We start from the raw sequence: 144,179 nt of genomic DNA, 5'->3' as shown, positions 1-144,179 counted from the left end.
AGATACAAAACATGAAAGCAGAACGTTCGCTAAATATAAAATACAACACAAAACATATAGATCAGGACAACGACAAACATACTAGATATACAATAGTAGATATAATAAAAAAGAAAGATACAAGGCTTAGGGCAATAATAGTTGTTAAAACTTATTCATAAATTGAGCTTCGTGCGACTCTCATCCCTGAGGTCGTAGGTTCGATACCCAGCTGTCCACCAATGGACTTTCTTTCTATGTGCGCATTTAACATTCGCTCGAACTGTGAAGGAAAGCATCGTGAGGAAACCGACATGTCTTAGACACAAAAAGTCGACGGCGTGTGTCAGGCACTGGAAGCTGATCACCTACTTGCCTATAAAATTGACAAAATGATCATGAAACAGATACAAAAATCTGAGGCCCAGACCGAAAAAGGTTGTAGCACCACTGACTTTTTTTTATTCATAAATGAAGCAGTAGAGGAGTGCGAAATAAGGTCGATATTAGTGGCAGAATCCAACATGAAACACATTCTGTGAAGAGGCTTGCGAAACCCAATGTTGGTTCTGTAACATTGTGTTCTTAAAGGTTCTGTGCGAGCGTAGAGATCTAGCAGGAACATTGATTGGTGAGACTTCGATAGTTATCAATGAATGAACCCGAATGTACTATTTTAATTAACATCACTTATTTTATAAGTAAGGTAAACAGCAGAAATTGCCTGATGATTTTTGGATCTAGATATTACACACGATGATTATCTTCACCTTACGAATAATTGTTCATATTAATACATAGAAGATGAGATGTTAAGAATAGTTGATATATAAGCGTGGAATCACGCTGAAGCACAAATACTGCTATAAATAATACAGCACTGTCTCAATTTTGAAGTTACCTTCGTAGAACTAAAGGGATGTCAAGATGAAGGATTCATTAGCTTAAAACGCGTCAAGCTATCTCAAAGTATCCGTCGCCGCTATAAATATTCTACTAAGTTCAGATGAAGTAACCATTTTCAGTGCAGCGAGGTTATATTTTATTCTCACGCCGGGGCACTTGTTAGTCGGCGTGACATTTACAGATGATTCATATTTTATGCCCATCCAGCTTTATTGAGGTGGAAGGTGGGTGGTGTTTTATGAAAGGAAATGGTAAAATCGACATGTTATTTACACATAGCGAATTTGTGTTTAATATATACTTTCTTTAAATTTTGTATAATTCTTACAAGAAAGTAAGTTAGAAATATTATACAACTAGCAGCCGTTCCTGTCACACGAGTTCAGCCCTGCGATTCTGTAACTCACTTCACGAATTCACACAGCGGTTTTCGCATCGGCGGTCGCTCTCAAATCAGTCGTGAAGCAGTCATTTTATGATTTGGCATTCTGATAAACAATAAAGTACAAGCTCCCACCTTTTCAGAATGCCAAATCATAAAATGACTGCTTCACGACTGATTTGAGAGCGACCGCCGACGCGAAAACCGCTGTGTGAGTTCGTGAAGTGAGTTACAGAATCGCAGGGCAGTACGTTATTCGTAAAAAATACATTTTTTTTATCATTTATTGATAGTTCAAGTTTAATGTTACTATTTATAATAAATTGTACATATAATATACTAGCAGACCGGCCAAGCGTTGCTGTGACTAAGGTTTTTGTTATATTACGTAGTAGTAAAGTATTCATGAGAAAAGGTAGGAGAACACCAGTCATGGGGACCACCATGCTTTATTGGTGGTAATGCCATTGAATTGTAGCTTATGTGAAACGTTGGTACTTTTAACACAGCGCCATCTGTTAGAATTGTGACTATTAAATAATAAACAAATATTTTGCAATAAAGTAATATTGCGGCTATAAATTATGATGTAAGCCTATCTTTTAAGTTGGATCAAGCTGCACAAGGTGTGCAAATTTGATTGAAATTGGTTCGGTAGTTTAGGAGTCCATTGCGGACAAACGAGGATTGGGGACACGTAATTTATATATATTAAGATAAGCTTAAAATGACTTCGAATATAACAAATAATAATCAAATATACAGTATTTACAATTTTCTTAATCTATAAAGTAATAATTAAAATAATTAAAAATTAATAAAAAGAAAATTATACCATATTAAAAAAGTTTGGTTCTTGTGGCAGTGTATCTTTAACGCTGGCAGCATTTCCTCACTGTATTGCGATACTTATTCGTTGAGCGAGGAAAGCACCAGCTCTGGGGTCACCAGTACTATCTACCAGGCGCCAACTTAACTCTTTAATTAGCGCCTGTGCACTTGAATAATTAATAACGGTAATTGTATTTCATTGAAAACCTTCATTTAACCATTATTCAAATCCTATGAACGATAAAGAATATAAAACATTTGTTAAATTTATTCTAGAATAAACAGTTCTCTATCACGAATTACAATATATACCACGTGTAAGTTCAAATATCAAAGGGTTGCCGTCCTCGATTATTCCGTATGAAAAATATAATGGAATTACGGTAAAACAGTTTTACTGAATTAAATATGAACGTAATTGTTTATCAAATAACAAGCTTCGAGGTGTGTTTATTTTCGCATTAAGGGTTATTTCGTTGACTTTTTATTCGATTTATTCGTAAAATATTCCAGTCCCTTTGAACGGTAAAGTATGTTTATTTTATTCAAATGTGAGTAATATTATATATAGCATGTCTAACCTATAATAATAATAAATAATTAAGCCTCTTTTTAAATGTAATAGGAGGCAAACGGGCAGGAGGCTCTCATGATGTTAAGTGATACCGCCGCCCATGGACACTCACAATGCCAGAAGGCTCGCAAGTGCGTTGCCGGCCTTTCAAGAATTGGTACGCTCTTTTCTTGAAGGACCCTAAGTCGAATTGGTTCGGAAATACTTCTGTGGGCAGCTGGTTCCACATAGTGGTGGTGCACGGCAAAAACTGCCTTAGAAAACGCTCAGTTGAGGAACGACGGACGTCGAGGTGATACGGATTTGTTGAAACACTTAAATAAATTATGTTTTATATATATGTTTTTTTGTTTTTTCAAGGACCTCTTATAAAGTATAGGTCTCCTCCAATTGGCTCCATCTCTCTCTGTCTTGGGCATTTTTCTCCCAATCTCCTCCACCAACTTCCTTAAGCTCGTCTGCCCACCGTGCAAGAGGGTGACCTCTCTTTCTTTTACCTGGTGGCCCTTTCCACTTTGTTACCCTCTTTGTCCATCTGTCATTGTTCATACAAGCCGTATTTCCGCTTAAGTTTTTTCCAATGGAATAGTGTGTCAATAACTTTTATTGTTTCTTATTTCTGTACTTCTGATCTTGTCATTTACTTTTGAATTAAATACACTGCGTTCCATTCCTCGTTGACAAGTTGTTATTTTTCTGTTGTGTTCGAGTCGTATATCCATGATTGACTCTAAGAAAGACATGGCAATATAGCGCACTTAGACTTTGCTTAGATTTAACTTTCGAGTTAAGTCACAGTCGGTATCTATAGAGCTAACTGTGAATATCTCTAAGTGTTAGCTTAGCTTAATCTTAAGTCCACGAAATCGATGACTTACCAAAAACATAAGCCTAACAAAAATAATGGCCTAAAAATTACTTTACCATCATTATCTTTTACTTGACTTTTTATTTATGTCGGTTTTTAAACGGTGATGCCATAAGATGGCTACTACTGGAGTTCCATAGACTTTTGGAAAAAAGGATTTGAATTCAAAGAAATGATAAATGATCTTCATAAATACCTATGAAATACATGAAATAAAATAATTACACATTATTATGGTTTTTATTATTTATATAAGTGTTCAAACCCCATTTTTGAGAGATCTTATTAATAATTGGTGTGATATCATATCTGTCACCTGGTAGCACTGTCATATGTTGACATTGACAAGCAACAACAAAATTCAAAATATAACCAAACCAATAAATATAAGATAGATGTGTACCGTTTTAGACGTTTAAATATTTGTTATTGTTATACTTTTTTAACGGATAATAAAGAAGGTATTCCATGAAATGTAACATCAATTTGTATTTTGTCATTTTCTGTCTTAGCTTGTGCTTAGCTTAATCTCAGAGTTAAAATGTCTATAAATACTAAATCATAGTTTATGCTTAGTGTACACTAAGCAAAGTTTTCGTAAGTAAAGTTTGAGCGAAGCCTAAGTGCGCTCTATAGATCTTGCCCTAGACTTTCTTCTTTAAGTATTTTGTTACCTCTGCCTTCAGTATTTTCAGTACTTCTTTGTATCCCCAAAATTTGTTCCATGAAATCCTAGTTCGCCTATCGACTTCGTCATGATGCCTAATTTTTTAAAGATATATTAATTTGGACAGGATCTTGTAGGTGATTTGTTTGTTATTTTTGTAGTTGTTTTTTTAGTTGTGGTGTTATTTTTTGGCATAACAGAACAGAGTTCGTTTTTAATTTTTTCTATTTGTAGTGATGTTTCTGAGAATAAAACGTCACCAGAAAATCCTAAGTTGTTCAAGCAATTACCATTAATAATTATGTGTCCAATTAAGCTCTAAGCTAAGTATTTGATCCCAATATACAAATAGTGTATACGCGTATTATTTTTATAATTCATTTAAAAGTTTAAGCCAAACACTAAATTTCAAGGATCATGAACAGTGCAGACTGCTCAACTCAGATCCAACTATGTGCATCTCGGCCGAATTGAAACTACTTTTAATTTTTAAAAAGTTCGGAAGGAAATGCAGCGTTCTTAATTCAACAATACCATAAAGTTGTGCCAAAAAAGTTGGTTCGAACCATTGCATTCGTTCGTTACCTCTTACACTGCTGTGCATTATTTTTAGAACAGTTTTCTTTGTTTGTTGCAAGTAGATGAGACCGTACTGTTAATACAGAATATGTCAAATCCATAACTTAAGAATAATTGTATGATAAATTGTTTAGGTGTTTTAATTTGTATTTTTAAACTATTGCATAGATGTTTTCACGGGCTTTAAGCGCGGGGGGATTTTAAAAACGCTCACTGAATCTTGTATTCAAAATATTATATGAATAATTAAATTTATACGAAAATGATCAGATTTATGTAGCTAACGAATAGCGGTATAGAATTATAGAAACTTGTGAAAATAGACAAAAAAATATTTAATATGTTGAATATTTATTGTAAATTATAAAAAACACATCATAAACATACTGCATTAAAAAAGATTCATAAGTAAAAAAGTTAAAACTTCGCGCGAAGTATAACTCAAAAACGTATGGAATTTAAACGAGATTCCCGCCTCAAACTTGGTAAGAATATATTTGTCCCAAGACAAAAATAAATTCGGGCTAAATTGTATGCTCTTGAGTGCATCATGGTAGTACTTAGGTAATTGAGATTGCAGATAAATTATAAAAGAGCACTTGCGTTCTGTTGGATTTATTAGAGCGTCAGTTTGCTTAGCATTTAAAAGTCAAGCAGAGAGCAGTTACTGTTTGTGGGAACTGATTGGTTCATATGCAATGGAAATATCAATCCATACTTTTAAAAGCATTTACGTAACGTTATATTTTCATACATAATTTACAAACAATTGCAGTACAAACTTTAAAGTGTGAGCTTCAGGCTTTAATATCTGTGTAGTTATCATTTGTTTTTTCTAATTGGCAAAAAGGTGATCAGCCTGATAACGCCGTTGACATTTAGCTCTATGGCATACTGAAATCCTCATGATATTTCCTTCAGCGCCCAAGCGAGTTTCATAGACGGAAAATCTAAGGGGGTAAACCGAATATATATACTTCTACATATATTTTCTTACTACAGTCTCTGTAGTTTAAATAATTTGTAGTGAATTTTGCAGTCCGATAAACATATTTTTTAAGTAATCTGAGAGGTGTTTATACACCGTAACCCTGTCTCTACTTATCATGTATACAATAAATATTGCAAAAGGTTGAAAAATCATTTCGACTTTGAAAAATATAAAAATGAATCGAAGAAAGTGATTTGTTCATATCAAAGGGTGGATAATGTATTAAGTCCGTGAGCCGAGAATCTATATAATTCACTTCCACGTCATTAAATCGAGATATATCGGCTCCGGAATATACGGTTACAAATGGATCTTCTAATGATATATTATGTACCTCTTAATTTGACCTAGACGTGCTAATTAAATAAAGGTTACTTTGAATATTTAAAAATTTGTATCATACAGCTTCTATGGCGATAATTACACGTAACGAAACGTCCTTGGTTCGATTTGGAATATAAAAAAATGCGTGCGTACAATCACATGTCAGACGTGAAACTTCTTTGGCAAACTAATTTTTAAGTCTTGTTTATATTTATACAAATCTAAAAATTTCCGAGACTTAGAGGGAGGGAAAAAATTTAATTTACAATTCGTCATTTGAGATTTCAATAAATTATTTTGCATAAAATATAAAATACTAATAGAGTCTCGCTAATGAAAGAAGGTAATTAGATTATTAGAAAACTTTCGGATGGCAACACAGAATGTCATTGAATTTCTTAGGTTAGTATGATTTATTGTCTTGATACTTCATGCAATTACTCATTTTTATTTCTATTATATATTTTTTTCCGAATAGTTAACAGGTATAATAACCTACACTTTGTTTTATTGATTTTTTGGATTCTGATTATTCCGAATAAAGTTGTTTTATAAGAAATATAGTTTTAGTTTTGCATGCAATGCTAGTTATTTTAAGTATCAATAGTAAATACTAAATACGTATAGTATTTAATTTCATAGAAATACAGTTACTATCAATGTAAAAAATATTACAAATACATTTAGTTTTTTTATTAAATTACATTGGAAAACGTTACTTTATAATTATGTATAATTTTATAGTATACGTAAAATAAATCGTAAAATTATCTGATTATTCGTTACAATTGTAATAACAGTCCATTCTATAATTTCAGGACTATAATTTTAAAATAGGGTGCGGTGATTAGGGCGGAGCTGACGGCCTTCGATGTACATTATAGGTTAACTATGATTTTATGTAAGGCATAGAGGAGGATAGTATAAAATAAAGGTCGTACGTAAAAACCTTTTGGTTAGGTTTAGATATAAATATTGCAAAAGTGAAAAATAATTATGAAAACGATAACAAAAAATCAGTGGCGCTAACTTCTTTAGGTCTTGGCCTCAGATTTCTAAATCTGTTTCATGATCATTTTTAAATGACATGTCGGTTTCCTCACGATGTTTTCTTTCACCGATCGAGCAAATGTTAAATGCGCACATTGAAAGAAAGTCCATTGGTGCACAGCCACGGATCAAACCTACGACCTCAGGTATGAGAGTCGCACGCTGAAGCCACTAGGCCAACACTGCTCTACGAAAACGTTACGGTAATTTAAATTCTAATTCACACTGAAATAGCCATGAATGAAAAGTATTAAATTGCAGAAATGCATTAACTTCTGAAAAAGAAACTTTTCAAGAACAATGAGTGTTACAGAGGGTAAAATTTGCCATTAATTTTCTGTGAATGGCGTTTGATACGAAACTTTGAAAAGAAAATATACTTTTAAAGTTATAAGACTAATGATTCAATCAGTTTTTTTTAGAATTGTCATAAGTAACACAATTCGATTTTCCATCTTCCAAGCCTCCACCAACACGTCAATATCGAGACTATTCAACTATTTGACACATCGGACCAAGTGTGAAGATTGAAAAGGACAAAATTTTGAATTAGTGAATAAGTGTAAGTGCACGTTAATTTTAAGTGCTAAACAGTAGTAAATGGATAAAAAAATTACAAGAATAGAGTTTTTCCCCTTAATAGAGACTGTAAGTAGTGTTATTCCACACTTTCTTATGTTAAATATCTTTTTTAGGATTAAGGATAATTTAGATTATTAATTATTAAGACTAATAAGTAATTTTGTAGTTTAGGCTAGATCTTAATGTTAAATTATGTCTTTGTGCAGAGAAAATTTATATAAAAAATACAACAAGTTTAAGGATCTTTGAATTTCGTTAACTGTAAATAAATAGAAATAGATCCGTAACCACTTAAAGTGGGTTGATAAATATTAATCGATTGTCGCTGCAAATAAGTCCAATATTATGAGAAGCGAAGTAATCGTTTATTCATAACGAAAGGTATATTCCTAGATCTTATTCTAAGCCTTTTGTGATAACCAATTTTCTAGTGGGGCATAATATAGTAGTTATACCTAGGGAATTAGATTTCAATTGACAGGAATTTGAAAAGGGCAAAATACGTGTCGGGAGTAATAATAAAACTGAACTTCTAATGAAATTGCAGGCACCAGCTCTTAAAACAGAAAAATTATTGATTTAAAAAATCCAAACATATTTATCTAATATATAAAATTCTTGTGTCACAATGTTCGTTCCCATACCTACTCCTCCGAAACGGCTCGACCGATTCTTATGATTTGTTTCATGAATATTCAGTAAGTCTGAGAATTGGCTACTATCTATCTTTCAAACCCTTAAATGTTAAGGGTTTTAAAAATTTAAAATAAGAATAAAAATTTAAAATAAATTTAATTTTTTTAGATTAACACTTTTTATGTTACAACATACAAAAATACATAATTAATTTTCATCTACCCCCTTCGATCAACCCTTATTTTTTATTTGTTAGTTAAGAACTTATAACTTGAACTCAGAGGTTTATATAGAGAAAAATTCACAGAAAAACCTAAAAAGTTTTCATTCCGGAAAACCGAACAGCACCGGCAGATACTCTGGGGTAGCATAGCAAAATGTTCCATGTTGGTATGTACTAAAAAGGTAGGCTAAGTAAAATCACATTAAGAAGATACAAAGTTATATATAGCTATAACCATTACTGCAGAAGGACCTTTATAAGGACTGTACTGAATGCATTGCATTTATATCAAAGTTATATGTCTTCTTGACAACATAAAGTGCACATTGCAAGCCGCTTAATTACGTCCCCATTTCTTGGAGCAATTCCATTCACTATTCATATTAACCAATTAATACGCTTACAGGTACCCTTTGTAGCTCAAGAAAACAGCGGACTTGGTAACTCTGTAGAGCCCCAGATGTTTTAGGGTCCTGAAAATTACTTATGTACTGTGTCAGTGTTCAAAATGTCTTGTATAAAAAATCTTAAAAAGAGTTTAAAAAATGTGTGCGTGTACTAGTGTACACACGTAAGAAGTGAAACATCTTTATGACGTTATTTTTCGAAATATGATCTACTATATGCAATTTTACAGAAATTGATTAAATAATGTTAAAATATATAAAGTTTAACAAGGCTTTTATTATCATAGACAAGAATACAAATAATATTATTTCATTTTACATTATTACTTCTAAGATTATTACAGAATTAATTGTAATATTATTATTATTATCAATGTTATCGTTATTATATATTTTTTTTATGGCTTCGAATCTCTTTGAATCAACCGTGGTAGGGACAAGAAAAAGATGCGCGTAACGGAATAATGTGACGCGTAACCGAAAAATGTGACGGTAAATGTTTTTCCTACGCCGATAAAGAAGTTCAACAAAACGCGCTCGTTGGAAAATCTAAAGGTATTAAATGGAAAGTATTTGTGTTAGGTTCATTTGATCCTAGGTTCGATGCATTACAAAACAATGAACCTACTACATTATACAGAAACAATGTCTCAGGTTTTGTTACAGAAATACGTGACATAACAGTGACGAATAGATAGATTACTTGAAGCGTATTTTCTCGTATTCCAATTTTTCTTGGGGCCCCAAATGTGAGTCGCCACTGCCACTAATGGATCGGTCGGCCTCATCACTCAGGTAATAGTTCCCAATTTAACATCCTCGTTGCCTTTCGACCGAGACCCTTTACGTTAATTCTTAAGTCAAGAAACTGAAGCTTAATAGTAATTTTGTGTATGAATTTACAATTCGGTACTCCTTTGTTTATTTCAATGTTAAATAGATATGTGAAAAAATAATCTTATTATTAAGATCAAAGATAGTTATTATCTACTAGCTGGCCTGGCGAACATCGTACTGCCTAATAGTCGTTCTTTATTTCTTTTAAATACTTATTCTGCTATTCGGGACACCGGTCTAGCTAAGATAAAAAAAAGAAAGTTGATAAGACAACAAATACATTATGTCAAAAAATAAAAATTTACCTTCCGGGAACCCCTCCACTAACACTTGAACTTTATGATATGGTATTAAAGTTCAAATTGATTTTTAAGTATTATTACGAATATTATGTATGGGAATATAGAAAAGTGTTGATTTTAGACTTTTTCACTCAATTTTTTAAATTTTTCTCTCCGTAAGAACCATCCTCGTACTTCAAGGTATATTATAAAAAAAAATCTGACAAATCGGTCAAGCCGTTTTCATGTTATGTCGTTACAACGGAAAACGGGTTTCATTTTTATATATATAGATATATTTTGTTTCAGGGAACTTCTGCACTAAGAGGCATACATATACATAGGACATCGTCTCTTTAAAAGAGTGTTAGCCATCTAGTTAAATATTCGATTATGAACCGTAATGTTATGTGATTGAATCAAGCCCCATTAATAGGCGTTATCACTTAACATCAGGTGAGCCTCTGCCCGAATGCCCCATGTTATATAAAAAAAAGAATCCCAGTGTATAAATTCCTATGTAATCAAGTGTTTCTTTTTCGTACGTGAAGGAAAACATCGTATCAAAATACGGCGCTGTGTCAGGCAAAATAAAACTTACTTTATCTTATACATAAAATTCTCGTGTCACAATGTTCGTTCCCATTCTCCTTTAAAACGGCTAGACCAATTATTGTTAAATTTTTTACACATATTCAGTAAGTCTAAGAATCAGCTACTATCTATCTATCAAACCCCTAAGTTATAAGGGTTGTCCCCCAAAAGTTTTATTTTTTAGACATTTTTTTTTATTTGTTTATGATACAGCTTACAAAACTACATACAACCCTTAATTTTCATCTGCCCTCTACGATCAACCCCTATTTTTTATTAGAGTAGATAGTTATTTGTATTGAACAAAAAAAATGTTTCCTAGAAATAATATATCGTTTGCCGGGTTGTTTGTTTGTCGGGTCAGATAGTTAACTTATAAAGAAACAGTTCTTGCATCTAAACTGTCCTAAATAAATAAATAGCGCATTGAAGAAATAAAAACATCTAATTATAAAATGCAATCGATGTCCTACTACATTCATTGATTGAAGCTCGTTTTGTAAATACAATCCTAATTAAGCAGTACTGGGCTGTGGCAAGATTCCTAATTACTCGATATCTGCAGGTAATGGACCAGAGGCCAGACATACATCAATAGTGTTTAAGCGAAATTCATTCCTATGTAACACTACTAAGTGTTAGATTCCTCTGACACGATTGAGTTATGCGAACCACACTTGCATTAGCACCTATCATATTAAGATTAGCATAAAGGATTTAACTGAAATGTTTGTTTAGACTTAGTTGGCATAGTTTGATGGGTTGTCAATATTATGTACATTGTTTTATTACAGAATAAGAATGACAAAAGGGCCTCATAGCCTAGCGGTCTTATTAAGTGGCAGCTAGGTGAGGGGTTCCGGGTTCGATTCCCGGTTCAAGGGCAAGTTTTAATTTAATTTAAATTTGTTCTCGGCCTTTGGGAGGGTTGTGCGGTACTGGGCGAGTGCCTAAACCGTATATGGAGGACACGGTCGAACTTCTAAAGACAAGCACGAATTATAAAAAATCCTATACTTGACGCTGGCTAATGCACAAATCGTGCCAGAGCCATAAAAAAGAATGACAAAAATAAATAATACTTATTTGTGTATACCTACCTACCATTGATTAAAATGAATTAGTAATAACAATTAATTAGATACTGATAAAGATTGTAACCATGGCAACACGTTAACGTTTTATAATACCGACGAGAAAAAGTTGTCTATAAAATACTTACAACCATAAAACTGATGACATTCATTTGTTTTTTTACTATCTTATTTAAATTATTGTTTAATTAAGACGCTAATTCTATATTAAATACAGTTAATAAAACTATACATTTAGTCCCGAAGTTAAAATAAATATTGTAAATATAACATGGTATGTTGAACGAAAATAAATCGGAGCTGAATTAACTTTGACAGTTAAATCAATGCTTTTAAAAAGTAACATTTCTCCCATTTACTGCCCCATTCTTATGATTACAAAATTGTTCAAGGTAATATCGTCAATTTACCATTCAAGAGATCACAATTGGCGTAATAGCTCCATCACTGCCAAATGAACACGAAAACTCTATAAACGCTATGACAAATTGATAAGGTATAATATTCTATAGCAAACCACAATAACTCCCAAGACAATAGACAATTATCCGAATAGTAAATCGAATAAGCGATCCGATGGAATTGTAATAGAAATCGAGATAGCGATAAAATAATTTCGCAGCTTCGATAATGTTATCCCGACAGCTTCAGATATGTAATGGGAAATATTTTTAAACCTATTTCCGTGAAAAAAATCTTACGATTATTGTACAATATTAGAAATGCTTCCTTAATTTGTATTTTTAACTAGCTGGCCTGGCGAACATCGTACCGCCTAACAGTCGATTCTTTATTTTTTTTAAATACTTATTCGGGACATCGGTCTAGCTAGTAAGATAAAAAAAAAGATAAGGCAACAAAATATACATTATGTCAAAAAATAAAAATTTACCGTCTCTGAACCCCTCCACTAACATTTGAACTTTATGATATGGTATTAAAGTTCAAATTGACTTTTAAGTATTATTACGAATATTTTGTATGGGAATATAGAAAAGTGTTGTTTTTAGACCTTTTCACTCAATTTTTTTCATTTTTCTCTCCGTAAGAACCATCCTCGTACTTCAAGGAATATTATAAACAAAAATGAGACAAATCGGTCAAGCCGTTTTCATGTTATGTCGTGACAACGGAAAACGGGTTTCATTTTTATATATATAGATAGTAAGTTTAGGACATATTAAATGACAAACGCGCAAACAATATCACAATCCTATTTTGTGGAAAACGATTGGTAAGAACGTAAAACAAATCACAAAATGATATAGACATAGAGATATAATTTATTACAAACAAAAACACACACATATAAACACATAAAATAACAATAATTAAATAAAAGATATAATGAGAGATATATATTTTTTTTTCCTTTTCCCATTCGGTTCGTTTCAAGTATGTAATGCGTGTGTGCTGTGGCTGTAATTGGCCCTGGCTCAGCATAATGCTGAGGAGCAGAATGTTCCACAGCGCTGGTCATTCTGCCAGAGACCACATCAGCTATGTATTAATACTTAGTAGAAAATAATAATAATAGTAAAAGTTAGCAGTGTAAGTAATTAATTCTTGCGTAATGTGGTGTGAAGTAAAATAAAATTAAAAGTTAAAAATAAGAATTATTGTAAGAATTAGATAAATTTTTTGGGCGGATTAAAAACTATAAAAATGAGATTAAATTTAATTAGAAAAACTTATTAAAATGTCACGTGTAAAACTAGAGGTACGATCGAACAATTACGTCAAATTGCGCCAATTTTCCCCACTCAGACAAAGTAGCAACCTAAGCATACCTACACTATACTGACCAAATGGTTCTCAGATGAAGAAATTCATTGAGTTATCAACGTATTTTCTTGTGGAGCAAACGTGCCGTTAGCTCACTTAGATTAAAATTCTGCCTAGCTACTGCTTGTGTTGCTTGCTTTGTGGATGCAAAAACTATTTCGACTCGATATAGCCTATTTATTTTATCGTAAATTTAAACAAAATATTTGTTTGTGTGTAAATAAATGTTTTAAACTTACCATAATAATTTAAGGATTTTAAATGTACGGTTCAGTGAGATTATAATGAATTAGGTTAGGATTAAATTAATTCATTATTGTACTAATTAGTATAATTCAATATCAAACTTATTGAAGTTCTCATTGTTTGTAAGAACAAAGCAACTGCAATAAATACACTAAATACATAGAATGGCGCAGAATCAGCTAGTTTATAAGTTTCATTGTCTGTCCAATAATAACTTTACTAATCAATTTTCTTTTGTTATGATGAAAGTTTTTCTATAAAAATATGTACCTTTACCTTATATTCCAAAGTAAAAAGTAATGTCGGATATTGGCAAGTTTGTCATAAACAGTGATAAAAAGATGAAAAAAATAGATCGTGTTTAGGAAAAGCTCTTAATAAATATTTAAAGTGAATATTAGTTATATTATTGTATGGTTTTACACATATTATCGTGTCTGAGTTTGTTGTTGTTGCCAATTCTACCTCAATAGATATTCAATCAAAAATCTAGAGAGATATTAGTAGTGAATTGTGTGTTTCGGATGACCTCCGCCCCATCTGGAACATAGGACTAGAACTTAAGTCTAGATAGTAATTGAAACCTAAAACTTTAATAATAACGAAATTCTATATAACCATTGAAGTTTAAAGTCACACTAAGAAACGATCCTATCTTATTTATTTTTAACTTTTCAATTTTCATTAAACGAAACATTGCAACCTTATCGAAGCGATAAAGAAAATAGAATTCGTTAACAACAACCATAAAAACGATCGCCCCGTGCGCAAACAGCCTAACTCCAAAACTCTTACCTAAATTGGATCCGTGAATAGATATCAGTGATTGAATTAGCCGCTTCATCGACGCTATCTGTTACATCGTGATTCGATTGCTCCGTGTGAAATAGCCTAAGTGTCGGGAAATTGTTTTTGTCGATCACGGAATATTATGCTTGTTTTGGCTAGGAAGTCGGATATCTTTGCCAACTGTGCCTTTATATAAATGTAATAGCAAAGTAGGGCAAAGAGAAAATAATGAATCGTATGCACAATGCAACCTTTACAATACGATAAAAATATTTTTTATTATGTATCTATGTTCGCGCCGTTACAAAAATATATTTTAACGCCAGAACTATTTCTTTGCATATCAGTGTCCACAACGTTAGGACGAAATAAACATTTATTTCCATTTTAAAAATCAAGCCAATTCTTAAAAGGCCGGCAACGCACTCGCGAGCCCTCTGGTATTGAGAGTGTCCATGGGCGGCGGTATCACTTTACATCAGGTGAGCCACCTGCCCGTTTGCCCCCCGTTCTATATAAAAAAAAAAACCTTTGCTTGTACCCAGATTAAACCCTATGAAGAAACTCAGCAAGTTTGATTCGAACCCACAAGGAAAGCAGAAGCATGGCCCGCCCCAAGCAAACCTGGCAAACATTTGCAGATGAGGTAAAGAGAGTCGAAAAGACGAATGCGATGAAGGCTTACTGTGGACGCCCACCACCGCATCCAGGGGTCGTAGGATATTAAAGCAATTAAAATTAAATATAAATTTTTATAGAAATACTAACAGACCGGCCAAGCGTTGCTGTGGCTTAGGTTTCTTGTTATATTACATAGTAGCAAACTATTCAAGGGAAACGGTAGGAGAACACCAGTCATGGGGACCGCCATGCTTTTTTGGTGGTCATGCCATTAAATTGTAGCTTATGTGAAACGTTGGTACTTTCAACACAGCGCCATCTGTTAGAATTGTGATTATCAAATAATAAACAAATATTTTGCAATAAAATAATATTCCGGGTATAAATTGAGATGTAAGCTATCCTATCTTTTAAGTTGGATCAAACTACACACGGTGTGCAAATTTGATTGATATCGGTTTGGTAGTGTAGGAGTCCATAGCGGACAAACACATTTATATATATATTAAGATATGATAAAAGTGGGCGTTCGCTAGGACTTATACTTTGGAACACTGAGCCCACGAAGTAATAATGTTTGTATCGACCAAGGTCAATTTCACAAAGTTTGCTCACATTTTATTTTCCTTAACTAAAGTCGCAAAGCGCAAAATCACCTGCATCATGAGCATACCCCACATACACACCTTCACGTACTTACCCTCACTTTTACACCATCACACAACACAGCTAAATTAAGTATTATTTAGTTGAATGTATTGAATAATTTGTTTTTTTGTTTGTCTGATTTTGTAAATTTTTGAACCCTTTTGTAGTAAAATGTGTTATGTATTCCATCTCTGGCTATATTTTCATTGTAACTGTTTATTATTATATATAATTTATGTTAGCTGTAGGATTACGAAATAAATATATAAATAAAGTCCCACTAAAAGCTTTTAATATAATCCATGTACAATCTGGATGTTTCGTCTACTAAAAGACATGGTATAAAAATAGCAACGTTTGAACCCACGTTTACGAGTCAGTGGTTTGTATTAACTGAAGTCTTTGATCGCAGATTTGATCAAGTAAAGGCTAAAAAGGTAAAGATTTACGTTACACGGATTTAAGATGAATTTGTGTTTCTTAAAGATTCCTCATATCATTTTCCGCATTCGATGACCTTAGTAACCCAATATTCCCGTAGAATATTGTATATTGTCAATACAAGTATAATAATGGCATAATAACATAACGATTCAATAACAGCATATTAAATTACGATATTATATATCTATACAATAGAAGAGGAAAGGAAAATATCAGATACAAATATACAGCTTATTAGATACAAGTCAAGATGATATTTCATTATTAAACTACCTTCATATTATTTGGTTATAAAAAGAGTTTGTTTTGTTATAATATTCATGTCTAAAATGTCTTAAACTTTGGACATTGTATGTAGAGGAAAATCGTTATAGTACGCCGAAATGTAATTACTATATTAATTTTAAGACAATCCCTAGAACGCGGCGGCTTGAAAATTATTTCCTTTGAAGAGTAATTTTGAGTTATAATAGGCGTACTTTATTCAAAGTGTACTTTCTGACAAAGTCATTATGTGTTTAATGAATAAGCTTAGAACACAACACATGTTATTTATTAAGACAACACCGACGACACGACATAAATAATATCATGGCGTAGCAGTGTATGAGCGTAGCTGCGTAGCGGCGCTACGAAAATGATACAATATAATAAACGACGCCTGTGAGAAATTTATAAAAACCCATGGATCTGTTACATATAAGCGTTGTAGTATATTTTTTGTTAATTATCAATTCTGGAATAAGCGTGCTTTGACATCATTTAAGCTAAAAATAACTAATAGCTGTTATTATTTCCTGACATTTGATTGGGTATTCTTTTGTATTTTTGCAATGTGTTCCTCAATTTACAGTTGAAATCTGACTTTTTAACAGCTTTACTAACGTAATTGTCGTTTTCAGTATATTTTATTTAGAAAGATACTAGTTGTCCCGGCAAACGTTTGTTTTGCCTGGTATATTATTTCTAGAAAACATTTGTTTAGTTCAATATAAATTACTATCTACAATAATAAAAAGATAGGGGTTGATTTAGAGTGGTATAAATCAGGGTTTGTATGTATTTTTGTATGCTGTATCATAAAAAAAAAAAAACAAAAAAAACTACAAATTAAAAACAAAATTGGGGTGGCCACCCCTTTTACCTTTGGGGTTTGAAAGATAGATAGTAGCCGATTCTCAGACTTACTGAATATGCATAAATAATTTCATAAGAATCGGTCGAGCCGTTTCAGAGGAGTATGGGAACGAACATTGTGACTTGAGAATTTTATATATTATATAGAGATTTACGAGAATGACTGCGGCATACAATTTCCATATTATTTAAGTAATAAAATATAGTATGCCCTTAAAAAAATGCTTAATACTTAACAAACATTAAATATATCAAAATGGGTATTATATGAATCTGTCATGTCCTCTCACCTGATATTTGATTACTGCAATAACAGTAATGGGTGTTTCGATAATAATGAGAGACATCACGTTGGGGGCAATTGATTGATGACCCATATTACGAAGACTTTATTGTTAATATCATTTACGAGCCCGCGATATCATCTGAATAATTTGAACATCTTAGCTATATATTTATTGGAAATACTGATTACAAAATATCTTTGAATACCGATTATTTCCTGGCATCAGAATTGCCACTTTTATTGGAATTCAATTGCTGCCACTTTAGTCTAAATTATATGGATAGGTGTGATGAAATCCAGCAATTATGAAGGTAACCTACCGATAAGCAGAAATAATTCTTTCATATGTTATGAAAATAAATCTCATACACAGAGGTTTGGATTAGTTTATTTAATTTGCAGACACAGAGTGCAAAAATTGCATTTTCATTAAGAGATTTTGGATACTCTACACGTGGTCAGTATAACTAGATTTTTGTATCTGTTTCACGATCATTTGTTAATCTAATAGGCAAGTAGGTGATCAGCCTTCTGTGCCTGACGCAAGCCGTCGATGTTTTGGGTCTAAAGCAAGCCAGTTTCCTCACGATGTTTTCCTTCACCGTTCGAGCGAATGTTAATGCGCACATAGAAAAAAAATCCATTTGTGCACAGCTGGGGATCGAACCTACGACCTCAGGGATGAGAGTCGCACGCTGATGCCACTAGGCCAACACTGCTCCATAACTAGATTAAAGCGCTATAAAAATGCAAGTCACTTTTATAATCACCTCGATGAATTGAGGACGGCACCTTTGAGGGGTTACCGTGGCAGTAATTCAACTGTGTCACTCCCAAATGTCGGGCCATGTCATAATGTACATAGTTGGAGACAGTTTAATCTATTTCGTGTCTCCGTTATGTATTAATTTATGTTACCATACTACGCATTAATACGTTTTTACTTAGATAAATTGAAAATTTCTCTAGTTTATGTGATCAGTAGCGTATGATAAGTAGCGTCTAATCATTGTAGCTTTTCGAAAACAAAACTTGTACATATAAAGAATTGATAGAGTTATGACGGTGAGAGTAAAGTAATTAAAATGTAAGTAAATAAATCAATTTAAAATAAAACGGTAGAATGTTTAGAAGAGTTTTTGGATTAGTACCTGAAGCTAAGATTCATCATCGGACGTCGAGGCAGAATACGAAATTCCATCTGAATCACCTTGTCGTCCGTCGTTCCACAACTGAGCTTTTTTTAAGGCAGTTTCTGTCGCGCACCACCACTATAGGGAACCAGCTGCCCACTGATGTATTTCCGAACCAATTTGACTTTGGTTCCTTCAAGAAAAGAGCGTATCAATTCTTAAAAGGCCGGCAACGCACTCGCGACCTTCTGGCATTGATAGTATTACTTAACTTGAGGTGAGCCTGTTCTATAAAATAAAAACACAAATCTATCGCTGTTCACGAAACTTTACAAGTACTCGAAACAATGAGTACGTAATCGTCGTGAATATTGGTAGATCTTAGACCTAAATTTCATCATATATCAAGATACAAGCAACTGACCTAATAACAAAATGGTGATCCCTTTCGATGAGACAAGAAGATACTTTACAGAAAAAATCTTGATTCGTGCAACATATAATATATAAACTATGCAAACAGTAACCCACTCATCAGACGCAAACGAGGTCGCGATTACAATTCATTCCCTTTGTTAAATTTGGTCGACAATTTGTTCGTCTTACGGTTTCTCATCACGCGCCTCTGTCAAAATTCTCATACGTTTTGATCGCGTTATTATGTGCGTCGCTGAAATAAATGACGTCACAACGAAGATATAGAAGTGTTTTACTAATTATTTCTATAAAAAAGTGCGTGCGTACAAAATACACATGTCAGAAGTGAAAGTTCTTTGGCAAACTAGTTTTTAAGTCTTGTTCATATTTATACAAAACTAAAACTTTTAAACTTCCGAGACTTAGAGGGAGGGAAAAACGAAGATTTGTTAGGTATTTAATGAATTTAATTGTCATTAAAATATTAAAATTGTCGAAAATTAATACAAATTATATTTTTTTTTTAATTTATTTCTTCGATAGTAAAAACACGTGGCATATTAATTTATAATTCTTCATTTGAGATTTCAATAAATTATTTTCCATAAAATATAAAATACTATATATATGTATATTTCATAAATTCTCTTTACAAAATTGTAATTTTAAAAATATAATTTTTATAATCGCTCTCTCCCTTATCTTCGACAAAAACGCTGCACATCTTCGTGACGCTAACATTATTATTATTGCATTTCATCTGTAAAAAATTTACCCTCATGCGCCTAAAGAAGTCTCACTTGAAAAAATTTTGGTGCCTTTAAAGGTGCCAATAATCAAACATATTATTTGATGAAAATATTACACTGAAAAACATTTCCCCTAATACATAACATCTAGAAGGCCTAGGGTTGTAAAAAAAATAACCCGAAAGAGGCTAACTATAAGTCCTCGAGTACTATTTAAATTATCTTTTTCTATAATAGCCAAGAAATTGTTCAATTTGCATAACAATGACCACTTACTACTGACCTTAATACCTGGTTAGGCAGGCTTCAGTATCGCATATAATTTCTTATCTAGTAAGTCTAAGTCGTTGTAAGCTCAGGTAAGCGAAGTTCCTCTCACGTTTGAAAGACTCTGGCGGGAATCACAAGCAGCCATCTCACACAAAATGAAATATTTTCATTCTAAACTAGTTTCAGCGTATCAACGACCTTATTCAAAACTGATTCAAACGTAAGGGCTTACCATGAGCTCGTATTGCGAGCCTATTGACAATATACGAGTATATTTTCGTTGTTATTGACAGTAATAACAACGAACAAACAAACGAACATCGCTTATACATAGCATTACATATAAACCAGTCAGTTTAGGTTTCTATGTGACCTCAGTGATAATCAGATTTCGTTCATTCAATTTGTATCAAAATTCGTACTATGACCTATGGCCGTCAAACTATGACAGAATAAGCGATTCTGAAAATGTTACTTTTCGTTAATCCTTTTTGTATCAAAGTGTCGGAATATTAGTTTATTTCATACAAAATTAAATATTTTTATCAATACTATTAAGAATAATAGTATATATACTGTGTCTAATATATTAAAACCGGTATTATTTTTGTGTATCGTATAATTAAAATATTGTTTTATTTTGCATTGATTTTACTAAACTCAGTAAGGGTAATAATGAAAAGTATTAAGAAATCGATGCAGAAAACAGAAGAAGTGAAACAATCACTGTTCACGTGATCCAATCTTCGATACCAGGAAGCCCTAATGTAATCACTGCATTAGTCATAGTGGTAAGCTAAAACTGTAGGACTCTACTCTCACCTCATGACTCATCTCTGACTAGTGACTCGTCATTTCTATTGTAAATGTGAAAACTAGCAACTATAATTTCACTTTGTTTCGTTTTTATATTTTCTAACTTTCTAAATTAAGTGAGTTGTCTTGGAACACACTTGGAATTCGCTGATATCGACTGTGGTGTCCGCCCATAGTCAAACTTTTTATCAACTTACTAGCTGGCCTGTCGAACATCGTACCGCCTAACAGTCGATTCTTTATTTTTTTTTAATACTTATTCTGCTATTCGGGACACCGGTCTAGCTAGTAAGATAAAAAAAAAGAAAGTTGATAAGACAACAAATATATTATGTCAAAAAATTAAAATTTACCTTCCCGGAACCCCTCCACTAACATTTGAACTTTATGATATTGTATTAAAGTTCAAATTGACTTTTAAGTATTATTACGAATATTTTGTATGGGAATATAAAAAAGTGTTGTTTTTAGACTTCTTCACCCAATTTTATAAAATTTTCTTCGTAAGAACTATCCTCGTACTTCAAGGAATATTATATAAAAAAAATCAGACAAATCAGACAAATCGGTCAAGCCGTTTTCATGTTATGTCGTGACAACGGAAAACGGGTTTCATTTTTATATTTATAGATTTTGACACTTTCTAGAAACGACAAGAGCCTGCACCGTTACTAGGTCCGTTTCCGTACTCTGTGTCAAGAAGTTTGCTTTCAAAGGTGTCTGCTGTCACTTGAACGCCAGAATGCTCCATCGCCAAAATCATAGGACTAAAACTCAGCTAGCTGCAACGAACCAATCCACTCGTCATGTATTGCAAATTATGTTCTACAAATATTCTGAACTGTTATTGTCAAGGAATTGTAATTGTCCAAGTAATGGAATGGATATTAAATGAGGTAAAATACTTTTGTAAACCTAAATTTTCAAACAGCGACTTGAATTTATTCCACAGCTTCTTAGTTGTACAGGCAGTCTATATATTGTCTTGTATGTCAGTAGTACCCAACCTTTCTTGTACCATGTCCCGTCTTAGTCAACCTAGAATTCTTATGCCCCCGCTCTGTAACATACATAATTTATATATTAGATAATTAATTTTTCACTTAAGAAATTTAAATGACAGGTTTCACAAAGAAATCACTAGGAAATTGTTAACGAAACAATAAGTACATTTTCCGAGAGTTTTTTACGCCGGCTTTTTCTCTCGGCCTTAACCCTCTGTCTTCTTTGCCGATGAGTAGGGATATCATATACAATTTTTATGACGTGGAATAGGTGACCTGTATCTACCTGTATCTTATATAAATATATAAACATATTTTATTTTTCCTTTTAGTAATATATTTTAAGGTTAGTATTGTTTTCTGTTATACGTACTAAAACGTAGATGTGTAGATAAACATTGTGTAAGAAAACGTGAAAGAGAAACATTCTTTAATTTTTTGAGTTTTATTTTTATTTTACATATTTCAAAACAATGAAAAACTGGAATTCAAATTCCAAAGAATTTTAATAAAGATTTTTCTTTATTAATTTAGTAAGATCCTTGCGCTTGATGCTTGCTGCACAGAAATTTTCGTCTTCAATTGCCGCCTGTGGGGCGTGAACCCCAAGTTGGGAAACACTGGTCTATATGAACATATAAGGATGAATCTATCGTGACTATCAACGATCAACATAGTTACACTTACAATAAAGTTTGCCGACACTATGACGCATGGTGCACGATGCCAGCAGAATTTGTGGAACTACTTATGCAAAAATCTAGTCTATATTTTTTTAATCGATTAGAAATGTAATTTAAAAAAAAAATATTTAATTTGAATAAAATCTGGAGACTGCGAGATCTAGGCCTGACAAAAGAAATTGCTGAGAGACTTAGAGTGACTTCTGACTTTGAGGTATCGATCTTTATTAGTTTTGTGTATGCAATTTCACTTCATTATTGGTTACGAAATAAACGTACGAGTATACAGACTTTTCGTATAACTTTATCTTGTAACAAACGTTGAACAAAGTTATACGTTGATAAGAAATCAAACTTACCTTTGTAGATCCAATATTAATTTGTCATAACTAGTTGATGTTCAACCAAATAATTAAAAAATGGTTTTTGTTTGTAAGGAAACTATATAGCTATGTAGGTATTACTTAGTTAAATGTATTGAATATTTTTCCCTTATGTATTTACATACGTTGAACCTTTTTGTAAATATTGTGTATTCCATTTTTTGGCTATATTTTTGGTGTAATTGTTTTGTTTTTTATACATATTATGAAAATAATAAATAAACATCTAAATAAATAAAGTAAAGTTGATCCGTGGGGCACCTCTGGTAGATAGTACCGGTGACCCCAGAGCTGGTGCCCGCTCAACGAATAAGTATCGCAATACAGTGAGGAAATGCTGCCAGCTTTAAAGGTGCACTGCCACGGGGATGAAACTTTTTAAATTTGTTCTAATTTTCTTTTTATCAATTTTTAATTATTTTTATTATTACTATGTAGGTTAAGAAAATTGTAAATACTGTATATTTGGTTGTTATGTTAAGTTTAGTACATGAATTAAAAAAAGTATAATAGTATTGAAAAATTTATCTATAAATCATTACTAATCAGAAACTTACATGTTAAAGCTATACATCTCATACTGTATAAACTTAAGTACCTACTCAATATTAAACGGTTTTTGCAACCGACAATAAGTGAACTATAAACCTTCAGTTTGGTAAATAGGCAACCTGATTTATTCTCATGGCCCACGGCGGCGTTCAATAATTGAGCCAGGTTATTCAAGGGAGCCGTCCATCGCATCTATTATTCAATTTGGTACCCAAAACTCTCGGGAACTGAAGCATTCGAAAACGATCCCTAACTTGATTCAACTACGGTTGGTGATTGATTGATTACTAATGTTTATTTCCCTTTCGATTTCTATAAGAATTTATTGATAGTTTTCAACTGTTAAATGAGTAAGATATGTTTGTGAGTTTTGTCACTCATAATGAGTGATTTATACCAAGGCACTTAATCTACTGGTTTAACACAAATAATCTTAAGAAAGAAGACAAAATGTATTCAATTTGTAACTTCAAATGTAAAAAGTAGACTTTCTTGATAATACCGTATTCTTGGGAATTACTTTAGATAGTAAACTCCAGTGGGGCCTACACATAGAAATACTTTCGAATAGGCTAATTTCTGCAGCGTTCGCAGTGAAAAAGATACACGATATTACTGACGAGAATTTGCTCGTTTATATCAGCTATTTTCATTATATTATGTCATATGGTGTTTTTGTTGTTATTTTGTGGGGTAATTAGCTGACATTGAATCGATATTTGTAGTGCAAAAGCGGGCTATAAGAGCGATCTGCGGATTATCCCCACGGGAGTTAGTACGAAGGAAGGATGTTTAAAGAATTACATATTTTGACTTTGGCAAATCAATGCATTTATGAGAATATTTTGTATGTGCGGGAAAATATAGATATTTTTAAAAGAATAGATAATATAGTACTCGTAATAGAGGCAAAATAAGTGCACCAACCACAAGGATGCATAAAACGAGTAATTCTATCCAAGGCAATTGTATACGTTTTTTTTAACGAAATTCCTAGTGAGATACAAGTGATGTCAATAAATAAATTCAAATCGTACGTTAAAGTAAAGATACTTGCTAAGGCCTATTATAATACAAATATCTTTGTTTTTCATATTTTTTTATTATAAATCAACTATTAATTACTTAAGATGGAATATGGTGTAATGGTTGCAGCTCCTTACAAACGTTGTGTAAAACAAAAAACTTTGCGATAAAAAGAGTAGCGTAGAGTATATTGCCAGTTCGTCTCTTCTGTTCTACGCCTTTGATTTGGGAACTGGCAGTAAATATAAAATTAGAAGCATTTAATATGTATTTCTATATTGACGTTAACGTTGTGTTCTCACCTAAATTAATAAATGATTTTGAATTTAAATTGTATTAACCACAAGAATTAACACACGAATCCAATAATAATACCTACTTACTATATAGATTAAGACACGCCGTTCTAGTGTTCTAGGTTTCATTTACTATCATTAGCACTTGACACTAATGTGCTCTAATATTAATTGAAATATTTTTCCCATTTAATTGTCTATTAATATTTTGTTTTGAAGTTATATTTCATAAGCGCGTTATGAAAAATTTATGAGAGTGAAATTTTACGATGCGCGCGCACCGTGACACAAAATTAACAGAATGAAGTTGCCCACGGAAGATGCTACGGCATTGGACATAATTTAAAAACAACATTCGAATAATAATAGAATTTATGTTACACTTAATGTAAGAGATTAATAATAAATATTTATTTATTTAATTTTTCAAATGTAAATTGAACTTTATTGACTAAAATGACTCCTTTTCCAGTCTTTGATTATTTAATTGTAATTAATTATTTGCATGCAATCAAAAACTATTTTTAATAATGCCAAAGAAGTATAACTTCTTACGCGCGTACATAAGTACACGCACCCTTTTTTTTGGTTTAATTGATCGAGCTGTTCCTCTACTTAGGTTAGGTTAGGTTAGGAAATTCTAAGGAATAAAAAATAATAGTACACAACGACCCTTCAATTTATTTAAGAAATCTCACAATAAAAGTCTTCATTGGATCTTATCCATACATGGCATATGCACAGCGATTGTGACCTAACAAAACTAAATGCGTACAAATATTTACATTAGCCCTTATTCATGAACGGATGCAGTATTACATAGTAAGCTTATTATACATTTAATACAAGAACAGCTTCAGCTACACACATGTTTCAGGACCAAACAAAACTTTTGTTTTTAAAACATACACACAGAATCCGTAAACTCTTATGCTTATAGCTTCGGAGATACTTCCACGGGCAGCTGATACCACATTGCTGTGGTGCGCGCCATTAAGTGGCTTAGAAAGCTATTGTTATTGTTGCGAAACGATAGACAGTGATGATTCAAGTTTTTCTGTCACAAATTACTGTTAATTGTTTTTCTGTTTTAAACTTACTCTTTTACAAGCTTATAACGAAACTTACATGATTAAAATTATAAGACAATTGAACATGATTAGCTAAAAACATGTGTGTAGAACTTTATGTTTTAATACATTTATTAAATTACCATCATGAGATAGTATTTCTATCGGGCCTCTCATACTTAGCATTTATACAATAATAAGATATTTGATACTTGCATAAAGTAATTAAATTTCAAATACTAGAATAAGGGCAATAACATTGATTTAAACATAAATAGTTACAAAATCAACGGTTACCCTGAAAGGGGAAAATGCCCCCAAAGATTTTAATTAAGGCCAAAAAGTATATAATTTTGTACATAATATATACGTATATCGTTTAATAATACCGTGAACTATCCACGGTTAACATTTCAATAAACATTAATAAACGAGACATATACTACGGTACTAACAGCCGTACTTAGAGACGTCAATTAAATGCTTAATGCTATTTAAGCCAGTACGTAAAGATTTCAAAATCTATGAAGTTATCACGCCCATAATTTTCATCCTGGCTGGTTGTGCAGTTCTTTGGAATTCATCCATCTTTTGCTTACTAATGAATTATTATTATCGAAAACCAAGAAATATATTTTGTTGCGCAATGCCCAACTAAACTTAGGTTAGTTTTTAATAACAAAGGCATAAAGTACGGCTGTTAATTGTAAATTAAAGTTTAACGGTCTCCTATTCATAAATAGGTTATTAAAGAAATTGAGAAGAAACGAAAATAGATGTTCATTTTTTTTATAATTAAGACCAACTTAAGGGAAAATACAAAGTCGAAACGTTTGACGTTGTTCATACTTAGCGCTATATCTCGACTCTATTTTTACCCATAGAGGTCATTTAAATAATCGTTGTCGCTTAGAAAGGGTTATGGTACAATTAAAATCCCAAAAATCCATTTCCATAATTAGAGAATTACTATGCTTATGACAGTTTAAAACTCAACGCTTTTTGGGTTAAATTATCTGTAAAATAAAGAGTATAATAAATTAATAAGGTAATTTACCTTGCCCTTGACCCAGTTATACTGTTTCAGACATAATTGCATTTAATCGGCCCAGACTCGTGCCCATAATGGCTAAATGATTCATAATTTACTCAAGTAATAAATTAAGGAACATTAATACGATTATTGACTCAAATTATTACAAAAATTGTCTATCATTATCGTTAATTTTATGGGAATTAATTTGCAAAATTAGTTAAATATTTAAATAATTTACTAATGTAGGGCTACCTATGCAGTGTTTTTAGCGTGTGTTACGGCATGTTACCATGATACAATTATAAGCAGCTCCATTTAAAGGAAACAATTTTTTTAACGGATTGAAGTTATGTATTTATGTATTATAAATTTACAATTATTTTAAAAATGTAAAGATTCTTCCCAAGATTGGTACGCGAAGCCATTGTAATCAAAAAACACCCCAATTTCAATATAGAAGACGGCCTAAAATTGTCAAACACACAATCCAATAATATCCAAATTAAAATCTCAAGATAAACAATCCGCGAAAATAGAGGACACCGTGAGCCATTTCTGCCAAAACCCTTCATCTTTTAGTCGATACCAACTCCGCGGAAATAAATATAGATAATACAACTTTTTCTGCAGCTGTGATACTTTTTGACTTTCAACACCTTTTGTCTTCAGTCACCGTGACTACGCACGCTGTAAAGCACGCGAAACATCGGTTAAATTAAAAGTTATGTAAAATAATTGTTAATTTATAATACATAAGTACTTAACTTCAATCCGTTAAACAAATTGTTTCCTTAAATGTGTAAAAGCTATGTCAATAAAAGACAATACTATGAGCAGCTCCATTTCTCTTCAAAAACTTCGCTTTGTTAATGTTTACATTCTTAGTTTAATAAGGTAACATATTTGTATTATAAATTTAAATCAATGACATCTAAGTGAGTAACTGCGCTGTCCATTATGTGCCTCATACAATTGGCTGCTTGCGTATTATATGAGTTCACAAATTTTTCCACTTCTAAATATCAAGGTATAAACCAGAACAAAGATTGCTTCTATATATAAATTCCTTTAAGGTTGACACAATTTATTAACGTGTAGGTAGCCTACAATCATTACATGTGTCTAATAATAGTTTTGAATTAAATTCAATACCCATGCCAAATATTGAAGTATTTATGATCAAAATAAAACCAAAATGTTTAGGCCCTCCTATTCATCTATACATCCATATGTACATTATACACTATAAGAAAAATACTTTGAAAATAGTAATAAATTATTTTTTATAACTGTACATTTTCATAACTAACATATATTATTTTAAGCTAAGTGGTAAAAAGTCTTATAATAAAATGAAAGTATAGTCTTTGACGTATTTTTGGTTTAAAAAATCATATGCAATGAATACAACTAAAATTACTACACAATAATGCCACAATTTTATATGTCTTAAATAGCCTATTGCACCGTACCGTGACCGTACTAGGAGCGTGTTATAAATAATATAAAGGTGCGACAATTCTATGGGTAAAGAGGTCCGTTCTGAGCTCGTTTCCGTACCCGACACGTTCATAGTACGCTCATGACATCGAATGATACGGTGAAACAAAAAAATAGTGTCACCTTCAAAAGTAACATTGCAAACTGAACTGATGTTTGAATAATTTTGTGTTATCTATAAGAATTGTGACTTTTTACACTGATCGCTGCTAATTAAATCAATAATTGCTTAAAATTTACATTAACAAAGTACCGAAAGCACATATAAACAACAACTTCGAAGCAGCGACTGTATTCTGTTTCAGTAGCAATACCTATGCCGATGTTTTTGTATGCGATGTCGATGCAGTTCAATATCTGTAGCGCTGATTTTGAGATGAGATTGAGATCAAGATCTGTCGGTATAGCTATTAGAAGTTACAGGGTACGGCCACAGATCTTTGAAACGGAAATATGATCAGAATCGGTACTGTTGTGGTGTGCCACATCTCAGAATATTTGTCATTCGTGCATAACTTGTCTATAGTATTTAGTTAATTAAATAACATACAATTCCGTGTATAATCTTATTTATATGATTATAGTCTGTTAGCATTTGGTTGTGACTAGAGAAACGCAGCAAAGCAATCTGAAACAAAAATATAGTTTTACAATTTGGCTTAAGCCTTTTTCGCCGAAATAAATTTAAGTTAATAATAATATTATTTGCGTTCAGTGGGACCACAAAAGTTGCATTCCAAATTTTGTAAAAGAGTTTTATTAAGAATATAATTAGTACATTTTTCGGAAAGTTAAAATGTGTTGATTACAAGACTAAAATGATTCCTCGCTTTGAGTACTTTTCAGAAATCGAGAGACGATGACCTATTTAAATAAAGATTTTATTTGAGCTTTAAAGCCTTCAAGCTTAATTTAAACAGTTAAGTCAAAATTTATATTCGTTAGACATATTTTATTATAAACTACTTAGGGATTACGTAGCAGGTAAATGGGGTGTTTTTATATGTCAAACAGGCAGGCTCACCTGATGGTAAGTGATACTCACAAGGCTCTCAAGTGTGTTGCCGGCCTATTAAGGACCCTAAGTCAATTATTATATTGGTTAGGAAATACATCGGTACAATGGTGAAAGAATTGTCGAATTCGGTCCACTAGTGGTGACGTGTATGCGATGATGTTAGTTATTTCGACTATGTATTAGCGTGTTGTTCTCACGAGAATGTAAGTGCGTGCTCCTATTTCACCATGCCTCCTGCTGATAGAGGACAAGTCTTTGTTTTTAATTTATGTTGTTATTATTAATTACCAATTGTCAATGGTTGCAGCTCCTTACAAAAGTTGTTTAAAATACATGGCGATTAAAAAGAGTGGCGGGGAGTTTATTGCCAGTTCTTCTCTTCCGTTCTACGTCCTTGATTTGAGAACTGGCACTAAATGTAAAGTTAGAAGCAATTCATATACATTTCTTTTTTTTGACGATCATAAGTGTACAATGATTTAATGATTTTTAAATTTGAATTTGAAAAGTTTTGATGTTACAACTTTAAATATACTTTCCTTTGCTATAGAAAAGATTGTGATTAAAAATCGACCTTTGAACCTAAAAATTTGATTACGTAAACCCCTTTCATAATCTATTCGATAGCTACTAATTGTAATAGCTCTGACACTTATGCCGCCCTGAATTACGAGGAGACACATCATTAAGGTCAACCTGACAACCCTTGTTTGGGTTCTTGACTTTATCACGTGTAAGGGTCTGTGTCAACACTTATATAACCTTCTGCTCAACGGTCTTACTATATACCTAATAGTAGAATGTGTGAGACATGTGTTGTGAATATCACTTAACAAAAGGTTAGGTAAAAATCAGTGCAAATTATAATAAGGGCTTTTTCGAGCGAAATTCTACAAGCAATTATTGTTTCATTTTTGTAACCGTCAATTGGTATTTGACTTTTATAATGTTAATAGGTTTTTACGATCATTATGTATGCTCCACGATTAATCAATGGCTGGAGCGATTTGGATACTTTTGAGGTCATATGTTGCTTGCATACTGAAAGCTTTTGTGTTGAATTAAATGGGAGACAGCGTGTAAATCTGACGAAATAATCAAATCTGGAATGTTGATCTGTTGTTAATATAAATTTATTTTAATGATCAATTAAAAATGTTCTACAAGGGGATTATTTTTATTAAGCTGAGGATTATCATATATGTAATTGATGTTGTTTTAGACGTCTTAGAGGTGAGCTTTTGATTTTAGCGGGTTGGACGGCTTATATATTATAGGTAGTCACTGTAATAAACTCGCACTTAGTACATTAAGCACGTAGACAAAAACTGAATGATAAAATGGGTTAAAATTACCTCAAATCCAGATATCTATGACAAATACAGTTGGGCTATAGCTGACAACGTAAGTATCGTTAATGCTGTTTTTACACTCGAACCTGAAACAAACAAAATTAATAGATTATAAATACATTTAATATAGAACCTTCGCACCAAACATTATTATGTAAATTTAGCGAAGTACCAGCAATAATTTTTTATATTATAAATTCAAAAACTAACGATTGTACGATTTTCAACAATATAACGCGATGACGAAGGTGTATAATTTATTATTATTTCATGTTAATGTTTTATTGAAGACTTCGCAAATAATCTAGCTAAATATACGAAACCTACGCGGTTTTGGTAATTTATAAAGATTTGAAATATTTTTCAAATACAGATTGATGTGCTCAGCTAAAAGACTGGCTGCTGAACAAACCTTACGCAGAGCTGGAGATGCTACTAAGACCCTAACATATAATAACACACTCAAAAACCTTACACTCACTTATTCACTCACACACACATGCATGAGTGCATGCACACTCATTGTTTGGTTTATAACTAAGACAAATGTGTAATTTGTAACTTGTAAAAAAAATTGTAGTAAAATTTATAATTGTAAAAAGAAAATGCTTCCAAAAAATTTGTTACGTCTTAAGTCTTAAGTTTGCTAAGAAAGAACTATTAGGGTTACGAATGAAGTATTTTTTACTTAAAAGGGCCTCCAATTAAACAATTGTATGCATAATTTAACTTATAAAGACTGAACACATTTTTAGTTTTTAAATTACTGAATACTTATTAAATTATATATAATATAATATTATACTAATTTAAATTATGATGCCTTGTCCATGTATAACAACAAATTGAAGCAGCAAACAGCAAATTCCTACATAACCTTTTTACAAACATCTATTCATGTCACCAAAGCGTTATTAATATTCTCCCCATTACATTATAACATTTTACAATAGCATAGTAAATTGGGACAGATTCCAGTGCACAATTCGTCCGACAGTGTAGCGGAAATGCATTCAGTGCGCACTATAGTCCTGGGTATTAGCGCTATGTAAATGGGACGCCCGTATCAACTGACATGATTCCAAAAGGAATTTATCTTTATCCCTCTAAAATATCGGTAAACTGTCCTGAGTTGAATTAAATACGAATTCGTGTACGCGCTTAGATTAGTTACTATTTGGAAAATGTAAAGAATACCATACATCTGATTTAAGCATATAAAACTAAGTGCCAAAAATTATGAAAGATGATGAGTATGAGAAAATAATTCTTGTTCTATTTTTTAATAGGTAATCCGCGTTGACACGAATGTATATACTCCGAGTGGACTCCGTATTCAGTCGCAATTTATTAAATACCTCCTGTTTACAACGTAGTCTTCATGAATAAGTCTAAACCCTCCATTTGCGAGATTTTGTGTTTTACTTTGTAAGCCTATTAGCCGGCTAGGACGACCCTGAGATTGTGTGGCTGAACACCAAAGAATTTTTCGATCTATGCGCGCTCTATCCTTGTATGTGTACCGTAAAATTGTAAACACCGTTAGATCGGCCGCGGTGTGGGCTCCCGCGACAAATAAAATCTGTGTACGCAGAAAACTAAATCATCTTCAAAGGGGCTTTGCCCAAAAAGTAGCAAAAACTTATAGGACGACATCATTACACGCAGCAACCCTACTGGCCGGGATACTTCCACTAGACCTCCGTATTCAAGAAGCCGCTGCCTTATACGAGATAAGAAGGGGGTTCAGCACGGAAATACTGGAGGGCGAAGAATTAGAGAGGAGAGTGAAATACGTAGATCTCCCACACCCGGCGAAACAAACAAAACTGGACTACAAGATGCTCACCAATCCGGAAGAAATCGAAGGACACGGCGGCACACAAATCTATACGGACGGCAGCAAAACAAGTATAGGAGTGGGTGCCGCTTGGACGGAATGGAAAGATGGAATGGAAATAAATAGCAAGATGATTAAGATGGCGCCCCACTGCACAGTTTTTCAAGCTGAATTGACGGCACTACGAAACGCGACTAGCCACATAAATAAAAATAAGCGTGACGCTGAAATATACAGTGATTCTAGGTCAGCATTAGATGCTATTGTGAGTGGACGATCTCTCGATCCCCAGGTAGCCGAGATCCGCCGGAGCCTGGAAGAGTGCCGCAAAAGAGGAACTCATATAAGCCTCTTCTGGGTAAAGGCGCACGTTGGTACGCCAGGGAACGAGAGGGCGGACACGTTAGCAAAAGAAGCGGCGGAAAGACTAAGGTCAAAACCTGAATACGCCGCATACCCCCTGTCATATGTAAAACATCAGATAAGGCAAAAGACTCTAGATGTATGGAATGAACGCTACCTGGGGGGTGAAACAGCTGGAACTACAAAATTATTTATCGCAAATGTTAGAACTGCGTACAAATTAATAAAAGAGAAGCGTTTCACACCCCAGATGGCGCAAATTCTTACAGGGCACGGAGCCTTTGCACATTACCTTCATAGGTTTAAAATTAGGACAAGCCCAGCATGTGACTGCGGCGATGAAGAACAAACAGTAGAACATGTGCTCCTACATTGCCCTATTTTCGCATCGTCCAGGCACGACCTGGAGCAACAAATGCAGATGACTGTAGACCGTAACGGCCTACAGGACATGTTAATAAAGCACAGATCGTGCCTGGAACGGTTCTGCGAAAAAATTGTGGAATATGTAAAGGCGGCAAACAAAACCCCAAGAACGGAAAATATTACAGATGTAGCCGGGGCGTCTTTCGCGAGACGTGTGATGTGCAGGGGAGTAGAAAAGTGATATATTAAAAAAAAAAAAAAAAAACACCGTTAGATTCTGATCTATCTCGCGAGATTGTGAACTGTCGAAAGATTGTCAACCTCAACGAACTATTTACAATTTAACGTAATTAATTTTAATTTTAATTTATTATTTTAATTTAAATTTATCATTTAATTTTAATTTCAATTTATTATTTATTTTATTTAAATTTAAATTTTAACGTATTTTTAGTTAGATTGTAATCTATCGAAGTGAAACCGTCAAATTGTGAAACGGATCGCACCTCGCGCGCTGATTGGTATATACGGTGAAAACAAACTTCGGTATTATAATTTCATCTCCTTTTCTTGTCTTAGTCAAATTACATATATGTACTATGTAAATGTCCATTATCCTTTCAAACCTTCGTATGAAGCGTAAAGAGAGAGTAGACCGATCATGCTGCTTTATGGATTCTATGACACCTGAATCATCAACAACGTTAAATATAGCAATTAATTAATCAAAATACAAATTAAACCCGTAAAACGTCTAACAATTTATAATCCTAAGTGGAGATTGATAGCCGTTAATTGAAAATATACTTTAGAAAATCTCGTTAAGGATTTAAACAACAAATTAATTGATGAAATTAAACACTTGCTTAAATATTTTGTTCGTTTGTTGTCAGATATTGATTCAAACGCTTTGTTTTATATATTTATAGTATCTTCGTATTATACAAAAAACTTTTTTTTTTACTTTTACATAGATTTTTTATAAATTCTACTTTCTATCTATTTGTTTTGTTTCGTTTGCTAATTGCTCCACTCAGTGTACAATCCTTTTACATCAAAAGTATAACTTGTAAAAATCTAAGTTCTTCTACCGTAAAAAGTTATGAGATCCATGTAATACCAAGTCGGTTAATTTATACAGTCCCTACTTAAGGGAGCGTCTGTCGTAAGTTATTACGTAATTAGCTAACCTAACATCTTATACTGACCATATCAATATTAAATATCTTTTATGTTTTAAATTACTGAACAAGATATTATTCATTACTTCTGAGATACGTTGTGTTTTCATGTGTTTCACTAATTGTATTTTAAATTTGAAACTTCTATAATAATAATAATAATTGCAAGAATATGGTGCATAAATGTGTAATGTGGTACAATAGTAAATCGCATATTCTGCCTCACAATGGCGCGCAAATTTGTCTTTAAAGTACCTATGTTAATCTATGTCTGCTAGAAGTTTTGATGATCGGTCAGTCAGTCAATCAATTTTTTTTTTTTTTTTAAAAGACAATTCACACCAATTGACCTAGTCCCATGCTAAGCTGGTGAAGCTTGTGTTATGGGTACTAGGCAACGGATATACATACATATTATAGATAGATAGACATATAAATACATATTTAAACACCCAAGACCTAAGCACAACACCAAATGCTCATCACATCGATGTTCGTCTCAGCCGGGGATCGAACCCGGGACCCAATGATTCGCAGTCAGGGGTACGAGGCATGCCTTTTAAGTTCTGTCGTTTCCATATTTCCCGGCAACTTTGAATTTGGACCTGTACTATATTCGAATGTGTTTACATTTTGAATCTCAAAACAGTTAAAAGTATTAGGATCAATGCTATTGTTTAGTCACAGCGTCGATTTGAATCTGTCAAGTTACGTACGAAAATGAATCTTTCTAAGGAAAATGTTCGTGCAATAATTTTCTACAACTTTAGAAGAGGCCTGACACGGCTTCAGTGTTTTGAAGAGCTAATATCTGTGTTCAGTGATGAAGCCCCATGTCTGCGGACTGTCGAACGCTGGTATTTAGAATTCCAGCGTGGATATACTAGTGTTAGTGACCAATCTAGCGAAGGACGCCCAAAATCCGCCTTCACTGAAGAAAACATCATTGCTGTGAGACAACTAATTCTCGAAGATTGTCATGTGACGTATCGAGAGATAGAGGCTCTATTAGGCATCTCAGGGACAACCATTCAGAAGATCTTGCATGAAACGCTTGGTGTGAGAAAGCTAGTTTGCCGTTGGATACCGCATCTGCTTTCCGACGATCACAAGGCGGCCCGCGTCAGATGGTGTAAGAAAACTCTGCAAAGGTTCAACCGAAGAGAGTCAAATCACGTCTACGACATCATCAGTGATGCCGAATCTTGGATCTATGCCTACGATCCTGATTCCATACAACAATCTACAATCTGGGTCTTTCAAGACGAGCCAAAGCCGACTAAACTCGTTCGTTCTCGAAGCACTTCAAAGATGATGGTGGCCACGTTCGTTGGAAAAACCGGCCATGTTGCGACTATTGCACTTGAAGATCGTAGAACAGTTAACGCAGAGTGGAATAGCAACAGTTTTTTTACCACTAGTCATCGCCAAACTTCGAAAATCTAACTTAAAGCGGCGCATCACCCTGCACCACGACAACGCAAGTTCACACAGCGCTCGTCAAACAATTCAGTATTTGAAGCAGGAAAAAGTAGAAATTCTTGACCATCCTCCATACAGTCCTGACCTAAGCCCTAACGATTTCTTTACATTTCAAAAAATTAAGAAAAGTCTTCGTGGTCAAAGGTTCCAGTCCGGAGAAGAAGCAGTCGACGCTTTCAAGTAAGCCATTTTGAACACCTCCACTTTAGAGTGGAATTAATGTTATAATAACTGGTTTAAGCGAATGGAAAAGTGTATTAAGCTACGTGGTGAATACTTCGAAAAACAATAAAAAGTACTATAAGCTTCTAGTTGTGTTTTTTTCTGCAAACGACAAAACTTAAAAGGCATGCCTCGTACTAACCACTAGACCAATGAGTCGTCAATGAGTGATAAAATTTATTTTAAGAAACTTTGACTAGTTATAATTCTTAAACTACCTACTGGTTCAAATTGAATGAATTTTGAATACTCTGAGTTTATACAAAGCCTGCTTGGTAACAGGCTTCTCGTTTTATCCACAGCTCTTTTGCTCGACTTGGCAGTTATTGTCTTAAAAGTTATAACAAAAGAATTTCAATCACTTAAAGAAACTATTAACATGACATACACACAGCAGATTTTTTCGGAAAATGTTCCTTCAAAAGAAGTCAAGCATAGACATTTCTTATAAGATAAATATTTAATATTTACCTCTTGAACCAACAGCGGCTGCTAGCTGCATGTCTGCAGCGGTTGGCATCTCTGGTGTCGTACTGATAGGACCTGGAGGCAAAATATTGATAAATTAAAAAAGACAATACGTATGGTGCTCACGTCATACATGTGTAGATTACATAACACAACACATAAGCTAGATGACAGTTCAGTAGTCTCTAAATGTCAAAGCCAAAAATCATTTATTCATATAGGTAACACAATGAACACTTATGAACGTCAAAAAAGAAATATAAATTAAATGCTTCTAATTTTACATTTAGGGGCTCAAATCAAGGCCTTAGAACTGAAGAGAAGAACTGGCAATAAACTCTCCGCCACTTTTTTTTTCTCTCTGATCGACGCCTGCGCTGACTTATTTTAAGGTAAAATCCAAATGTCGGATGACTACAGTGATAACTATTTGGCTAATTATGGACTCGAATCCGCGACACATATATTACCTTGCATCGGTTGTGCACCTTTATAATAGTTATATCGAACTTAAATACATTACAACCATAAAACAATACGAAATCATAACAAATAAAACTTGTCAACAGAAAGAACATTAATTAATAAAAGCTGGTTTTCCTCCATTTCTATAAGAGAATTTTTCCAACAATAGCTTAAACGAAGCATAAAATTATTCTCGAGGACTGCAGGAAATGTGCCATCCTCCCCGTTTAGATAGCTGGCCAAACTTGCCGCTGATAAAAAGCTTAAAGCGTTACCACAATTTATATCCGAAATTGTTATTTTCATGCCTACCTTGAGACACGTTTCTTTCTTCCGCTTTAATGACCTATAAAGCGCTTAAATTGCTCGTTTTCACACGTAAATGTAACAAGACGATATCTGTTCATAATTAAGATTATTCAAGATGTTGTTATAATTTATACTGAACTGTTGCTCAATGAATTTCATTATCTATTAATGAAATAGTCTAGATATAAATTAAGCAATTTATCTCCAGATATAATAGTTTATGAGAACACCATCTACCTATATTACAAATTGTATTGAATTTTTGATGAAATTAATATTAGTGCAATCATATCTATCTATCTAAGGATAATGTGTAAGACAAAATATGGTATCCCAAGCTATAAGATTTTTGTGCTTGATTAGTTAATTCTTTATAAATACATCTCTAAGTACTGAGAGCGAAACCCACAATTCCAAGTATGCCGTCTAAAAGCGAAATACTAGTGAAACACCGGGGCGGGAGCTTGTGAGCTATAAAGCGCTTAAATTGCTCGTTTTAAATAAACATCTTTGCGGTGCCGACGACGATATCCTGAGACTTTAAATTTTCATTTTCGTGAAAAACTCGCAATTGTGTTTTTATTGCGGTTACAATTGTTTGGCAGTAAAATGTAATGGCGGGATTTGTTTATCTATGTAATTTGTTTTTAATTTACGATTATGTTTTTTTTGTTTTGAAACTTGTGATTAAAATAAGAATCGCTGTACATTTTGTGTCTACCTCAATAATGCAAAATGCGAATCTATGTTTGGACTTAGTCGGAATAAATGCGGTGAACATTTTCTGGAGTCCGGATTTATTTAGTTATTTCCACATCTTTTTCCATTCTTATTTTGAAGGCATGCTTTCGTCAAAGGTAAGGTAATATGTATGTATATCGTTTTCTTTATAAGTGTGAAAAATTAAGTCATATTACTGCGTTTCTTCATTGAAAGTGTTGATTGTAGGATATAGAATAAATGCTTATGCAGTCAAAACAATTGTTATATCGCGTATTAAACCATATATATCTCCAGAGTATTTGTGTTTTAACTAATCGGTTATGAAGACGGTCACACCCTTTACAATTCTACACAAACCCCACGCAAATTGATAGGACCAATTTAATAGAACACATTTGACATTTAGATTCATAGTATTGACGACGTTCAGTTATCTTTATAACAGATATTGTTTATGTTTAGAATAGTTATTAGTGAAAGTAAATCGTAAAGCAATTGTGCAGTTCTTAAAATAAATAAGTAACATTTAGTATAATATATAATAAAAGGTTATGTTTAAATTTTTGTGTGTCAAATGTGATAACCCTACATTAGCTCCAGTCCTAACGAACGATATTCTACGTTAAATAAGCTTGTACGGTATTAATGACCTCACCTGGATAGTATATAGCCTCTTTCCGCACTGCGTACTTGGCTTGCGGTATCCTAAGTGTGCATATGAACTCAGCCGCGGAAGGCAGGTCAGCGTCTAGTAGCGTCACTGTCGCCACAGCCGAGTACCGCCCATTGACCAGCTTTAGGTGATGTGACACGCCATCTAAGTGCCTGAAAAAGTTATAACAATATTATATTTGATGCATAGATATTTACTGACGAACAAAATAACATCTCTTAATCGAAATATAACTATATGATATAAACATTATCTTATTGTCTAATATCACTTATACCTTAACATTTATGTTAAATAAACGGGTGTTTAAATTACAAAAACGCAACAACAATTTTTTTATTTTTTTTTATTGCTTCACGATGCTAAGCTCTCAAGCACATTGTCATGCACATGGACCGTTTTGTAATCATTTGTTCTGTCTAATAAGCAAGTAGATCATCAGCCCTTTGTGTCTGACGCGCACTGTCGATTTTTAAGTTAAGGCATGCCGGTTTTGTCACGATGTTTTCCTACACCGTACGAGCGACTATTGAATGCACACGTATACAGGATACGACAGTGGCACGCTGATGAACTGAACTGCTGATGAATGGGTTCAGCCATTAGACTGACACAGCTGATTTATATTAGCATTCGAATAATTAACATATCTTCTTCATTAAAAAGAATAATTGCACTGTTTAGTATGAGTGATGAAGTTTGAAATACATATCAGTATTTTTTTTATTTCGATATCGAATTCTAGCTGACCCGGCAAACGTTTGTTTTGCCATGTACATTATTTATAGGAAACATTTTTTTAGTTCAATAAAAATAACTATCTACAATAATGAAAAGATGGGGTTGATTGTAGAGGGGTATAAATCAGGGTTTGTATGTATTTTTCTATGCTGTATCATAAAAAAATAAAAACAAAAAATCTACAAAATAAAAAAACAATTGGGGTGGCCACCCCTTATACCTTAGGGGTTTTAAAGATAGATAGTAGCCGATTCTCAGACTTACTGAATATGTATAAAAAAAACTTTAGAGGTGTCAAGGGACACCCAGACTACAGAAAAAAGCCAACATCACGAGTTGTTCTCAGGCGGTCACCCATCCAAGTACTGACCTCGCCCGACGTTGCTTAACTTTGGTGATCGGACGAGAACCGGTGTATTACAATAGCAAATAGCAAAAAAGTGTCGTGACAACTTTTCGTAAGAATTTTTTCCGTCTAGCCCCCTTTCACAACGCGCGATAAGGAACTTCGTTCCAAAAATTTCATAAGAATCGGTCGAGCCGTTTCGGAAGAGTATGGGTATGAACATTGTGACACGAGAATTTTATATATTAGATATTAAAAATAAGCTATATCGCTAAGAAGTGTACAATTGCATATTAATTTCAGGGACAAAATTTATAATTCTAAACACGAGTTTAAATCCAAACCGTAATTATTCCGCAATCCGTTTTAAAAATTTATTGCCGACATAACGGGGAAAATTTCATATATCAAACGGGTTATGAAAATGACATTTAATAAAGTAATTTGGGAGGCGCTGGCAGTCTCCCAGGTGACATAGCCTCTTAGTTTTAATCACCGATACCTTGCCAAGTACACCGCTAGTTCTTTATAATCTTAACCTAAATTTTAATGTAAAATCACGTCACATTTAATTGCACTCCTCAAATTATAATAATAATAATAAGCCTCTTATCCTGAACTGTTTCTTTGACTTTGTGGTTGACTCTTATCTTTAAGTTATAAAATATCTCTAAGTTCAGTGTGCCTCTTGGCAAAGGCCTCCTCTAACAATTTCCATTGTACTCTGTCTCTTGCAACCCTTCTCCATTTTGAGCCTGCTGTTAATTCTAATTCGTCTTCCCATCTCTTGCTTTGTCTTCTTCTGTTCCTTTTCCCATCTCTAGGGTACCAGTCAGTTATGATGTTGCTCCACTTTTCTTGTTTATCACGTATCATGTGCCCAGTCCATCTCCACTTCAAACTATCTATTCTAGTGAGTATGTTTTTCTTTTGACTTTTGCCTTCCTTCTTATGACAGTGTTTCGTATCTTATCTTGTTTCTTAATACCTATCATACTTCACTCCTCAAATTAAAGAAGTCTTTTGTTTCTATTTGTCAAATTGTGTTAACGCTGTGCTGAAAAGAGACAGAGTGGTTCCTGATTTTTTTATGAATTAAGAGGTTTATTGGTATGTTCAAGAACGCCCCTTGTGTATTAAGAACAAGCCAAGAAACTAAGTGTATAGTGAGAATAATACATGAAAATTTATGGAACCTGAGGATTTTTAAATCATTTAAGGTTCGGGACGAGGCTAAGTATGACTTCTGTATGCCAAATCAAATATGTTTTTGGCACATGTAAGTCAGATCGCGCTATGTCTCAACTGTCAACTTTACCCTAAAGAGAAGTAGCAACGATCTACAAATAAAAGTGCGTGCGTACAAAGTACACATGTCAGAAGTGAAACTTCTTTGGCAAACTAATTTTTAAGTCTTATTCATATTTATACAAATCTAAAAATTTAATTGTCACTAAAATATTAAAAGTGTCGAAAATTAACACACTCATACACTATACACACTGTAGACATGCTAATGATAATATAAATAAATAAAAATCTGCGTTTACTGCACAAGACGTTATGCGACAGAATTGACATCTAAAGTTCTAAACGAATACATCAACCAATAGCGTGTATTTTTCTCGATCTCCCTTACCTTCTCTCTCAATCTTTCTCACTATAGCTCTCTCCCAGCTCTCGCTCCATGGCATTGTGCGTGGTGCGACGTTCGCTCTATTTTTCTTTCTCTTTCGATCTTTCTCACTCGTTTCATGCTACGTTCGCCCTTTCTCACTCTCTCTCAATCGGTCTCAAGCGCTCTCTCCCTTTTCTTCGACAAAAACGCTGCACATCTTCGTGACGCTAATGTTATTATTATTGCGTTTCAACCGTGAAAATTTTACCCTCATGCGCGTCTAAAGAAGTTTCACTTCAAAACATTTTTTTAGTATTATTAAAACTTAACTTAATCTAATTAAATGGCTCTTAGCGCTTAAGACCTAAAGGACTAAGTCTAAATAAAACGATCCTTGACAAAGCGTACAAGAAAATGTGTAATTAATGTTCACAGTATTACAGCCTCATACGTATTTCAAAAGAATTAAGCAGTGCCTTTGACGCATAGAATCACATTATATTCTTTACAAAAACTTTTTGTATGAATGCTGCGAAGCCGACACCATTGAAAAGAATTATTTTAATTACGTACTTTTGTTCCAACATTAATCACTGACTGTATAATTATTAAAATTACAACCCCCATTTTAAAAAAGGAAACACTAGATGTTACTATTTATTGTTATTATAAACTACTGAGAATATTTAAAAATAAAACATGTGTGTGTTATACTTCTTTGGCGTAACAAGTTAAAAATCTTTTAAAATTTTTATCTTTCGCTTAACTCTGCGTTTGTAGAAGAAACGACACTAACAATAGAAAAAAGGTATTTAATACATTGAAAGTTTTATTATAACCGCAATATCTATTTAAATATCACAAAAAAAAAATATTCTACATAATTCAAGAAATTTACATTTATTTTAAAATTTGGGTGTCGGTTTTTTGTGACGGTATGCGCGCGCATCGTAAAAATGTACTCCAATAATGTTTCCCTTATGCGTCAAAAGAAGTATAACTTCAAAAATATTGCGGCATTTAAATTTTTAGTATTTTCTTGATATTAAACTTGATATTGCTTCAATCCGAACTAAAACTAAATTTACTTTCGCTTTAGTTTTATTTTTCATATTAAATGGCTTCTGCTTGGTTCGACATGTCTTACGGACGTGGTATTGAAATGTCACAGCTTCAAAAAATAGTAGCAATTATCCTGCAATACCATTTCGATCAAGACGCAGGTTGTGGCCGCAAGGAATGGAAAAACTTTAAGTTAAGCATGAATTTCAAACTTATTCTTAAATTGTTAAGTAAGAAAAGACCAATGAAGTATAATAATAAGATTTTTAGTTTCTTGTTGACTTAAAAAGGTATTTAGACGTTTAGCAAAATATCTTTACAACTAACCTTCATAAAATTCACAAAAGCGTGGCTTGAAACATTGAACCTTTGGGAGTCCATATGTTCCTCGACAAACTGTTCAAAGTTATCGTTAATTGGATTTATTCTCTTGGGAACAATTGATTTAACAATATAATTACCTCGCTAATATAGTAGTGATCGGTACAAATAACATTAACATATAACATATTTATTTGCCACAATAATTTGGTAATAACACATAAGCTCCAACTTAGCATAGACATATAATTTATTACAAACAAAAACACACAAAATAACAATAGTCAAAGAAAAAAATTAAATAAAAGATATAATGACAGATATATAAAAATATTTGTTACTTTTCTTTCCTTTTTTGATTATTATTATTTTGTGTGTTTCTGTGTGTGTCGTTAGTAATAAATGTTATATCCATGTCTATGCCTAACTTCCTGCGTGTTTGTAGCGGGCACGTCGACGAAACCCTTCTATTTTTACGTTTATAACATATTAGTGAAACACAACACATTATCGAATACAATAATATGTTAAGTAATTTAAAAACTATGTTTTGAAGTATTACATAAAATCTTATATATTCAATAAATTTAATATCTATAAAAAGATACTAACGAAATTGATGCAAAATTCTGTTCCATTGAGAACAGACTTTTATGTTTGTTTTGTCCAGCAACACTAATAGTTAAATTACTTCACTAACTAGTTAAATATGCGAGTTCTTAATATAAAGCTGTGAAATACTGTTAAAGGCTAACTAATTTATCAGTAAATTATAAATTAAAGCAAATACATCCACTAGAATTCATAATAATATGCCCTAATTCTCAAAGCCCGTGACGCCAGTGAACTAAATTTAAACCTTCAAATCCAACACAGGTGTTTGTTTTCCACACCAATAAACGCGATCGGGCTAAATGGACTGTCAAATTATTTATATGCAAATAGTTATAAGCTTTAAAAGCCAAATTGGGGCATTCCGATCGGAATGGCAATAAAATTCAAAATTTAAACGAACGCGCAGAATTGGAAAATCACTGTTAGTTACCGGTCACAAAAAGAAAACTAATCATTATTTTCGTTGTTAAATTATTAAATAAACAAGTCGAACACGTCTTAAGGTATCATTTAAAAAGTTCCTATATTTTATATTTAGCTCCATTAAATTAAAAATAACACAGAAATATTGAAGGTAGACGATTTAGAATATTCTTTTGTTTAATGAAAACATAAAACTTTCCAAGGGGAAATTGATTTTCTATTTCAAGTAGTTTAAAAAGTCTGTAAGTTTCAATCTTGAATATAAAGTTTTCAGGCTTGTAATATTCCACGATGTAGTTTAGATTAAAACGATCGAAAGCTGTGCTGAACGAACAAAGAGAAACTTTATCCATATAATTATCAAAAATTTTATTTTATATTTTTGAAGTTATACTTCTTTAGGCGCGTTATGAAAAATTTATGAGAGTGAAGTTTTACGATGCGCGCGCACCGTGACACAAAATTAACAGAATGAAGTTGCCCACGGAAGATGCTACAGCATTCGACATAATTTAAAAACAACATTCGAATTATAATAGAATTTATGTTACACTTAGCTTAAAAGAATAATAATAAGTATTTATTTATTTAATTTTTCAAATGTAAACTGAACTTAATTGACTATAATGACTCCTTTTCCAGTCTTTGATTATTTAATTGTAATTAATTATTTGCATGCAATCAAAAACTATTTTTAATAATGCCAAAGAAGTATAATTTCTTACGCGCGTACACGCACCCTTTTTTTAATTCACAATCATTTTTGTTGTTTATTGTTTTTAGTAGTAAATATTACCTTGATGATTTTCTTTAAAGGCATATAAGAGATCATGTCTCTCTTAAGTTAATGGTATTTTCGTACGAAATTGCAATTAACATACAAGCTGACCTACAAACTTACATGAGAACCCTTATCTGGAACGTACAACGTACAGGATTTACATTATCTGGCATAATATTGGCAAATTATGGCAAGAGCAAAGCATACCGCAGGATGGAATGTGTGTATCACCTATCGGAATAGATAGATTACTTAGCCATGCTATTTTAATAAGGATAATGAGGTCCTCGGCGACGCACGTTTATTGGAATACGCTGAATATTAGACTAGGAATACGAGTATATGAGCAGTGTTGCCCTAGTGGCTCCAGCGTGCGACTCTCATCCCTGAGGTCATAAGTTCGATCCCCGGCTGTGCACCAATGGACTTTCTTTCTATGTGCACATTTACCATTCGCTCGAACGGTGAAGGAAAACATCGTGAGGAAACCGACATGTCTTAGACCCAAAAAGTCAACGGCGTGTGTCAGGCATTGGAGGCTGATCACCTACTTGCCCATTAGATTGAAAAATGATCATGAAACAGATTCAGAAATCTGAGGCCCAGACCTAAAGAGGTTGTAGCGCCACTGATTTATTTTTTATACGAGTAATATCTAAGTGGCTTCAGCGTGCGACTCACACCCCTGCGGTCGTAGGTTCGATCCCCGGCTGTGCACCTTTACACCACATTACAGCCTAAGACCCAAAAAGTCGACGGCCTGTGTCGGCCACAGCAGGCTCACCTATTACATGGACAAATGATCATGAAACAGATACAGAAATCTGAGGACCAGACCTATTAATGCTGTAGCCACTGATTTATTTATTTCATAATATCTAAGTATTATATATTTAAAGAGTATGAAGTCTGATACTTTACTCCACTACTATGTGTTACATCAAGAGGCCTGCCCATAGTCTTATGGGTTAGGACAAAGTTTCAGGGTGATTAGACAAGAAATTTAAAAGCTTGTCTTTACCCATTTGAGGCAACGAGAAATAAACACATTTCGAATAGGTGGTGTATTCTTTAAATGTTTTTGTTTACATCACATCTTATTACCTAGATATTAACGTCATTAGATATTATACATTGAAATCTAATATATAAAATTCTCGTGTCGCGGTGTTTGTAGTTTAACTCCTCCGAAACGGCTTGACCGATTCTCATGAAATTTTGTATGCATATTGGGTATGTCTGAGAATCAGACAGAATCTATTTTTCATCCCCCTAAATGTTAAGGGTAGTCCACCCCTAAATTATTATTTTTTATTTTTAAATTAAAAAAAATATTTTTTATGATACAGCATTAAAAAATACATACAACCCCTAATTTTCACACCTCTACGATCAACCCCTATTTTTTATTATAAATGATATAAACATGGCAAAACGACGTTTGCCGAATCAGCTAGTATAATTATATAAAGCTCTATACATATTTCTCTTTGTTTTTTAACACAGCCTTGAATATCCAGTACATAATTGTATCCCAGAAGTGTTCAAATTTCACTCTATCAGAATAGCACTTGAGCGAAAAGTCAATGGTTTTATTTTCGCAGAAAAAAATTCTTTTGTATGTAAAAAGTAATCCCAAAGACACAGAAATAGATTCTACCTTACACAAATTGCTATGAATATATAAAATATTGTGTGTTTGACCGTACCGCATTGCGCACTGCGGCTACCATTAATGCAATATCTTTTTGCTAAAGGGGTGAGACAATCCGACTATTACGGTAATCTCCTATCTTAGCTTTACCTTAGACCAGTTTTCTAAGCATGTCACGATTTCATGTAAGAACGGGGTTATTTTCACCATACGTTTAATCTATAAGTTATATACCTAGGTCCCAATAAAAATGTTGATCTTAATCTATACTAATAAAGATGATAAGTTTTTGAGGTTGTAGGGGGCTCCGGAAAATTCTTCTACAAATGAAGCCACGTATTAATATTAACTGAATAAATAAAAGCCTTTTTGTGGTAGTCGAATTTCCAAAGTCAGAGGAAAATTGTTGAACGAAAACGTTTCTTACGAAGGACTTAACGATGAGAGATATTTGATTGAATTCTAGACAAGTTATAGAGTATTTAAAATGTCCATAGCGTACATACACTTTCACATCATCATACCTACAACACAGCCGAATTAGGTATTACTTAGTAAATGTTTGTTCCTTTTTATATATAACTAGCTGCCCTCGCGAACTTCGAACTCCTTAATGCCTAGCCTACCTTTTTAGTACATACAAACATGGAACATTTTGCTATGCTACCCCAGAGACTGTTCGGTTTTCCTGAATGAAAACTTTTTAGATATTTCTGTGATTGTTCTCTATGTAAACCTCAGAGTTCAAGTAATACGTATAAGTTCTTAAATAACAAATAAAAAAATAGGGATGGATATTTTTTATTTTTTGGGACACCCCTTATCTCTTAGGGGTTTGAAAGATAGATAGTAGCCAATACTGAGACTTACTGAATATGCATAAAATTTCATAAGAATCAGTCGAGCCGTTTCGGAGGAGTATGGGAACGAACATTGTGACACGACAATTTTATATAATTTTAAACTCAACTCAAACTCAAAATATCTTTATTCAAGTGGGTAACCAAGTACACTTTTGAATCGTCAAGTTAAATTAATCGTAAATTTACATTTACTACCAGTTCGCAAGTCAAGGGCGTAGAGTTGGTAAGAAGAACTGGCAAGAAACTTTCCGCCACTCTTTTTAATCGCCAAGTATTGTATTAGATGTATTCCATCTGCGGATATATCTTTAGTATAATATATTTTGTTATATATATAATTTATGATAGCTGTAGGATTACGTACATAAAGAATTGATTTTATCTCATAAAAGCGTTTTATAATATAGTAATCGTTTAGTCCAAGCCTCTTAGGATTGTAATCACTGGCTAATCGCTTCACAATACCTGTAATCAGATTACCCTTGACCATATGTAATAGCTTAACGTATGGATTCCCGTTCACCTTGCATTATCAGCACACTAATGGAAAGTTATTATGATAATTGATATTATAAGCATGTTAAATCTTCATGATAGTCGAACAATGTCGGATTTGAAAAAATTAAAAATCCACTTTTTGAAGTTATACTTCTTTAGGCGCGTTATGAAAAATTTATGAGAGTGAAATTTTTGGATGCGCGCGCACCGTGACACAAAATTAACAGAATGAAGTCGCCCACGGAAGATGCTACGGCATTGGACATAATTTAAAAACAACATTCGAATAATAATAGAATTTATGTTACACTTAATGTAAGAGAATAATAATAATTATTTATTTATTTAATTTTTTAAATGTAAACTGAACTTTATTGACTATAATGACTCCTTTTCCAGTCTTTGATTATTTAATTGTAATTAATTATTTGCATGCAATCAAAAACTATTTTTAATAATGCCAAAGAAGTATAACTTCTTACGCGCGTACATAAGTACACGCACCCTTTTTTATCATATTTGGATACTACATTGGCTAAATATTACGGCTACATTAAAAAAAATTCCATGTGTTTTAAATTTCAAATTAATCTGTAAAGTGACGGATTTGATAGAAACATGTGATTTTTCTAGAAAACTAATTAATTTTAATAAATTATAATGTAAGTTATTATATTTATTTTGTTTCAAAACGAACCCTTTTGTTTGCCTGTATGCCAATTTTCATAATAACAGAATATTAATTAAAATAGTTATGACAAAAACTAACATGATTATACTATTTTGAAAGGCTGCCCTGTAAAGTTTACTATTTGTCAGATCCGTCACTATTCTACGACTATGACGAAATGTTTTAACAGCGCAAAAACGAAGGCTCACTTTCAGTACTTATCCAACAATGTTCTTGTCCTAACGAAATATTGGGCGCTTATTGCTGTATGTTGTTAAGGTGCGTACAGACTATATAACATAACATGTTATACAGTGAAACCTGGTTAAGTGAGACATCAAGGGACCTGCAATGTCGTTTCACTTCTAGAGGTATTCCACTTACCCAGTGTCTCAGATATACAGGTGTAAATAAATATCTGTCTCATTTACAGAGGGTTCCATTAATAGAGGTTAGAATACAGGTTATTTCAGTCATAGAGGTGCGATCATTAAATAAAATAACGTGTTATGTATGTAAATGAGTTTAAATAAAAAAAAATAGTACATACGTAAAGGTAATCATACAAATGTAATCAACAAAAATATTCAAGCACGTTTTTACACGTAAAATGTACGAATATGGAAACAGAATGTATCAATTATAAAAATCTGTCATTTTAGTTTGTCGTTTGGAAGTATCAGCCATCAGATGTTTTTCGATGTTATAAATTTTATCAAATATGCTTTGGTCACCAATTGAAGACATTTCAAAATAACTGTGCAAAGTTTCTAGTGCTTTTACTGCTTCGCGTTTAGAAATTTTTACTAAATTTACTTCCGCACTCATTTCATCGTCTTCTTCTTTTGTGGGTAGAATAAGAATGAGTAAACAAACAATGTTATCTCAGTTACAGAGGTTTATGCATATAAAATTTACTCGCTGTCTCAGTTATAGAGGTAACTATGATGATAAATCGAAAGAACAAATCCCAGATATAGAGGTTTACCTCGTCCCACTAACAGAGGTAATTTAGTGCCAAAGTGTTGGGACCTCAGCATGAGTTCCAGTTATGGAGGTTTCTCACTTATCCAGGTCCCACTTAACCAAGTTTCACTGTACAACATTGCTATACAACATGTTTTGAATGAACAACAACACTGAATGTTATAAAACATGTTATAATAACATGTTATTGATATGTATGCTAGGACGAACCCAGCATCTACGTTTTTTTGTTTTTCTTTTGTTATTTAAAATGGTTATATAACATTGTTATATTGCATTGTTATTCTAATGTGTACAGTATTGTTTTATGTTATAGTGTTGAATAACAAGGTTACATAATGTGGACGTGTTAAAAAACACAAGTTATATAATATGTTACATAGTCTGTACGCACCCTTACGTGTGTAATCAAATCGCTTCTTATTGTCATTAGAGTCGTGAAAGCGATAAAGAAAAGTCTCAATTACCTCTCAGGCGTGGCAAGAGTGAGGTTAGGAGCGGGGAAGGCGCCGTCCGCCGCACATATGACGTTCACTGTGTCATCGTCAGTCTTATTCTGCACCAGCCGGAAGTTCGTCTCCGGCGCTGAAAACATAAAAGTACCTAAGTTAAAAGAAAAAATATTATTATGAATAAAATGAAATTAATATTTAAACTATTACATAAATGTTATCTTTTATTTAGTTAAAGAACTACTTCTTTTAAAAAAATAAAATGAATCAGTGGCGCTACAACCTCTTTTAGGTGTGGGCCTCACATTTCTGAATCTGTTTCATGATCATTTTTCAATCTAATAGGCAAGTAGGTGATCCTGTGCCTGACACACGCCGTCGACTGTTTGGGTCTAAGACATGTCGATTTCCTCACAATGTTTTCCTTCACCGTTCGAGTGAATGTTAAATGCGCACATAGAAAGAAATTCCATTGGTGCACAGGCGGGGATCGAACCTACGGCCTCAGGGATTAGACTCGCACGCGGAAGCCACTAGGCCATCACGGCTCTACTTCTTTTAGTGTTTCTTTTAACGATTATTGATATCTCCGATCTTTTATTTCTTCTTAACTGATACAATTTGGGTGAAGTGTAAGTATGAAAGCGACATGCAGATCTCTTTGTCTCTTTTTCTTGGGTTGTAGCTTTATTCTTTGAGTCGGTAACAACTGTAGTTTAGTATTAAGTTTTTATAATACTATAATAGTTATTGAATTAAAGAAAAGTTTAGTGGAATTTTATGGCCACCCGTCCGTAACCCGGGCTTATTTACAACCTTTTTATCAGAAAAATTTACGTCAATTTCGCATTTAAAATATTAAATTAGGACGACAGTGTATAAAGGTGTTTATATGTATGAATTTTAAACAATATTTTTATAGCCCAAACAATTTCCTTAAGCCAAACTGTCTGGCACATTTTTATTTTAACTTTTAAGCCGAATTAGCGTTTGTTTCCAACTTTTCTTGCTGTTTTCGGTTTTAATTGTACTTGTTTGGCTTAATTTCGCTTTAAATTTAATGTATTTTTTAAACGACGCTTAAAAGTTATATTCCTACGTCCCTGTTGGAGTTTATTTGCTTATATTTTAATATGTAACGAATGTTTAGGGCTACCACATCAAGATATGAAAAGCAAAATTACTAGATAATTTTGGTAACAATTGATCAAGGCGTCTTTACTCTTTAATTAATATCTGAAATACTGAAATGCCCGGTGAAATAGAATTTATTCTGAGTTAAACGACATGTATCAAAAGATAGACAGAAACAAGGGTTTTCTCTCTTGATTGCACACAATTGCTATACAAGAGAACTTAACACAAATCAAAACAAAATTATGTTCAAATGGCGATTTATTGATCGCAAGTGAAGAGTATTAAACAATCAGGAACATTTATAATAGGAAGTAATTCAGCTTTCTTGAAAATTGTTTGCTCTTATATATACTTGATACGGAAATATACACTATACTGCGAAGAAATCACAAAAGCTGTCGATTTATAATAGGCAAAAGATCGCGCAAATTAGACGGAAAGCTATACTTGGCGTTTTGTGAACTCTCTCGAGATAGTTCTTTGAACCGCTCTCACAATTATACCGAGTGCCGTAGTATACACACTTTAATGGAGTTCTCCGTACAATTTATTTAAAGCGGAAGGGATATTTTAATATCAAGGGAATTATTCCGCTACTGAAGCATTAAAACCAATAATAGAAACGGTATAGATAAAAGCAAAAACTTTTTACCAACTACAAATTATATAAAAATATTTTATGTTGACACGGTATTTATGCTAATAAAGTTTTTTTACTGTGTATATATCTTAATATATATAAATTACGTGTCACGTTGTTTGTTCGCTATGGACTCCCTAAACTACCGAACCGATATCAATCAAATTTGCACACCGTGTATAGTTTGATCCAACTTAAAAGATAGGATAGCTTACATCTCAATTTAAACCCGCAATGTAATTTTATTGCAAATTATTTGTTTATTATTTGACAGAATTCTAACAGATGGCGCTGTATTGAAAGTACCAACGTTTCACATAAGCTACAATTTAATGGCATAGCCACCAAAAAAGCATGTTGATCCCCATGACTTTACTACTATGTAATATAATAAAAACCTTTGCCACAGCAGCGCTTGGCCGAGTCTGCTAGTATTATATATAATATACATATACAGTGAAAAGCAACTAACATCCTAGACGACGCCAACATCGTCTAATTCATAAAGTGCAACAGGCTCAAGTGGCTGGGTCATGTGCACTGAATGGCGAACGACAGAACCCCAAGATCCTTACTGAACTCACAACCCGGTGGCAAGAGAAAACCCGGTAGACCGAGGCTGCGTTGGTGGGATGGAGTGTCGTGGAGATGGTAGTGGAGATGTCAAGGACCTCGAAACAACAGGGGTTCGCAATTGGACGAGGGAAGCACTAGATAGATTGCGATGGCGAAGTGCAATTGAGGAGGCTAATGCCCACAAGGGGCTGTATAGCCATTGATGATGATGATGATTATCTAATATATAAAATTCTCGTGTCGCGGTGTTTGTGGTTAAACTCCTCCAAAACAGTTTGACCGATTCTCATGTAATTTTGTGTGCATATTGGATATAACTGAGAATCGGACAACATCTATTTTTCATCCCCTTAAATGTTAAGGGTAGTCTACCCCTAAATATTTTTTTTTAATTTTTAGATATATTTTTTTGTTTTTATTTTTTTTATGATACAGCATTAAAAAATACATACAACCCTAACTTTCACTCCTCTACGATCAACCCCTATTTTTTATTACAAATGAAATAATACATGGCAAAACGACGTTTGCCCGGTCAGCTAGTATATATATATATATATATATATAAAAATCATATTCGTGTACAATAAAAGTATTTTCTATCTAGATGCTTATATTCAGAACATTTCAACTTCGATAATATAACTTGCCACAAAAATGGCGTCGTAAATTTTCAAACTGTCACGAAGTTTTGTGGAAAAATGCACACATTACACATAGACGATATTATGCATGGTAAGGGCAGATTTATTGGGGTGCCCTGATTTTGAACGAGTTTTCTCGTCTTATTGTTTGCGAAAACAAAATATGATCAAACTTCATACATCACTGTTATGTAGTCCTAAGGGTTTAGAATACGGGGACTGTTTAATTAAAATTCATTCAATTTATTATACGTAACTTCCATATTGGCTTGCAAACTTTTAAAAGTTTCTATTAAATCAAGCGAATTCCATTCATGAAATATAAATAAATAAAACTTTTTGAATTTAACATGTGTGTTTCTAACTAGTTTTTGGAATATTTAACATTGAGCTGGCCAAAAGTATTGAAATATTTAGTTCTTCGGTAAAATCACAGATCTCAATTGAAAAAAATTTAAAAACGCTCGTTTCATTATATCACATATTAACTATATTTGACGAAAAACATAAAACGAAAAACTTTTCGGTTTAATTTCTAAAACATTTCTATTATTTTGAATGCAAATAATCATTATATAAATTAAAACAATTATTTATTTACGTAACTAAATTCTTTGTCCACTGCAAACAATGTTTTTTTCGTTCGCCGGAATTTAAATTAGCGAATCTCGCGAATGCTTAAAGCATATGCATCTTCATTCATTACGTTCATTCTTATGTTTAATTTAGAGAATACTCTTTATTCATGTTGATTCTATTATGCTACATATAGTTATAACAGCACACAGTTCCTTAGTTCTTTGTACAGAATTAAATTTAAAGCTTTAAAGCGTGTCAATTACTTCGGTTGATAGTAAACTTGAATCACAACACGGTCATACTCGAGTCAGATTTTTTTTTAATTTTTTTTTTATAGGATGGGGGGCAAACGGGCAGGAGGCTCACCTGATGTTAAGTAAAAATGTAATATTCTTTAACTTTAATATATTCATTTAAGTTTCATTTAAATGTGTGAAGGACCGGCCGCGGTATCACATCCGCCAAGCTTCTAAGATAACGCAAGATACCCAGTAGTTCAAGTTAATATCAGCTAACCTTTAACAATAAAGTGTCACCAGAAGGAGAAGAGGAACTCACGTAAGCCAAAGATAATATTCAATATGATTGTAGTATCTATTCGAGCGTATATTGTAAGTGTATGAAAGCGAGAAAATCATCATCTGAAAGGCCGAATTTACGAAAATAAATAAATCCTTTATTCCCATTTCATTGTGTGAAAACATTTTAACAATTTTGTCCCGACTATTAACCGCATATGGCATTCGCCGTTTCCTTCCGTGAGCCCATACAAGTATAGATATAAAAAGATTCGGATACCAGATGCTGGTTCGTATAAAACTTGCTTAGCTTTACAAAAACATAAGGTTGTGGCCTAAGTTACAAACACTTTACTTTAAAAGGCTTTAAATGAAAAAAATAATAATAATAACGCCACATTAAATTCCATACTGTTATATCCAAGAGTAATAAATAAAATTCTCGTGTCACAATGTTCGTTTCCCATGCTCCTCCGAAACGATTCGACCGATTCGTATGAAATTTTATATTCATATTCAGTAAGTCTGACAATCGGCTACTATCTATTTTTCAAACCTAAGGGATAAGGGGGTGTCCACTGTCCACTCCAAAAAAAATATTATAATTTTTTTAGATTTTTTTTTTGTTTTCATTTTTTATGATACAGCATACAAAAATACATACAACCCCTAATTTTTACCGCTCTACGATCATTCCCTTTTTTATTATTGTAGACAGTTATTTTTATTGAACTAAAAATATCCTAAAAATAATAAATATGGCAAAACAAACGTTTGCCGCGTTAGCTAGTAACATAATAAAATTACATATCAAATAGGTGTTAATTTTGTTTATTTCTTTTTGTCGACGTTAGATATTGTTATTTCCATTTCTTTGTGTTCTGCGGCCACAACCTGAACTCCTGAACTTTTCATATGGATCTATTGTACATGTATTTTATAAAGCAAAAAAATATATTTTAAAATACCCATTGTCGCACCATAATCATAGGAGTTTTATACCTATTATTAAATAGAGAGACGTATTGGTGTTGGTGGTAGCGAATCTCTTGTCGACAATCATTAATAGAGTTTTCTTTGTACGCAATAAACAATTGTTTGTAAAAAAAAATCGTGGCGAGGTCGGGCGAAATGTTATACGAATTTGAACACGTATACGGGCACAGATGATCAGCTATTTAATTATAAATTAATATTTTAAACACATGTATTAAATTTATTTAACACAGAGATACTGACGTTTAAGGGTTCTAGAGCTGGGTATATTTTCTATTAATAAACATACTAAAATTTTACCTTAAGCTTATAGCTTATACCAAAGTACGGTAGGTAGGTATACGCAATGAAAAGGGACGTTTTACGAGGTATGGACGAAATATGAAATTCGACCTCTGCAAAACTACGGAACATATTATTTTAGTCAAGTTTTATTGATTTAATTTGAATGAAACAGTATAATGTTTTGCATCTCAAAATTTAACGTTATTTCTAGGAATAACTAGGATTACCATATCCGGGGAAAGAGAATGTGAAACAAAAGATGAAACAATGGCGCGTTCCGTTTTTATCGGCCAACAGCATCTCTACAGTCAATTTATTCTGAATTGATTTAAAAGGTAAACAAAGATGGCGTACTTTCAAACCAGAGACAAGGTGTGAGAATCGAAAAAAATATTAAAATGGTGGAAGGTTTTTGGTAAGTTCCAAAGTTTTAAAATATATTTTACCTGACTTGTATTGACTATTTCATTTGATGATGGTTACCTTTAAATGGTTAACTTATATTGTTATGTTAACAGTTAAAGGTACTTAACATTTACGAAAAGATATTATAATTAAATTACCGCTACAAAAACGAATCTAATTTGTAAACAATTATATTCAAAGAATGTTTAAGTTATGTATTTAATTAAGTTTCACAGATTACAAATCATTCTCCACTCTATAAGTCTTTCATAACAACCTCACGTATATTTTGAATCTGCATTTTTGCATGGTTGTTGTGTGACGATTTTGTCGATTTAAGATTACGATTTATTTAAAATCGTACAAACGTCAATGAATCGTATATACGATTTTTATCATTTAGAACGATTTGAATTATATTTTTATTTAAATATATTGGATTATAATAGTATCCATGTTCTCAATTTCATAATACGTTTAAAAAAGTATGCGGTTAGTGATAAAAACTATATTTTTCCTCGCGCTAATGTTTTAAATACATTAAGTTTCTATTTAGATTAAAGTTCTCTAAATTATTGTTTCTTGCTATTGTTTTTTATTACCTGATTGTAATTACTATGAAATTGTGTAACATAATATTTTCTAGAATTCATAAATTTAGAAAAAATATCTATTAACTACAGACGCGTTGACACGCGACATGATGCATCATCACTACGTAAACGGTCGCCCAATCTCAAAATACACACAGAATCAGACGCCATACAGCACTAGTTTCCTATACTTTGTGTACATATCGCTTTGTATCGTCGAATAGCAAGATAATTAAAAAGTCCTTAAAATAATTCACCATGTGAAAGTTGTTTGTTTTTTCTGTTGGACTTCTATCGAAAACTATTTAACCTACGTCAACAGTTCAAATCCATTTAAAAGTATAATTCGTACGAAATGCAAGTCTCAACACTCTAGTCCTATTTTGGGTTAATATTTTTACCATACATTTAACTTTGCTCATGCATATTAATCCTCGAAACCTTACCACAGGTAGAACAACAAACAGTACAGAATTAATAATACGTTTAAATGTATTCTTAATTCAAAAACACTCTAACATAAAGAATTTTTATTCAAGAGCCAAATTGTTACAACATTAATTAAATTGATGATTTGGTCCTTCGGTTTTTTAAGGACGGATAAAAAATCAAATATATGACATATCAATATTAGACACATGGAGTGAATATTATAAAAAAAATAGATTACCTAAAGCTCTCATTCAAGCACTAATATATCACGATTGTTGACTGAGAAACATTTTAAGCCTTGAATAAGTAAAAGTGTTCTGACGGATTCCATACTAACCACAATTGCTATGAATTATTTTCGCTTTTAATCTATTTGAGGGTTCTTTCGTCAAGTTAATATTTAGTTATGGTCATATCATAGGTCTGCATCAGTTGCTCATAATTTTCAATAGGAAGATAATAGTCTGGATACAAACTGAACCGCAAACTCGTAATTAAGCTTGCCATAATTTTTACTAAATGTAGATTACACTGTGGTTGCACATGAGATCCGCGCTCCGCTCCATTAGTTAAATGAATTAAGTTTCCAACACACGAGTTTGCATGGTTTAAAACTTTAGTAAGCTTTCCTTAACTTTAACTTGACATATTCTGGCTATCTTTATAACCATCGTTATTTTTTAAACTGAACGTTGAAAAGCGTTTCTTTTATTACATTAGCTTTGACTTCTACGAGACTAGAGGGACGTAGGTTAAAATACCATAGATAATAAACCGTGTACACAGACTTTAGATCCTAAAATGTATTTTTCGGCGTCTATATTGTTTATTGACGTGATAACGTCTTTAAAATCGTTTTAGTCGGGTGACATGTTCAGAAACTTGTGTCACACCAAAACCTCACGAGCGCGATCGCAGGTATAACGAGAGAGAGACGGACCCATCTCCCGTCTCATCTCGAGCGCTGCCAGTCATTCCGTGAATGTATGAAGAAAAATGTATATCATAGTCGAATAAGTAAACTTGTCATTTTACACCCGAAATTTATCATCAAAAGTGTGAATAAAACGATAGATGTAATTTAAAATTTGAAAAAATTGTTATCTTCATTAATTCCTTACTTCCCAAAAACTTATATAAAACATCTCGATCGTAAACCTACTTTACAAACAACCAATATTTTTTTTTTCGTATAATTAATAGTAATCTCTGTTTTTGTAGAATTCATTAGAATAAGTAATATGTGACTCGGAACAAATTTCGTGGAAACATTTATACGATTTACTACGAGTATAACGTGTATGTCAAAAATTTTAGTGTAAAATACGTGTCTTGTATTAAACAAGTTGACGAATAGGGATTGAGATATATTATTCTGTTTATATCAGCTAAGCTTCAGAGCTGATAGCACTTTGAGATGTTCCATTCATATAAAAGTCTAGTCCTCAATTTTCTATTTTTAGGAGAGAAAGAATTATACGAAAGAAATCTCTTATTAGCGATGGTATGACAGTTTTTATTTATATTTTTATATTAATTTAAAATTTTATGTTTATTATATATACGTGTTTATTTAAAACACAAATATACAATTAACAATATTATTTTCCTTGAAATGATTTTTAAATTTACAAGGTTATTTTGTGTTTAATTATATATAATTTAATCTCATAAACGAAATCTAGTTGAACGAAAGCTTAGCAGAATAAGGATTAGCTTTAGTCAGCTTGATTAGAGAATTACTTGAAACTTTGAAATCTTTAAATCAAGATAATATCAAGACTGGATTTAATCAAAATCTTAATCCTGTTGAGAAGGATGTTTTCAGACTGAGAGAGATCTACATGTATATTATGTATTGTTATACATCTGTGCGGAGACACCAGAGATTCTTTGGTTATAGTGTAATTTTATAGCATATAAAATCGTGGCTAAAATTGACTATCCAACAAATCAATCCTAAAAAAATAAAAAAATAAAATAAAATATGTTTATTAAGGAACATAAGATACATGTATCACTTATTCCACGTCATTAAATTTGAATTTGTAGGCATTCCTACTCATCGGCAAAGAAGACAGAGAGTGTAGGCCGAGAGAAAAAGCCGGCGTAAAAAACTCTCGGTACTCTTTTAAAATATCAAATCATCAAACAACACTTATTTTAAAAGAAATATCGCAAATTAATTAGAAGTAGCCTGTCTAGCACTAGTCCCAGGCCCTTTTATCAATTAGATAATCGTTGACTTTATAGTAAGCCTTTTTGCACAGCTTTTCTTTAATACATTTATTAAATGTATTGAAAGGCAGAGATAAAAGAGCCTCTGGGATTTTATTAAAGAAGAGTATCCCTTTTCCCATAAAAGAATTACTAACTTTAGATAGTCTAGTACGGGGAAATTGCAGCCTGCGTTTGTTCCGTGTATTAACATTGTGCGTATGTTCTATTCTAGTAAACTAATCACTATTTTTGTATACATACATAATATTTTCATAAATATATTGCAAGGGAAAGGTAAGTATATTAATTTCCTTAAATTTATCTCTAAGAGATTCCCTACATTTTAAATTATAGATTGCACGAATAGCCCTCTTCTGCAGGATGAAAATAGTTTCGATATCAGCAGCATGACCCCATAATAATAAGCCATAAGTTATTAAGCTATGAAAGTAACTAAAATAAACAAGTCTAGCTGTATCGACATCAGTTAGTGAGCGAATTTTTTTAACCGCGTAGGCTGCAGAACTAAGTCTCTTCGCTAATCCGTTAATATGAGGGGACCACTGAAGTTTTGAATCCATGGTGATTCCGAATCAGTACATAAGACTAGAATTCTGCAGCTTTGTAACTTAGTTACGATTATTTGATTACACAAGACTCCTCAGTTCGAGTCTCGTCGAAATAATCATCTTGCATTAGTAGATAGTTTCAGTAAATGTAGTCTTGCGCAATGGTAGCAGAACAACATTTGTATAAAAACAAACTGCGTAAAAATAAGATTTTTTATCTTAAGGGTAAAACAATGTTGATAGTAAAGATGAATTTTGCAATAATCTAATCTCAAAGGGGTAAATTATGAACGGTTGTATAGAAACCTATCTGTCTTCATCGGCCAAGGGTTAAAATTGCCTCTAGTTCGAACATATTTTGTCCCACGTTTATATATAAAGTCTATATACAATAGCTTAAAGCGTAAAACAGCGATATTTTTTGTTAGAAACTTTTTAGATAACTAATTCCTGGATCGTGTAGTTTATGACAGAGGCAACCTATAACCTAAAAGTATTTTTCTAGATTATTCTATTAACCTTACGATTTACAGCCTAGCGTAATAACGTCAAAGGTCAAATAGTCTTACATATATCACTAGACTAACAATAAACTGTTATGATCAATAAAAACTCACCAAAGACAATCATTTGTTTTGTTTTCGAATCTTCCTCCATAAAAGTGGAGACTACGCAGGTATAATCTCCCGAAATATCTGTGTTTGGCTTCACTATTCGTAGTGCTCTGTGCATTTTTAATGGGTCATTAGAGGCTTTATATGTTAGGTCCACACGGCCTCGTAATATGCCCATATCTTGTGGCTTTTGCGAGGCAATCCATTGGTATACGGGCCTCGCTTTGTTCTTGAAGAACCACTTCACCATGAGACCAGCTGTGTCGTTACCATATGTGTAGTCACAGTCCAGTAACACCGCGTCCTCAACACCATACTGAATTATTTCCGGCACAACTACTTTCACTATTTTCACTGCGTGCAGTCCTGTAACAAGAATTATTCAACAATTAATCTGAGTAGATCTCATAGTTTAATATTCAGTGACATATCCCAACTTGACGGCTCATTGGTCTAGTGGTTAGTACCCCTGACTGCGAATCCATGGGTCCCGGGTTCGATCCACGGCTGAGACAAACATCGATGTGATGAGCATTTGGTGTTGTGCTCAGGTCTTGGGTGTTTAAATATGTATTTATATGTCTATCTATCTATAATATGTATGTATATCCGTTGCCTAGTACCCATAACACAAGCTTCACCAGCTTAGCATGGGACTAGGTCAATTGGTGTGAATTGTCCAATCATATTATTATTATTATTAAAAACTTCGCGCGGCCTACGTTACTTAGTAAACCTAGTGGCTTGAGCGTACGACTCAAGTCCCTGAGTTCGAAGATTCAAACCAGGAAGTGCACTAAAGACATTTTTTTCTTTTCGCATTGTAAATAATAACATGGTGAGGAAAACGACCTGCCTTAGACCCAAAAAGTCGACGGTCACAGAATCACCAACTTGCTTAGGGATAATTTAGCATTGTAGTGGTGTAATAGGAGCAGTTATTTTAAAGTTTATTCCTTATCGTCATAGAAATCCTCTTTATACTTACTAAAAATCGTTATATTTTAATTTATCTGTTTAGTTGCGGGATATGTATCTAGGTATTATTATTAAAAACAGTTTTATTTCTGAATCACATTTCGCACATCAAATAGTAAATTAGTAATAGCAGCTTTTTCTTGTTTTAACTAGAAACAAATTTACTTTACGATAATTGGTTTCCATCCATGAATATTGATTAAATAAACTAACTTTTCAAGGATAATAAATTATCCTCAATTAAGCTTTTGAAAAAGCTTTGCTTGGTTTGGCACCCTTAATCGAACGGGTGGATTATTCTATTATTAAACACTTATGTCATATATCAAGGACTTTTTTGTTTTCGCAGCGTACGCATATTGATACATTGTCGAAACGTATTATATTTATTAATATAATATCATTAAATATATTTATTTTTAGTTCATTAAGAAACTCCAAAAGTTTAAAACTAAAACTGGAAACAGCGTAAGTAGGTACCTAATTAAATGAAAATTAGCCACGAGATGCTAAAGTAAGTATTTGTCTCAAAAAAAACCTCTTAACCTACTTACAATTTTTGTTGCAAAACTGGAAAATTATTTAGACGCAACAACGCTGATGAATAATTTAACTCTAATTTTCTCATAAGTTTAATTAAAGAGTAAGCTCTACAACATATTACGGTATAAAAAATGTGGTAGATATGTGATTTCAAATATAATATATAGGTATAGAATTTTGTATATTACTAATCAAAAAACAAAACGCGAAAAAATCTAAATAAATTGTCAAATTCTGAATTACATGATCCTAGGTGAAAAAACTATTTCATATAACCAATATACACATATGTGTATATACTTAATAAATTTACCTTTACATATACCGACAGAACTTTTTGGTCGCAAATAAATTTGGTGCTATTATATGTTATAAATAAACAAATGAATTTTATAGTTTATAGTAATGCAATAGAAAAACAATTCAATATGGTTTCACACCAAATCCGTCCTTCAAAATGTCTGTTAATCAAACAATACAACTCCTTTTGATTGTAATAATAACTTTGCCGTATCATATTCTGGTGACAAGGGATTCAAATTAACAAAATTAAATTGTCTGGGTGTAGATTTCGGTATCACGTCGGGCACACTTAAAAACTTTTAAGTATTGATTCAGGCAGTTTTACTTGCGAATTTTACGTTTACAGTGGACTATACATAGTCATATCATTTCAAACTCCGTAGATCTACAAACAGCGGTCGTAAAGCATATTTTGCAACGCCACCACTATGTGAACCTGTCCATCGAAGTATATCCGAACCTTTAATAAAGGGGCATCCTGATTCTTATATAGATACATATAGGATTTTCTGAAGGCCTATTTATTTTGTTTTTTAAGTCTGTATTGTTGTCCTGCTAATGACTAAAAATATGATTTTTTTAAAAATACAAAGTAATTCAATTTTTTTTTGGGAACGCTGCCAGTATCTTCAGAACTTTACCTTTTAGAAAGGGACTCCTTTTAATAATATAGTTAAGGTATTATATTTTAAGGTTAGTTATTTTTTTATTATTCTTTTTTGTGTTCCTTCTGTTATAATAATTAGTTATTTGTTTTAAAAATCTTTGATGTATATTTTGCTATTACAATAACAAATTGTTTTTTTTAATATTGAACTGGGGCAGGGCAGGGGGCTCAGGCTATCGTTGAAAATTAAGCCAACATAATATTAGTTATATTAATAAGTAATATTAATTATTATACATACGCCATAATTGTTGTACATAAAGCCGCAGTCTCTTTTGAGAACTAAATTGTAAAAGAAACAATAATAAATTTGGTTATATCGGAAATTCTGTGAGCCAGATGCAATCAACAACTTCAACTATTACGTCATACATCACAAACAACAATCGTTATTTGGATAATGATATGTCATTAATTAAATTAACTCGTGACCACGCAAGTGATAATACGCGAAAACATACATAATTGTTACATTTACATAATGAAACTATGATTTCCAACGAACACAATTATACTATATTTAGAAATATGTGTTATGAACGTCCAATAACATAACTTTTATAAATAATTTTCTATTATAAATCGCTGGACGTACGATTTTAATGTGTTAATAAATAATAACCCACTTTTCTTAAATTTATTACCTAAAAACATGAGGCGAGTTAAATAAGTATATATAACAGCTGTATCTTGCCTAATATGTCCATTTGGGCTTGAAGAATAAATCATATATTTCATACAATAAAATTACAACAGTCATAATATAATATTGCAAACAGAAACCACAATCTCCCACTAAGAGCACTTGCAACACAAAATCCTTACTAACAAGGTGAATGTCACATTTGTGAGGTTGAGGTCAGCAGACACGAATGCATGCAGCTTTCAACAGGGCAGGATTTTTATAAGGGTCCCGTGTAGGGCTCAGCTCAGCTTTAAATTATATCATAACAAATTTATTTTTTAAATAATATCATGTACCCCTCTGACGCAACACCGTTATATAAAGAAATGGACAACAGATACCAATAGCTTTGATCGGATACCTCACATCAGACCGGACAAATTCTCAATTAGTAATAATTCCATAATATAGATTATCGCGCACCTCATATCGGGCCGATGAAATAGTCATATTTAGTTAAGTAATTTCACTTAATTTGTCATATTTTGGTTGATATACGAGTATAAGTTGCAAACATAACTTCATTAATAATAATGATAGTTTATTTATTCAATCGGAAAATATTCGTCCATATGGTATTGACTAAGTTACAATATTGGCCTAAATATTATATTAGTAGGTTAAAGTATAATCAATATTAAAAAGGGTACAGTCAGTCCATTGCAATGACCCATGTATGGGCAACTATTACCTCCAGCATGCTGTTAGGGCTTCCCCGCACGCGCCGTACCAGATATGTACATTGTACACATCCGGACTTTGAATTCACTACTTCAGTCCCTAGTTCCTTATACCAGTCGTTAATAAATGCGACATCAAATTTTTTTCACTGTTTGCACTTGTGCTTTAAATAAATAATTAGTTATGTATAGATATAATTATTCACGTTTAAGTATAACTTAGATCATCGTTTCTCTTAGGTCGCGACCCTTGGGGAGTTGAGTTTGTTTTAAAAGGAGGTCGCTGACTGTTGAAAAATAATAAATACAAACTATACACAAGATTTGTTAAAAATAGCGCGCTATGTACAATATACATAATATTATAATATTACAGTGACGGGGTCGCAACACATGTGGTGGTTTCTTAACATTTTGGCTTTTTCGCGGGTCGCAACATAAAAATGGTTGAGAAACCAAAAGTCTTAGATAATTCCATTTTATAAAACTTAAGTGATAATAGTAGGGCAACGGGGTGTCTTAGCGAAAAATTCAAATTAATATTAAATTACATTGATTACGAAAATATACGAAACTCCAATGAGCCTTAAATTTTAGGCTATACCAAACTCTTGAATTTACTCACAAAACGTCCTGTGCCAATTATCGAACTCAGTCCCAAAGGTCTCGTCTGGGGCCCTATTAACGTGGACATGTCCGGCATGTCCGTCCCATTCCAATTTCCCTACTGTTACGATTGTGTCAGCGTCTTAACTTTCGAGCATCATAGTGTCAGGTGCTTAGCGGTTCACAATTGTCGACTTGTTAGAACTGAAATGTTATTCTAAATTGTCTAGACAGTGTTGAAATATCACGTTTGCAGACATTTCAGAAATGTGTGACATTTTCTGGACTGTATGACATATGCAAAGTTTTAAACGCTTTTTCAAATGTTAGGAGTAGGTATTTCAGTTTATTGTCTTCTGAGTTTAAGGTTATTTTGTCATTTAACTAAGCTTATTATATATATTTAACAGAAACTAACGATGTACTAATTAATCAAAAGAGAAAAGTGTAATAAAAAAAGTGTGTGTGTGTTAGCTACGACGCACGATTGGAGTTTACTCCTTACGAACGATAAAATGGCGATAATGTTCTGTGGCTGTCGAGCATATTTTCATACTAAAGGTGGTAAGAATATATGTTTTTATAATATAAATGTTTGTAGTAGTAATACAACGTACCTACATCATCTATGCCCAAATAGGATTTTCTTTCTGTGACCAAAGTTACCTTTATAGTAAGAGAAGAATAAGAATGAACAATCTTTTTAGTTTTAATTTCACTGACCATTACTATTGACAAAACTAGACAATCTTCTTTTATTTTTTACACCTGTCAACACTGACAATGTCTTTCTACGTAACGCCTCAACTTTTCGTGTTACACATAACGCCTCAACTTTTCGTGTTACACTTGATTTTACTCCTCATAAAATTTCTGTACCGGGCCTTATAACTCAAATCGTTTCTTAAGGAGTAAACTCCAAAAATCTACGCAACGCCAACGCTCTTGAAAATTAATAGTCAAATAATAATTAAAACTATTTAGACACAAATTACAAACAATGTATAAAAACCAAATACAAGTGTATTAAATCTAACCATGCAAAATAAACCAGATTGATCTAACGAAAGCCTTCATTCCGCCCATGCCATACAAAATCGTTACAATTTACGGTGTCATAACTTTCAACCATATCTAGCAAGGAATATATTTCCTACCTGTGTCAGCTACGTATATTGCCTACAAATTGTTACCATAATATACAAGCGCTACATTGCTCTCTTCGCATGACATGGCTGTTATCTGGGTCGTTAGTGCTTAGCGATGTACGCGTGTTTATCCAAGTTTACAGTTTTGCAGGTGATGTGGCAAGTCTAGTAATTACAGATAAGAAATGCGTTTACCCCTATGGAGCATACATCGTTTTGTAAGGGTGATTTAAAAGTTAATTTGAAAAGCTTTATTATGTATTATTATTTACGATATGTGTAAATAATAATACATAATAAAGCGACACAGAGTTTTATAAGACAATTTAATTGTAACAATTAAACTTTTGTTGACAATTAAACTGTATAGATTAACTTAGGTTAATCTTAGGATTTAAGGATTATGAAACAGAACTTTACGAAATTTCAATGAAGTTATACTTCTTTTGACGCGTTAGGGAATAATTATGAGAGTCAATTGTTTCTACTGTAAGTGTCGTTTTTTCTACAAACGTAGAAAAATCGAAAGACAAAATTTTTGAAAAGATTTTTATCTTGTTACGCCAAAGAAGTATAACTTCTATCTCGTGTTTTTAAGTAGGTACACATGTTTTTTTTAATTATTAAAGTAGGTATGTAACCTACTGTGAATTGAACCTAGATACTCAGGGAACAAATATGAACGATATTACTTTTTTTAATACATAGAACAGGGGGCAAACGGGAGGCTCACATGATGTTAGTGATATCGCCATGGACACTCTTAATGTTAGAGGGCTCGCGATTGTGTTGCCGGTCTTTTAAGAATTGCTACGCTCATTTCTTGGATTAATATTTATTCATAAAAACTAACATCATTTTTGAAAAATGAAAGTAAATCTTTCTGTCTGCTGTCTCGCTTGAAAACCGATTTCAATAAAAAATTTAACAATTTCCGAACAAATTAAAGATAGTATTTAAGCCTTAAGCTATTAAATTAACGTTCAATAACTGAGATCTAGTCTAGAATATTATTTTTTAATTCAATTCCGTTCACCCTTACACCCTTCAATGTTATTTATTTTTAATTTCGTTAGGGCTTCGGCGCGAGAATGTTTATTTAACTTGATAAAATATTCTTCATGGGTAAAGATCATTTGTTGATATTTTTTGTAATAGAAGTTAATAGGTAAAACATATTTTTGCCTGGCCGATTTGAAGCAATCGATTATATTAATTTCCAGAAATAATGATAAGATTATTTTTAAACATTTAACATTCGCTCAAACGGTGAAGGAAAAAATCGTGAGGAAACGACGGCGATGATCATGAAACTGATGCATATATCTGAGGCCCAGAGCTAAAAAGGTTGTATCGCCACTCATTTTTTTTAGATGGCTTCTAGGTTTAGGGTACTATATCAAGACAAATTATGTCTTTCGATCTTGTTTTATATTACAAGTTTCGCACTATATTATTGCACTACTTATATTTATACATATTTATTATATGGCATGTCTAGAAGAGAAATTATTTGCAATATGATCGCCAGTTCTACTCTAGTAAACTAAATACTTTGTTTTATATTTTGTAAACCACTTTTATATTCTCCCATGAAGTGTGGATGAAATGCGTTAGTTTGCTTAGTTAAATTTAATAACAATAGGAACGCCTTCAAACAAAAACATCGAACCTACGATGTTGTACTAATACAACAATTAAGCCGTGTTCCCAGAAACATAACAGAAAACATATACAGTCAAAACCGTTTACGATAACATCGTTTAGAACTACTTTAGAACAACATACCGGTTATATTGACCAAAATCAAAGTTCTAGGCTGAATTATATTGTATTAGGTACTTCAACGTCATCGGCTGTTACGACTATCGGTTTTTACGACCAAATATGAGTAGTGCCTTCGATGTCGTTTTAACAGATTTTGACTGTAGTTTTTGGAAAACTATAAAGAGAAAAGCGTTTCCATTTCTCGTAGACGCTTAGACGACATGCTAAATAACAATGATAGTTTCTAATAGCCCTAATGTGATCGTTAAAACATACTATAGAATCGATTCTAATAGAATTTCCGTTTACACAGTGGATAGCATGAAATGGGTCAGCTCAAATTAGGTTGTTTGGTCACTCCATTACGCCTCGGGAAAGTTGAAAAGCGCGAGCAACGCTTAAAAGAATTCGCCTTTAAACGGAAAAAAGAAATTCAATTTTATACTACTTACTGCGGTGTTTAAAAGCCTGGGGGTTTATTATGGAAATCTGTTAAGTAATAAATGGAGTGCACATACATATATATATATGAAAATCTATTCCACTCTGTATTTATTCATTTGTGTTCCCTTTTGAAGTTACTTTTCTGTGAGTACATAATAAATATTATTCACTTACAATGGAATTTTAACCATAACTTTCAAGTAAATAACGAATACGAGTACTTTTAATGCTGGCAGCATTTCGATATTTGCGATACTTATTCCCTAATCCGGCTAATTGGATGTAACCGCGTTTTCCATGAAATGCCTAGCTGAAACTCGCCACATCAGGTTCAAAGTTAGTATAATGTATGACCTATCTTCTCAAAGCTGATGAAGAATAAATGTTCTCCTATTATTTATCTCAGTTATCTATTGTCCTTTACTCAAAATTGTTTCAAACGTTTATGACACTTGACTTGACATCGCGATCAATTTAAAATAATCAAAGTAGCATCGTACGTCATTACGATGTTAATTAAATTTCATAGTTTAATCCAAAGCTGAAATCAGCTTATCGATAAAAAAACATTTAAATTCTGTTGACAAAGTCACGAGGCGTTTGATAAAGGCTGGGTGAGGTGAATTTATAAATTAACTCATACATTATCGCTAGTCAGATTTTCCTTACCTGATGAAATTCTCGCATGTACCAAATTATTTAAACAGTTTGCCGGCATAATATGCGACTATCATCCATATCATTGGTTGGAATCCGGGATGCACCAATGACATTTTTTTCATTGTTTGGCTCAAAGACAAAAAAGTCCATTGATTTAGCGCTCGCGTCGTACGCTGAAGGAAAACATCGTGAATGCTTTAGACCCAAAAAGTCGAGGGTGTCACGCACAGAAGGCTCATCTACTTGCCAATTAGAACATTATCACGAAACAGACCTCTGTCGTCATAAACTAAAGCCAAAAAACAAGCATGTATCGCCGATGCTATTTTTTATACTATATCATCAAATTATAAAAGCGCGCTTTAATTGTAAAGCATCATAATTTTACTAAGTACTAATATTTGACTATATCAGGATTTATATTGTTAAAAGGTCATACTTCGATCTATATTGTTTTGCTAATTTAGTGTGAGTGTGTATTATAAGAACCGAGAAGAAAATGCTATTTTCGCAGACGAGTGGGACTTAACTCACACAAGGCACCCTCTCTGCTACTCACAGAGCCGGGTGAGCAATATCCACTATAATACACCTCGGATTCATTCCGCCCTACCGCGAAGACTCCTGGGGTCGCTTTTTACCAGAGCCAAATAAGTTCTATATTAAAATCAGTCACCAAATTAAATCACTTAGTATTTCGCAAAGCACTTTAACGATTTTTTTTTAAAACAGGGAGCAAACGTGCAGGCTCACCTGATGTTAAGTGATACCGCCCATGGACACTCAATGCCAGAAGGCTCAAGAGTGCGATGCCGGCCTTTTAAAATTGGTATTTGTTGGTGGAATTGGTTCGGAAATAGTTCAGTAGACAACTGGTTTCACATAGTGGTGGTAAAAACTGCCTTGAAAAACGCTCAGTGGTGGAACGGCGGACGTTGTTTGTAGAATGTAAAATTAATTTTACCTACTTATAGTAGGAGTTGGTCGGCTGGTTACATACCTTTAAACGCAAATGTTATTATAATGTTTGTCTAGTGTCTTTAAAAGTAATAGTATTTACTTGTGTAATTAAATATCTACGTAATTGAATTTAGCATTACATAAAAGTTTTTCCTGGAAAATATGTCAGGTGAATCTAGGTCAGAGATGTTTGAGAGTTGCATACGCGACGTCAGCTATCACAGAAGGCCCATTAGCTTAAGTGATAATGAAGAGCATGAGTCATATTGTAAACCTGTATTTATTTTTATTTCTTATTCAATTCTTAGCGATGTCAATATAAAGATACTTCCTAAGAATTACTTGTATAACTGAACCCGGTATATCTCTTGTCATTTGACCATCGTTCATGATTAGTATATAAACTAAGACCTAAAAAAAATCCCGCAGCTTTATATAATAAAAATAAAGTCACGGTTAAATGAATATAAAGCTAGCATCTCAGATTAATTCGATTCCAGGGAAAAAAGTAACAACTTAAAGTAGATCCATTAGATTCTAGAGACATTGGCTATTGTTATTGGCAGAATACGAAATTCCACGTGTAACACCTCGACGTCCGTCGTTATACAAGTGAGCGTTTTTTAAGACAGTTTTTGCCGTGCGTGTACTATGTGGAACCAGCTGCCAGTGAAGTATTTCCGAACCAATTGAACCAACAAATACCAATTTTAAGGCCGGCAACGCACTCGTGAGCTCTGGCATTGAGTGTCCATGGGCGGCGGTAACACTTAATATCAGGTGGGCCTCCTGCCCGTTTGCCCCCTGTTCTATAGAAAAAAAAAATATAATTGCCTCAAAACATGTGTATGTGTAATTTAAAAAAAAAAGACGGGAAAGATTACGAAACTTTCAAAATACAAATAGCGTAATAAATTATATATATAGTATATACATTATACATTAAACAAAATTAATTAAATTAATTACGCAATTCAAATTTAATTTGTCTATAGTTATCCGCTAAGATATTAAATGCCCCAAGCTGTTCCAAAGCATTGAATAACAACTCAAAGACCAGATGTTGTTCAAATCACTAAATATCAGTATCGAGTTTCAAAACTTGTTCACGCAAATTTATTGAACCGAAAACTATCTGTTTGTGGGGATAGTTCAAACGGTACGCCTTTATCGGTGTGCATTTGAGTTGGGGCATCCATTTTTGAGCAATGATATCAAAGGTCACGAGAACCTTCTTCATTGTATGTATGAAGTATGTAGAAGTATTTCTATGACATTACCTAGATATAAAGCCTACTAGCTGTGCCACGCTGGCTGGCACAAAACAAAGAAAACATTTCATATAAGTTTCATTTTGCAATACTTGTGGAAAAAAGTAATGAAAAAATAAAATAAAACAAAAAAAAGATAAAAACAATCCTTTATACGGATTATATATCATGCTAAAATTTCGGCTCGATCGGTGCAGTGCTTTTTGAGTTTTTGAAGCGTACACAAACCAAAATAACATTTATATAGATTTAGGTTACAGTAATAACATAAAGCAGATTAAGTTAGACAACAAATTCAAATTCAAAATCATTAAATAATTTAGGTAGCACAATGTACACTTATGAACGTCAATAAAGAAATACTGTATATTAAATGCTTCTAATTTTACATTTACTGACAGTTCTAATCAAGGGCGTAGAGAGGACGATAAGAACTGGCATTAAACTCTCCGCCACTCTTTTTAATTGCCAAGTTTTTTGTTTTACACAATGTTTGTAAGGAGCTGCAACCATTACACCATGTTCCACATGACATCTTTAAATAATTAAGATTAAAGATATATGCAACAAAATGGTAGAAATTATTGCAATATTTTAATATTTCGTATATTCTAATACTGTGAGGACAGCAATCACTATTAAATTACTCAATCAATACATATAGGTAGTCTAAATACAGAGTATTTTTAAATACACATAAGCAAATAACATTTTAGATTTTGTTGAAGTGTAATCTTAATTTAGTGATATATTGTATTGTTTCTAAGATGTTTACATAAAAACATAACTAATAAATATATTTTATGCATTCAGTTGCATATATTTTTATACTTTCACCAGAACAATGTCATGGTCAAAGTATAATAAAGAACTGTACGACTCCGAAATAATAGTTTATACCCGAAATTTTTATCAACCTTTCAAACAACATATATCCACGGAATCGCAACTTAACAAGCAATTATATTATTATATATGTACCATAATAAACAACTGGGACAAACTGCAGAACGGCCATAAAAGGCAAATACCTCAGCCTGTGGACTATTTCTTAGTGGACGAGTTGCCATCCTTACAACCCTACTAAAAAACAAATAAACATTCCAACTTATTACATATATACAATTAATTATACTTTATACACTTACTACATATCCACGGAATCGCAAAATACCAAGCAATTATACTATTATATATGTTCCATAATAAACAACGGGGGCAAACTGCAGAACGGCCATAAAAGGCAAATACCTTATTACCACCAAAAACATACTAAAGTATAATAACCGTAAATCCCTTTACGTGACACAGGAAGTGTTTTAAAATTCACATTTACATAATTTCGATAGACAAAAAGAATCACGGGTAAGAGAAAATTTGCGAACGTAAAACTCCGAGATAAAATTTAAATAATGAGTGCTGGCATACGATAAATGACAGTGAAGCGATCGTTACTGTCACATGCAAAAAGTCCCTTATTAATAACTGCGGTAAGGCTAATGCACTTGAAATATAGGTTAAACAGATCTTAAGATAATGCTTTGTCGTCTTAAGAGTGCACATCTCGAGAGTTACTTTAGTTTTTGCTTGATATAGTAAATAGACTTTAACCTTCAAAGCCTGAAGGAGGAGGTTTGTTACACGTGTGTGGTCTTTGTTTAGCAAAGCTTTTGAAGGCCCCACTCGCCTATGTATATATAGGAATCTATATATATAAAAATGAAACCCGTTTTCCGTTGTCACGACATCACATGAAAACGGCTCGACCGATTTGTCTGATTTTTTTTTTGTTGTATTTGTAATTGTCAGGAGAAGGTTCTTATAAGAGAAAAAAAGAAAAAAATTGCGCGGAAAATTAGAAAATTCAAGAATACTTAACCACCATACAATTCGAACTTTTTGGTATAACCTTATGGCGTTTGACATAACACAACATTGACAGAATGCGTGCTGCAAATATCGTCAGAGGATGTAAGAAAAATGAATATCGTTCAAAATAAATGCTTCGATCGGAGTTATTATATTGATAATATAATAATATGCGAGCCAGAAAAACAAACAAAGAATGTTGTATAACATAAAGCATTAGAATAATAAACACTTTGTTTCTGAAATATTTTTTAATTCATTATACCAATTTGAAATCAATATTCATAGTTAAGACAGGACAACGTCTGTCGGGTCCGCTAGTATTAAATATAATTAAATCAGTGGAGCTACAACCTCTTTTGGTCTGGGCCTCAGATTTCTGAATCTGTTTCATGATCATTTTTAAATCGAATAGGCAAGTAGGTGATCAGCCTCCAGTGCCTGACATACGCGGTCGACTTTCTCACGATGTTTTCCTTCACCGTTCGAGCCAATGTTATATGCGCATATAGTAAGAAAGTCTAAATAGGAATATTATTGGGAGAATTATGTGTGTATTAAATAGAACAGGGCTTTAGCGTGCGACTCTTATACCTCAGGTTGTAGCTTCGATCCCGCCGACTGTGCACAAATGGACTTTCTCTCTATGTGCGCATATAACATTCTTGGTCAATAGTCTTCAAGCTTTTGTTCGTGAATATAATGTAAAATATACAATCTTTAATAAAATCTAGTATCTATCTAGATATCTATCTATCTAGTTGAATAGCCTCGATATTCACGTGTTGGTGGAGTCAAAAATCATTTACGAGGTAACACAATGTACACTTATGAACGTCAATAAAGAAATACATATTAAATGCCAAGGGCGTAGAACCGACGAGAAAACTGGCAATAAACTCTCATTATAATACATTTTAAATAAGAAACACTATTATTTTAATCTTAGTATTTTCTGAAGTATTATACTTATTTGTAGAATAGTTCCTTTAGTGGCTGATTGTAAAATTTTATGTAAATTTCAATGTAGCTCGCCTGCCCTAGTTTAAGTTACGACGGGTAAGGGTTGTCCGGTGTATTTTAGTAAATATGTCGGAAACTGTAAAAAAGTAATTAAAATCCTACCATTGTATTTATCAGTTATAAAATATATCTGTATATTGCAACGAAAACGTATTTTATATAGTTGAGTTTAGTATTTAGGGAGCGTTCAAGTATTACGTCACGCAATTTTTGGAGATTATTGACCCCCCCCCCCCCCATGTAACGCGCCGTAACGTTTTTCTATACCCAAGTATAGTAAAACGTTTCGTGACCACCTAGTGACTATTTATACCTAAAAGTTACCAATATGTGGTGTAAAGTACTGGAAAGTCGAAAATTATATTAACAATAACGCGTAATTCAATCCCCGCCCCGCAACATTTTACAAAAGGACCCCCCCCCCAAAATTCATTACGTAATACTTGAACGCTCCCTTATTAGTTTATATACAAGGGATATCATATAACACGGTAATTGTATAATGCGACGGAGTTCCTAGATGATAAGTTTTGAGATACTAACATAGGACATGACATATGTATTAAAAAAATAATTACTTTTAATTATAATTTGACATATGCATGGACATATTATCCATCCTTATATATCAAAAAGGAAGTCGGCGGTTGGAGAGTCAGAAGAGAAATGAGGAGATGGTTACCCCATCCCAACATCATGGGGCACCCAAAGCCAAGAGACTCTGCTGGACTGGCCATCTCTGCGAGACAGAGAAAGGACCAAAGTGTCAAGAAGGCATATCTAGGTATACCAATGGGCTGTCGGGTTTTCGGATGGCCCAGATATCGCTGAAAACGATACAAAAGCGAGCTCCAAGTGGCAGATTAGCAAGCGGCAGGGCGCAATACTTTATAATCCAAACAACAGTAATGTGTATCTCAATAATGAAATTACGTAAATACTTAAATAATTATAATAAATAAGTAATTTTATTTACAATTACAAAGTAAAAGCTTTATCAACCGGAAACATTGTAACAAACATCTATTTTAATTTCAATAAACAAAATATAATTAATTTCCTTTTAAGAACATTATTTTTTTCTTCAATTTTCCCGAATTAATTTCAAAGATCAAAAATCTTCTATTGTTTCACATCCTCTATTATATTTTTAAAATTTGTTTTTAATTAATTAGAAGCACGGAACAAAGTAGCGCTTGCTACACAAAAATATTGTTGTTTCTGTGAGATGAAAATGAGCGTCGAATATAGGTCAGCCCATCCTGAAGTAACTTACAAAGATGTTGGAGGCTGTCCCAAGTTACAATCCACAAGCGTAGTAAAATGTTCTACCTTAAATTTTAACAAAAGCTGCCGAGCCTCCCATTTTCAACCCATTTGGTTATTTAAAATGAGTCCATACACAATAAAATAATTTGGTTTCCATTTTGTTGGAATTTAAAATTTAAAGTTTGTGTTATCCATTACTCTTAAGTTTAAAATGAAGGAGTATAAAAGTTAATGATGGCAAAACGTCGTGAAGCGCATCACATCTGCACCTAATATTACAACTTCTTCCTAGCGATCACGACCGCTCTATCAAGAGTGCACCGGATAGGAAGAAGATAAAAGTTACTGAAACTTAACCGCGCGACTTCTAACATTGTATTACGTATTTTCTTTGTAGATCATAATATACCAGCGAGTTTTTTTGAAATGGTTACATTATCTTACTGTACCGCTACAACCCTAAATGGTTCTTGGTCTGTTGCATCCGTTTCTTTGATCACTTCGGCGATCAGCCTACTATCGTAGATTTTTTTATTTCTGATATGCTTCTGGTTTCTTTACAGCGTTTTCCTTACAGCGTTTTCCTTCACCGTGCGATACATTATTAAATGCGCACATAGACAGAAAGTACATTGGTGCACAGCCGGGGTCCTGCAACCTCAGGGATGAGAGTTGCACGCTGAACGCACTAGGCTAACAGTGTCCCAAAAATTGTAAGTATGATTGTAAAAAAAGTTCTTGATTTGTTTGTTGTGATTATGCGCTTTGACTATTAATTAGTTTACGCTCATAATGCGTATATACCCTGGCCTTACCATTAGCCAGCCAGTTTCATTAAAGCTTGTTACAAACGCTACGGCCTAATATCTTTCAAGCCGCTGTTTAGTTAAAAGACTAGGCTGTTAATTGGACGGCTTATTAAGCTAGTTGGCTGTGACATGTACATCTTAATAAGAACCATGTAAACGTTAAAATTGATGCATTTTTTCAAAGTTGCATAATCGCTACCGCTTATACTTTATGCAGCCCGCTCAAAAGTATGAAGCGTGTAATTTTCTTGTGATCTTAAAATGCCCGCGGCTCGGGGCCTCTGCATCCACTTTGTTATTATCTATTTGCACTTTTTACTTAATTAAATTACGGCCAAATGTTCAGAGCATATGCAATTCTCCTTAAATGTTCATTTCATGCATACACAAGCATTTAAACGGCTTAATTACAGCTGAAGCTAAAACGGAGAATTTTCTGTTTAAATAAAATTTTACTACATGTTTTACGTTTACTTATGTGACTTAAGTTTGAATAGTATAGATGCAGTAAAAAATTATCTATATATAAATAAAAGTGAATCTCAAAATATGTTGCTAAGCTCAAAACTGGAGTATTTGTTTATTTATTCCTTGAATTCCTTTTTATAGAGAAAAAATTTGAAAAATTGCACCGAAAAACCTAAAACCCAGTTTTTATTCCGGAAAAGCGAACAGTTTCTACTGGGGGTATACTGGCAAATTGTAAAATATGTTGGTATATAATTTACTAACAAGGTAAGTGAAGTAGACAAATAATATTAAGGCGAAACGAAGTTGTGATTGTTGTGAAAGTTGTGAAATTGCGTGAGCAATTATAGCTATCTACGAGAAAGTAATAATTTGTTATTCTGATAAATTTGATATGACAAAATGTATTCACAAAAAACCCTGATAGAGAAACGATTATTTGTTCGATTAGTAGCTAAAATTATTTTAAAAGCTAAGTAATTAAATATAAACGTATAAGATCATTATGTATGAACCGTATACTCGGCAATTACTTAAATACTATATCATATAAATACGTTTATAATTGAGTTCTCGTACATGAACATTAACAACATAATAATAATTACGGGAATATTGAATTCTAGTCCCGATGCTTGGGCGTTCAAAACCAAATATTCGTTATTACTATAAATTCTTTTAAAGAAAAATTGCTTTTTTTATATAAGTATTCTAGAAAGTGTAAATCTCCAAATCTTTAAACCACAAGACAAGTATAAAACTTTGTTATGATGTTTTTTATCAAACTCAGTCTATTCTGGGTAATAGTTTTTAATATAAAATACGGGATAAAGGAATGTTGTTAAGGATATAACCTTAATAAGGTTTATCTTAGACATCGCCGCTTATTTGAATGATTTATTAATCAGTTGCGGCTCTCTCGGAGGCCGTAATTTCTTTCTATGTGCGCATTTAATAGATCAGGAAACCGGCTTGTCTTAGACCCAAAGAGTCGACGGCTACTTGCATATTATATTGACAAATGATCGTGAGACAAATACATAAATCAGATGTAAAAACGTAGTAGCGATACTGATCTGTTTTATTTATATTAATTGTTATATATATCATATGTATCTACCAAGGGATCCAACACGGCTTTTTTTTACACAACGTTTGTAAGGAGCTGCACCCATTACACCATGTTCCACATGACATATCAAGTAATTAATAATAATAACATACATTAAAAAAAAACACAAAACATGTCCTCTATCAACAGGAGGCATGGTGAAATAGGAGCACGCACTTACATTCTCATGGGAACAACACGCAAACACATAGTCGAAATAAGCAACATCACCGCATACACGAATTCAAGTACTACCAGTCACCACAAGCAGCACCCGTTCACGAGCATGACGCATGGCCAAAAAATAGCTACACCATGGCTATCAAACTATTTAATGCTAAATCTTCCTTCTTCTACGGCAAACAAAGGATATATTTATACATGGTTATTAGTATCAATAGGTTATTTACAATAGAAATCAAAACCGTGCCTGATCAAATACATTTTGTATATTAACAACAATCGCAACATGCTCCTTTGCAAGTCAGTATTTGCAATGGAAACAAAATTTGCATGATTGCTATCCTCCAATGCATGTGCTATACAATTTTAAGCCATGCTCCATTAGAATAAAGAGGCAAATTATTTGATTGTGGGAAACCAGCAGATGTACTGTTCATGTTATGCTTGAACGATGATCGATTATGGTATATTTTTACACGGCTTGAGACAGATGGTTTGAACTAAAAGCCTTTGTTTCGACTTTATACTACGAAAAGACTTTCATGTAAGGTAACTTATAAGTATTTCAAAAAAAAATCGGTTATGGAGTTGTAATTAACTGTGTATTAACTGTGTCCAGTTTGTGTTTCCACCACGCCAACTTCTTTCTATTTAGGATAATGTATAGAATAAATAAATAAATAAAATAAATAAATAATAAGTTTATTAACCGTTTCACAATATTGCATTTTACGGGTTTACCATTGCATACATTGACCATCTTTGTGAGAAGGTGCAGCCTGGACTATAGAAGTCATGTGATAACAGGTCACCATAATAACAATGTACTTAGAATATATCTATCTCTTTTTCCACAATTCGGTAGAGAGCGTTCAAGTATTACGAATAAGTAGTACTTAACACCACATAATGGTAACTTTTAGGTATAAAGAGTCACTATGTGGTCACGAAACGTTTTACTATACTTGGGTACAGAAAAACGTTACGGCGCGTTACATGGGGGGGGGGTCAATAATCTCGAGAATCCAAAAATTGCGTGACGTAATACTTGAACGCTCCCTAATTGGATAATTACATATTGGCCAAAACTCTCTATGTTCTCAGTTTAATCGTAAAATTTTAAAGGTCTGGTTATGCGCAGTTGTATAAAGTTTTTAAAGGATATAATTTTACATAATATACGCTATTTAAAACCTGTTTTACTATAGGTGAATAACATGTGAGACCTTTTTTTTTTTTTTTTTTTTTTTTTTTTTTTTTTTTTATATCCGAGGTGGAAATGCATTTGCGCATCCCCTGAACAGGGGTATGTGGGACTCGACCCACGCCAAAATCTCTGCTATTCAGAGACTGGGTGAGCAATACCCACTAAAACCACCTCGAGTAGTTCCGACAAAGCCGCGTTACAGAGGCTCCGGGGTCGCTGTCGCATTCTACCGGGACCTCAACGGCATGTTTCACTCAGAAACCTCTAGTGCAGTATACACTACATAGGAGGTAGGAGATGGGCATATCTTCTCCTATTTACTCCCCGTCTTCTACCCCTAGGATTCGTCCTAAAGCGCTCCCTCTCTCGTTCTGCTGTCTCCTTCTGTAGCATGACATGCTCACAGAAGGATACCACTGCATTCCATACCTCGTCACTGCCGACCATTTTTTGTACAACACAAGGCAAAGCAAGGTTATTACCCACCACAGAACTAAGATTATGACGTAACTGAGACCACTGCGGACAATCCTCCAACGTATGCTGTGCAGTATCATCATTTGCGCCACACTCCAAGCAGCTCGGTGTTGGTTCCCGCCGCACGATGTCATGCAAGTATCGCCCAAAACATCCATGTCCTGTCAACACCTGCACAAGACGAAAAGTAAGGGCACCACTTTTTCTATTTGCCCAGTCACTAAGTACAGGACGAATAGCCTCCACCGTTCTATGCCCCGCTGCTGGGTTAGCTAAGTCTTGGTACCATTTTTGCATAGTAGCTGATCGCGCCAAACGTCTTAAATTCTCGACTTCCTCAACACCAGGGTAAATACCTTCAGCCCTCGACTCCATCCGGTGATTGTATACTAAAGTGAGAGCCTCAGCCTCTAACTCCCAAGGTGGAGTGCCAGCCAATATACAACAAGCGGTAAAAGACACCGTTCGGTAACAACGGACTATTCTTCTTGCCACAACCCTTTGCGGCCTCCGTAGAAACATGTGAGACCTAGTATTTTCATTGTATGTTAAAACTTAATAAACAAGTATAGTCAAGCTTATAAAACGTGAGCAAGCGACAAAGATAAAGCTTGACTATCGATGAATCATCAAAAGCAAAGGTTGCCACACGAATTGACCTTCATGTATCAAATGTCATGCTCTACGAAATTGACACGAAATATTTCCATTAATTCCCTTTCTTCAATAACTCTTTCTTACGTCTAGACAGCTTTAAAGCTCAACTTGAATGAGTTTAATCCAAGTAATTATTTTTTCGTAGCTTCACGTCTAGTCAAACTTTTAATTTGGGATTTATAAAAGGATGATGGATTAAACGGTTTTTTTTTTCAATAAAACTGGCAATATATTAAAATTTAAATTAAAAAAAATATACGGTTTAAAATAATATATAATTTTTTTTTAAACAAAGTAAAAAGTATTATTTTAAGTAATTTAACTTTAGTTTATATAAAATTAAATATACTAGCGGACCCGACGTTGTCCTGCATGATAATTCAAGCGATTACGATATATGAAACAAAGTATGAAAGCACCATCTGCCGGGCTGATTTGTGAATCAAAACCATTCAAGACGCTACTCAAACGTATACAATTTTTTTTTAAATCGGTCCAGCCGTTTAAGGAGAGTTCAGTGACACACAAACTGTAAAATTATATATATATAGAAAGATGTATAATATATATATGTATATATATTTATATATAGTACATCTTTCTATATATAATAATATATTGTCATATATATATATATATTATATATATAAGTATATTATGGTAATTACTTTTCTACTATTGTTTAAATATATTTTATAAAGACTGTAAAAACAAACTAGACCATTAATGAACAAAGATCTTTCTTAATAAAAAATTAAAAAATAAATAGAAACTTATTTTGAAATTTATTTATTATTCTTTTGAGACAACATTTGAAGTAAATATAAATTAATAAAAAAAAATCAGTGGCACTGCAACCTCTTTAGGTCTTGGCCTCAGATTTCTGAATCTGTTTCATGATCATTTTTAAATCTAATAGGCAAGTAGGTGATCCGCCTCCGGTGCCTAACACACGCCGGCTACTTTTTGGGTCTAAGACATGTCGGTTTCCTCACGATGTTTTCCTTCACCGTTCGAGCACATGTTAAATGCGAACATAGAACGAAAGTCCATTGGTGCACAGGCGGCGATCGAACCTACGACCTCAGGTATGAGAGTCGCACGCTGAAGCCACTACTGCTCTAAATATAAATTAATATAATTATTAGTTTGTATCTAACTGCGCAACGAACATCATTTCACCTCGTGTAGAATCATTAAAGGTTAGATTTGAACAAAATTCACGTCTCTATTAATTAAATCGGAACAGTGTAAAGTGGAACACCGGAGTACCTGATATCCCCAGACAAAGCTCTCATTATTTTAAAATTAATTAAAAGTACGAACTTTAGTCCGCTTCTTTTTACTTTTCTGAACTTTTTTATCTTTTGTAATCTGCTATTCATTCAGCGGATATGTAGAGATTTAATATTCGCATTTTAAGTTGAATAATTATACCTATGTTAATTTAATACAAAGCAAAATTATCTAATACAGCTTATTGTGTCACAATTGTCTGTGACTCCTGGGTTTTAATTAAAGTACAGCCTTTGTTCTTTTTGAAGGTTTTAAATTATTTAGTTCATTGCTTTTCAATAGTTTTCATAACTCAATGTATTAACGTATGCAAGCCATGTCTAGCACTGTCTAGTTTTATAAAAAATAAAATTTATTTAATGCATATAAACGCAAGTTTATTGCGTTATGTAAACAAAAAAAAAACATATTTCCAAATTAACACTGTTTTTAACTTGACACATTTCTTGCTTAGTTTGCGCAAAAATCCCTTGGTATCTTTAGGGTAATATTCTAATAATAAAATATATATTACTCCAATGATATATCGAAAATAGACCTCCATACAGATGTATAGCGAGCCAATTTCAAACAAAAGAAATAGCACGCCTCGGGCTTATCGGAATCTCGGCCAAGCAGGAGTGGGAGAATCGTAAAATTCATTGGACGAATCTAATATAATAGCGATTGGTGTCTCATAGATAAATTGGTTTGGCCCTCAAAGTTTTCCATTCGATTTGGCACGTTCGAAAACTTATCAGAAATATCAGGTCGCACTTGAGCAAAAGACAATTTTAAAAATATATAATAATACATTTTATTGTCTGGAGCTATCGTTTCAGATAACTAAACCTTGTTCCCGTTAATACCATCCTAAATACTAGCAAAATAATAAAAAATATCTTTGAAACCACTGACCACCTGACCACGAACACCTAGATAATGCATACTGAAAAACGTAAGGTGTTAATATAATATAATAATCTTATATATAAAATTCTCGTGTCACAATGTTCCTATACTCCTCCGAAACGGCTCGACCGATTCTTATGAAATTTCTTATGCATATTCAGTAAGTCTGAGAATGGGCTACTAACCATCTTTTGAACTCCTAAGTGATAAGGGGAGTCCACACCAAAACAAATATTGTTATTGTTTAGATTTTTTTTTGGTTTTATTTTTTTATGATACAGCATTCAAAAATACTAACAAGCCCTAATTTTCAACCCTCTACAATTAACCACTACTTTTTATTATAGTAGATAGCTATTTTTATTGACGTAAAAAAATGTTTCCTAGAAATAATATACATGGCAATACATCATTTGCCGGGTCAGCTAGTAATATATATATAGAGTCTATATTATAGACTAATGAATCAAATAGACCAATTAGTGATAATATTACCAAATAGTTATATCTACGAACTTGATATGGCAGTATCTCGCTCACCACAATAGCTGAAATGCACTCGGAACTTATATGCTATATATATATACGTAAATGTAATAGCGTTTAGTTCAGAGTATTACTGAAATAACCCGTTTGTTCCGTTTAGCAGTGTTGGCCTAGTGGCTTCAGTGTGCGGCCCTCATCCCTGAGGACGTAGTTTCGTTCCCCGGCTGTACACCAATGGACTTTCTGTCTATGTGCGCATTTAACATTCGCTCGAACGGTGAAGGAAAATATCGTGAGGAAACCGGCTTGCCTTAGACAAAAAAAGTCGACGGCGTACTGAACAACTACTTGCCTATTAGATTGACAAATGATCATGAAATATATGCAGAAATATGGGGCCAAGAGCTATGTTAGATAGCTCGTTTTTTAACTAGCGTGTGTTAATATTGAGATTGCTACTTTGTCATTGTACTCGTAGCCTAAGACTGTGAGTCTAACAAAGTGAAACTTTTGAATTTGGAATACCAAAGAAATTAAAACATTTTTTACAAAATTGGTTGTACCTTAATTAAAAAGCTTTTATTAGATTAGATGCAGGTATTAAAGGAGTTTTTCGAGTACAATCTATATGGTTTGCGGTCATGCATAGCTGTTAAGCGACATCATACTCATAACGTCGCGTGTTAAGTGCCTCATTTTGTTGCAAAGCCTTCGTAAAACTAAGGTTATCCCATCTTGACTTTATATATAGGAAAAAGAATTTGTTAGCAATTTATATATAAAACAATATATTTTGGAAAACTTGTTGACTGGCGATACTTATATTATTTCTGTAAGTATTTATTTGAATAAAGTAAGTAAAAGTTTTCGTTCCTAGTTAATAATTAAGATCCTTTAAGAAATCAAACTCTGTAATAATTAATCCTTGTATTAATTAGCATAAAATAGAAATAAGACAAACCAAAATTTGACTTGATCATTTAATTAGTCTTTATTTACATATTCGCGGAATTTAAATAAAAATTACAATAAATGTATAGCCCAACTGGAATCGATTAAAAATCATCTAATAACACATGACTTGTTCTTTTGAGAATATTGGTAAAAGATACTTATAATAAGTTCCGTGGTGACAAAGCTTTTTACAAACAAAAGCTTCGCGTCACTTTATTAGAATTCCTTCCCAAGGCGTCGTTTTGTCAAAAGCTCAAGAATTAATATATTTTATCGTAAAATTCTGGTATTTCCTACAGAAAATTATTTATTTATTTTCTTATGTCCTATTTTTGCAGTAACTTAATACGAATACAATATAAAACTAATATAAAAAATTCAACTAAAAACAATTTAAACAAAACAAGTAAAAACTTAATACCTAAACCTTTTCTAATATAAAACATAAGATTTTGTGAACATTGTTAATCAACCCTGATGTAGAAACGAAATCCGACAGTGAAAGCTGATTTTTCCTTCTATGTGTGCAAGTACTTGCTCTAGCATTGAAAGAAAACATTGTGAACCTTAACGCAAAAAATTGCGTAGAACAGGCACAGAAATCCGGTCCATTAAGGGTATATGAAAACTTCGTATATTATCTATAAAGAAAACCTTCCTTACTATAATTAGATAAATAATCAAATTGCAAAGGTCAAAGAAAGCCATAATAGCGAATAAGGTCAGCGATGTCAACATGTTAAAAATTCGCTTTTACCAGATTGGCGAGATAGCGAAGTGGCCGTGTAGGTCAGCCATTTTAGGAAGATCAAATTTACGATATGAAAGGGTGAGGTTAGTGACATAATAAAATGACAATTTATTAAATTTCGGCCCCGAGCACGATACTTGTATAACAATATTATATTTCTTTGTGTAATTTATTTGATAAGTTCTGAGCGGTTTGTTTGGCGAAAAATTATTTACTTCAAAGCTTTTTAAAGATTTTACAGATTATAAAATGAGGGATACCAAACGGATTTTCATTAGGTTTTCATCAATAGATAGAGTTGGTCACGGTTCTTATAATTCCAAGGGGAACCCGTGGCGAAATTTTTATTTTTATTTAACAACATCAATGGCGCTACCACCATTTTAGATCTGGGCCTCAGATTTCTGAATCTGTTTCATGGTAATAGGTGTATCATGTAGGTTTGTGTATAAGGTTTCCGCACGATGTTTTCCGAGTGAATGTTCATTATCAAAGAAAAAAAAATTCTAACACAAAAATTTATGACGGTAGACCACAAATTGGTCACAATTTCTCCGTCCACCGAATAATAAAACAAAAAGCGATCTCTCACGAGTTTCAACATTTAGGTAGAAAATTTCGTCGAATGATGTAACAGCTCAGTGGGGTATTACCGAAAATGACAAGGCATGACTGTGCGCTACCCGTTAAGTAATTACATGCACGTATTTCGAGGCTTAACATACTCTACTCGGGGTGTGTATGATTTAGGATTTTATGGGATTTTGGGGATTATTATCTTAAGGTTATTTAGAATCCAGTAAAACGCGAATAATGCGCTTTTATAGTATTTTTTACGTTACATATTTTTGTCGTTATTCTCATGGTTTAAAGCATTTATGATATAGTACAAAATATGTGTTCCAATGAATCCGTCGAACAGTGGCTTGAGGTCATTGGACCATAGGGTCATGTACTATCTCCTCATCATTTCGCTATTTTTAATAAGTTTCTTACTTTTCCGCTTTCAGTACAGTACCACCAGTTCTGCGAATGATCTTCAGATCTATGCTCAAACATCACTTGATGACCTTCCTTTAGCTCTTCAGGCGACAAATACTGAAGCAAAAATGACTGCAATAAGTGTAAATAAATAAAATAAAAATATAATAAAAAGTGGTAAACCTCTTAATTTTCTAAATAATTCGTTTTCATAGTATTTTTAAAACGTTACATATTTGTGTCGTTAATTTCATTTTGTTAAGAAATAATCTTTTAAAAGCATTTACGATATATATTACAAAATATATAATGTACTTCAGACCACAGTGACTTACCTCTATTGATTGTAAATACACATATAGTGGAGTGAAATAGAATTGTTTAACAAAATCTACCATGCGTATTTTGATTTTGGCCCTACCCTTGAATACCACTTAATCTGGTACCACTTAATTTTATTTTCAATTGTTTAATTTCAATATTTAAGATTTTCTATACACCTTTAAATCTTATAAGTTGAAGTGTGTGAAGTCTTCAGTGAGTTTGTAATTTGATTAAGTAATTTTGTAGGCTGGAATTTGAGTTATTCGTGTTTTGAAAAGACATTAGTGTTAATCCTAAATATATTTACATATTAATTTTCTGTTAAAAATGTTTAGAAAACCGAATACAATACAATAACTTTTTCCTAAGCAAACTTAATTACATATACCGAAGAAATTTATTAAATTTAATGATAACATATCGCATGAAAGGCAAATTTTGCTATAAAGGTAGAACTTCTATGGAAATGTCATGGCCACCTCTTAATAATACACACGTCGCTCAAAGCATTTTTAAATCTGAAAGCTTTTACATAGAAAAACGAATATATTTAATTGGGGACATGCCCTACCTACATTTAATATAAACGAAAACGTCTCACGTAAACAATTTTACTTATCTACACTAATTATTATAAAGACCTGTTTTTAATTAGAATTGATGTCTAAATCTAAACCGATTTAATAATTATGTATTTAAAACATTATCGGCGATTAACATATTACTTGGTTGTATTACCATCCAAAATGAGCGGAGCATCAATGTTTTTTTTAAACCGGAAAACTTTTTTCTTTTAAGAGCTTCCCTCGGTATGTTTAAATGAATACGGTAGATCGATCTCAGAAACTTAAGTAATATATTTACTAAGCATAATTTAAAATAAAAATTGTGTGCTAATGGATTATCCACTAATGAATGCTATATTATAATACGGTGAAACCGCAGAGCGCAGCAAGTATATAATATACGTACATTCGTTAGGGAATAGACAGAAAGGAACTCAGTTCTCACCTTGCTGAATTTTAGCAATCTAACTCTGTGACCTACGATCTTTTACTGCGTGCCATCAACAATGCTTCTACTGTAATTGACTGGTTCTCTAGCTATATATATTTGGGCACCGTCAACGCATTGTGATCAACGAATCCGTCTCATTGCTCACAGTGGTTTGAGGTCAGTGTAGTAGGGTTGTGTGCTATCTTCTTCTTTTTGCCATTTTTAACTATTCGGTTTTAGTACAGATACCTTTATGTGGATTATCTTCAAATCTATGCTCAAGGTACACTTGATGAAGGGAAACGAACTGAAAAACGATTAAGGACTTTGTTTTAAGTCGATTTTATTGTTAATACTTTGAGGTTCAGTGTAATTTAATTTTTAGCTTAAATTAATGTTTAAATTTTTCATCACAAAGGATTAAAAATAGGCCGATAAGTAAAGCTCTACGGCTACTTTTGATAAAACTTTTATAAGTCGGCGACGCACATCTGTTAATTTAAGTACTCTCTGGATTAACTTCAGTTAATCTTTCTCTTTATTTTCTCAGGGATTCAGATTAAGAATTATTTTCCGGTTACAGATAGTTAATCTCCATGATAGAATACATAATATGTTCCTAGATATAATGAAATGAAGACTCCCGGCAGTTTGTGTATGTCTATATGAACGCGATAAACTATACACTTTTGAAGAGAGATTTTTCTATGGTATTCACCAATAGGGAGATTCTTGAGGAAAGTTAAAGTGTATACGTATGGTTTTATGTTACGTATATTAATTGAAAAAGGGGGCTTGATATATAATATATATGTAAAGAAACTATGTAGTATGTTTCTTTATTTTGTACAACATCCATCCGTAGTTACAGGAACAGTGGCCATGTACCTACTATCCAATCCTATACTAGATGGCGCTAGCAGCTAGTGTTAATTAATTCGACTATGTATTTGCGTGTTGTTCCCACGAGAATATAAGTGCGTGCTCCTATTTCACCATACCTCCTGCTGATGAAGGAAATAATCTGTGTTTTTAATTTATTTTATTATTATCAATTACCTATCTATTAATAACTTAAGATGTCATGTAGAACATGGTGTAATGGTTGCAGCTCCTCACAAACATGTGTAAAACAAAAAACTTGGCGATTAAAGAGTGGCGGAGAGTTTGTTGCCTGTTCTTCTCTTCCGTTCTACGCCCTTGATTTGAGAACTGGCAGTAAATATAAAATGAGAAGCATTTAATGTGTATTCCTTTTTTGACGTTCATAAAGTACATTGTGTTACCTACCTATATGAATAAATGATTTTGATTTGATTTATTTGGTGTTGACAGAAATGACAGAAGACAAAGTCACCGTTCTTGAATACATTCATTAGGCTATGTTCACATGTAACGCGCGTTAACGCGCGTCAACGCGCGATCAAATTTGAAGAGCGTTCAGATGATGAGCGCTAACGCGCGTTGCGAGAGTACTCGTAAGTCTAGTTCGGTAGAACGTAGAAAATGAACGTGGAAGAGGCTATTATTTTGTGGTTATACTATAAAGAAAAATATAGAAAAAGAAAACGTACACATTGGGTTCATCCAATTTTGAAAAAAAAAATACAAATTATATTATATTTTTTATACAAATTTGCTATATTCCAACTTGCTGGCCTTTTTTCTACTTCATCGATTAGTAAGTCGATGTCAATATCTTCAATTTCACTCATTTTAAATGCGAGAGCAAAATATAATTACGAAAATTAACAAAATTACATGCGATCGCGATGAAAGCGCGCGCTCATCTGAACAGCAAACGGACATTACATTAATATCAAAGCGCGCGTCAACGCGCGATCACCTGCGTCTAGAGACTTTTTCTCTGAGCGCCGCGTTGACGCGCGTTAACGCGCGCTCATGTGAACAGTTGTATGAAAATACCACAATGTCTAGTCGCGCGATTTGAAAACGCGCGTCAAGTTTTTGCCATCTGAACATAGCCTTATTGTTTAAACATAAACTATTGTAAAAAGACTAAAAAGGAATTGTTATTTTAAATAATATACTTACACACAAAATAATGTAATTATTATAGTGTTTTTGTAAGTACTAAAATAAAAAAAAGTTGTTTTTAGAGCAACTGTTTATTTGCAACCTACAATTCCAAATAAGATAAGGTATTTTGTCTTAGATATTATAATATATATTATAAAGGACCTTATAATATCTAAGGATTTGGGAGGAACTGACAATATTCGTAATCAATTGTAAAAGTAAAAGTTCTTCATTTCATTTCTTCATTTCTCTTCAATCTTCATTTTTTATATTTTATGTAAAATGTTCAGAAACTTAATGAACAATACTGCCTTACGGTCAGAAACTAAATTGTATAATAAAAATACTTCTAAAATAAAATCCAGTTGCAAGTAATAGTTTGCAGAACAGAGATCGAATTGAAAATTGCAATAATGAAATAAATAACATTAAAATAGATGTTGACTATCTTTTGGTTTTTTTTTTTTCAAATTATATATATATCTTTACCGTTACGAAAGAACTACATAATAATTAGTGCACCTGGACAATTCCTACATGAAAAACTTTATCCACCTACCTCTTTGTTTTAACGAGTTTCACGATGTATTTATTGATTTAAGCGCTAACTGCTATTAAGCTCCAACGTCACGAACTAATGACGTTCATACACTGATGAATACACGGTCTTATCGATTGTCCATTACTTTGACAGGCCCATTACTACACCCAGTAAAACATGCGAAAATGTAAAAAGATAAACGGAGTTTAAGCTTATATTTTAAACTTTAATGTTGCTGTATATACCCAACGAGAATAAGAGAAAAACATTAATACTACCAGACCCGGCAAACGTCGTTTTGCCATGTATATTATTTCTAGGAAACATTTTTTTAGTTCAATAAAAATAACTATCTACTGTAATAAAAAATAGAGGTTGTTCGTAGAGGGGTGACAATTAAGTGTTGTATGTATTTTTGTATGCTATATCTTAAAAAAAAATAAAAATTTCGGGTGGACACCCCTTATCACTTAGGAGTTTGAAAGATATAGATAGTAGCCAATTCTCAGACTTACTGAATATGCATCGGTCGAGCCGTTTCGGAGGAGTATGGGAACGAACATTGTGACACGAGAATTGTATATATGTATTATATATATAGAGATTAAATGCAATTAAGACTGAATTACTTTTACTATCTAATTTATGTGTTCAATAAATCACCTGCATTTCAATAATAAGTTACGTTTGTTAGCGAAAGGTTCGCTTCCAAAAACAACTTTGACTCGCCCATTTATCAATCCCTGCACGCGTATCAAAAAGGCTATTTCAGAAAATCCTATTTTTATAAAACCTTCAAATGCCTCATAAATATGCCAAAATCAACCCACGTAACATTAACCACATACTTCTTACACGTCCTATTTATGGCACAATTTTTATACAGCTTAAATCGTCCCGAATTCAGTACTGCGCTGTACAGATAAGTTCTTATCGGGCTTTTAGCATTTATAGCGGGAAACTTGGGTTAACTTAGTTTGTATTCAGTTTGCGTAAGCCAAAATACATAAGGTTGAGATCGGGAATTTGTGGGTATGGAGTCGTTACCAAGTTAAAGTTCGAAGATAAAAATCTGTCGATAAGTTTCGAGCCAGTTATGTCAAACAGTTTATATACTGTGTGACCGGAAGTGTGGGATGTTGCCAAATAGTTTGTGAAGATTTCGTTTCATATGACATTATGTGTGTACAAAATTATTGGCAATGGTTGATAGAGAATATGTACTTTTACGTATGTTTTTGAAGTTGTACGACGTACGTCTTTTGGCGCGTTAGGGAAAAATTATAAGAGTAAATTTTTGCACATCGTCACAAAAAACCGACATCCTGAAGTTAGCTATAGTGAACATTTTATTTTTTTCTATTGTTCTTGTCGTTTTTCTACAAACGTAGAAGGCGAAAGATAATTTTTTTTTAAAGATTTTTACCTTGTTAAGCCTAAGAAGTATAATTTTTAACGCGTGTAACATTAGCACCCACACACTTTTTTTTAATAGTGGGCAAACGGCCAGGAGGCTTGTTAAGTGATACAGACGCCCATGGACACTCTCAATACCAGAGGGCTCGCGATTGCGTTGCCGAAGGTTGCCGGATGTGAAGAGTATTCTCTTAATTTAATGATTTAAATTGAGGTAATTTTAGATGTTGATTAGTTTTTCAGAAACTAGGCTAATTGTTGGTACTTGTATTCACTGCGTAGTAAAAAATATAAGCATACCAGCTCACTTGTTTCCCAATTTAAATTTGTATTTCTTTAACCAAAGTTTTATGACTTTTTTGATGAATAGGTAACAAAATAGTAATAATAATGTTTTAGATTTTGTACAATATGGTTGCTCAAGACTGACTAATGGCATTATACCAATTAAATCAACAGGTGACGCGAATTTTTTCAATTTCCTTAAATGTTATATCGGAACATACAGTATACAGTCGAGTGACCCGCTCTGGGTGCAGCGAGGCGTTTTTACAATTTCGACCGCTATATTTTTACCAGTTCGTTTTGAGTAAATGCCTTTGAGAATACACGAATAGCTCAGCGCATATACAGGTGTAACGGTCGCCCTTTTTGCTAAATATTCGAGGATTCAAACCCAAAGAATACACGACTTTAATTCAAATAATATTGCTTTTTAAAATTTATTTCACTTCTAGAGCATAAGTAGCATGTGGTTTATAGAAGAATAACCCGCTTGGTATTAGAGGTTTTAGATTTGTGGAAATCGTATTGCTTTCATATTGCAGAAATTTGAGTCCCATGCCTCAAGGTGCTGCGTATAAACGGTATGGGAATCTTAGAACTGAATTAATTATTCTTAAATTTTAAAGTTTTCACTAATTGCTAACAGCTACAAAATTACATTTTCATTTTACTTATTTAAAGGAATTAAACCTGGATATCACGTAAGTAATCGTCTATATAAACAAAAAAAAAATAGATTATACATATAAATTAAAGATTATTATGAATTGACATTCTTAGTTTTTAAATAAAATAAATAATAGTTTTCATTTACTAAATCACAGTTCAATGTTCTACGCAAGTAGGTAGGTTTTTTTATACTTTAAAAAATAAATAAATCAGTTTGACCTTTTTAGGTTAAATACTGTATCTGTTTCATGATCATTTATCAATCTAATAGGCAAGTAGGTGATCAGCCTCCTGACACATGCCGTCGACTTGGGTCTGAGGCAAGCCTGTTTCAAATCGATGTTTTCTTTACCGTTCGAGCGAATGTTAAATTCGCACATCGAAAGAAAGTCTATCCGCTATAAGAAAGTATATAGCCGGGAATCAAACCTACGACCTCATGGATGAGAGTCGCACGCTGGAGCCACTAGGCCAACACTGCTCTTCATTACATTTTGCCAGGCGTTAATGTATGTCGGAATCTTATTTTTTTTATGCAAGTATTATTTACGCACACGTGCTAATTACTAAAAATGAGAACACCTTAAGAAGATTCATGCGTGGTCAAAAGCCGAAAGCATTTACATTTTTCCGGCGTCGGGATGTGACGACCCCATCGCCCACTGGTGAAATAACCTGTAAAAGAGGTTATTTCACCAGTGCAATCAGTCAACCCCCATCCTAGTGGGAGTGCCATGCTGCTGCTTTAGGGCTTCAGCCAAATGGGCAGGCACGACCGGGGCAGTACCACTGTCTCACAGAAAACCGGCGTGAAGTGATGCAATAAGTTCATCTTATTGTACTCGCGTTTCGTGCGGTGAGTGAGACTCCCGGAGCTCATCAATCCCCCCCCCCCCCATAAGTATGAAGATGCAGTTCAAACAGAGATTACCCCAGGGGGGTACCACACGTTTACGCTGTGGAGAATCCCCTTCTGGGCGTCCATCATCGGAACAATTGGTATTCGATGGTGGATGCACAGGCTGCCCTTCGTATTCTGGGGGGGGCAAAAACTGCTCTAAAAACTTATGCATTAATAGGTTTCGATCTCGGGGCAAACGGAAGCATTTACCTAAGGCAACCCCTTCCACGCTCACGGTGGACTTTACAAATGTTAGGGGGCTAAAAACTAACCTAAACGCGGTTCACTTTTACTTAGAAACTGCGAAGCCGGCCTTATTCTTCCTTACTGAGACTCAGATATCCTCCCCGGCTGATACTTCTTACCTCTCCTACCCGGGGTATAAATTGGAACATTCATTTGTGCCGCGGGCGGGAGTTTGCGTGTACGTCAGGGAGGATATCTGTTCTCGTCGCCTCGGGACGCTTGAAGGAAGGGACCTATCTAACCTCTGGCTGCGCGTAGACTGCGATGACCATCCGCGATTCTATGCGTGTCTGTATAGGTCCCATAGCGGAAATGACGAAACTAACCGACTCATCGAGCACATTCAAATGGCTACAGATTCCCTGCTCGAAAGGGTTCCTACCGCTGAAATCGTGATACTTGGCGATTTTAACGCCCACCATGCCGATTGGCTTGGCTCTGATACCACCGATCACGCGGGAAGATCCTTTCACGACTTTGCTTTAGCCTACGACCTGACACAAATGGTCCCTGCGATTACGCGAATACCAGATGTGGATGGTCATAAACCCTCTTTGTTGGATCTTCTGCTGACTTCACATCCGGAGAACTATCAAGTCTCTGTTGACCCGCCATTGGGTTCATCAGATCATTGTGTGGTCCGGAGTATTGTGCCTTCTACGCGCCCTTCACGGCCCCGCTTTTTGGGTTGTCGCCGTATTTGGCACTACAAGTCAGCAGATTGGGACGGGATGCGGTCTTTCTTTGCGTCCTACCCTTGGGGGCCTATGTGCTTTTCGTCGGAAGCTCCAGATTCCGTCGCTGCCTCTGTCGCCGAAGTGGTTCTGCAGGGCATGGAACTCTTTATTCCATTTTCTGCGGTGCCGATCGGTGGCAAGTCTCAGCCCTGGTTTAAACGTTCTTGCAAGGCGGCCTCGTGTCGAAAGCGAGAATGCTTTAAGGCATGGGCGGAAGCGGCGAAATCTCGTGATGCCAATACCAGCGAACTTAAAAAAGCATATAACTCAGCCTCCAGGTCCTTCAAACGGGAAATCACTAAGGCAAAGTCAGAGCACATTGCCAGATTTGGCGAGAGATTGGCCCAACTCCCTTCAGGGACTCGAGCCTTCTGGTCTCTCGCCAAAGCTGTCCAAGGGAATTTTTGTCAGCCCGCTATTCCACCACTGCACAGGGAGGATGACTCGCTGGCCCACACTGCGAAGGAGAAGGCCGACCTTTTAGGCTGTCTCTTCGCGTCCAACTCGACTTTGGATGACCGAGGAAGATCACCACCGACCATTTCGCGGTGTGATTCATCGATGCCGGAAATCACATTCCGGCAACGTGCTGTCCGCAGAGCACTATCTTCCTTGGACATTCATAAGTCGAGCGGGCCGGATGGTATCCCCCCAATTGTGCTGCGTACTTGTGCTCCTGAGTTGGCTCCGGTCTTAACGCGCCTTTTCCGGTACCTGTACTCGCTTGGCACTGTCCCGAAGTGCTGGAAAACCGCTTCGATACATCCGATCCCTAAAAAAGGCGATCGCTCTGATCCGTCCAACTATCGCCCAATAGCCATAACCTCCTTGTTCTCCAAAATAATGGAATCCATTGTTAACTGCCAGCTCTTGAGGTATCTAGAGGGCCACCAGCTGATTAGCGATTATCAGTACGGCTTTCGTCGTGGTCGTTCGGCTGGTGACCTTCTTGTATACCTTACACATAGATGGGCAGAGGCAATTGAGTCCAAGGGGGAGGCGCTGGCGGTTAGTTTGGACATAGCGAAAGCCTTCGATCGGGTGTGGCACAGAGCACTACTCTCGAAGCTTCCAGCCTATGGGCTACCCGAGAAATTATGCGATTGGATCTCCAGCTTTCTGGCCGATCGGAGCATCAAGGTCGTCATCGACGGAGCATGCTCCGACCTTAAACCCGTGAACGCGGGGGTCCCACAAGGCTGTGTTCTATCCCCGACCCTGTTTCTTCTGCATATCAATGATATGTTGCAACTTAGCAACATTCATTGCTATGCGGATGACAGCACTGGGGATACTTTTTACACTGGCCGGGCAGGTATTTCTCGGGCAGTTGTCGATGAGTACCGGAACAAACTTGTGTCTGAAGTCGAAAATCTTCTACGTGGAGTCTCAGACTGGGGCAGACTAAACCTAGTCCAATTTAACCCCAAGAAGACACAAGTTTGCGCGTTTTCCGCTAAAAAAACACCCTTTGTCGCTACTCCTCTTTTCGAAAACACTCTTCTTAAAGCCACAGCCAGCATTGGAATACTTGGCGTTGACATATCGAACGACGTTCAGTTTCGCGGTCACTTGGAGGGAAAGGCTAAATTAGCCTCCAAAAAGCTTGGTGTGCTCAGCAAGGCGAGACGGTACTTCACTCCGGGCCACCGCATGCAACTATATAAAGCGCAAATTCGGCCCCACATGGAGTACTGCTCTCACCTCTGGGCGGGGGCTCCCCAGTACCAGCTCCTTCCACTTGACCGTATTCAACGCAGAGCGGTTCGAATCGTCGATGACCAATCCCTTTCCGAGCGGCTTGATCCTTTGGCGTTGCGTAGAGATGTGGGGTCTCTCTGCATCTTCTACCGCATTTACCATGGAGAGTGTTCAGAGGAGTTGTTCGGATTAATACCTGCAGCTGAGTTTCGTCATCGGACGTCGAGGCAGAGTACGAAATTCCACCCGTATCACCTCGACGTCCGCCGTTCCACAACTGAGCGTTTTTCAAGGCAGTTTTTGCCGCGCACCACCACTTTGTGGAACCAGCTGCCCATTGAGGTATTTCCGAACCAATTCGACTTAGGGTCCTTCAAGAAAAGAGCGTACCGATTCCTGAAAGGCCGGCAACGCACTCGCGAGCCCTCTGGCATTGAGAGTGTCCATGGGCGGCGGTATCACTTAACATCAGGTGAGCCTCCTGCCCGTTTGCCCCCTGTTTTATAAAAAAAAAAAAAAAAAAAAAAAAAAAACATAAAGCTTCTAAACGATGGAGCACATTTATCAGAGTCATATCCATTATTCAACGATACAGCACTTACCACGTGAGTCTGGCGTGTGCCCAAAGATAATACGCGGTTTAACGAAATTTGCTATCATATTTCTAGTCGAGATTTTTCGCGAGAGCGCCGTTTTCGTGAAATTTGCCCCGCCATTTCTGTCGTTAATAAAAAGTCTGGCTCAAGATGTAAATACTAACATTTAGTGAATGTAATGTATGTGAGAAATTAACGAGGTAAGTTACGGTTTACCGATTAAGTAGGTTTGCAAACGTTTATGCCATGGATATTATTTCTAGGAAACATTTTTTTAGTTCAATAAAAATAACTATCTACATTCTACAATAATAATAAGTGTGGGTTACTCGATAGACGTAAAATACGGCACAGAGCGCCCCACGCTTTTTCACAATAATACCAGTATTTTTTGTTCATTACCATTTTCAGCCTAAATTAGGAATTATTTTTCACTTTTTAGTTTGATGTGCTTTAAAAGCGTGTTTTTAAGTTTTTTAAACTATTATTAATTTATTAGTTAATTTTTTTTTTTTCGGATTTTTGCATTGTCATCGATCTTTGACAGGTGCGCAAAGTTTGAATTAAATCTGTCCGTTAAAAGTGGGTCAAAATCGAGTCCGAAGGAGTCGGTTACATACATACATACATACAGGTGAAGCTAATATAAAGCGTGTAAAAAATTGGGGTTGATCGTAGAAGGTAGATGAAAATTAAGGGTTGTATGTATTTTTATATGCTGTATCATTAAAAATTTCTTGGGATGGACACCCCTTATCACTTAGGAGTTTGAAAGATAGATAGTAGCCGATTCTTAGACTTATTGAATATGCATAAAAAAATTCATAAAAATCGGTCGAGCCGTTTCGGACGAGTATGAGAACGACCATTGTGACACGACAATTTTATATATTAGATTAAAACGTTTATATATAAATATATACAACTTAAAAAGTTTAATTAAATTTTACAAATGTAAAAATAAAACTAATATTGAATAAAATAATCCTATTCAAACATTAGTTCTCACGAGTAAAGGCGTCCTGCAGATCACTATCTTTGTATATCTTCGCCAAGTGTATCTAAAATTCTCCCCGCATTTTTAATTCCAACTGACCACCTCTCAGGAGCACTAGAAAATACAATTTCAGTATGAAATGATTACGAGTTTCTACTAATACTTTATAAATCATAAAAAACCATTCGTGCGAATAAACAGCATTCACGTGTCAAATCTAAACCCATATATTAGACCACGCAGACGCGACAGTCCGTGAACTAACATTTTATTGTGACTCCACTCATTGCTTGGAAAACATTTTTATGTTCCGAAGTAAGCGAAGCGAACATTTGACAAAGCCATCGATGTAACACATGAGGTGTTATCACAAATGTTTTATTTTTCACTTGGTTTATTTTAATACTAGATGGAAATAAACGAGTAGGTATCGTATGTAATAAACAGCGCGTCAAACGATACAAAACTGTACTTCAGCCCAGCCCTGCGATTCTGTAACTCACTTTTCGAACTCACACAGCGGTTTTCGCATCGGCGGTCGCTCTGAAATCAGTCGTGAAGCAGTTATTTTATGATTTGGCATTCTGATAAACAATAAACTACAAGCTTCCACCTTTTAAGAATGCCAAATCATAAAATGACTGCTTCACGACTGATTTCAGAGCGACCGCCGCTGCGAAAACCGCTGTGTCAGTTCGAAAAGTGAGTTACAGAATCGCAGGGCTGGTTGCTTTCGTTTCTTTGATCACTATCATTTCACAGACCTTCTGTACCATGTGTTCATTTGAGTTTTAAGCCGAACGGACGACCTCAGTCAAAGCACTCTTGTACTGCTGACACTGCGCTTTGAGTGTTTATAAAAATCGGTAATACCATTATATTAAGAAATCACTTATATATACAATTGGCGCTACATCCTTTTAGGTCTAGGACTTAAGAAATATTCAGGTTTTAAAGTCTAATCAGTTTTGAGATATGGATGGGAGACGTGTACTGCAGGTACCTACTAGGTACATGATATGGGTAAATATATCTATTTGGACTAGGTTTTATGTTTCTTACTAACATTTTTTGTAAGACATTACTTGATTTACTTGCTACTTAACATAGTTTATATATTTAACTAGCTGAGCCGGCAAACGTTTTGCCATGTATATTTATTTTTTGCCATATATATTATTTCAAGGAAACATTATTTTAGTTAAATAAAATAACTATCAATAATAAAAAATAGGGGTTGATCGTAGAGGAGTGAAAATTAGGGGTTGTATGTATTTTTATATGTTGTATCATAAAAAAAAATTAAACAAAAAATAAAAATATTTTTTTTGGGGTGGACACCCCTTATCACTTATTAGGGGGTTAAAAGATTGTAGCCGATTCTTAGACTTACTGAATATGCATAAAAAATTTCCTAAGAATCGGTCGAGCCGTTTCGGAGGAGTATGGGAACGAACATTGTGACACGAGAATTTTATGTATTAGATTATAGGTACCTTAGTGTAAAGACAATTCATTAAAAAAACGTTGCGTCTTTTCTTTTTTTATGTGACATGAGGCACCTTACCCCCATAGACACAAAACCGACAGGCTTTCAAATGCGGCGCCATCATTGCGAGTAATAAAAAAAGTGTCAATCGATTTACAAAGCTTTAAGATTTTATGATTTAAACCGAAAGGTTTGTTCGGAATACAAAATAGCCAACAGCAGTTATCAGAATAATCCGTTGGCCTTTTCTAAGCTGACCCTAACGTATCGGCGACATTTAATCGTGACATTGTTTGCGAACCCTTCATTAGATTCTCGAGATAGTAGCCCTTTAAAAACCGACATTTACGCATACGAAAGCATCGGTTAATTAAATAACAGATATACTATACAAGTAAAGATTAACCTAATAAAAATAGTTCATATTCACAAAAATATAAGTTATAATAAATAACTAGCGAACCCGAGAGACGTTGTTGTGTATACGTCGAACAAAATTAATTTAATTGTAAATCTAATCTATTTTCGAATCCATTTAAATACACAAAAAATAAATCATCAAAATCTGTCGTAGGAGTTTCATTACAAACGCGCCCACTGAAGAATTATATTTATTATATATTACATATATATATATATATATATTTCGAAATATATATATATATATATATATATATATATATATATATATATACTAGCAGACCTGCCTAGCGTTGCTGTGGTTTTTGTTAGATTACATAGTAGTAACGAAACGGTAGGAGAACACCAGTCATGGCGATCATCATGCATTTTTGGTGGTTATCCCATTAAATTGTAGCTTATCTGAAACGTTGGAACTTTCAACACAACAACATTTTGAAATAAAATAATATTGCGGGTGTAAATTGAGATGTAAGCTATTCTATCTTTTAAGTTAGATCAAACTGCACACGGTGTGCAAATTAGATTGAAATCGGTTCAGTAGTTTAGGAGTCCATAGCGGACAAATAACGTGACGCGTAATTTATTTATATTAAGATAAGGATAAAGATATAAAATATTCTGTTTTGACTTACATTCTTTACGCGGTTTATTTTCACTTCTAAAACCCCTTTTTTAGTATAAACTAAAACGAAATAACTAAATTGTTGTTGAAGGTTAAAATACTTCAACACAGACTACAGTTTCCATATTTAATAATTCACATATTCCATTATAATCCAGGTAAGATTTCTGGTGCATTTTCAAAAATATTTTCCTATATATACACCCTAAATCTATCTGCTAGTTTTTTTCGTAGTCATACAATGAATCTATTTACAACCTACGCAGAACAAGTCCGGATACAAAGAGACAACCACTTAGGTCTACTATAGATGTGTAGAAGGCTAATACATTGGATCTCAGCCAATACAACGTATTTCTCTAATTGACATGTCACGATGCCTTCAACTGAATAACATCTCTACAAAACGTTCATCATACATCTCGTAGTATGAAATAAATCCACCCATTCATTAGGTTAAGAGGATTAGACATAGACTCAATGTGTATACGTAGTAATTTGCGGTGTGACCGTGTATCTAGATTTTATTATATGTACTTATAATCAACATATGTTTTCTATCCGAGTTTACTATTGCAATAAATGTATACAATTTACTTGGAAATGCTTTATAATTCTCATCCTGAAATCTGATACGATGAATTAGTGAATTAGTGTTAGTCTAAACAGTGGAAAGAGGTAAGTGAAAACAGTACACGAACAGAGTGTCTTCCTTTTAATAAAGACAGTAAGGTATTGGATGTTAAAACCTTAGGTATTAGTCTTAAGTTAGGCTAGATCCTAATCTTCCATCATGTCTTAGTTAAGGCACATGTTTTAAAAAAACATATTAAATTTCACACTTCTAAATATATTTCAATCTTCCTGTTAATACAGGTGGCTTTCGTAATTAGAAAATGTCTTTCTTTAGTGTATTTTTAACCCCTACGCAAAAGGGATACGCCCTTAGTTTGCTGTCTCTGTATCTTTGCCATCGAAGCTCTAAAATAAATGCACCGATTATGATGCACTTTTTTGTTACGGTTCTTTGCTAGAATCCACGTTTTGTTAGCGACAGAAATAGTACACGTGTTTGACCTAAAATTTGGAACGACCGAGTATGTTGATATCTCTGAGCTACTCTGGAGCTCAAAGGATATCGGGGAGTGCTCAAAAGCTTTTGTTTTTATAAAATCAGTTAGTTGTACAAATATTTTCTTATAACAAAAAACAGATCTAGATAGGCATGTAGCCATAAAAATAGTTATACCGGAAATCAAAGTCATGTCTGTCGAGTTTTTAAGCCTTTCGCTAAAAGGTACCTTAAAACTTGGTAACAAAAAATAATTATTAGCTGAAATATATCGAGTAGCTAGGCCATAAGCAAATTCAACTTTTGACATACTGTCCATACTTGCAAAAGCTTTCAAGACGAAATCAAAAGACGTTTTAAAAACCCCAATGTAAAGGTAATTTTTCATCAAGCACTCAAGCTAATGGAACGCGAAGAAAGCCAACATCGCTCTCACCTTTATAGCGATTTACCGACATTTTCACATCACGAGTACCCTCAATTATGCACTTGCCTAAGAGTGCTCATGTCTAAGACGAAGGAACTAGAGCCTTTGTAAGTGAAATTGCACTTTAACCAACAAGAACTTCGATTCGCGGGAATCTGCTTTATGTTACTCGATACCTCGACGCTGGAACAGATTTCTAACCAGGTGTTAGAAGAACTTCATGAGATCAGAATTCGAAAATAGAATCCTGAAGAAATCATACGTATTGTAATTATACCTGGGTTAAAGCGATAAACGTAGAAATATCTGTCGCAACATATAAGAGGGTAGGCCACCGCCAGAACCGCAGCATAGCAAAGACCCGTAGGCTGGAATGGAGACATCGCCAGGGCAAAAGACCGTGCGGCCCGGTCGCCAACCGACTGGGACGATATCGTCAAGGAGGTTGGCTCCCAGTGGATACATAGAGGCCAGTGCAGGGTGTACTGGAGTAAAATGAACGTTCCTACGTTCATAAATGGACCGAATAAAGAGGCTGATGATGATGATGAAAGGCGATAAATTTGAAAACTACGGAACGGAATTTTTTTTTCGCGCATTTTGTTAGTTTCGACCAGTATCACTGAGCTACTCCGATGAGCTCAAAGAATATCAGGGGTTGCTCATAAAATCATTATTATTTTATAAAGATATTTGTACAAATAATTTTGTTATTACGTGATGAAAGGACAAACAGTCAATTGAACTCATTTTAGAATTATGAACGTCCGCTGACCTGGATATTAGAATTAGGAGTGTAAATTGTGTTTCGGGGTGATAGGTTATTTTAAATAAACATATTTTGTATCATATATATATATAGTTATGGCAATACGCTAGGTGGTAGAATTTTATTTTGCGAAGTGAAAATCATTTCTAAATTATAACTTTTAAACACAACATACACATCTCAATATATTGAAAATAAAAAAATAAATCAGTGGCGCTACAACCTTTTTAGGTCTGGGCCTCAGGTTTCTGTATCAGTTTTATGATTATTTGTCAATCTAATATGCACACGCCGACTTTTTGGGTTTAAGGTTCCTCACGAGGTTTCCTTCACCGTTTGAGCAAATGTTAAATGCGCACATAGAAAGAAAGTCCATTGATTGGTGCATAACCGGGATCGAACCTTCGACCGTAGGTATGAGAGTCGCACGCTGAAGCCACTAGGCCAACAATGCTCCTCTTTATATACTGACACTTCATTTCATAATAGAGCCTCATATGGCTATGTTACTAACAAGCGATCTCTTTTAAGTAATCTATTGTATTTTTTTAATTAATTCAATATCAATTGGCAGTATATAACCCTTTATGTAATTAGCGTAATTATTATATAAATCCAGTATAAATCTACATATAACGTATCTTGCATAACATTATCTTACTCAAGTGCTATAGTAACATTCTCATATCTTAGTCTTAATTATTATGCAGTGGGGTTTGAGCTCGTCAAGTTTCACTAAGTTGATAAGTGGATGACTACTGAGTTAACTAACGTAAAGGAATCTCACAATGTAGTTTGTTCAAAGACTTTATAGCTCTATTTTCTTTGTAAAGTGACGTGGGGATATGTTACATTGCATAATGTAATTCTTAATTTAAATTTTTTGCAATTGTTTACGCCCAGTAGAAAGAGTTGTGTCCAATACTGATACTGTAATACTTTTTTATGAAAACAAAGGAATACAGGAATGATGTGATATGGTAGAATTTTTAACATGTTGATCAAGGCGGACGACCGTTAAGTGAGCTTCAGTTAAACCATTGCAAGCAAATTTTTGCTGACACTGCAATGATAACTGTTATTAACGCGACGTTCTTCAATATAAACTTGGCTAAAATTCTTAGGCAAATATTTATAGAATTGTGAAATTTACACTAACTGTTATTTTCAATTAATAAAAGGTTTTAATTCGGACAAATTCCTTACAAATAATATAATATATGTATTTAAAAAAATCTAACTTCAATAAGAAGATCATGAATTAAACGTTAAACGTGAATTAAATACGTTTAATACGCATACACCTCTATTTGTATGATGTGTTTATCGATTGAGTAGATATTATTTTTTGCCTAAAACACGACTTTTAAATTGCAGATCGAAATATATTAATTCAAACCTGTGAAACAACAATGAACGTTAAAAGAATGGTATAACTCTATGTTACATTCACTGCCAGTTCTCAAACCAAGGACGTAGAAAGGATAAGAAGAACCTATAAGAACCGCCAGTTCTTTTAATCGCCAATAGTTTTTTTACGTCAGAAGTTGACAGCAAAATAGAAGAGCGCACTAACATAGTAGTGAGATCAAAACGCAAGCAAATCCCTTTGCTATAAAATGTGGACAGCCAAAAGGCATAAAATAGGCACGGGCTAGTAAAACAGATAGGTATAGTAACAGAGGTATTTTATATGTGACGTTCTATCCGGCTTAGCAGCTGAATTTTTTTATTTTTGAAAATATATACTATGTTAGTCATGTAACATTCCTATAGGAAAATAATTTCAAATACATCTACAAAATACAAATATTTCCTCTTTATAAGTATAAAAACGATCCAATATAAAAATACCATCCAATTTTACAAAAAACGTCAGTAATATATTCCCCATCTCCCGTATTTTGCATATAACCGAATTCCGATATCATAACTTTTATACGAGATTTTTGCCAACCGATAACGCGAACAATCTTGTTTTGCCAAACTTTGAAACGTTTCTATATTTCATGTGCTCACAAACGAGTTCCGCAAAGATTTTATATTTCTGCTAGTTTTTTTACATGTTGGTACAACTGTTTAGATTTTTTTTTATTAAATTCTATTATCTGTAAGAAACGTATAAAATACTATTTATTAAACTCAAAAACAATATTTATTTATATCGACTTTAATGTTTTTTCATATATCAAATTAATTTAAATAATTTTATTAAACTTTTTACATAACAATTCTAATTTAAAAAATACCAGCTATTTTCGACAATATTGTTGTGTAACATAAAACCCTTAACAAAGGGATGGTTAAAATGGCATCGAACCGTTTAAAATAAAACGTTAAATCCGGAAAAAGGAAACGGTTGGAGCTACCGAACCATAACCAAAACCATTAACTTCCTTTGACCCTCAAACTTACCGTTAAAAAACGCGAACAGCCACAAAAATATCGCAGAAATATGCGTAAGAGCATACTTTGATTCCTTATGGCGAACCATTTCAAAACCATCGAACCACCATAACACTGAAATCACTCGTCAATATGACGTAACTAAGTTGGTGCACTGCTACAGGAACAACTATTCACGTCGACGCGCGGCGTAAGACTGAAGTTAAGAGCTCCGAAGGGTTGCGGGGGCAGGGTTGTTTTGTATCTCGCATTTCCGAGCTAATGTTTCCCTCCGACCACGTGTCGCTAGTCAATTTTCGTCCCAATAAACGTTACTGTTTTTATGGCAGTCGTTAACTACATTATTAGTTTGTATTTGATGTCGATTGGTGCTACTTTAGTGCGTAATTACAAGTGCCTTTTTAATTTTAATGGTTCGTAGTTAAAGGGTGGTTTGTTTTAATGTTCCATTTATAAGCTTTTAGAGTTTGGATTTTATTTGTATTTATGTTGGCAACGTTTTTATTCTTTTATTTCACATTGCGCACTCATGCATTTGTTCACGGGCGTTTTGTTTCTCCTTATTTGATAAACGGTAGTAAACGTTTTTCAATTTTATTATTTAAATGCTAATAATTTAATAATAACCAATAATGGTCTTAAAACGTTTTTTAATCACCTCCTAACATTTAAATATTTAATTCGTATATGTCCTAGTTAGTACAAAATCAAAATACGATTAACATACGGCGCTGTAAGTAATTAAGAGTCTTTATGGGTCTTTTCGTTGATAATTTTTTATAGTCAAGTAGTTGATCAACGTTCTGCCTCAATCACGTCTTGTTTTTGTGTAGGCTCATTCATGTATTTAAATGATGTGCGGATAAAGTTACAATGTCGCTCCAAGTTTAAGTGTAAGCACTAACCGGTATTGTCGTAATCTTTACGAGAAAATTACACTTCGACCGAACTTGAATACTGTGTAGCCATGATAGAGAAAATAAATTCCTTTGTTTTTTTTAACAAGTTGCAAACGGGTGGGTGGCTCACCTTATGATAAGTCAGCCATGGATACTTTCAATGCCAGGGCGAGTGCGTTGGCGGGCTTTTAGGAATTAGTTGAATTGGCTCGGAGATACTTCAGTGGGCAGATACTTTTAGCTACTTTTAGCTAGCAATTTGTTACTTTTTCATGAATATAAAAGCATAAATAAAAAATGTGTGCGTGTACTAGGTGTACACATGTAAGAAGTGAAACTTCTTTATGACCTTATTTTTCGAAGTACTAAGATTATTACAGAATTTCATTAATTGTAATAGAATTATTAGTATTACTATCATTGTTATCGTTATTATATATTTTTGTTACTAATGGCTTCGAATCTCTTCGGATCAACCGTGCTAGAAACAAGAAAAAGATGGCGCGTAACCGAAAAATGTGACAAATGTGTGTAAATTTTTTTCCAACGCCGATAAAAAAGTTTCACTTCAAAAGATGGCGCGTAACGGAAAAATGTGACGCGTAACGAAAAAATGTTACACAAATTTTTTTTCCAACCCCGATAAAGATGTTTCACTTCAATAAATATACATAAATACAATATTTGTACAAAATGATGATTTTAGTTGAATTACTTATTATAAAAACAAAAATAAGTTTTTCCGAAAAGTAAACTATCTAGTATTGTCTTTTATCGGATTTTTTACCGGATTGTCGCCGTTGTCACCGTACCACGCACGCTGTAAAGCACGCGAAACGTCGGTTTAATTTAAAATTATGTAAAATAATTTGAAATACATGACTTCAATCCGGTAAAAAATAGTTTTCTTTAAGTTAACTATCTGTCACTGTTAATAAATAAAAGTTGGGGAACCATCGTTTGGCTACAACTAAGGCATGTTTAATATTATATTAAATGTAATACATATATAAAAGTTTTCTTTATTGTATTAATTGAATAATTGAAAAAAAAATTAGAAGAATGAAAAGTGTTTCAATAATTCAAATAAAAAGTATAGTGGAGCTTGTGTTAGTACTCGTAGCCGTTCGTTCGTTGTGTTCCGTCATCACATTTGAGGGCAGAATGCGCAAGGAGTTTTCAAACACAAAGGCAGATCAGGATCAAAAAAAAATGGAACTAATATCTTTAAACATATTATTTGTTTACGTGTTTAAGTTAATAACAACTTATTTATACAAAAATAAGTAAACTAACTTTTTCCTTCACTTAATCCGTCATTCCTTCTCCCCTTCAGAACACAAGTTGCTATCTTGTCAACGAGCTCTCTCGCTAAATCCATAGTGAGCCGATATGTTTTTACATTTATTCGTTTAAAACTGGCTCGTCTATTATCATTTTCCTCTCGTCTAATTCTTCTTAAGACCAAGTTGGAAACTTATTTTTACACTAACAAAAGGAAGACACGGAGAATGTATGCTGGGAGTAACTTAAACTGCAAGTTGATCAAAGACAGTTGTTATTAGAAACGTCAAATGAATATAATATATAATTTTTTTTAAATTATAACAATGGAGTGCACAAAAAAATTTTGGGTAAACATTGCTATTTATAGCTTAAAAAACAATATCCCACATCGATCATATTAATTTATTCACTGTAATCCGAGGTTTTACGGTTTTGAATGCTCCGGGCACTCTACTAATACATAAATATCGAATTTGTTTCACGCATGACGCAAACTTGACAAGAGCGTATTCTAAACCGCTCGTGGAACATAAGAGAACATCAAACTACACTGCAAATTGACCTTTTTGGTTACGTGATAGTCTGTAGGAATCTATTTCTTCTTCATGCAGCTGGAAATTAATAAATAAACAACGTCTCTTGCACCATATTCTTAAACATTAACCGCTATCGCTTTCCATGAAAAATACTCAACAAATTCACTTTTCACGTCTCGACTCGTAAATCTTATTCACATCAACGAGTAGGATATAGTTCAAATGAACTCCGATACATAAATAAATCTAAAGCTTGCCTTTCAGCCCGTGGCTCTTCATAAAACTTGGCAAGTAACCTCCAACTTCGCCCGACTTCAACTGATACTGAACTTGCACGCTGACAACTTAACGCGAGTTTCACTATCTGTACCAAAATGTTACAATCCCTCTTAGTATATACCTTTAATATTATTTTTAATATTTCCACTGTTTAGTAATAAAAACATACATATTTTTTATTTAAGCTTCGTTGCAGTAGGGGTAATACAGTACAATTAAAATTATAAAATAAAAAGGAAACTGGCGGCCTTTTCGCTTTCGAGCCATAAAGTGAATGCAAGAAGTGCAAAAATAAATAAGGATACATTCGCTATGACTAAGAGAATGGAACGAAATAATGCAATTAAAATATATGTAGACATTAAAAAACTACACATGAATCACGACAATTTCAGTTACTACGAAGATTAAGGATACGGTAATACACTACTTTAGCATATACGCTATATAGTCTATATACACTATATATATAGTGTGGTATGCCTCAAATGTAATCGATGGATCGATGGGGATCTTCAGGGATGATGAGTGCGACTGAAGAGAAAACATTAAAACATTAACACCTTATATTGTTGCTAAAACCGAAGGGGATTTTTTCTGATGTGATTTTTTTATCATAGCCTGACGACATTTGTGATACTAGTGGCGATGTCCTATTCTATAGAAGAATGGACTGGACTGTCTAGAGTGGAGCAAAATGTGAAGACAACGTTTAAACAAATCTAATTTATTTTTTATATATTTTAATAGTGCCTTTTATCGGTTCGTTTAATTAAATCTTGCATTACTATAACTGTGAAGCTCTAACTATAGAAAAGTTTTTATCTGTATTATTTTAAGTAAATGCTCGATATTAAACATTCCTTATTCACAAAAACTTCAATGTTACACTTGTTTGAACAAAAGCGCTCATTCGTCGCAATTTGTCAAAATAGGTTTACGCTATGATGGTAAGATTCAGATTTGACTTTGATTTCCGTAAAGCGGAAATTGAATCCCAAAAACCTTTAAATTTTCATAAACAGATGTTAGTTCGTGCTCTGTGTCGAACGTGAATTTGCCTTAAGACAATAGTATTTTAGTAACAACACTAGTGAGATTAGCCTTTAAAGGGATTTGCTTTACATGTTGTGAAATCGGGTATCTTGGTAAAACATAGAATAATTCACATCGCCCAGGGGAAACCTCGAATTTATAAATTGATTATACTAATCTGGGTCAATCATGCTTTATTAGTTTTGTTATTGTCAGAATGTACGAACCTATTAATCACACGTATAACAGCGGAATTTCAAACCGTGAATAAATTTATCAAATTTCAATAACAATTTTTATAACGACAATTATTATGTATGGAATCTGTAATCTGTGATTTCAACTAAAACAAGCCAGAATTGAAGGTACACTGTCACAGGTTCGTAAATGTTTTTAAATGTTCTGTTGAGCTATATTTCATTATTATTGTATTTAAATTAAGAAAATAATACTACTGAAAAAGAAGCACTTTTATAATCACTATCACGATAGTTGATTTTATTGTCAGAGTTTATTGCCAATTCTTCTCTTCCGTTCTACGCCCTTTACTTGGGAACTGGCAGTAAATGTAAAAATAGAAGCATTAATTTTAATGTATATTTCTTTTTTGACGTTCATAAGTGTACATTATGTTACCTATATGAATAAATGATTTTTGACTTTGACTTTGTCTTTTAAGCGAATATAACATTAGTAGTACCTACCGCAGCACAAGGAAACTGTCAGAAGGCTCGCGGGGGTGCTGACAGTTTTTTCAGAATCTAGTATTTGGTCGCTTATAAATACACGCTTATCATTGTTGTCCAATCACCAATTAAAATGCGTCATTATTTAAACTGTAATTAGCCTGGGCTTCTCATAAATAATGATCTGATCAGTGTCGGCATGGCGGCTTCAGCGTGCGCCTCTCATCCCTGAGGTCGTAGGTTCGATTCCTGGCTATGCATCAATGGACTTTCTTTCTATGTGCGCACTGCGCATTTAACATTCGCTCGAACGGTGAATGAAAACATCGTGAGGAAACCGACATGTCTTAGATCCACAAGGTCTAGTCGACGGCGTGTGCGTGGCACTGGAAGCTGATCGCCTACTTGCCTATTAGATTTAAAAATGATCATGAAACAGATTCAGAAATCTGAGGCCCAGATCTAAAGAAGTTGTAGCGCCACAGATTTTTTTCTGGTATATAAAGCATCCAGTAGATTTTTGAACGTACCTTCTATTCTTAAAGTTATGAAATATTAAAATCAATTTGACCGTTTCCAAGAAGTTACAATAATAGCATATGGCATTGTGGTACAATGTGCATTGTCCGGTTTAAGCCCAAGGAGTTAGAAATCTAGCCAGGACTAATATAAAAGGGACAAATAAAGCTATTCAATACGTTTTATGAATAAACTTGTTCCGCGCCGTGGTAAATGTGAAATTTATGAGTACGGTTATTTTGAGTGCATTTCGTTGTATCAAAACCGCAGATGTATTATTATTTATAAGTTACATTTTCATTATTCATGAAGAGTAATTATTCTGTGTGATAAGAGTTTTTTGTTATGATTGTACTGTATACGTAATGAGAATACAGTGCTAGTAGTAGAGTCTTGGCCAGAAATCCATTTATCCATTTTTTATTATTGTGTCATTTCCTTATGTTATTAATTTGTTGAAGCGATTAATTAGGTCGCTTCTGTGAAATCCTCGGATCATATATATAATTGACGTGATACATACATTATCCTTACATACTATGCCAATACGATAATGTCGAGATAAATAAAATAAAATATAATTAAGTATGTAATATTAAATACATAATATACACAATATCGTTACTGTGAATTTACTCTGCGAACATATAAATATGTCGATTTAGTTTGAAGAAAAAAGTTTTGTTTGAATATTCATATTACTACTTATTTTACTGGCGTAAACCAAACAAATGAAATATTCAATTTTAATAATGCGTTTCAATACATGACGTCATGGCAGTGATTGTAGCTTGTCGCTACTTTCCTCTAAGCATGCTTTTTTATCACAGATTAGTTTTAATTTAACTAAACTTTGTCTACCAAAGTACTCAACATCGAAATAAATCTTTAACGAATATAAACGCGAAAAGCATAACTACCTACTCGATGTTTGAAGTGATTTCGTAGTCAGCGAGACGCTGTCACATCAAGTTGGCAGATGACTTGGATATAATAATTTCCGTTTATTGAAATGTATTAAAACGCCATCTAGTGACGAAAAATTGGTATTTGCAATATAACGTTACATTTTTACAGAAATACCCTTATTGGGACGTTCTCCAGTATACCTTGATTACAACAGATTATGATAGGCATTAAGCCATCGTTAAATAAACTACATTTTCATGTCAATAAAACTCTTATGTATTAGTAAAACCAAAGTACATACAGATTTGTTTATATCAGTGTTTATACGCCTCATATATTCACATTTCACTAAGTGAAGTACGAAACTAAAAAGCTTTTTAAACGCCGACAAACAAACGCAACCTTTCATCCAAAAGCTCAACTTTCGTTAGCAAAACTTTTATAAGCGTTTATAACACCCGTATTTACAATTGAGACGTTAATATTGAAGTCGCTATGGGGTATGAAAATCTCCCAAGCACATGTGCTAATATTCGTACGTGTATGTATGTATGTACCTTTTCTTATTGTAATTAATTTTGCTATAAAATCAATATTGACACAAACAAAACGAGGACGCAGATGGTGTAAACGCGACTGAAATCTTCAAAAATAATCCTTATTTATAAATATAAATTAATATTTTTTCTAATTATTTCGAGATAAATATCTCGGTATACACAAACTAGCACAATCTAGTGACTATATATTTACAATAACATTAATATTCTGCAGTTCAGACTTCTTTAACAAAAATTGTATGTCAAATATATAAATACAATTATCGAATAATAAAGAAAAATGAAAATAAGAAACGGCTCTTTTATCCAACTTTGATTTTGTTCCCTTTGGGCCGTGAGGTTTAAGTGCACAGGCGCTAATTTAAGTTGTCGCCAGGTAGACAGTACCGGTGTCACCAGAGCTGCTGGTTTCCTCGCTCAACGAATAAGTATCGCAATACAGTGATGCAGGCACAGAGACCAAACCTTTTAAATTTCTTTTAGTTTCTATTTATTAATTTAATTATTATTAGTATGTACGCTAAGAATATTGTAGATACGTTATTATATTTAAGTCTATTTGTAGAAGTAGTTGGAAATTATGTATTATATATTATGTTATACGAAATAAACTGTCACAAGGTACTATCAAAAATTCTTCACCTGTATACCGACTCCCTTGGACTCGATTTTGACCTACTTTAAACGCACAGATTTTATTCAAATTTTGCGCACCTGTCAAAGATCGATGACAATGCAATAATTTAAAAATAATAAATAATAAATTTAAAAAAAAATTTAACTAAAAAATTAAAAATAAATAATAGTTTAAAAAAACTAAAAAACACGCTTTTAAAGCACGTCAAACTAAAAAGTGAAAAATAATTCCTAATTTAGGCTGAAAGTGGTAATGAACAAAAAATACTGGTTTTATTGTGAAAAAGCGTGGGGCGTTCTGTGCCATATTTTTCGTCTAAACCCACGCTTTTTTAAATTATTATTTTTAATTTTATAATACGCTCTGAACGCCTTAAATATATAACGCGATCGGACGGACGGATATCGCTAGGATTATAGAATCTAAGTAGTGCTTAAATTGTGCGACATTTATGTTGAAGATATAAGTTATTGTCGGGTCTCCATTAAGTAATAGGGAGTAAAAGCTTTCCGTTTAATATCACGAAGGGATTTCGAAAGGAAGCGCCCTATATGTCTGCCCTTTGATTTATTTAAGACAAGCCTATTTCGCGAGTTTTCCGGTAAGATTTAATTTTAGGTTTGTATTCAATGTAATTTAAGGAAACCTTTAAAGATATTTGTGAAAGCGCCGTGCTTAGTAGTTTATGAATATTTGGCGGTATTTTAAGCCGTAATAAAGATTCCAATAAGTTTAGCATAATTCACGTTGGCAGTTAAAAATTACTACTGCACTGAAGCAGCAGCAGCCCCCACCCGCTGTAACAAAGCAGTAAAAAAATCAGTCTCAAAATCGCTGGTGCCGCGATACGGAATATTTACCAATACAGTTCTAGGCTTAAATAAATGTGACACTTAGGAACAATTGATATGATAAGTTTTGTGACCTGTACTATTAACATAATATCTTTTAAGATACCTAGCAATCAGAACCGTTCGATAATTAAAACTTTGCCATTGTTATTACAAGCAAAGATTAAAAATAAATATTACATTTCAGTTGGATTTTTATTAAATGTTGGTAGATCGTAAAATTATTTATTGTACGCACCAATGTCAGACAATGTCAGTCTGACATTTCAAAATGGCGACGGTAGTACCAAATTCAGCCGCCCGGTCTAGAAAAGTATGCGGTACTGTGATCAGCCTTCTATGCTTGACACACGCCTTCAACTTTTTGGATCTAATTCATGCCGGTTCACGAGCGAGAAAGAAAGCGCAGAACCGGGGTACGAAGCTATGGAATGATATATATATATATATGCACGCTGAAGCCACTCGGCCAATACTACTCAGAATATTTAATATGATTACATAATTAAGGAAAGGCGAATCGAAGCATTTAGTTATATCATAATTTAAATTTCTTGACCATTACCTTTTTATTGCATATAAAAAGTACCCTCCCATATAATCTGTTAAATGGGCCTAAATATAATGGGGGTATATAACCGTAACTTAGCTTGAAGGGGACCAGTACTGTACGTAAGGATAAATTACTAAGATACAAGCATATTTTATAAATATATTTAATACAATAATTTTTTTCTGTGAAACAAAACAAATGCGAACTATATATACCTATGTAATAAACATTTAAAGTTGCTAAACAAAATATATGTACCTAAGGATAAATAACTAATGAAGAACAAGCATATTTTATAAATATATTTAATACGATAAATTATTTCAGTGAAACAAAACAAATGCGAACTATACATATGTAATAAACATTCAAATTTTCTAAACAAAATATAAGAATAGTGTATAATCTATATAGTATGTACCTACGCTGTAGCATGTGACAGTTGCTTAATTTTCTTTTAATTTGATTTTATTTGTAGACAATATTCTGGCTGTGTTAAATTTAAGTTACTACAGTTATTAATGATTTAATATTACGAATGTGGTACAGATGAAATACTAAGTCATGCTACAGCGCACATAGTATAAGTGTGTCGTTGGAATTGGTTAAACACAGATCCAGTATTTATCTTAAATTAATTGAATAGTTTATTTGAACGAAATTAATCGGTGTTTAAATTTTAACCATAATCTCAAGTTTGCAAAGGACTACCCAATTATAAGTACTTTAATAATAATGAGCGTTAAACCCCTTGTATCGTGGCCGATATCTAAATCTGTTTAATTGATATTTACTTATTCGCATTAGACTTGCTTGATTTGTATGTTTACTTTATAGATAATTGTACCCTGAAATATAGACATAACTTCTCGACCTGAGCCATTTTAACCTTCGGGCCAGTTTAAACTTGTCGATGGTCCTCAATTTAGCTCAGAGAAAGAGCAGCACCTTCCTTCCACCACAGTTAGCTAACCCTTTTTCTTACGAGTTGGCTGCTGGCACATTTAGATGTATTTATTAAAAGCCAGTAAGAAGTAAAAATTGACGCGTTGAAAGTTGTCGAAATTGACAATTGACATATGACAGATCCTTATTGATAGTCTGTGGTAAAAGAACCGTCGTGGGATTTGAGTTCGCAGCAAAGATATACCTTTTTGGTGTATGGCAACACTAAGAGTGGAAAAAATTAAAGGTATATATTTTTTGTTATAGGTAAAAGCTGGTTCTCTTTCCGTTCACACTCATGACTTCCGTGAAAAATAAGAAAACCTATGCGCTAATAGACATTCTAAAAAATCTATGTAAATATGTTCTCAATATCTCTAGCACATTCGAAGTTCGACCTAAATATTTTAAATTGAGATATTTATGTTAAATGTTATTGTAATTTAAATCACTAATAAACTAAGCTACTATTAAAAACTCCCTTCAAATTTCCCAATTTTGTATTTTACCGTAGGCTACAGCTCAAGTTACATTGGTCGTAGTTTCTTAAATAACTTTTGTAAAACTGACCTTCTAGACCAGAGAGATGGTTCTTGAAATGGAAATTGTAATTTAGTCTCAAAAGCGACTCGTTGCCTTTGTACGCTCGAATAATTATTAATAAGTAGAATCTTATTTCGTAAGAAACTTGTGGCAAACCCAGTTTACAATTATGTGCTTTTCTACAATTTTGCCTGCTTTTTTCAATTGTTAACTTGGTCTTAGCAAATAACTCAATTCTTTTCAATCCCAAAAATTAATTTTTAAGATAAGAATCTTAAAAATTAATTGAAATTCTCAGGTCCTTACAACTATATGTAACACTCCTCCAATAGATGCTATTGCAATTCATGGATCCGTGACATACGTTTTTAAGTTTTTAGTTTATCTTATTAATTTTTTTTATTATTTTATGAAATGGTTGGTGATTCTTATGTATCTTCTATATTTTTATAAGATTTAGTTATGCACTTCTTGCACTTAACCCCTCATATTTCTTTTTTTAGTTTTTCCCTAGGTTGCCTGGAAGAGATTTCTTGTTAGCGATAAGGCCGCCCGTTGCATCCCTTATAATTTTTATGTATTAAGTTATTCGTTTTTCTATAAATGTAACGAAGTGTGAATAATGGTAATATTGTGCTTTTATAACATCTGAATTCAGCATAATTTCAAAGATATAAGCTTATAGACAGCGAAATAGAAATTTTATTAAACAATGTACAGATTATCAAACACTACCTGTGCCCTCACTCTGTAACTTAGTAACGATACTGACAGCTGTGTCTCCTTCTAGGTTGTCCCTCTTATTGGTAGTAGCGTCATATTGTATAGCATACAGAAAGACCATGATGAGAAGTTCTTTAGATTAAGAAACAATATTATACAGAATTTCGTTTAAGAAACATTTCAGCTTTATGTTAGACACATTTTTAGTATTAGACGTAGTATATTTTTCCTACATGATTATGCTATCTGTATAGTTACATAATATTCTAAGTTAGTTTTCATTAAAACACATCGCGTAGTTTAAAATATAACGCAGAAGGGAAACTTTATTTTTGATTTAAAGTCATAATATAAAATAAATGTTGTGAATATTTGGTCACGCTAAAGTTGTGGAACTTAGGAAACCATTTGGATCCATTATAGTAAATTGCTTTTAGTGACACCATTAGATTTAATAATTTCCTGCACTTTTACAAAATTTTCTTATATTTGAGCAAATTTAGTTTTATCAACCCAAAGCTCACTTCCGTGTTTAATTTTAAAAATAAATTTAAATATAGTGTCATTGACTTAAGAAATACCGTATTAAAATTGCAATTGTTACAATGTTACTAACAATGTTAAAAATAAGAAAAGGCATAGTTTTTTTTAACTCCCATCGTAAATAGTAGTTTTGAAGTTATACTTCTTTTAGCGTGTTAGCGAAAAATGATGAGAATATTTTTTTTCTATTTTTAGTGTCGTTTTTACTACAAACGTAGAATAAGGCGAAAGATAACTTCTGACCAAAAAAGTATAACTTCTAACGCGAGTACATAAGTAGGTACACACTTGTTTTTTTTATAGAACAGGTGGCGAACAGGCAGGAGGCTCATCTGATGCTAAGTGATACCGCCGCCCAAAACAGTGTCAATGCGTTGCCGGCCTTTTAAGAATTAGTTTTCTCTTTTCTTTATGCCGAATTGGTTCGGAAATTTTCAATGTGGAAAAATCTACCCACTGAAGTATACCCAAGAGTGGTGCGCGGCAAAAACTGCCTTAAAAAACGCTCAGTTGTAGGACGGACGTCGCGGTGATACAAGGTGTGTCTGTCTGCGAAATAGTAGTTTTTAAACGGCCGTACCGATTTGGATTAGATTTCGTAAATGCATGTTTTTTAAAGAAATACCGGAATTGTAAATAAAAGTATCTTAATTTTTTTTATCTTTCTACACGCTAGTGTTGAATATTGTGTAGTCAAAGCTTAGTGAAATAAACACATTTACAAGGAAAAGTTTTATTTTATTTGAGTAGTACATCCTATTCGTTCCACCATTTTATTACAGAAACATTTTAGAGGGAAAATACTTGTCACATTGACAGATGACATATATACAGAATTATGTTGACGATGGGTTGCATTCCTATACACTAACAGCTAGTGATAATGAAATCAATGTATACACCGCACTATTATATATTTATATATGTAAATAATCTATATATAATATAATGATATATAAACAAAAAACGATAAAACGATATTGCTTCTAAGATTTAGTTCCTTAAATCGGCTCTATATTTGAAGATTCGCTGCTGTCCAATAATAGAAACGAAATGCTATTTGAAATAGAAACATTAAATTTAACGGTCTTATTCTGCGAGAGTTTGTATCATATTTTAGTCTAGTCGACAAGTTGAAAATGGAACAAAATAGAGATACTACTCTTAAAATTATGTGCGATAGCTCATTGGATCCGGAATGACGTCTAGAAAAATGTGCTAAAAGCGTGTATTAGCACATAAAAAATTGCAAAAGTTATAGACCATTAAAGATGAAAAAATAATGGCATTTAGTTTTGATTTAGGCAAAAAAATTTTTTTAATTTTAAATAAAAGTAATATTCATGATAATCAAAAAATTTACAAAAAAAATTTTTCTATACTTTGTTATATATGGTTGTTTTTGTTAATTTTAGAAGTTTTAGAAAAAAAATAAACAAAAGTTGAATATTTGTTTATAACAAATTGGTAAGTTAATAAACAATAGAATTGTTGATTAAAAAAAATTTTTTTTCTGTTACTTTATAGAAGACTGTCAATTATGATTTTTAGGAAAAAAAAAAATTCTTAACTAATTATTTAAACAATAGAAAATTAAAAAAAACGATTATAAACAATTAAAAATTGTTATTAAGGAAAAAAATTTTTTTTAAAAATCATAAAATTTTTAATGTAATAAAGTTGTGTTAAATTTTTTTTTTAAAATATTGATTTAATCAATTTGTTTAAAAAAAATTTATCAACAAATGGCGGGAATTTTTTTTTTTGCAAATCAATAAATATCTTGTATTAATAAAAAAACGATTATATGATGATTTAGAAAAAAAAAATTTTTTTTAACATCATTACATGGATTTTCAAGTTTTTGTTTAAGTAAAAAAATTGTTATAAACAAAGTATAAATATTTTTTTTAACTTTTATGGCACGATCTTGTTAAGTATGTATGTAAGAAAGGCTCTACGAAGCGAAATATTTTTACGACCATTATTTAAACATTTTTTTTCACTTACAATTAAGACGGTCGTTCGAGAAAATTTTGTTAGTTAACAATTATTTAACTTGTTGAAAAATTAACTTTAAGTAAAATTTTCAACGGGAATAAATTAATTATAGTGTTCAGAACACACCATAATTTTTTCAAATTTAAAAAAAAATATTCAATACCTTAAATAAATTAATTAATGTGCCGTAGTCGCTTTTGACGCCACGCGCGAATCCTAAAAATGTCAACCGCAGACCTATTTTCAGCGTTAAATTAACATTATAAATAATGGAGATAGAGTTCTGGGAGTCCGGAGTTTTTTATTAGAAATTTCCTCCTCTTTCAGAATCTTTATTTGAAATTTCTTAAATATTAATAGTTTATTAAATATTGGCAAAAAACTAAATGCCATTATTTTTTCATCTTTAATGGTCTATAACTTTTGCAATTTTTTATGTGCTAATACACTCTTTTAGCACATTTTTCTAGACGTCATTCCGGATCCAATGAGCTATCGCACATAATTTTAAGAGTAGTATCTCTATTTTGTTCCATTTTCAACTTGTCGACTAGACTATTTTATATTAGTTACAGCGTCGATTCGGTAGTAACAAGAAACAACATTTAGTATTATAATGCCTTCTTTGATAAATTATAATCATTTGATAGTTTGATTGAAGTTATGTGAATTACTATTTAAATGTATTATGAATAGTAATAGATGTTGTAGTAATCAATAATAATAATTAAATGGCGCTATAATCCTATATCCTGGCCTCAGATTGCATCCATTTCTTTGATCATTTAATTCATAGACAAGTAGGTGAACAGCCTTCTGTCTGACACATGTAACTAAATGGAGGCTGTCGGTTCCTAACGATGTTTTCCTTCACCATTCGAGTGAGGGTTAGATGAGTACATAGACAGAAGTTTATGAGTACACAGCCGGGAATCGAACCTACGATATAAAAGATAAGAGACGCACGCTGAAAGCACTAGGCCAACACTGCTTGATACAGTAGTGTAATAATTCTCGTTGTGATAATTCAATATTAAATTCAACATTTATGTAATAGCCAATTTGAATCTAGGTGGCATGTTTGACCAAACTGATTCTGTAGAATCATATACGATGGAACAAATAAATAATGATGATAAATTGTTTTTTTAATCCATCCAGTAGGTCCGAAGATTACCGTTCATTTAGTTTAACTTTCAGTTTTGTAATATTATAAATTTCTGTAATTAAGTGAACTTGGTGTTATATATGCATACATATATATATATTGTACTTATCTTGTTATTTATTTCAGTATAACGCAATCTTCAAAGTGTTTTTCGGTCACAATTATGCAATGTTAGCAATGCCATAAAGGCTCAAAACTAATACTGGATAATAATTAAAATAATTATACAGGCTGGGCAGATTTATGTATCTTAGATATGGTTTTTAGCTTGTTCTTCATTACAAGAGACTGTCCTTACAAATTGTCCTGACAACAGCTTGCGCGTTATAATCGCAAGAAAATTGCACGCCTAACAAAGTTAGCTAACTTTTCTATAAGAGTGATTATTAGTTTGGGCTTTTAAATATTAAAGAGGTGTTTGAAAACGGCATAAATTGAGAAGCGGTCCAGCTTTGTCAGAATACGATTTCGTTATCCGATCTGTGGCACCCCCTGCATACATTGTCCGGATTTGACCGTTCGTGACCTCACATACAGCTATGAACTTTGATTCCGTGGCTTTTCACTTGAAACACTGAAAAATGACGCTCTGTCTCCAAACAGAATATTTGAAAATGGAATTCAGTTTAAGTTGAAAATACATTTGATACATAGAGCAGTGTTAGCCTAGTGGCTTAAGCGTGCGACTCTCATCCTTGAGGTCGTAGGTTCGATCCCCGGGTGTGCACCAATGGACTTTCTTTCTATGTGCCCATTTAACATTCGCTCAAACGGTGAAGGAAAACATCGTGAGGAAACCAACATGTATTAGACCCAAAAAGTCGACGGCGTGTGTCAGGCACAGGAGGCTGATCACCTACTTGCCATTGAAAAATGATCATGAAACAGATTCAAAAATCTGAGGCCCAGACCTAAAAAGGTTGTAGCGCTACTGATTATTATTATTATTTGATACATAACCCCTTATTTAACAGATTAAAGAGATCTGCTTCTTTTTATGATAGCGTAAACACAATTTGACAGAAAGAGACGAAAAAGTACATTAGTTAAAGAAGTGTATAAAACAAAAGAGGTTTGATTTAGTTTTTATACATAAGGAGGTTAGTTTAGAAGTATTTCGTAAAAGATCGCCGTCATTATGATGATATAAAATTTTGATTTTCTATGTAATTGTCTGTGGAAAAAGACAATTGAACATTACCTACTTTACTAAAAAGGATTTTAAACATAAGAAAGTTTCCTAAAACTACTTACAGTCTCTATTAAAGGGTATTCTCTTCTCTGTTCTTGTGTACTGTTTTTATCCATTTACCACTATCACTTAAGGCCGACACTAATTCACTAATTCCATTTGTGGTTGTGGTTTCCTTATATGTGTATTCCTATAAATATTGCAATAATGATTGTTTATTCTCACTAGATTTTTCTCTACTATATAAGACCTTCTGTCGATCCGAAGTGGTTGAGGCCTGATGACCTGTAACACAGGTACTCTTACCTTTAGCAGGCATCGGTCTCACACAAACTAGCATTTTCCCTAAAAAGAAGTACGACAATTATTTATTTATAATAGTATATAACTGTCACTTGTTTATTTACTAAGTTTTTGTGAGAAATGAATAAAGATTTTTATTATTATTATTTGTCCTTTTCAATCTCCTAACTAGGCCCGTGGTGTCAAAAACTTGAATAGTCTTGACATTCATGTGTGGGTAGAGCCTTTATATTTAACTATATATAAATAAGCTTATGCTTTGATCCGTACAAGTACATACTATTGTGAAACAATAAGCTATGTACCCCTGTAGCGCTGTCAAGCCGTAAGCTCAAGACCCAACCGCTGTTCTTAAACAGATAATGACGCTAAACGTTCGTGATCAGCAAACTAATACCACTCAATTTACAATGTCTTGATTGCCCTCAATCAGATCTGGGTCAAGCCATTCAGTCTAATCTAGACTTCAGTCCATTACAGTTAGCTTAGGGTTTACAATCAATCTTATAACAAATGCTGTTAACAGAACAATTGAACTTTGAGATCGCTTGGTACCAACTGCTTCCTAATAAACTTAAGTATATAAGGTATGAATACTCTGAAGAATTGTTCGTACCTGCAGCTGAATTCCATTATCAAACGATAAGAAACGAAATTCCTTTCTTATCACCTAGACGCCTGGCTTTGATCAATAAAGGAATATATATATATATTAAGCTCCTAGCATTCACGAAAGGGTGTAATATTTAAAAAACAATCCGCAAAAAAAAAAAACAATCCGCGAAAATAGATGACACCGTGAGTCATTTTTGCCAAAACCCTCCATCTTTTAGTCGATACCAACTCCGGGGAAATAAATACAGATAAGGCAACTTTCTCTACAGCTGTGATACTTTTTGACATCCAACATCTTTTGTCTTCAGTCACCGTGACCACGCACGCTGTAAAGCACGCGAAACGTTGGATAAATTTAAAATTATGTTAAATAGTTGTAAATTTATAATAATACATAACTTCAATCCGGTTAAAAAGTTTTTTCTTTAAAAGGGTGTAATATTGCCTTAAATGCCGGCAACACACCCGTAAACCTCTTGCTGCAGGTCACGGGGGTCAGTAAGCATTTCTTTCTAAGTGGATACTTTGCTCCAAAATACATAGAATGAAACATTAGAATAAAACGTGTACCCTCTATCAGGAGAAGGCAAGAAATATGAGCAGAGAATATAGCTATTACGTTATAGTCAGAACAAAACGCAGGCACATGGTAAATCAAGACAAATGACGGTTGAAATATTACCACATACACAAATTCAAGTACAAAATGTCTTGAGTATTTACATTTAAAATAAGAATTAGTATTATATTTCCAAAATATTAATTAAAATGTATTTTAAACAATAATTTACAGTTTGTTTTAATTTTCATTTTATTTATTTTTAATTATTTTAATTATTACTTTATAGGTTAAGAAAATTGTAAATACTGTATTTGTGTAAATAAATGAATGTGTTTTAAACAATATTATACTAAACTGTACCACTGTGATAGTTTATGCGTGTAACAGCCTCCAAAAATATTAACCCAATTGGCCAGTGAGTGTATAAAGAAAAATGGGTCAAATAGTATTTTGGTCTCGTCAAACTACATATTTATGACATAATTCTTGACATATAAAGGAGATGTTATATGTCAGGAATTATAGTCTATAAAAAGATCTAATACTCTGTTTACGCACCCTAATTAGTAAAATAAAAAATAATAAATATTATGTCGCTTTTAGAGAAATCATTCAACAGCTATTTGAGGTTTAGGGTCCATTTGGGAATAAGGGTTAGTCACCTTTATTATCATAAAATGTTGGTGATTTTTATAAATGCTTATGTTTATTTGACACGTACGTAAGTAGGTATGGCTACGATTTATAGTCGAGGCTTAGCAAAGAATTATTTCAATATGTCAAAAACGTATATTGATCTGTCGCTGTCAATTTACGTAATGCAATTAATTGACAGTCCTGAAATCAATTTCCTTTAATCTGTTAAGTATTTTTTTTATTTTGTAATCCTACAACTAACAGACATTATATTTATATTGTGTATAATAACAAAAATTTACACTTAAAATATAGCTAAAGATGGATGGATAATATGTACCTATAAACCTAAATAGGTTCATTTAGAAAACGTAAAACACAATAAAAATTATTCAATACATTTAACTAAGACCTAATTTGGCTGTGTCGAGTGATGGTGTAAAAGTGAGGGTATCTACGTGAACGTGTGTATGTGGAGTATGTTCATGATGCAGGTGATTTTGCGCTATGGATATTCTTAATAGTCCTATTAACCATATTCCGCGATAGCTTAAACAAGTCAAAGCTTAAATATTGGACGTCCGGCCTGCGCGATACAAAACTGAGTTTTTTGCGTAGTTAGTGCTTAGATTAAAGTGTGCGATTAAAAAGAGTGGCGGAAAGTTTCTTGCCCGCTCTATGCCCTTGACTTGCGAACTGGTAGTAAATGTAAATTTTCTATTGATTTAACTTCTTTTTTGACGTTCATAAGTGTACGTGCTTACTTATATGAATAAAGATATTTTGAGTTTGAGTTAATATGAGGAACGTGAAAAAAAGCAAGATTACAAGTCTGGTACAAAGAGCAATTTTGGAGTTACACTATCGTATCGTGATCAGTATATAAAAATTTCGTAATATTTTCGTAGTGAAATCATTTCGTATATTAGTTACCAAATTATTCGATTGAGAACCCAACCTGGAGCTATAATAAGAGGTTACTATTGAATTGGGATTCGGTATTAAGATATACAAGTCTTTACAATATCCTGTTATTACATGTAATCTGATATTTCCAAGGTAAAATATCTTTTATACATTCGTTTTCAGGTACTTATTGTTGATTATATTGGATTCTGGATTAATATCGAATATTATTATAAGTATATTAGTTTAACCTACGCGATTTTCCTTAATAATTTATAAGGATTTGTTAAAAATCGTTCGTCGAGGCAGCGAAATGAGCATAGAGAATTTCGAAAGATGTATGCGATATTTTTTTTTATTGCCATAATTTTGTGAATCAACTAAAAACGAACAATAGTTTATTTATATTTTTTGTAATATCTCAAAACTGCAGCATGAGATTTGAATAAAATACTAGACATTTTTGGTTCAAAAGTTGCCAACTAATGTAATGAAGGAATAATAATTAAAGTAAGTTTTTTAGTTTGAGTCTATAAGCAAATGTATGATATTTTATTAATTTTATATAATATTACTAGCTTCATAGTTATAATAACAATAAGTTAGTCGGGGTTTTAGACTGCAAAAACAACATTTTTTTATAACCACTAAGGTGTTTCATTTCCCCTAAGCCAAGTTAAAATCAAATATATAAAACTATAATATAATTTATAAGTCTGCTTTGGTGATGGTTTATAGTCAGATATCTGTGCATCCGACACAAGTAAACATTGTGGGAATTCTAGGGAGCGGCTTAAACGCACTGAATGAACATAGCGCTTGACTAATTAACCCCTGGGTTCTTATACAAATACCAATCGTAACACCTACCATTCGTTCTCTTTGTAATTTTAAATAGTTTTATTGCTATAGCGTTATTGTAAAGAGTTAACGACGTAGCAATGACCACTATTATAAATAGGTATTAAAATAAGTTCTAAAATTATCGAAATGTTTTACAAGATTTGGATTTTGAGGATTATTTCAAGGTGGCATTTTCAAGTCTACGTCGCATCGTTATTTGGCTGTCGGGACCAGTGTCCCAATATAAATAGTTTTATTTAGACGACAAAATAAGTAGAATGGAGCAGAAACTAAAACTAAGCATTAACAGAACCTTATCTATATAAACAAAAATGAATCGCAAAATTTGTTACGAAGCGAACTGGAAGATGGTCCAATTAGTTTTTTTTGAACGCACCGTGACACAAAATTAACAGAATGAAGTTGCCCACGGAAGATGCTACGGCATTGGTATTGGACATACCATTTAAAAACAACATTCGAATAATAATAGAATTTATGTTACACTTAATGTAAGAGAATAATAATAAATATTTATTTATTTAATTTTTTCAATGTAAACTGAACTTTATTGACTATAATGACTCCTTTTCCAGTCTTTGATTATTTAATTGTAATTAATTATTTGCATGTAATCAAAAACTATTTTTAATGCCAAAGAAGTATCGCGCGTACGCGCGTATATAAGTACACGCACCCTTTTTTTCTTTCCATTTTATTATTATTATAACCAATCTCAAACCCTTTTTTAAATATGTTTATATATACGTATATCTTATAGCTCTTTTCTATACGGAGAACCTGAATTAAAGTGATAACCGCCCGATGAACATTGGTAATTATTGTAAAAGACTCGTGAATGCTATCCTGGTGTTTAATGAATCACTTTTTCGAAATGGTTCGGAAATACTTCGTTGAATAGTAGGTCTATAAAGTGGTCGCTCGCGGCAAAAAATGCCGTAAAACGATTTTATTTAGTTATGGAATAACGGACGTTGAAGTTTAAAATTATCCATAAAATTATGTAAAAACTTAAGTTCACCGGGGGTTTCCAGTTGACACAGCCTTGCTATTCTGTAACTCACTTTTCGAACTCACACAGCGGTTTTCGCATTGGCGGTCGCTCTTAAATCAGTCGTAAAGCAGTCATTTTATGATTTGGCATTCTGATAAGGTGGGAGCTTGTAGTTTATTGTTTATCAGAATGCCAAATCATAACTCAATCACACTTCTGCTTCACGACTGATTTGAGAGCGACCGCCGATGCGAAAACCGCTGTGTGAGTTCGAAAAGTGAGTTACAGAATCGCAAGGCAGGTATTTTTTTTACTTAAATGGGTTCCCAAATCTTACACTTAATGAATTGATGTCAAATGAATAAACACATTTTTATTTTAATAATTAATCTCTCAAATTCTCGGAGAAAAGTAATATTTCAAAGACAAACACGCTCAAACAAAATTATATCTACAAATCACTGATTCCGTAATTGGTCGTTCGGTGTTTTTATATGAAATAATATTTTCATTTCATCATATTTTTCTTCAGATAAAGAATAGATTATTTTTCGTTCTCTCAATGTATTATTCAAATAGTATACAGCTTAAAGAATTTTCAGTGAGAATTTAACTGTTTGTTTTTAGCTATTTAAAGATTGTACTAATATAAATTCAAACTCAAACCCAAAATATCTTTATTCAAGTGGGTAACCAAGTACACTTTTGAATTGTCAAGTTAAATTAATTGTAAATTTACATTTACTACCAGTTCGCAATTTAAGGGCGTAGAGCGGGTAAGAAGAACTGGCAAGAAACTTTCCGCCAATCTTTTTAATCGCCAAGTATTGTCATACAAATTGTTATTGTATATAGATATAGATGAACAAAAACAATTTGGCAGCTTTTGTATTTTCAGTATTAAGCACAGGACTTTTATTATTTTTGTATTTAGGTTAATAGCTAAAATCCTTCGATCCTATTTCACAAACTAGGAGGTTGTGGATTTAACAGATGCGAGAAATGCGCGGTTAGCATCCGACCCAAGCTGAGTTTGCCTTCTAGCGTCAACTTTCAAAGGAGCTGGGATGATCCTCTTTGTAATTTTTTTAATTTGAATTCCAAACCTTATTAGGTCCCACTTCAATTACAGACCGTCGCACATTGAGACCCTTTTGGACCCTGACCTTGACTTAGGAGTGCCCATATGTACTACCCATAAATAAATAAGTGTCCCTGTAGCTTTGAAGTAAGTAAACAATACAAGCTCCCTCCTTATCAGAATGCCAAATCATACAATTACTGCTTCACGACTGATTTGAGCGCGACCGCCGCTGCGAAAAGCGCTGTGTGAGTTCGAAAAGTGAGTTACAGAATCGCAAGGCTGCACTCTTTGGCAATGGAGGACGAGTATCCAAGGCTACTGACTGATTTGAGCGCGACCGCCGCTGCGAAAACTGCTGCGTGAGTTCGATAAGTGAGTTACAGAATCGCAAGGCAGGTCGTTTTTCTCGCAACGCCGCGCTTACTGACATCATACGCTGCTAAACCAACGGGCATCGCATTAGACAAGTGGTCCGGATGGGATGTCATTGATCCCTTGGATAATGGGACGGACTTTGTTATAGGATGCATCTAGCCCCGTCTCACCTACTTCGAATAAACAAAAAAGCTGGGGCGGCTGGAGAGCAGGCGGAAAATATTAAACGGCTAAAATATAAGAGTCGTCTAACTTCGATTTTGTTCCCTTTGGAGTAGAGACTCTTGAGTCGTAGGGTTCAAATGTCCTATGCTCTAATTATTAAGTTTACTGGTGCTTGTGCTTTCCTCGCTCAACGAATAAGTATCGCAATGCAGTAAAGAAATGCTGTACACTGCTACAGGTACCAAACTTTTTAAATTAGTTTAAATGTTCTACTTATCCATTTTTCATTGCTATTATTTTTACTATGTAGGTTGAGAATATTGTAAATACTGTATATTTTGTATTTAGTTAAATAGGCAATCTCAATTAATAGATCTACAAATGTAAAAAATAATTTTGTCTCACTAAAAGTTCGTAAACTATATTTATAGGGGACAAAGCCAAAACGTATCAAAGCGAATGAGAAAAACACGTTTGTTTATTGTTTCTTTAACCTAACCTTTCTAATCTTAATTTACTCTGATATAAGAGACCTCGCAAAGCAGCTGATAATACATTTTTTCTTAATTAACAATAACACATAATACTGTACAATGACTTGAGGATATTACAACTATTTATTTGTAGAAGGCATTATAATAATATATGACATGAATAAAATATATGTTTATTTGTCCTGGCCATCACAATTACCCCAAATACAATAGAAGGCGCTAATGATGCCATAATAATATCAAATATACTAATCATAATATCGAATAGCTATCTGTCTATACAAAATTTTATTATAGAACTGGGGGAAATCGGGAAGGAGGCTCATCTGATTTTATGTGATACCACCGCCCATGTTCTCTCAATGCGAGTGGGCTCCCGAGTGCGATGCCGACCTTTTAATTATAACGCTATTTTATTTAAGGAACCTTAGTCGAATTGGTTGGTAAATACGTTGGTAGGTAGCTGGTTCCACATAGTGGTGGTCCGAAGCTGGCGGTGGCTTTGTATAGTGTCTTCGAAAATAGGAGAGACAAAGGGTTTTTTCAGCGGAAAGTGCCCAAACTTGTTGTTTTTAATTCAAAATCAAAATAATTTATTCATTTAGGTAACACCATGTACACTTATTTATTTATTTATTTATTTATTTAATGGAAACTAAATAGATACATCACTATATAGAAAAAATAAAAATAAATGTAAACATAAAATAAATAGACATATTGGACATATCCTTGAAAAGTTTCACTAATAAAAAATACAATACAAAGTAAGACAAGACAAAACATGACAGCGAAATTTGACACTAAACTAGCAGCTACAAAAACAAACAAAAAAAACAAGGACGACACAAAGCTTAAGATAATAAGAGTTTTAACTTATTCTTAAATGAAGCAGTAGAGGAGTGCGAAAAAGGGTCTATGTTAGTGATGGAATCCAAGGTGGAACACATCCTGTGAAGAGGCTCACGGAACCCAATGTTGGTTCTGGGAGTCGGAAGGTTAAAAGTTCTGTGCGAGCGCAGAGATCTGGCAGGAACATTAAATGGTATCAGTTCGAGAAGATGGGAACAAGTTATTTCATTTACACATATTTTTCTAATAGTGACACAGTCTGTCAAATTACGCCTAGTACTCAAAGAAAGTAATTTATATTTTTTTAAAAGTTCCTTATAACTAGCCCTACCACCATTCATACGATAATTTAGAATTACTTTATTGACTTATGAACGTCAATAAAGAAAAACATATGAAATGCCTCTAATTTTATATTTACTGCCAGTTCTCAAATCAAGGGCGTAGAACAGGCGAGAAGAATTGGAAAAAACTCTCCACAACTCTTTTTAATCGCCAAGTTTTTGTTTTACAAAATGTTTTTAAGGAACTGCAACCATTACACCATGTTCCACATGAAACCTTACGTGTCTTCTTGGGGTTACATTAGATTAGATTAAGTCGACCCCAGTTCTGGTAGCAAGACAAAAAGCCCAAAAAATATCCAGTGTAATGGGTATTTCCTTGGCTGTCATCTGCATAGCAATGAATGTTGCTAAGTTGTAACATATCATTGATATGCAGAATAACTCGGTTGGGTCAGGACAGCCTTGTGGCATTCACGGATTTGAAGTCGGACCATGCTCCGCTTTTGACGACCTTGATGCTCTGATAACAAATAGATTTTGATACAAACCTTTTATGTGATCTAATTGGTAATTGCGAGCCACGCAAATAATGAAATTGCCCCAATTCCGTTTTTCACCTTCAAATCGACACTTACAAGTAGCACTTATCAATTTCTATAATTATATTTCTATAATCTACACAGGTACAAATCCACAATAATTAATGAGGAACATACAATTTACCCGTGAGCATCTGCCACCGGTTGGCATCCAGCCAAATACAGCGTTTGATTCAAACAATCAAATATTCAATGTTATATTATAAGATTGAAGTTGATCCAGGAAGCTCTATAGTTTGCCTCGTCGGAGAAAGGAAACTAGTTTATAATCGTTTTAATATTGTAATGAAATAATAATAATAATAATAATAAAAGCCTTTATTCAGACAGAAAGTTTTTACATAACTTTAAACTTAAACTATTATCTCTAGTGAGTCGGTGACACCGACAACCCATCTGTTTGCCCAACTTTGGCAAAGGCCTCCTCCATTTCTTTCCACTCTTCTCAGTTCTGAGCTTTCCTTGTCCATATTTTCCCAGTTACGGATTTTATTTTGTCTTCCCATCTTCGAAACTGTCTACCTCGTTTTCTTTTCTTATTTCTTGGGTACCAATATAAAAGATCATATATTGCAATGAAATATCGACGGTTAATATATCAATGCATTAGTTATATAAAGAGGACGTAGTGACAAGGATACGAAAGAGAACGGTTATGTGGTTTGGACATTAAGAATGATAAGCAGCTTACAAGAAGGATATAAAACACATGTGGATGGTGACACCGGGTTGGGTCAGCCTTAGACATACCTGGACCGAATCCTGAAGGTACTGGAGAAGGGACAAGCTAAAAGTTCCCATAGCCGACGAGCATGCATGGTGTATGTCCTAATGAAGAGAGAGAGATGTATCAGGACCGTAGCAAGTTGAAGTCTCTGGCTAAATTGTCTCTTCACTGAGACATCTTTTAACATAACTAGTCTAACTTAAGACTAATAAGTAATTGAAGTCTTACTTAATTTACTAAAAAGGATATTTATAAGAGATTGTCCAATAACATTACTTACAGTCTCTATTAAGGCAAATACATTCTGTTCTTGTATACTACTTCTTTTAACTTACCGCTGTTAAGCACTTAATATTAACGTGCACCAATACTAATTCAAATGGTTTTGTCCTTTCCAATCTTCTCACTAGGCGCGTGGTGTCAAGCCTCGACATTCACGTTTTGGTGAAGCAATTGAAAGAACAATATATAAATTATATATAAATAAATAAATAATATTTATATATATATATATATATTATTTATTTATTTATTTACGCTTTGTTGCTTTATGATATAAAAATTTAACAAAATTACAAGTAAAGGAAAGGCAACTGGCGGCTTATTTATATCTATATATATAAAAGAAAGTCGTGTTTGTTACAACACTTATAACTCGAGAACGGCTGGACCGATTGTCATGGTTTTTGATTTGTTGGATTTGTTTCCGTCCCGAATAGCAGAATAAGCAATAAAATATCGGATAAGTTATCGAATAACAATAAATAAATTAATTAATTTTACGAATACAAAAACCATATGGTGCCATCTGTTGACAAAACTACGCATCATTTTACGTCGAATTCGTGTCAGTTCAAGAAATTCCGATCTTGAGGTGAATGAGGAGATGCATAACCATGCTTTGATCCTGATCAAAAGATGTTGGATATCAGAAAGTGCTTAACATGCAGTATCGCCATATTGACGCTAGAGAGAAGATGCCTAATGTGTAAAACTGCCATTCTGCTTTCGCAATGGCTAGCAATAAAACATTTCTGTATTTGCAAAAAAGTTGTATTAATGTAATACTTAAGATTAATGAAATCCTAAAATAAGTTAAATTAAAGTAACAACGATATTATAAGTTTGTAGGGCGGAACAAAGTTAGCCAGGTCAGCTAGTATTATATAAATAAGCAGCAAGAGCCGACAGCCGCCGAGCTTGTGACAGCCCGAAGGGCTATCTGTTCCATTGTGTGCTGTGTAAACATCGTCGTAGGAAACGGTAGCGAAGTTAAGATTGAAATTAAAAAATAATTAAAGCACTGATTAAGCACTAATTACCTTTTAGTTGTAAGGCACGTTGTTGCGTACCACTACTATGTAGAATCAGCTACCTGTCGAAGTTATTTGGCGCCATGTTTCAGGAACAAAATGCCTTTTTTAAAAAGAATTTAAATACAATATAAATCTTATTTGTAAATAAAAAAGTTATTTCTAACGTAGATGGTTGTTAAAATGAAAATTTTATTTTAAAGCATAGATAAAATTTATAAATACATACTTATATAAACTTAAATATCGTTATTTACATAACTCCACGTGTTGAGTGCTTACATAAAGCAATAGTTTCTGTTTTATACTCAACCAAAAACAATATGTTACAAGGTACAGTTTAATTAAACGATTTGTACGACCTTAGTTCTATTTGAACGGGGTCACTGTATCAGTTTTTCACCCATTCGCAGGCGTTGGCAATATTTCTCGCGTTATTGGCGATTAATTTGTCCTCGCAGACAGGGCTACATCGACTGAACCTTTAAAGATGGGACGTGCTGGCAATATAGGTGTTTGCGCGCTTAATGTATGGTATTACCGGTTAATGCTGTTGGGTCAATCGCTTATTATTTCAACAGGAAATAGAGGACATGTTTTTAAGCCTACAATTTGATGTTCTTTAATTTCCTGATATGAACATAAGAACGTCACAATGTTAGTTCCGTTAAGCCTAATGAGCGTGGAGAGTCTTTTAGAGAAATCATTTCTTATGAATTGTCTCTTAACTGAGACATCATTGAATTACAATCTCGCGTTTTTAAGATTAATGAGTAGTTAAACTCTAGCCTATTAATTATATATATATTTTTTTAGTTGGCTAAGTTACGTGCGCCTCTCATCCCTGATGTCGAAGGTTCAATCCCCGGCTGTGCACGAATGGACTTTCTGTCTATTTGCGTATATAACACTCGCTCGTACGGTGAAAGAAAAATCGCGAAAAAGCTACATTCCACTTATTTTTAGTATTTTTTAGCATTAACTATGTATTTAGTTATATTTTAATTACAATAAATTATAAATATTAACTCTATTACATTAATAGAAGTAATAGAAACTAACTAAAGTAATACTGTTTAAAAAAAAAATTTCATTGTTTTTTCGAGATAAACCTATAAAATTATTATATTGTCGCTGATTCTTTATAAGTGTACAAAGTTTGAATTAAATCTGTCCGTTTAAAGTGGTTCAAAATCGAGTCCGAAGGAGTCGGTTACATACATACATACATACATACAGGTGAAGCTAATATAAAGCGTGTAAAAATAAACTTTTAAAACATCTAATGCAATGGAATTAAAAGATTTTCTTGTGTTGTATGTCTATTTGTGGTAATAAAACATATCAATATACTACTTTAAACAAAAACCGAACTCTAAAATATTACAATATGGAAATTAATATAAAAGTATTACGAATTTTAATATTCAATTGAAAGGCAAAAATACATCGAATTCTGATGAAAATTCAATAGTTTCAATATACATATTTATTATAATAGTTTATTGAACTGACAGTCGGGTCATTTGTGAGTGTTCTTGGATAAATTTAAAAGAAAATTAAATGGCATTCAATTCACGGTTTTGCAACAATGGACTTTTTAAAGTATGAAAATAAAAATAGAAAAAATCATTGGCGTTACAACCTTTTTAGGCCAGGGCCCCAGGTTTCTGTACCTGTTTCATGATCATTTGTTTATCTAGTAGGCAAGTCGGTGATCAGCCTTCTGTGCCTGACGCACGCCCTCGACTTTTTTGGGTCTAAGGCAAGTCGGTTTCCTCACGATGTTTTCCTTCACCGTTCGAGCGAAAGACGAAGAAACAAAGTACATTGGTGCACAGCCGGGGATCGAACCTACGACCTCAGGGATGAGAGTCGCACGCTGAAGTCACTAGGCCAACACTGCTCTAATATGGTAAGACGCAGTATCTAATCTCCCCTTTCCTAAAAAGGGACTTTCTTTCCTCAAGCTTTGGTCTGGTGGGTTTTTCGTCTCCCGCCGGGCCCGGGCGACAACTACTCCGGAAATATCCTCTAGATATTTATAGATGAGTCAGAACCCACTGGCCGGTGTGACTCGCATTACCTCTGCTATTCATCTTACTGACATATTTGACAATTCTATGGCAGAGTTTTTAGCTGCCATCTGTACTTGAGCAGCATATCAAATACCCCATCACGGGATACCCTCATGCTAGTCTCGAGGTCCAGATGGGGTCTCTAGCGCCTCTGGATTTTTTTCTCAAGGCCGTGCGTTCAAAACCCGATATTGCTTAAGAGTTCGTGAGTAATCCTTATAAAAAAAACGGTTGTCTGTAAAGTCGGTTTTCTGACGATAGTTGAACGTGACAACGTCATAAGAAAATATTGAAGGAATGGTTGCATTTTTCAAAAGAACATTTTAATTTTATTTGTTTGAAAGATATTTTGTATGGATATAGAGAAGGAGGTAAATGGAAATCACAATTGAATTGATCAAGTTACATTTATTTGTACGCATAAATACAATTATGTCAATTTTTTAACGAACGCACGCTGCCGAACGTGGAGGCCGATTGTGCCTCTTTGTCGCTCGTTCCGCGCTCTCGCTTGCACTTCAAGCCTTAAATGGAACGCCCCAGAGCGAGGTAATGCCGCATGCGTCAAGAGCGAGGTAACGCCGCATGAGTCACGCTGTCACGTCAAAAAATTATGCTCAAATAAACATACACAATCTGAGGCCTACCTACAAAGAATTTTGTGCGCCCGTGAATTATAATTACTATGTTTATATCGGCCAACATTTGCATTTTGTGTCTACACCGTTATTTGAATCTTGATGTTAAGTCTTCTTTAATGCATTGGGCTGTATTCTCGTTCTTAATAAATTGACAATCTAACACATCAACCTGCTCATTTTAGCTCTTTTAATCTAAACCTTTATGTGTATAATTATAAATAATTCCTAATTTAGGCTGAAAATGGTAATGAACAAAAAATACTGGTATTATTGTGAAAAAGCGTGGGTTGCCCGATAGACAAAAAATATGGCACAGAGCGCCCCACGCTTTTTCACAATAATACCAGTATTTTTTGTTCATTACCATTTTCAGCCTAAATTAGGAATTATTTTTCACTTTTTAATTTGATGTGCTTTAAAAGCGTGTTTTATAGTTTTTTTATACTATATTTATTTTCCACTTTTTAGTCCTAGTTTTATGTCCTCCTATACATACATACATACATACAGGTGAAGCTAATATAAAGCGTGTAAAAAAATTACAACCACTGCATAAAAATAAAATATATAATGGTAATCAATACAATAATTGCGCTGAACTTTAGAAATATTTCATTAAAACTCGTACCAAGTATTTTTGATTTTAACAATCCGTTCACGTTTCGCGGGTATTTAGTGCCGGATACAAACCGCAACCCGATGTTTGCAAATTGTTTTGTATTCATGCTATTACGGCTTCATTAGTTATGTTTATATATTACATTTACATATAGGCTTCAAAGGGCATTTGGAAATTAATTAAATAGTATTCGGAATAATAGTTGAGACGAAACAGAACTTACAAGGTTCACAGATGTACAACTGAGCGTTTCTTAGTGAGCCTCCTGCCCATTTGCCTCCTTAATGTATTACACATTAAAAAAATACTTTATAAGAATTGAGTTATAAAGTATATATATATATATATAAATGCCTTATTCATAAACTTGCTTAAGCTTCATTATTTGTAAGTAGCGCTACAGTGATACAAATTTAACATTTCCATTTACGGTATTTTTATAAAGGAGTCAGACTATAGCATGGTTTGTCAAGAACAGTCAAAAAACTCAACTGGATTATGGATTAAGAACATTAGAATTGGCCATAATAGTACTATTTAATAGTTTATTAATAGACTTGAGAAAAAAATTCAAATAAATTTATGAACTATCATATTACGATAATGATAGCTTCTATAAGTTACTTCAAAGATGTATTCTATAGACATAACATTTATTACAAACGAAAACACACACACATAAACACACAAAATAACAATACTTAAAGAAAAAATAACATAAGACATATCAAAAACAATAAAACTTAAAAATTCCCTTTTGCCATTCGGTTCGCCTCTAGTGTGCAATGTGTGTGTACTGTGGTTGTAATGGGCCCTGGCTCGGCATTATGCTGAGGAGCAAAAAGTTCCATAGCGCTGGTCATTCTCCCAGATACCACAGCAGCTAGTTTGCGTTATAAAAATAATATCACTTATACAAAGTCATAATTATGGTAGGAAGAAATTAATTGATTTATTTAAATAGTATTAGCAACCAAATATTATATTAATGATACTGTACAACTCTATTTGATTCGCCTAAGTGCTCCAATCTATGTAAATATATACATTTAATACCTTTTAGTAGATAACAGATGTTACGAATATCAATAAAGGTTGATTTTTGCGTAACCCGCTCACTGTGTGGGCATTCATTACGAGGCTCAAGTCGCGCGTGGTGACGCATAATATTTTCCAAATCGGATCGTTTATTACAGCTTATATCTGCGAAATAAAAGCCTGTAATAAACACGATATATTCGCAAAATGTTACGTCGTACACCCCGTTCGTTATTGAGAAGTGTAATGATATTTTGGCTTAATTCTTTGTCTATTTTTAATACACTGATTATTGCAACTTTATTAGACTCAGGGTCTGTTACACAATGTATAGATAAAGTACCAAATAGCACATAAATTATTTGGAAGATAAATTGTGCTATTTGACATTCATCGGACTCATAACTTATGATGGACTTTATGTAACGAATAGCGCTATCTGACAGTCGTGAAACGCAACAATAGTGTTTATCCTACCAATAAGTAATAAATAGCTAATTTGGAACTTATCCGTACATGGTGAAACAGACCCTAAATCTACATAATGACGTCTATTAGGAAGATTGGTCTTTACAGCTTTGTATCAAGGTGTACTTTACGTTATACTTATCCTCACCGCCATAGCTAATCAATGTGAAAAATAATAAACAGGTCTTATCAGTATAGCCAAATACTTAAGCCAAAAAATGTTTAAGTTATAATAATTCTTATTAACTCCACTGCTAAAGTGATGCGAAGAATCAAGCAAAGAGTTTCTTAGCTTTAAATCCAACATAGCTTTATTGCACTTTCTGCGGCACTCCTTAGAGGACGGAAACATAATCGTAAGCAACTTGACGTTGCAGGTAACCATGGACGGTGGTTAGCACTTTATTCAATGTAACCTCGCTGGTTGTTTGACCCATAAATAAATAAAAAAAACTTGAGAGGTGTCAAGGGACACCCGGATGGAACGAAGTTCCTTTCGATTAATTAGTATTTTTTTTAAGTTATAATAATATTTTTTTTATTATCAACTAATATAATGTTATTTTAACTTAATCAATTATTAATCATTATTATCTTAATTTACCTAACTCCATCAGCAATTTCCGGAACTTTGCAGAATCACGGTCAGGATTCATTATTGTTATTTTTTTTATTTATTTATTATGTACAAAAAACCTGTATACACTCAACAAAAATAATCGTCGCGACACCACAATGTTCAATGCGAAATAGAAAGACGAAACGAAAATAACTAGCTTGCTTTCTATGAGAGAGAGAGAGAGAGAGACAGACAGAGAAACACGCGCACGCCGCACGGCTTACAACTATCGCAAAAAGTGTCGTTACAACTTTTGGTCTTAATTTTTTTCCGTCTAGCCCCCTTTCGTAACGCGCGATAAAGAACTTCGTTCCAAAAACAGATCGCTTCATCATTCTTATACTGCCAAGATGTTGCTCGCTCACGTAAAACCAAGGCGTCGTAAACACCACGGCATCACTGCAGCGATATCTGAGTTCAACCAAACTATTTAATAACAAGCGGTATTAAGACTTGTTGACACGCCGTTCCTCTTACATTCTCCCGAGGCTGGCCTTGTTATTTCATTATTATTTGCCTTCAGCTTTTTATTAAACTTTAATTGCTTTAACGTTATATGAACGACACACCTCGTTCTTAATTTAAATGTTGTCCAAAATAAATTTATGAATTAGGTTAATTCCAAAACCCTGAGGTAATTAACAGATATATAAGCCGTATTTTGTCGCACGTATCGTAAGGGTGTCATGACGGCGGCTTATCCAGTGTTCGCGCGGCTTCATATCAGGTTTCAATATGGCATCGATCGCTGTTTAGATTAATTGGGCTTCATGGGGCTCTATGGCTTACCTAGTTTTACTCACGGGTATTATTTTAGTCATTTTGAGTGTTACGTGACAGCTATTTTGGAAATTTCGTGCATATAACAAACTTTTTCAGAATATCGGACATTTTTCATGGGTAAAGGTTACTATAAGTTAGTATACTATAAGTTCTAAAAAAACATAAATAAATATAAATGAATATATTTTTTGGTTAAATAAAAAAATACTACTCCTATACCCGGTATATTATTTTTACCTCGTACTGTTATATTTTTTTTGTGTTTTTTTACGGTTTAACTACCTTCTGTTAATTAAGTGATGATAGTCTATATTATTTCTACCAATTCGATTTAGGGTCCTTCAAGAAGCGTACCAATTCTTAAAAGGCCAGCAATTGCAAGCTTTCTAGCAATGTGAGTGGCGGCGGTATCACTTAAAACATCAGATGAGCCTCCTGCCTATTTGCCTCCTATTATATAAATAAAAGTTAAATGAAAATAGCATTTAATATTTGAATTAATAACATTTATTTTGTTTAGTTCAACATTATTTAACTGTCCATGATATAATAAGTACCTATAATATAGATTTTCTAATATAATAATTTAAACTGTATATTTAGATTATTTTATTCATACTGAAGACAATTATTCCTCAAACTATTATATCACAGTTTCTTAACTAAATTCCGATATTGCTAATGGAATTGCTTGGCAGAGAAATTTGTTTCGCAACTATCGAAGTCATTTGTCTTGTTCCTCTTCGGTAAGCAAATTAGTTTTCTTTACTAGGTTATTCTTTCATAACTAAATATATTATTAAAGTGATTAAAAAAATGAACTTCAAATACCTGTCAACCTGATTTACCTAAATTAGACACGCCTAGCACGTACCTATAAAAACAAGTAAAATTGATTTTGATGAAACCTCGATTTATCACTAAGTTGAAACATGTTTCAAATCAGGATTTTCTTGATGTAACGCTAGCGTTTTGTCATTGCAAGTGCCCATGAGCAGTATTACTTAAAGTAAAAAATCATTTATTCATATAGGTAACACAATATACACTTATGAACGTCAATAAAGAAATTGTTTTGCACAACGTTTGGAGCTGCAACCATTACACCATGTTCCACATGACATCTTAAGTAATAAATAATTATAAAATAAATAAAAAACAAAGGTTTGACCTCTATCAGCAGGAGGCATGGTGAAATAGGAGCACGCACTTACATTTTCGTGGGAACAACACGCAAATACATAGTCGATATAACTAACATATAATTAAAATTATGTGAGCTTATCATTTACTCCTGTAATATAGAAATTGAAATATATTTAACGAATTAGATAAATGGATTTAGACCAGTGTTTCCCAAAGGGGGGCAATTGGATGGCTAAGGGGGGCTATTCAAAAACTTGTTTAGAATTTCAGTTGCTCATTATATGTTTTCATTAACAATTTCCCAGTAATTTCTTCATACATACCTACAATCTATCATTTAAGTTTCTTAAGTGAACATTAAAATTATATAATATAAAATTATTATAGATACATATATATACATAAGTATGTGACATAGCGATATAGGGGGGAGGCATAAGAATTTTAGAAAGATTAAGGTGGGGTATGGCACAAAAAAGGTTGGGAAACACTAATTTAAACAGAGATAACGTACATGAACCAATTATTACTAGACATTTTCACCTGAAATTCAACAATTCCCAACGTGCAAAGTTAATTTCAGACGATATCCGAAAAAGAGAAAAACTAACAAAGAGCCCGAGCAAATTAAATGGCGAACGAGCAATAATAAAAATGAGTGTTTGGTGGACAATACTGCCTCCGTTGTCAGTTTTGCCGTGCATGATATAGACTAAGAGTTGAAATAAGAGAATAATATATAGTATTGTCTTTGATTGACATAACCTTTACACATTTAAAGAAAAAAACTTTTTGACCGGATTGAAGTTATGTATTATTATAAATTTACAACTATTTAACATAATTTTAAATTTATCCGACGTTTCGCGTGCTTTACAGCGTGCGTGGTCACGGTGACTGAAGACAAAAGGTGTTGGATGTCAAAAAGTATCACAGCTGTAGAGAAAGTTGCATTATCTGTATTTATTTCCCCGGAGTTGGTATCGACTAAAAGATGGAAGATTATGTTAAATAGTTGTAAATTTATAATAATACATAACACCAATCAAATATATTTAACCAGATAGAAAGATAGTAGTCTTCTAGAATAAAATATAAGAATAGATACTTGTTGCGGCGATAAGGTTGCCTTTTGACTGGTTAACTATTAAGTATAATTTTAGTGCAATGAAACGTCTGCTTCGCGTTGAATCTACTTTATTACTACATATTAAAATTACAAACATAATATGACTGAACATATCCGCCCACCAAAGGACCTTTAATGTCCTTTCAAAAGATTACATGCAAACCCTTAATATATACTTTAACAATTTGGCACTTAAGCTTCATTAATTGGGAGATAGCAAAGATTAGATACAGATCGTTTTACAATATTATTTCCATTTTTAACATTTTAAGTTTGGTGAGTATGCAGGAATGAAGTGCCACTGAGTGCCATCATTTGCTAAGCTGTCTATGATTTCTTGGTCAAATTGCAATTTTATTTCTTCCCATGCTTTACGTAACTCTTTGTTTGCTCCCACGAAGTTTTTCCCTGATCACTCCAAAGATGTGCGCATTTGCCTCTTCTTGATGTAAATCGTCTGTATGCAGCTAAGAATGAATTTGACGTCATGTCACCGACTAGTTCTAAGTGAATTGCTTTAGTAGACATACAGACAAAAATCGCAGCGTAGGCTTTGTTTGTTTTGATACCTCTTCCTTTGTTCATCAAAATTTGAAATGGACCAGCGAAATCTACACCTGCATTGATAAATGGTCGAGAAGGTGTAGTACGAACGGAAGGTAAATCACCCATTAATTGAGTTTTTACCTTTGCACTTTCCTTAGCGCAAATTAGACATCGATGGATATGCTTCTTTGTCATGTCTTTTGCACGCAATACCCAATATTTAGAGCGTAAATAACAAAGCATTAGCTGAATACCTCCATGTAATGTTCTTTTATGAGCGTCGGCGATAATAAGTGAGACAAGAGTGTTGTTGTTTCCAATGATTATAGGATGTTTAGTATTTGTTTCTAAACTTGATTTTGCTAATCTTCCGCCCACCCTGAGCACTCCATTATTATCTAAAAATGGATTAAGCGTCTTCAATTTACTGTTCTTTTTAATATTGTTCTTTTTCTTTAACGAATCTATTTCAGTTTCGAATTCTTCATTTTGCACTATTTTGATACATGTTAGTAACGCTTCTTCTATATCTTCTGTTGTGATTGTTATATTTTTATTATCCTTTTTAAACTTGATAAACTTTTTACAAAAAGCTATGGTTCTTAATAGTTCATTTAAGGTAGTAAATCTTTCAAATTTTTCAGAAAATCTTTTTTCTTCTTTAATGTTTGTCAATATGAGAGTTTTAATTCTTTCCTTTTTCTTTTCTACATCTGTTGTAAATATGTTCTCGTCTGTTAAGATGATTTCTCCTTTTTGTAACCAAGTAGGTCCTTTCCACCAAAGGTTGCAGTGTTTCAAATCGGAGATGAACATACCTCTAGATGCAATATCTGCTGGATTTTCTTGTGACTGGACGTGATGCCATTGTTCTTTTTTATGATTTGCTAAAATGTCTACTACACGATTGGCCACAAATGGCTTCCATTTCGTGGGTTCACCAGACAACCAAGCTATGACTATAGATGAATCTGTCCATGCGAAAACTCTTTTCATCGGTATTCTCATAGCCTGTGCTACTTGGTTCAATAATCGGGATAAAAGCAAAGCTCCAGAAAGTTCTAATTTTGGCAACGAAATTGTCTTGAGGGGAGCCACTCTAGTTCTGGCTGCAATTAATGCTGTTCTATATGAACCGTCCGTTTTCTTGACTAGGCAATACACCACGGCGGCGTAAGCTAAAATAGAAGCATCACAATAACCATGAATTTGAATTGTATCCATGTTGGAGCATGAAGTACTTAACCATCGATCGATAGAAATGTTATTCACATTCATAAGATCTCGACGAATCTTCAACCATTCTTCTTTCAGAAAAATGTTAAGATCCTCATCCCAATCAACCTTCTCAAGCCATAGTTTTTGAATTAATATTTTAGCTTGAACAATACTTGGTGCGATCCAACCTAAAGGGTCGAACAACTTTTGTATATCTGAGAGGATATTCCGCTTCGTGATTATGTTTTCTTCATCGACTTCAGGTGAGTAAACTGATTTTTTATGTAATTCTTTTTCAGGTACTTCTTCAATATGATTTAATGTTTTATATTCGTTTATTACTTTCAGATATTCGTCTTTTAGTTCTGGATTTCTATCTTCTTTCAAGCTGCATTAATCTCTTAATTGCTGTTTCTTTTGTATTTCCTTCAGATGACAATGGTGCTTCAGTTTTAAAGGGTAATCTAACTATATATCTTCCTTCGTTATTCCTAGCATGAGTTTCTTTATGCAATTCTTCACATCTCAATTCTTCTTTAGTTAAATTACGTTTTGTGTCTGTATCTATCTCCCAAATAGTTTTAATTAAATCATTAAAACTTGCATCAGTTGTGATATTCATTGCCATTATGGCTTTATGCTTTGGTTTCATGTTGATGTTTATTCCACCCATCACAATCCATCCCAGGCTGGTTTTCTGTGCGCATATTGTGCCTGATGAACCCTTGATTAATCCTTGTTTAAGAATTGCTGTATACTCTTGCACCCCTAATAGCAAATCCAATGCTCCGGAATCCATAAAATTTGGATCTGCTAGATTCAATTTCTCAAAATGACGCAGTTCCTGTAGCAAATATTCTGATGAAGGTATGTTAAACTTTAATGGCTGTGACATCACGTAGGCGTGTATTGGTAGCTCAAAGTTAGGTTCCCAGCGTGATAATAAATCAAAATTGACTTCTTGTTTGATGTTTACCTTCATATTATCCATACCCGTGACGACCAAATTTACAGGTTTGCGTTGCAATTTTAGTGCTTGAGTTGCCTTTTGAGTAATAAAGCATGACTGCGACCCCGAATCTATTAGCGCCCTAAGTACAGTTGTGTGCTCATAGTTTCCCTTAATAACCACAATTGCGGTTGCCAATAGATTGATATGTTCTGTAACATTATGTAAAGCTGTCATTGTAGCAAAAATCTTCTCCTCTTCCTGAGGTAATGTCATCGGTTGCTTGAGTTCTAAAGATGCCGACGCATTTGCTTTAGTTGACTGATGAAGAAGAGAATGATGACGAGCCTTGCATATTCGACATGAAAGAGGTAAATTACATCTAAATGCCGAATGCCCTGGAGCCAAGCAGTTGAAGCAGAGTTTGTTGTGTTGTGCATAGTGACTTCTTTCTGCAGGTGACATTTTTGAGAATGTTTTACAACGACATAAGCTATGATTTTCCTTACACATAATACATGTCTTCTCTATAGACATGTGGAAAACACGTTCTCTTAACGGCTTGAGAGTTGATTTAAAAGGTGGATTTAACAGTTCTAACGTTCTAAATTTTCCTTCTAAAAACTTCTGTAATTCAAACCAGGTAGATAATTCTTCTTGACTCATATCATACGAAAATTGTTCCCATTCTTTGTGAGTATCTGGATCCAATCTTTGAACTACTAAAAATACAATTATAGGGTCCCATGACTCTGTGGATACCTTAAGATTTTCTAAGCTGTTTAAAACTTCATTTGTTGTATCTAATATTCCTTTTAATTGTAAAGCCGAGTGTGACATAATTTTCTTTTGTGAAAATAATCGTTTAAATAATGAATTAATTATCATTCGTTTATTCCCATATCTAAGTTTTAAAGTCTCCCAAGCAGATAAGTAATTTGACTCGGTGATTTGGATGTGTTTTAACAAGGACGCTGCTTCACCTGTTATGCTGCATTTCAAATAATGTAGTCGTTGAACATTAGACAGTGACGTGTTATCATGTACCAGTGCAACAAAAATATCTTTGTAAGAAGGCCATTCTTCGTAATTACCCGAAAACGTAGGTAATTCAATGCGCGGGAGTCGAACCTGTGATTGTACGTTGTGTTCGACTGCAGTGGAGCCGTTCCCCTGATTACAGGATTGTTGTCCTCTTTGAATTTCAAGACCTTCTAACATATTCTTGATGTCAGACACCATACATAAATATAAATCCTCGATCAAATAATAATCCTCATTGACAAAATATGGTAAAATTGACTTTTGTTCACGCGGTGTAATTTTTATTAAATCTAAATGTGCACTTTTATAAGTCTTCCAGTAACTTTCTATACACTCCATCCGTGTTTGTAAATAACCTTTCGTAAGTCTAGCCTTTGCACATTTTTTAATATTTATTTGAGTCTTTTTTAATAGTTCATTATTATTCTCAAGTACACTTAATAATTGTTCCACATTTGCCATTATTTGATCACTTTAAAGTCACTTGCACGTTCTATTTCAATATTATTCAAAAGTTATAAGTCTAAAAATTGCACAAAATAGTTGCTAAACGAGTTCCTTATCGCAATGGAATGCGTAGTCTATTGTTCCTTCGATGCAGCTCAGTAGACACAAGATCCGGCGAGAAGGACCATATGTTGCGGCGATAAGGTTGCCTTTTGACTGGTTAACTATTAAGTATAATTTTAGTGCAATGAAACGTCTGCTTCGCGTTGAATCTACTTTATTACTACATATTAAAATTACAAACATAATATGACTGAACAATACTATAAATAATATGTCATCTAGATTTTACATTACATTAGAGGAGAATATAACAGATTAAACACTACTTATCCAAAGCTTCACATATTCGGTAGTGGGCTGATCTATTTCAAAAAGAATTTTTAAGTGCCTATAGTCCAATCCGCTATTTTACTAGTAATTTTTAGCAATAAGTAAAATCTACAATAGGAAGTGTAATATTATGATTATTTTCAAATTAATTTTTTATTACATTTATGATTACCATAGTTGTAATGTATTTTAGAAAAGAAAGCTTGTAACAGAATAATGTA

At 33.4% G+C, this 144,179-nt stretch overlaps 1 protein-coding gene and 1 long non-coding RNA gene across 2 annotated transcripts; one reads left to right on the top strand and one right to left on the bottom strand.

Annotated features, from left to right (window-relative positions):
* Positions 1 to 28,872: 28,872 nt before the first annotated feature.
* Positions 28,873 to 104,404, bottom strand: LOC125057864. Its single transcript, XM_047661787.1, has 7 exons — positions 104,208 to 104,404; positions 60,401 to 60,763; positions 50,205 to 50,322; positions 39,141 to 39,310; positions 36,992 to 37,063; positions 31,070 to 31,152; positions 28,873 to 29,324 (listed from the first exon to the last, which is right to left on the bottom strand). Exons 1-6 carry the CDS (start codon positions 104,284 to 104,286, stop codon positions 31,085 to 31,087), a joined length of 870 nt encoding a protein of 289 aa, XP_047517743.1. The 5' UTR covers positions 104,287 to 104,404; the 3' UTR covers positions 28,873 to 29,324; positions 31,070 to 31,084.
* On the top strand, positions 49,117 to 49,408 carry LOC125057865. The gene is made up of 2 exons (XR_007118274.1): positions 49,117 to 49,201; positions 49,232 to 49,408. It is a non-coding gene; the product is annotated as an uncharacterized LOC125057865 (long non-coding RNA).
* Positions 104,405 to 144,179: the final 39,775 nt, after the last annotated feature.

This window comes from Pieris napi, chromosome 17, assembly GCF_905475465.1.
Source record: "Pieris napi chromosome 17, ilPieNapi1.2, whole genome shotgun sequence".
NCBI lineage: Eukaryota > Metazoa > Arthropoda > Insecta > Lepidoptera > Pieridae > Pieris > Pieris napi.
The sequence above is the reverse complement of the archived record's forward strand: the minus strand, read 5'-3'. Positions and strand labels throughout refer to the sequence as shown.

Excerpts from the sequence above, each read along its gene's own strand:
- LOC125057864 (XM_047661787.1), bottom strand. The coding sequence starts at position 104,286 with ATGGTTCGCCATAAGGAATCAAAGTATGCTCTTACGCATATTTCTGCG. Across the intron at positions 50,323-60,400 it reads AAAACAAATGATTGTCTTTG|CGCCGGAGACGAACTTCCGG; the intron begins GTGAGTTTTTAT and ends TTATGTTTTCAG. Across the intron at positions 37,064-39,140 it reads AGAGGCTATATACTATCCAG|GTCCTATCAGTACGACACCA; the intron begins GTGAGGTCATTA and ends TTTTGCCTCCAG.